Raw genomic sequence first — 141910 nt, forward strand, 5'->3', positions numbered from 1 at the left:
TAGAGTTTGGTGAGGGGCCCTGTTCCAGTGGATTCCCCAGGGCTTGAACTTGGCCGGTAACCTGAATCTGGGTGTTAGGTATCATGCCCTTCCGCAGGAATGGACAACAAGTGCCCGTGAGCACCTGGGGCTCATCCTCACCTCACCAGCCTGAGTGACATGGAGCTGGAATTGCTCTCCACCAGGGTGGACGGTGTGGCTGTTCTGGGTACCCGCTGAGACCCAACTCCCTGGTTGGGGAGAGGAGTCACAAAAGAAACATGGCAGGTCTGAGTGGGGTGGACAGCACCCCAACAACTGGCCAGCAGCACTGCGTGGCAGACACGGGTGGCTGGCTCATGCCTACACCCTGCTCGTACCCACCGAGCAGGCCCCTCAGCCCCCGCGTCCACCAGAGTGGGTTTGCTAGGTGCCCTGCAGAGCCGCACCACTCATTGCTTGCGTGCTCGGCTGCGGCTCCCCTCCTTGGAGGGCCTGGCGGGCAGCCTGCAGTTCCGAGCCGGCCGAAGGTCACGATCTGCCCTCTGACCCAGGGCGCTTGCGAGTCCAAAGGCTCACATTCCAGGGCTGTTGGGCAACACCGTGGCTCTGTCCCTGCCCAGGTTGGCTTTCTTCCTGCCTCCCCTTCTCTAGCTCCAGGCAACCCTGCCCTGTCTCTCCTCTGCTTGCTCAACTCCATGCACTGTGGAAACCCTTGATTAAACTCTCCCCACCAAGTGTCTCTTGGCTGAGACCACAACCCTGGAACCACACTCATCTTTCACTGAAATGGCAAGACTCATAGACCCCCATCTGGGGCTTCCCTGCAAGGATTAGAATCCTCTGCCTCAGCGTGGGCACCCTGGTTCTCCCTGAGCCATCCCCTCATTGATTCACTCATTCATGCATGTCACCAAGGCTTACTGTATGCTCACCCTATACCCAGCACTTCCCAGTGGCTCATACGGCAAGCTGTGTGTTCAAAGGCTTCCTTGTCACTGCCATTGCTCTCTAGACCTCCAAGCAAACACAGCACCGGGAGCTCGTGAGCGCTGGAGAAATGCCCAGTGCCTGAGGCTGCATCTCAGGCTCCGCATTCCATGGGCCTCCTGTGTCCCCCAGCAGGTGGTCGGAGGGCTCTGAGTCCCGTCTGTCCCTAGCCTCCGGCCTTTGTCCATGCCATTCCTGTTTTCTGGAATGCAATGCCTTCCTTGTCCCTCTAGTCTGCCTTCGGCGTTGCTTCCGTCCATCCTCAGCAGCTTCCTGTAAGCTCCCCCGGGGAGCAGGCCAGGAAAAAAAGAGACTGCGGGAACCCTTGCTGGCAGACTTGCTGTGTGACTCTGCTTGGTTGAGAAGTGGCACAGGGTAAGAAGACCTAAGTGAAGTTTCATTTCTTTTTTTTTTTTAAGATTTATTTATTTTTATTGGAAAGGCAGCTCCACAGAGAGAAGGAGAGACAGAGAGAAAGATCTTCTATCTCTTCCCAAGGGGCTGCAATGGCCAGAGCTGCGCCAATCTGAACCCAGGAGCTAGGAGCTTCTTCTGTGTCTCCCACATGAGTGCAGGGCTCCAAGGCTTTGGGCCATCCTCCACTGCTTTCCCAGGTCAATCAGCAAAGAGCTGGATGGGAAGTGGAGCAGCTGGCACACAAACTGGTGCCCATATGTAAGAGGACGACAAACCAATTGTGCCAATGCACCAAGCCTGTTATGATTCCTTGTGCCCCATGACCCTGGGCAGGTGCCTCTTAGGATATTTTTACCAGAGGGTTCAAGCTCCTCCCTCTGCCAGAAAACACTCACTGAGGGTGGGAAAGCATTAAAGGGACTTTGTAGCTGGAGTCTTTAGGTCAAAGGAGGAGAAGCTGAGCCTGAAGACTTGCATCAGCATGGAGAAGGCAGCCGTGGGTGTGTGAGCCCAGGACCAGCCCTGCTGGATGGCAGCCCTCTGAGTCAGGGCCAGGTGCCCATGGGCCTGTGGGCCTGGGCTAGACCCAGCCGTGGGAACAACAGGTGAACCCACAACGCCCCAGTCCCCCAGTGAAGAGTTCCTGCCTGGCCCTGCCAGGCCCTGCCAGGCCTGGTAGCTTCTGGAAACAAGCCAGGGCCAGCCAGAGGCGGGGGTGGAGGCCTTTTGATCAAGGTGGCAGCTTCCAGCCATGCCTGGGGGTACTTGGCTTCCACAGACAAGGTATAGGAGATCCAGGTGGATAGTGTCTTCCGGGGAACGGCAGGGCTAGTCTTCTGGCCCTTGCCCCTTCTGCAAGACCTTGATGCAGGACCTAGGGTCCAAGCACCACAGCCAAAAGTCAGGGTCCACAGCCTGGACATCCTTTTTATAGCCTACTAAGGACCCTAGCCCCAGAACCATGGGACTAGGCCACGTGCCATGGAGTTCAGCCTTTTCCACTCTCCCTCCCTGTATCCGGGCAGAGACACTGGACATCCCGGGCTGCCTCTTCCACTCGGTAAGTGACATGCAGCACTTCCTAGTCGAAGGCACAGTGGTGGGGAGGGACTAGAGCAGGCAAAGTCCCACAGAGGCCGGACGGCGAGGGACAGCCAGGGCTGGAGGGGTTGTGCTAGAGCAGCCCTCATGTAGGCATCTTCCATTCCCTCTTGGTGGGCTGGCGGCACGTGAGCTGGTCATCACCCTGTCTGCATGGGAATTGCAGAACCCACTGCAAGGAGCTGACTTGGAAAGGCTGACCTGATGACCTGGCACGTGCCCTGCACCACCAGCTGCAGTCAGCTGAGCACCATGGTCAAGAAACCACCACCTGGCTGATGCCCGGCCTTTTCTAAACAGACCAGCTGCAGAAGCAATCTGAGAATGGGCCTGATGGTCAGTGGGCTGCACTCATTTTTCTAGCCCCACCTGCAGGTGCCCCTCTCTTACAAAGCCCTTCTGGCTGGCTTATTGGGCAGCGGGGGCACATTTTGGATTCCTGGATGACTCTCCCAGAGACAAAATAAAGCCTTTCCTCTTACCCTCTCACCTCTCAGGCGAGCTAGCCATCCCGTAGCAAGCAGCAAGGGCCTGAGTATTTTGTTCACTTTTTAATTTAGTATTTTGTCTAATTTCTCTATTCCTAGGCCACAGGCAAGGAGCTGCATGGGAACTGGAGCAGCCAGGACACAAACCAGCACCCATATGGGATGCTGGCACACTCAAGGTAAGGATTTAGCCACTAGGCTACCGTGCCAGGCTTCTGTACCTATGTCTTTTTAAAAGAAGTATGTATTTATTTTTGCTTATCTGAAATGGAAAGAGAGAGAAGAGATGAAAAGAGAGAGAAGAGATGAAGTCTTCCATTCACTGGTACACAAAGGCTACAGTCACTGGGGTTGAGCCAAGTGGAAACTGGGAACTCAGAATTCCACCTGAGTCTCTCACATGGCTGGCAGGAGTCCAAACACTTGGGCCATCCTTCAGTCCTTTCTCAGGTGCATTGGCAGGGAGCTGGATTGGAAGCATGACAGCTAGGACTCAAACTAGCATCCATAAGGGAGGGCAGCATAGCAAGGCTGAGGGCTTAACTCAGGGGGCCACAACGCATGACCCATGTGCTGGTCAACACTGTGTGACAAGGTGACAAGAACTGTGCAGGAGAACAGGAGGCAAGAGGAAAAGGGAGGGGCCCGGCATGATGGCACAGTGACCAAGCCTCGCCTTGCATGTGCTGGAATCCCACACGGGTGCCGGTTCACAGCTCCCTGCTTGCAGCCTGGGAAAGCAATCCCTTGGGACTCTGCATCTGCATGGAAGACCTGGAAGAAGCTCCTGGCTTTGGAATGGCTCAGCTCCAGCCATTGCGGCTACTTGGGGAGTGAACCAGCACAATGAAAATGTTTGTCTCTCCTCTCTGTGAACCTGCTTTTCCAACTTAAAAAAAAAAAAAAAGCGGGCTGGTGGGGCTGGGCAGGTGTTGTCATTGTACAGGGGTGGTTACTCAGAAGGTATGTTTGAACAGAGATGGGGGGTGGTGAGGGAGTGAGTCATATGTGTGTCCAAGGAAGGTACATTACAGGCATCAACTTCAGTAAAGAGCATGCTCCTAAACGTGACCTTTGGGCAGGTAGAGTCTCCTGGAGGGGCAGGAAGAGCAGGAGCATCCTTAGGCAAGTCCCTGTGGGCATGGATCCCCAGAACAGCCCCGCTGAACCCCACAGTGCCAGCAGCTCCGTGACATGGTGCCTGTACCCCCACGCACTCCACACACCCCCAGGCTCCGTGAGAGCCTCAGAGCCAGGCCCAGACTTCCTGGAGCTGCTGGCATCTTCCATGGGGCCACAGCTACACTCTTAGTTTGTCTCAACCCTTCTTTAAGAACCCAACGCCCAGGACCTCCAGGACCCAGGACACCCAGGACCCCCAGAACTCCATCTGGGTCTCTCACATGGTGGGCTGTCTCCCATTGCTTTCCCAGGCACATTAGCAGGGAGCTGGATCGGGAGTGGAGCAGTGGGACTCAGAACTGGAAACCGACCCTCAGATGCAGGATAGCATCACAGGTCGTGGCTTCACTTGCTGCAGCACAAGCCCTGGCACTGCATGTATGCCAAGTAAACGCACTGTGTCCTCAGTGAGTGGCAACCAGGAGCACGGGCCAAGTTCACGCATGTGTCCAGGCGCGCCCACTAGCACAGCTCTGTAGGAGCAGTCAGCAGACTGGTCCTCCACACCAAGCCGTTGGGAGGACAGGGCTGGGGTAGGGTCAGGCTACGGCAGGAACCAGCTCAGAACAATTGGTGGTGGCTCAAGGCCAGAAACACGCAGCCTTGGGCATTCTCAACCATCAGATCATCCTGACGACAAACGCTGGCCCACACGTGGGAACCTAAGGTCAACTGGGAAAGAGCTGGGGACTACCCAGCCATTCCAGACAGCAGATGTTGCCTTCTCGCTCCAGCCTGAGTTAACTTAGAGCCACCACGCTGCACTGACCCTGACCTAAGGAGGGTGCACACATCCACAGCAGGTGGTTCCACTGGGAGAGGAAACGGAGCATGTCTTAAGAAAGGAAGGACGGGTGAGCCAGTGGACGCATTGCTAAGATTTTGAGCACACTGTATTGGGTGTTTTTGTATGCTATCTTCTAGGATGTATCCCTCCTTTCCACTAGGTATGACCTTGGCTGGAGCAAGCAGCAGCTGCCTGTTTCCAACGAGGAAGGCTCCGCAGGCACAGGTCACGCACACACTTCCTCCCAGGCCCTGCCAGCTTTGGGGGTAGACCTTGGCTCACCCTCTTCCCTGCAACCGAAAGGCCCTTCGGAGCCTGTAGGAACTGGGACAAACGTCACCTATCCAAGGGAGGGTCCCCTGATGGCCCCAGACTGAGTGAGCTCGCCTCATCGTGTCCTTTCAACTCCCCACTGCTGTCACGAATCAAGCATTTGTGACAACTCTCCCTTCGGAGCAATTCCACAGAAGGAATGAGGAAATGCAAACCAGCATTAGAACATCAGGCTTTGGAAGGCAAGTCCCACCCAAGGATGTCCAACTGAGTGGATGAATGCCTCAGAAATGTAAGACTGGGGCTGACGTGGTGTGGTGCAGTTAAGCTGCCACCTGTGATGCTGGCAGCCCATATCAGAGTGGCACTTTAGTCCCAGCAGCTCCACTTCCAATCCAACTTCCTGCTGATGGCCGGAGAAAGCAACAGGAGATGCCCCAAGTGCTTAGGCACCTGCACCATGTGGGCGATCCAGAAGTTTCCGGGTCCTGGCTTCAGCCTGGCTCAATAGTGGCTGTTGTGGCCATCTGGGAAGTGAACCAGCAGGTGGAAGATTTCTCCATCTTTCTCTGTGTGTCTGTCTCTCTTCTCTGTCACTCTTTCAGATTATTCTGAGGTCTTCCATCCACTGCTTCACTGCCCAGATGGCCACGAAGATCAGGGTTGGGGCAGATTCAAGTCAAGAGCTGGGAACCCCATCTGGGTGGCACCAGGTACTTGACCCATCTTCTGCTGCTTTTCTGAGGTACATTAGAGGAGAAATGGCTCGGAATCAGAGCAGTTAGGACTAGCTGCTCATGGGTGATGCTGGAGTCGGAGTCGGTGGCCTCACCCACTGTGCCACAACGCTGGCCCGATTTCTTAGTTTTTGTTTAATTTGTTTAGTTTAATTGGGATACAGTTACAAACAATGCTCGTGTCAGGGCAACTGGGAAGGTCCTGAAGGATTGGTGCCTGATGACTGTGCCCATGCCAGGCCATAAGCTTCCTGAGGACAAGCACTGTCATTCTCTCCCGGGATCAGGCAGTTTCTGATGTGTCATGGATAGTCAGTGTGTAGGAGCCAAGTACACAGATTCACGGCCACTTTCACGGGCTGTGAGTCAGGGCAAACATGTATGTATAAACATAATAAGCAGAAATATGTGGAATGGCACAGAAGGCAAAATTCCACTTTTTCTGTGAAAATTATATGCTGATATTTGCATAAAAGACTTTAAAGGATTAACTTTTTAAATATTTGTTTATTTGAAAGACAGACTAACAGAGAGGGAGAGGTCTTCCATTCATTGATTTATTCTCCAAATGTGCAGAATAGCCAGGGCCGCCCACACCAAAGCCAGGCGCTCCATCTAATTCTCGCACATGGGGAGCAGGTTCCTGGACCTTGCGCTTCTTGTCCACTGCCTCCTGAACGCATCAGAAGGAAGCTCGATCCAAAAAAGTAGCCAGGGGTCAAGCCAAGAAATGCTGATCTGTGATATGTCACAAGCAGCGGCTTGACCTGCTCTGTCACGACACCGGTCCCTACAAGGCATCTGAAAGCAGGATGTTCTTAGTGTCTGTCATCGGAGAATGAAGTTACAGGGCGTGTTTCTTTTCTTTTTTACATTACTGCATTTCCTCACCATACTTCATGACTCGCAAGCTCCTTCTCTGTGCAGGAAAAAGGTGCAGCCACCAAGTCCTTTACTGCAAAGACAGCTCCCAGCACGGAGCTCCTGTGTACACACCTGAGCCTGTCCCCAAGAGCGGGATGTCCTGAGACATCTGCACAGGGGCCGGAAGTGCAGGTGCCTGAGCCCTGGGGAAAGGCGGCAGAGCTGTGTGTGACTGGAACCAGGGCAGGACCGACGAAGATGGCGTTGACACCCCTCCTCCCCCCAGCACACCCCAAGGAACTCTTCAGCGAGGCAGCGTTGAGTTCCTGCCAAGTTACAAAACAAACCTGGGTGGTTTAAAACAACAGGAACTTGTCCTGTTTACCATCTGGAGGCTGGCAGCCGGAAAGCAAGGTGTTGGCAAAGCCATGCTCCCAAAGGCACCAGGTGAGTTCTGCTGGCTGCTGGCTAACGCTGGCCTCACATTCAGTCACTTGCATCATTCAGCCCAGGGTGTCCCCAGAGTCCAGGCTTCCAAACCTCCCACTTTTAGTTTTCAGATTTATTTACTTATTGAAAAGGCAGAGCTCTTGAAAGAGAGGGAGAGAAAAATGGAGAGAGAGAAAGGAAATCTTTTATCTGCTGGTGCACTCCCCCAAATGGCCGTAGTGATCAGGGCTGGGCAGGCGGACGAAGCCGGGAAGGAGCTCCTCTGGGTCTCCCACGTGGTTGGCAGGAACCCAAGCACTCAGGTCACTTGGCTAACTTCTCAGGCGCCTCAGCAGGGAGCTGGGTAGGAAGCAGAGCACCTGGGATGCAGACCAGCACCTGTATGGAATGGCAGTTACAGGTGTCAGCTTAGCTCACCAAGACACAATGCCTCTTCCGTCGCCATTTCTTACAAAGAATTTAGTCACGAGATTCAGAGGCCACACGATCTTCCCTCAACTTGGGCTTGCCGCTTAGGGGACACAGTTCAACAGATGGCAGCCAGGAACTGTCTCATGTTCATTTCTAGTGTGATGTAACATGCCACTTCCAAACAGCCACGCTGAACAATGACCATTGTATTCACTCACTATTCTGTGACTCAGCCAGGAGGCTCTGCGGCTGGCCTTTCCCAGCCCTGGGTTTGTGCATGTGGCTCAGCCTCCTGGTGGCCAGACAGGACCTAGAAAAACCAAGATGGCTGTCGATGGCTGTCCTTACACACCTCACTCTCAGTGCTGCCGAAATCAGTGTGGTGAACCTCAACCTCCTCCGGGTAGCCCCTGGCACTCTAGTAGGCACCCCAGGCAGGTTGTTGTGAAGCTTGGCAGCAGCAAAGAGGACCAGAGCAAGTATGCTAAGGCTCCTGGAGAACTAGGCCACTGCATCCTAGCTAGACTCGGGTAAATCCTCAGCCAGCGGATAGAGAAAATAAACGGAGGCCTCCGTGGAAGCAGCAGCAGACAGACACATCTTACACAGCGTGCACCCTGGTGGTAGGAGAGGGGGGAGCTACTGAGGGCCTCTGTGCAACCGATCTGCCATAGATCGCAAGGGCTGCGAGTGTGAGAGAAGCAGACCCAGGCCGAGTCCTGAAGCAGCAAGTGGAGCAGTGAATGCGTGATGTACCGAAGCAGGTGCTCTGTGTGAGCACAAAGGCGCAGCGGAAGAGGCGAGCTCCCTGGTGGGGCATGGCTGACACTCAGCAAAGAGGTGAGAGCTGAGCTGGCCACTTGCCCTCTAAACCCCAGGCCAACGGCCTTCTCCCCTGGATCTGGTTCTACGTGATGGCCCAAGTGTTCTGGGCCCTAAAGCAAGCATGGCACAGTCCCAAGTCCCATAAAGACAAGCTGGTTTCTCATCTACAATGCCGGCTGAAGCCAAACTTTCCAGCAAGAGAGCTTATGCAGAAAGAGGCTGGTGTGACTGCATATTGGCTCATGTTGCCAGCCACCTGCAATGCCAGCATCCCTTATGGATACTGGTTCGAGTCCTGGAGAGTCCATTTCCCATCCAGCTCCTCTGTTGCTTTCCCAGGTGTATTAGCAGGGAGCTGGATTGGAAGGGAAGCAACTGGGTCTAGAACCAGCAGCACAAGCAACGCCAGCATCACAGAGCTGGTTCCAGGCTCCCCCTGCTTGATCTTCCCTGCTTTGCCTCCCAGCTTTTCAAGAACATCAAAGAGGCCAGACACTGGTCCCCAGGGCCACCCTGACTGGAATGCTGGACACACTGCACACTTTGAACAGGCAGGTGCCCAAAGCTCCCCGAGGAGAGAGGACAGAGATAGAATGGGTGCTGACAGGTTGTATGAGACCACAAGGGCCTGTTTCCTCTCCCCGTCTCCTCATCTCTCCCACACCCCCAGCCCCACCCTTGGCCAGAGTGCCTGGACTAAGGCTGCACCTCCCCATTCCTTCTCTCCTGGGCTGGTCCTTTGACCTTGAAGGAAAGCAATTTTTCCCAGCTCCTGTGGTTAGCTCATGCCAGCCTCAAGGTCAGGCTCTGTTCTTTTTTTTTTTTTTTAAGATTTATTTATTTTTATTGCAAAGACAGACATATACAGAGAGATGAAGAGACAGAGAGGAAGATCTTCCGTCCATTGATTCACTCCCCAAGTGACCACAACGACTGGTGCTGCGCCAATCCGAAGCCCAGAGCCTCCTCCAGGTCTCCCACACGGTGCAGTGTCCCAAGGCTTTAGACTGTCCTCAACTTTCCCAGGCCACAAGCAGGGAGCTGGATGGGAAGCAGAGCAGCTGAGATTAGAACCAGCACCCATATGGGATCCCAGCGCGTTCAAGGTGAGGACTTTAGCCGCTGGGGGCACAGGCTCTGTTCTAACACAAGCACCACCCCCATCCCCACCCCCACCCCCAGCCCAAATACCTGCTGTCTTGTCAGCTCTGCCCTTGGAATCTTCTCCTGGGCTTCCAGGAAGGCCTGGGGGCCTCAGAACCCTGTGAATCCACCGTTGGATTCCTTGCTGGCATGCTCGGTATTTTTATAATTGTTTTAAAATTCCATCATCTCGGCCTTCTGAACAGGCCCAGCGGCCCCTGCTGACTGCATACGTGGACTGGCGGCCAAGTTGTCCCGGCCAGCGTCCCTCCTCAGCTCCTCCTGGCCTGTCTCCCCCGGGGGCCCGGGCCTGGGAAAAAGAATGCTATGGTAACAAAAACAGAGGGTGAATGTAAACAATGGCTGAGGCTCAAAGAGAAACAAAAGTAAAATCAGAGAGCCCACGGAAGAGCTGGCAGTTCATTTGGGCTCCTCTCCGACAGCCAGCACTTAACACAGGTGTAATTGTATACTTAGCTGTCTTATTATTTGCTTCATCCATTCAACAAACATTTGCTAAGCACCCATTCCATTCCGGGAACTGTTGGGCTACCTCAGGACCAAGGCAAAGACCCTGGCCCACTCTGGGGCTTAGGTCCCCTGAGATCCCAAACAGTTAACAGAAGGATATCCTAACAAGAAGAAGAATGACCAAATGGGTGAGGCAGTAATGATGAGAGCTAGGGAGGACAGGTGCAGAAGAGCGGGGCGAAGGGTCTGGGGAGTGGAGCAGGTGTCCATCCCAGGGTAGAAGAGTGAGCTCTTCAAAGAGAGGCCAAAGGGAGACAGCTGGAGCAGAGCTGTGAGGAGAGAGGCAGGATGAGGAGGGAACGGGCGCCACGCAGGACAGGGCTGTGATGCTCAGTGCACAGTGCCAGGCCTGAGTAACGAGGGCTCAGGGCACAGCGCCTGGCAGGAGCTCAGAATGCCTAGCCGAGGGCAGGCTTTGGACATCCTGTTTAAGATGCTCCTGTGGCAGAGTGCCTGGGTTCGAGTCCTGGGTCCACACCTCCTACAACTTGCACCTGGGAGATAGCAGGTGCTTGGGTCCTGCCGCCCTAGTGAGAGAGCTGGATGGAGTTCCTAAACTCTGGGTTCAACCTGCCCAACCCCGGCTGTTAAGGACATTTGGGGAGTGAACCAGCTTATGAAAGATCTCTCTGTTTATCTTTTTCCCTTGCAAATGCATATATTTTTAAAATCTTGTGGGAGTTGGTGCCCACAAGTTCCCAGAGATGAGCCTACAGATACACCTGGGCAAGCACAGCTTCACTCTGCCCCCTCGAGTTCCCTCTCATCATCACCTGGCCCCCAGATCTCTCCCTGTAAGTCCTGACTCTCCAGTGTGAGGTCCAGGAGAGGTTCCTAGGCGGGGCAAGCACAGAGGCTAGCCGGAAGCTCAGAGGAGACCTTCCCAGGCACTTCCTGTGTCCTCAGCAGCCCATAGCCCATCCGTGAATTAAGTGAAGGAACAGGTGTCTGCTGAGTTAGAGACCCACAAGTGCTGCCAGCTGACGGCTCTCCTCCACCGTCAAGTGGTACAGGTAATTAGCTTCCAGGGAGTGAGAGGAAGGAGTGAGGCTCTGGAGGACAGAGGAACTGGGGGCAGAGGCCTGGGGCTGTCAAGCCTGCGGGGAGACAGCTTTGCATTGTCAGGCAGGAGGGCCCCTCAATCCAGAGGTCCACTGTAGGACTGAGTCTGCCCTTTCCCCTCTCTCCTCTGCCCCATGGCAGCCCTGCTGGCTCAGCCTGGAGCCAGGAGCCCCAGCTCAGGACATCTGGGCCTCAGACCCCTGGCCTCTTGCTAACAGGTGCTGGCTGCTGGAAATGTCCGCTTGTAAGCAGCCAAAGAGCCCTTTTATCTGGACATACTTGGCATAAGCACAGCCATTTTTTTTCTCTTCCCAGGATTCAATGTAGAGGCCAGGAATGTGATGCAATGGAACATGGGATTCTAGATCCAGGAGCCAGAAGGAGCCACCCTGAAAAGGTCCTGCAGAATGAGTGGGGGCCCTGTAGACAATGTAGAAAGGATGAGACAGATAGAGCGAAAAGTGCAGCCAAGACCCAGAGGCGCAGCCAGGCACAGCCAGGCACAGCCAGGCACAGCCAGGCACAGCCAGGCGCAGCCAGGCGCCACGGCTTGGAAGTTCAGGGCTCGGGAAACAGAGCAGGAGGAGCCACCTGGCCAGAGAGAGCCAGGCTCCTGCTTCGGGGGCGCCCTGTCCCTGTCCTAAGGCCCGGTGGCCCAGAGGATATCCTTGGCAGCATTGCTAGTTAATGTTGGCACATTTGTTAGTACATTAAGGTCCCTTCCGTTATACCGTTTAAAATTACTACTTCATTTTTTCATATATATATGTGTTTTTGAAGATTTATTTTTTATTGGAAAGGGAGAAAGAAGGAGAGACGGAGAGAAAGATTTTCCATCTGCTGGTTTACTTCCCAAGTGGCCACAATGGCTGGAGCTGAGCTGATCCAAAGCCAAGAACCAGAAGCTTCTTCCAGGTCTCCCACATGGGTGCAGGGTCCCAGGGCTTTGGGCCGTCCTCGAGTGCTTTCCTAGGCCACAAGCAGGGAGCTGGATGGGAAGTGGAGCCACTGGGACTTGAACTGGCACTGGGATGTGCTGTTAGCACTGCAAGTTCTTGTCTAGCACATATGGAAAGGACGCACTCTGAAAGGGAACAGTGTGTGTCCACTCCCGCCTGGACAGTACCTGTCCTCCAAACAGCTTGGGGCAGGAGACCCCCGAATGTTTGGAGGTGTTGGTCAAGGACGCGAAATTCCCATCATAAAGGGCGGGTAAGTTCGAAAGGTTATTTACAACCTGGGGACCGGCTAATCCCACTACCTAATATACCTGAAAACTGCTAATGGAGCAGGTGTTGTCACCACGAAATAGTGACAAACAGATGGGCTGATGCGTGTGTGGACTAATTCAGCCGTTTTACTAAGTTTGTGTGTGTGTGTTCCAAACATGTTGTATAGCCATAAAGAAGCACACTTTTTCTTTTTCTTTTTTTTTTTTTTTTAAGATTTATTTACTTTTATTGCAAAATCAGACATACAGAGAGGAGGAGAGGAAGGTCTTCCATTCGCTGATTCACTCCCCATGTGGCTGCAATGGCCAGAGCTGAGTTGAAGCCAGGAGCTTCTTCCGGCTCTCCCTGCTTGCAACATGGAAAAGCAGCAGAGGACGGTCCAAAGCCTTGGGACCCTGCACACGTAAGGAGACCCTGAAGAAGCTCCTGGCTCCAGCCAACTCCTTCAGTTGTGGCCATCTGGGGAGTTAACCAGTGCATGGATGATCTTTCTCCGCCTTTCCTTCTCTATAAATCTGTCTATCCAATAGAAATACATAAATCCTTAAAAAATAACAAAATAGAAACGCCATGGTAGCAGGTACAGGAAAGATTTTTCTGGTACCTAGTGCAGTGAACTGTCCCCACCTTCAGGTCTTGGGGCTTTTGCTTGCGGTGGGAGATGCACCAGGCTGCTCCCACTCTGAGAGCGAGGAGAGCAGCTCCCAGCCCCATGGGCAGCCCCAGTGGTCATTACCACACTCATCACCGTCGGCCTGGGGTGTGAACAGCCTCTCCTGGAGTGAGAGAGATGGAAGGACGCCTCCAGGTGAGCCCCCACGTGAGGACGCGGGCTGTGCTCCCTGACCTGTGTCCGACACATGTGCCGGGCGTGGGGTAGGGGTGGGGGAAGAGTGAGAAGAGGCAGGATGGAGAGCCTGAGGGAGGAATCTTCACAGGAATCCTGCAGAGCAGGAACTGCCATACCCATTTTACAGATCAGGAACCGATCCCAGGAGGCTGCCTGTCCAGGCCTTTGCCAGCAAGAATCAGGGCTGAGCTCCCAGTCCTAATGGGCCCCAATCTAAAGCCACCACTTCCTCTGACAAAAACAAGGTGGTATTATTATTTTAATTCTCTTCCAATTTTCTCTTGTTCTGGTTCCCAAAAAATCTTGCTCTGGGTTCACTAGGTGGTGTATCATGAACCTTTGTGATGTGACTACACAGACTTCCCAGCAATCGCTTTTACATAGTATTCCTCCCTGTGGACATGGCATGATTCAGGTGTCTCAGAATTAGAAACCTCCCCCATGGGCTCCTGTGCCCCGAGGCAGGCTCCCATCTGCCTTGTGGGCTTTTGTAGGCCCCTGGCACTAGATTATGCAAAGCTCTCTTAGAGTTGCTAGGAGCCTGAGCCAGTCTTGCAAAGTTGTGCTTGCCCCCATGCCCCCTCCGCCACTGCCAGTGCCGCCGCCCCGTCCACTCGCAGCAGTGAGCCCAAAGATTGAGTGACATAGCACCTTGCAGCTCTCAGACATCCCAGAGTCCCCTGACACCCAAGGGACCCCAAGGGGGCTGCTTCCTGAGAGCTCCAGCAGCCAGACTCCTGCAGGCTCCGTGTTACAGCCTGCTCATGCCCTTCGCTTAAGAAGCCCCTTCTAAGGAGTTCTCTGGCTCAAGCTGGCTTCCGGTCCAGTGCCAGGGAAGACTCTGGAAGCACAAGCCCTCCTGGCAGGCTGGCCGGGCTGACAGGCTCAAGGTGCCGGTCACGGATCACATTTTCGGGATGCTTTTCTGTTTTATGTGTTTGCAAAGCAGATATTTGGGGCGGCTGGACTCCCGGCTGCTTCACGGGTTGCCAGTCCCAGGGGAAATGGCTCGCATTCTTAGCATAGCTGGAGGGCTGTGAAGCAAGAGGGAGGAGGGAGGAAGATGAGCCACAGCCTCGGCATCTGGGTTCCTTGGCCCTGATCCCCAGTGGGGCCCCACAGGGATGAGGCTGGCGGGGGAGGGGTGTCTTTGGGGGCTACTGGTGGTTGAGCCCAGCACTGAGAGTGCCCCCAGAAGGCTTGCGGGCCTGTCCTTGGCCGCAGGTCCCCCCCTCCCCAGCCCCCGCAGTAAGGGAAGGTGCACCCCACAGGAAGCTCCACCCAGGCGCTCTGCGGGTTGTGGGCGGTGAGCCTGGCACCTGGCTTCCAGACAAGCTCCAGGACAGAGCGGCTGACGGCTCTTGGTGCGGGCAAAGCCCTTTGTGCGATCAGGTGCTCACCCTGTGACCGCCTGAACGTGCGGCCGACCAGGGACCCAGAGGCCGCCCGGTTCTCGGTAAGGTCCCTGGGATGCACTGGAAAGCCGGCCAGGATCCCCAGTGAGCTGCCGGGTGGTGATCGGATCCCTCCGGCAACCTGCAGAGGGCAGCACGCCCGCCAGGAGCGACAGCGACTGCCTGCCCCGGCCTCCAGGACGGCAGGTCCCGCGGCGTGTCAGCCCCACGTGCTGAGTCCATACCCGGCCCTCCTCATCTCCGCCACCAGCCTTCCTCTCCCCGGCTCCGCAGATCTTCCCTCGCCTCTCCGTCCTTCCCTTCCCAGAATGGAAGACGTTTCCCTTGGCATAGCTTCTGCTTGCACAGCCTCACTGAGCATCCCCGGAGATGCTTTCAGAATATCCCACGGAACCCGAATCCATGGGTGCTCAAGCCCCAGGCATGACCTGCGTAGTATTTGCATAAAACCCACACACAGCCTCCTGCAAACTTTAAATCATCGCTCAATGACATATCCTATTGAATGCAACATCAGTGTCGGGGAAGTAGTTGTTCGGCTGCATTGCTTAGCGAACAATGACAAAAATGCTGTCCACAATGAGTACAGGTGCAACTGCCTGGGTTGATCGAAGCCAAGATGGGGAATGCGTGGAGACAGAAGGCAACAACCCCTGTCTGCCTGACACCCAGTACAAGCCGGACCAACAGATGATGAGGCACCAGGACAAAGGGCCGACCACCCATACCACCAGGGGGCCAACCCCGAGATGACAGAGCCCAGGCCAAATAATGGCCATCACCAGAAAGTCAACTCCAGTTTGCAGGAAAGAGACCCAATGGCTCTCTGATGAGACACTGCTCAGCATGACTCCTGTAGAAGAAATTCAACTTCAGGCTTTGCGGAGGCACCATCCCCACCTATCTGCTCGGCAGAGATCAAAGGGGTTGACTCAGCAGGCGTCTGCAGGCCAGCGAGCACACTCCAGCGGCCTGTGGGAAAGCTGGGTGGCGGGCAAGTTAGTTGCATCTTGCTGAGTTGCACGTTCCCACGACCTTCAAAAGGCAGGAGAAGGCAATGACTGAGGGCCCACATGGCACGCGTGACACCTGGCTTGCTTCCTGGCTCTGCAGGCCATTTGGCTTCTCCGTGCCTCCATTTTGCTCATCTGCAGTATAGAGTGAGAAGTGTAACCTACTCTTGGAGATGACTGCCAGGAGAAAAAGTCAGTCATTGTCAAACCTTCGCAACAGTTCCCAGCTCTGCAACATTAGCTGTCATTCTTAATGCACCTGGCAATTCTCCTGTAAGAAAGGTTACCTTTATGCATGAACTAGGGGAGTGCCGTGATGTTCCCTGCAGCCCCCAAGTGGCCAAAGAGAAGCTGCGAACAGGCTGGCCATCAATGACGCGACTGCAGCAGTTATAGAGCCTGGGTAGGATGCAGGACCACGTGGACACACACACACAAAACAACCCACATCGGGGCCAGAACTGGGGCAAAACAAGCTAATCCTGGAGCACCAGCATCCCATATGCTGGTGCCAGTTCATGCCCTGGCCGCTCCACTTCCAAGCCAACTCCCTTTAATGACCTAGGAAAGTAGTGGAGTTCGGCCCAAGGCCTTGGGGCCCTGCACACATATGGGAGACCCGGAGGTTTCTGGCTTCTGATTGGCTCAGCTCTAGCCATTGTGGCCATTTGGGGAGTGAACCCAGGTAGAAGATTCTCTCTCTCTCTCTCTCTCTCTCAGTTCTTCTCTCTGTAGAAGATCTTCCTTTCGAATAAAAATATGAGTCTAAAAAACAAACTTCTCCCGAACAGAGCAGCATGGACACAAATCTGAATACCCTATCCACAACTAAAAATGCAAAACCCTCCACAAAACTATTCAAGAGTCAATGGCACCAACATATCCGGTAACAGCATGAGCTGAGCGGATGTGAGGCGGCTCACGGCTTTGCTGCCTTGGTACACGGCCCGCTGGGAGTGTGGCCTGAGCTCCTGCACTGCCTTTGTGCACTCCTGGAATTCCAGATTCCAAAATACACCTGCCCTGCAGGGCTGCGGGGGAAAGGACTGTGGATCTAGCAGATTATTCACCTGCCTCGGCATTTGTTCGTTTCTTTGTTTATACTAATACCTCGCCTCTAGGACTGGAATAGCATGGCTGTGCAACAAGCTTGAGAAGGAGACCTTCTCATTGCATTTCGCTTCCAGACTATAATCACATAGGAACACAAGGAGGAAGCTTGGCACAGTTGTGAAGATTCCCCTTGGGATAGCTGCTTCCCACACCAGCTTGCCTCGGTTTACATCCCAGCCCTGCTCCCAATCCCAGCTTCTTGCTTCTTCCCATCTAACAGAGAACAGGCGATGGCCCCACTGGGGCCTCTGCCATCCAGGAGGGAGACCAGAGCTTCTGCCTGCCCTGCCCTGCTGTTGGAGGCATTTGGAGTATGAGCCAACAGGTGGGCAGATCTCTCTGTCTCTGTTAAATAATGTAAATAAATACACTATAATTTTTTTTTCAAAAAGAGTTATAAGGATATTTTCCTTATTCAGATAAAAACAAGTAAGTACTGCCTAAGGCATTCTCAGTGCCAGGCCAGCACATAGCACACCTGTTCTGTCCCTGGCACGGCTGTGGCAGGCTGCCTGGGAATGGAGACCTGGGAAGCTGGGCTCCAGGGCGGGGGCAGCGGGATGGGAGCTTCGGCTCTGACTCACTGCGCTGCCCTGGGCACCGTGGCAAGGCCTCCTCCCTAGGAAAGTAGAGATAATGAGAGTGACTCAGCGCCCAGCACTCCGACATAACACACACACAGAGGTACACATGTGCACATCTAACTGCTTGTATGTACTGCACACAGGTACATGTGTTGGTGTGTTATCTACACAAACACACAAGCACATTCCTGTGTGTTAATGCCACAGCCTGAGGAACGCACCTCCTGGACCGGGATCCCGCATGATGCCAGTTCCAATCCTGGCAGCCCCGCTCCGGCCATCACCTCTCTACTTCAGGCAGCAGGATGCAGGAAAGACTGGAAGGCATCTTCTCAAACATTTCCACGTGCGTTCCATTGCACGGCATTGGCCGTCACTTAGTTACGTGCATAGCCACCGCTAGCTGTCCTATGTCAGGGTCGTATCTTTTATTGCTGTTAATATTATTGGAAAAGCAGGTTTAAAGAGAGAAGGGGAGAAAGAGATCTTCCATCCACTGGTTCACCCTCCAAATGGCCACACTGGCCAAAGCTGAACTGATTCAAAAACAGGAACCTCATCTGATTCTCCCACACGGGTGCAGGGTCCCAAAGCTTTGGCCGTCCTCTGCTGCTTTCCTGGGCCATAGGCAGGGAGCTGGATAGGAAGCAGGGCTGCCGGGACACACACTGGTGCCCATATGGGATGCGAACGCTTGCAGTTGGAGGATTAAGCAGTTGAGCCATCACCTCTGTCAGGTGAGCAGCGACCACACAAGGCTCAGGTTTGATGGAGCTGGGAGCCCAGGTCATGGCAGTGAAAGGACTGCTTTGGGTTCCCACTTGAGTTGTGCTAAAGAGAGTAAGCCTACTGAGTCATGGAGAGGCTGCTTGGGAGCCGCGCTGCAGGCTCCAGAGTCCACCGTCCCCGGGTTCCTCTCTGCTCGGCACTCCCAGGGAATGGGCAAGAGCTCTGTGGCTGGGTGCGGCATGGCCCCACGTGACGGCATCTCCTCTGTGGGAAATAGCCCGAGGCATGTCCAGGCTTGGGGTGCTGCAGGAATTGCTGCGGAGTCATGCCAGCCTGTGGGGTGTGTCTGCAACTGAGAGGAAAACACAGCCTGGGCAACACATTCCGACCAGGATCACCCCGGCACCCATCATGCGCCGAGGTCCCTGGGGGGCGATGGCAACGTGCACTGGTCTCGCAGCTCAGCCCTGGGCAGGGGGCTGATGTGAGGGCCCCCTGCAGGCTCCGGCGGGACTGCGTGCTCTGCCACAGTGCCTCTGCCCTGAGAAGTGCTTTATGAGAATCAGTTATTACACGTTCACTGCTAAGAGAGTCCAGAAACAGGTGCAAAAAGGCCAGCAGCCAACCCTTTCTTTTTAAAAAAATTATTTCTTTTTATTTGAAGGGTGAACTTTCAGAAATAGAGGGAGAGGCAGAAAGAGAGAGCAAATTTGCATCCATTGATTCACTCCCCAAAGCAGCACCAGTGGCTGGCGCTGAGCCAGGGTGAACGCCCCACCAGGGCTCAGCGGAGTTGTCTGCGGCCGTGGGACCCGCACCTGTGCCCGCACCAGCACGCACACCCAGCCCAGGGAGCCCCATGCACAGGCTCCCGTGTCCACTGCCCCGGAGCCCCCACTGCAGGCCACCTCTCTGGGGCACAGGTCGCTGGCTCTGCACAGGAGGACAGGGGGATTTTCCCATGCCTGACGAATGTGTGGAATTTTCAAACAACAAAGCCAGACCCGAGACAGGAAATGCTAAGAACATGGACAGAGCGTGAATGGCAACGCTTCCTGGTCCCTCTGCCTCCTTCCCCAGGCGCCAGAGGTGGGCGGCCGCAGGGCTGGGAGGTGGGGAGTGGCGCGGAGGGCTTGCTGTGCTGGGGGTGTCTAGATTTACCGGCACAGGGCTCAAGGAAGCCATTTTCCTGTGTTTGCCGAGGAACAATGCTGAGTGGCTGCCTCAGGCCTACCCTTGCCCTCTGCACCCACGCATTCCAGGGAGGGGGCCCAGCAAGGGACCCACGCGCAAACAATGCTGTTTCACGGCTCACATCCATAGGGACCGCTGCCAGGTGAAGACCTAACTGGATATGCAGCCCAGGGACTGTGAAATAACCACCTCGCTGCAGCTCCAAGCAAGACCCTCCCCGGCTCCAAGGCCTCCCACCACCCATAGGTGCCCTGGCTGCACTCCAGTAGGGGCCAGGCACCGTCTCATCTTCTGCGTGTTGTCACTTAAAAAGGAAGGATAAGCGATGGGGCTGTCCCCCAGCGTGGTTCTGGCCTACAGGAGCCAGGAAGGTGATGGTGGGCTTGCCCAAGTTTCCCCAGCACCCCCTGCAGACACGCACCCTGTCCAAGGCTAGGTGTGGGCTCTCTTCAGTCTTTACAACACCCCCAGGGAAACGCCCAGAGCCCCTCTCATTCCTGCTCCTCGCAGGCCACTCCGGGGCTTTCCTTCCGGGGAGTGAAGGCCCAAGACCAGCCACATGGTGGGTGCAGGTCGGCAGGCTGCTCTTAGCACGCCTCTGCTGGCCCACCGACACTCAGGCCAGGAGATGGCTTCACGCCCGCGTCCGCAGAATGCTACTCAGGGGCTGGCATCGCGCACGGGCCGTGTAGATATCTGCCAAATGAATAAAGTGTTCCCTTTGAACCCCCTCCCAGGACAGAGCACCTAAGGCGACAGCGAATTGTCCCCTGCTCTCCCATCTCCGAACCCCATGCCAGCCAAGGCTGATGTTGGCCCGGCCAGCGTTTCCCTGCTCCAGTTATTCCCTCTTTTCTCCCCAGATCCTCACGTTCGGCCTTCGTCCCACACCCCTCTCCGGACGGACGGGAGGGGAAGAGGGCTGGTGCGCCCAGGGCGCGCGGCGAACACGCCGTTCACATTCCTGCGCGGAGGCCCGGAGCCAAGGGCGCATTCCTGGGCCGAGGCCCGAGCGCAGCCTCGCTGGCGCCCCCGGCGGCGGGAACGCGCCCCAGCCTGCCACCCTCTCCAGGCCCCCTGCCCCCAGCAAGCAGGCAGCAAGCAGCCTGCCCGTGAGCTGCAGCCCTCCCATCAAGGTCCAGGCTCCACGGTGCTCGGCAGGTGGCTTTTCCCGTAGTTCGTGGAGGGCTCAGGGGGCAGGAAATGTGGTGGGTGCCCTTGAATAAGGCATGAGAGTGCTGGTCCTACGAGGTGGATGGGGGGAGCTGTGGGCTGGCCCACAGTGACTGCTGCTGAGAGCCGAGGGCCCAAGAAAGTGGAACAACACAGGCCCGGGGTCTCCACGGGGCATAGAAAACACCAACCAACACGCACACCTGCGTTAGCACTGAACTGTCACCCACGCCTTGTTGCAGTTGCTGCCATCCTCCCGGTGCTTGAAGGAGTGGACTGTGTCGTGTTGATTTGCTCCTCCGTGCCCTGGGAATTTGTCCACATTCCTGGGCAGTGGGCGTGCTTGTCCCCACCATCTTCGCAGCTTGTTGGCATCTGGCACTAAACACGGGGAAGGAGCTATACCCTAGCGCTATTTGCCTGGTTATCAGACCTGGGGGAGCACACCCATGAGTGACACCTGCGAAGCCATTAACGAAGGGGAACATTCCTGGAACTTGCCTGGCTCAGCATCCTGCAGAGCTGTGCGGGAGGCCCCGAAGGGTGGGAAGCAGGAGGCGGCCTCCCATTGGCCCACACCCCAGCTGTGAGAAAGGGTGGGGAGAGCTGGAAGCGGGCTGGACTGGAAGTCACCTGGTTTGACATCCTTCCCTACTGCGCAGGGGTGGGTGGGGCCTGGGAGGTCTGGAGGGAAGCCAGGGGGACAGGACAGGCCACCGTGCACGCATGGGTTGGAGTTGCAGAACTGGCTCGGGGTCAACCTCTTCCCTGTGGCCCAGAAAATGGGTACTGTGGATGCTACATGCAGAGAAGGTCACCCCCAGGCTGCGCTTCGGTGAGCCGCATGGGCACTGGAACAGTAGTGACCACACCAGACTTCAGGGAGCCCAATTGATGAGCCCCTGCTTGCTACAAACATTCCTGAACCCAGGTCCCACCCCCACCCCAGAAAACTCAAAATTCCGCCCTCACCCCGCCGCTCTAAGGCATTTTGGTGAGTGACAACGGCTCGGGTAGACCACGGGGTGGCGTGGCCCAGCACGGCAGAGCAGGTTGTGAGTCGTGGGGTGGCAGACAGGCGGCAAGGGGACTGTGCCGGAAGTGGGCAGTTGCCCCTTGCCGCCATAGCCGGCTGAAGAATTTTAACTTTCTGTGTTTGAGAGAAAGCGCTAAGGGAGCGGGGTGTCGAGCGAAACCACCCCGTTGTGCGGGTAGCAAAATGCACAGTCCCAGTCTCAGGGGCCTGTGGGGGCAGCCAGCTGGGGCCTCAGGGGCCCATGGGGGCAGCTAGCTGGGGCCTCAGGGGCCCATGGGGGCAGGCAGCTGGGACCTCAGGGGCCCGTGGGGGCAGCCAGCTGGGGCCTCAGGGGCCCATGGGGCAGCCAGGTGAGGGAAGGCAGACCCCCACAGCACTCCTCCTCCAGGCTGCTACGCGGCACATCTGCTCATGAAGCAGCAAGGCTGATAGTGAATGGTCAAGACAGAATTGCAGGCTGCTTGGATGAATTCGCTTTGGGAGCCATGTCTTGGCCAAGCTGCTTAGTCTGTCGTGGTTTGATGTCATATACAGCTGAGAGCATACACCCAAATGACAGCCAAGGCCGTGTCCTCTGGTTCCTTTGGGTGGGTACTGACGGTGTCCCCTTCAACACTTACTTTAATTTTAAAATGTATTTATTTGAGTGACAGACATATGCTGTCCACTGGTTCACTCCCCCCAGGTGACTACAACAGCGGAGGCCTTGGGAGCCTGGAACTCAGTCCGGGTCTCCTGTGTGGGTGGTAGGGGCCCAAAGGAGCTGACACCCACTGCCTCTCGGAGCACATACCAACGGGAAGCTGGAATCTGGAGCGGGAATGAGGAAGAAAACCCAGACACTCGGATGTAGCGGGGGGAACTGAGTTGCTGGTCGCACCACCCATTCTAAATCTTATTCCCTTAATGATGAGAACATGTGACTACACATGAAGATGATTCAGCTACGTAACACAGTCCCTAGATCCGCTCAGCAGGCAGATGAACTTAGCCCCAGTTCGTGCGATGCATCTCAGCATAGAGCCACTCAAATATTAATGAAGTCACATCCTTATTTTTGGGTTAAAAGTATAAACACTGAGACCAGCAGGCCAGATTAACTGGCTAGTCCTCCACCTTGCAGTGCCGGCACGCCAGGTAGCTGCTAGTTCAAGTCCTGGCTACTCCAGTACCTGCTGAGCCCCCTGCTAATGTGCCTGGGAAAGCAGCTAAGGATGGCTCAAGTCCTTGGGCCCCTGCATCCATGTGGGAGACCCAGAAGAAGCTTCTGGCTCCTGGCTTCAAACTGGCTCAGCTCTGGCTGATGAGGCCGCGTGGGGAGTGAAGCAGCAGATGGAAGACACCCCCTCTATAAATCTGACTTTCAAATAAAAACAAATAAATCTAGAAAGAATTACACATACTAAATACAAATTATTGTATTTCCTTCTTGCACCTTTTAAAAAAAATTATTTATTTTGATTAGAAAGTCAGATTTACAGAGAGGATCTTCCATCCAATGATTCACTCCCCAGCTGGCCGCAACTGCCGGAACTGAGCTAATCCGAAGCCAGGAGCCAGGAGCCTCTTCCAGGTCTCCCACGCAGGTGCAGGGTCCCAAGGCCTTGGGCCATCCTCGACTGCTTTCCCAGGCCACAAGCAGGGAGCTGGATGGGAAGTGGAACAGCCAGGACGTGACTCTGTGCCCATACGGATCCTGGCACATGCAAGTTGAGCATTTAGCCACTGAGCCATTGTGACGGGACCCCAAAATATTATGTTTCCAGAATCAATTTGGAAAGCAGTGACCCAGCCTGGGTCCTCACAGCCCAGGGGTCCACATTTCTGAAAACATGTTTCCTCCCTAAAGAATGGGTCTGGGTGTTTAGCATGCCCCTCAAGCCGGGTGCACAGGCCCTAGCAGAGGGAACCCGGGCCCTTGTCATAGGGTGAAAGGCTGTGCCGAGGCATGGGGAGGGTAGTGAGGTCCCCAAGGAACCTGCATTCATTCAGATGTGTCGTTCCGGAGGGGGCCCCGCCCAGCAGTGGCTGGGCTCCTGGTCCGCGTATGGAGAAACAGCGGCCCCTGGTGGCTCTGCTGAGTTCCGGCGTCTTCAGTAACAGTGGAATACCCAGACCTACTTCTTGGAGTTGCTGCTAGAAGCAAAAGAGGGAGGATGAGAAGCAGCAAAGAGTGCCGGACGTCCAACGCCTCCAGACAGCCGCAAAGCACAGCCCTGGAGGGAGAGTGGGGAGCCATGGCAGGCAGGGACACCTGTGCCCTAACACGCAGGCAGCGGGGGACAAGCCGGGAGCTGTGAGCCTGTGTGTCTGCAGTGTGTGTGTGTATGTGTGTGTGTAGGGAGTGCAGGCGTGTCCTCAAGCCCATGTACGGTAAGATTGTGCAGTGCCCCAGGCACACCCCCCTAGGAGGAGGAGTGGCAGCAAGGATGAAGCTGTCCTCTCTTGGGTCACAGCCCTGAAACAAGCCTGAGCTCCTGGAGCTTACAGCCTGTAACACGGCAGCCCACACCTCTTACCCACAGCGGATCCATCGCCATGTTCCTGCTGCGGACCTAAAGTCACAGATAGCACCGCTCTTGTACGTCCTGGTTTTTTTCGTGTACATATCCCTATACACAGATCTAAGGCTTTCCCGTCTTAACCTAGGTGCTGTGCCCGTAACTTTGGCAGCAAAGCTAGTATAAGCTTCACTCCAATTTCACTAACTGAAGATTAGCAATTTCAGCATACATATTTCTGGTCCACTTATTCAAGAGCTTTCATCTTCTCCCTTCATGGAAGCACTTCACAGGGTTTTTCTCCAGTAAAATAGAAATGACTGGAACACAGCAGAACAGTCCCTCCAGTAACGGTGACAGCTCCTGGGTGACTAACGGGCGCGTAGAGCATGCAACATAGACATGCTGGACCAAGGGAGGAGTCACTTCCCAAGTAGGCTGTGTCTGGCTCCATTGCTCTTCTCAGAATGACATGCAGTCTGCAACTTAAGACTTGCTTATTTCTGGAATCTTCTATTGAATATTTTTTGGACCCAACTGAACCCTAGGTAACCCAATCTGTGGAAAATCAAACCGCACGTAAAGGATGGTTGCCACGCTTCCTGAACACCTGGGCAGGATCAGGCACCTGGGGTGGGGACGTGGGGGCGCTGAGGTCAAGGTTGACACTCGTGCGTCCTGTGCCCTTCCTCTTCCCCTTGTACCCTCTTTCTCTCCTAGGTCCCCCACTCCTCTAGAGACCAGCAGGACCCATCTTTGGCCCTTTTCTGTCTGCACTAAGCATGGACCATCAACACCACCTGTACTCCAACGCAGTCATTCAAGAGAAAAGCCAAAATTGCTGTCTTCCTGTTTTCACTTTCCCGTGGACTTGAACAAACACCACTGCCACAGTGTTACAGCTGACCTGCAGAGGGCCGGGCTGCTGTCTGGCTGGGGAGCAGGCTGCTGTGGCTGAGGAACCACCCACTCCGGAAAATGAGATGTGCATGGAGGTCTTCTGTGGCCTCCACCACTCGGGACGCTGGGGACTGTGTGTTCCCCTGATTGTCGGGGGCCTGGAAGGCTCCCACCCCTCGAATGTCTCTCTCCTCCCTCTTGACACGCTGATGCTGTCCTGCGCTCTGCCCTTGCTTCTCAGAAAGAAGTGAAGTCACGATCCAGGTGCATCTGAATTCAGAAGCATCGTTCAGTTCTCCTGGCTGACTTCAGGGGGCTTCAGCTACAGGTACACAGAAAGCTAAGCTCTCTGCCAACTCCCCCCCCCCCATATTAAACAATAATTAACTCCAGGAAAACTGGAACGAAATACAATTGTAATGGATCTTTCACGAGACTCAAGTGGACATGAATGTAACCAACAATTGGGACGGCACCGTTGGGGGACGGAAGGACAATAGGGGACCCAGGAGTGATGGGCTGAGTAGAAAGCTGAAAGCATCAAGAGTTGACAGATATGGAGGTAGACATCAGAAAAGAATCATTTAACATTTTGGGGGAGTGTTAGGAGTAACTGTGATATGGTAATATTTTGATTATAAACCATATGAGACATATTTTTATTATTTTTTTTATTATTTTTTATTGGAAAGGTGGATATACAGAGAGGAGAGACAGAGAGGAAGATCTTCCGTCCAATGATTCACTCCCCAAGTGAGCGCAACGGCCGATGCTATGCCAATCCGAAACCAGGAGCCTCTTCCGGGTCTCCCACGCGGGTGCAGGGTCCCAAAGCTTTGGGCCGTCCACGACTGCTTTCCCGGGCCACAGGCAGGGAGCTGGAAGGGAAGTGGGGCTGCCGGGATTAGAACCGGCACCCATATGGGATCCCGGGTGTGCAAGGCGAAGAAGACCTTAACCACTTGCGCCACCGCGTCGGGCCCCCATATGAGACATATTTTACTTACAAATCAATCCTTATGTGTTGGTTGAACTTTTTGTTCTAGAATTTAAAAAATGCTGGGCCAATGTGCAGGAGATATTTTGAAAAGCATCCCCTTTAACGTAGAGCGAAAAGGCCAACAGACACAAATCATGGACTAAAGCTGAAATGACACAGGGACGAATCCAGACATCTGGACTGAGAGACAGAGGACAGACAACAGACAGATGTGTCCTAAGAGACCGATGAGGCCGTCAGAGAAAGAACCTGTCCAGGGCAAATGCACAGGGAATCGGGTATACTGTGCAAATACATGCAGCTAAAGAAACACATTGAAACGCTGGTGTTTCCAACGAGCTGGAAGCCTGCTGATGCCTAAGGCAGCGAGAAAGTGAGAATCTGACACCCTGAGTGTGTTGGGAATGCAAGGGTGCAACCCTCTTGTAAGGCAAATTATCCCCAAGAAGGATCACATTTTAAAATATCCCTATTCTTGGGCCCTGTGCGTTGGTCTAGCAGTAAAGTCCTCGCCTTGAACATGCCATATGGGTGCTGGTTCCAATCCCAGCAGCTCCAGGAATAATAAGTAACTCTTTCAAAAATATGTGCCCCTATTGTTTTTCTATTTTTTTAAAAGAGATTTATTTATTTCCATTGGAAAGGCAGATATACAGAGAGGAGAAGAGATAGAGAGGAAGATCTTCCATCTGATGATTCACTCCCCAAGTGAGCGCAACAGCTGGTGCTGCGCTGATCCAAAGCCAGCAGCCAGGAACTTCCTCCAGGTCTCCCATGCAGGTGCAGGGTCCCAATGCTTTGGGCCGTCCTCCACTGCTTTCCCAGGCCACAAGCAGGGAGCTGGATGGGAAGTGGAGCCGCTGGGATTAGAACCAGCGCCCATATGAGATTCTGGCGCGTTCAACATGAGGACTTTAGCTGCTAGGGTACCGTGCCAGGCCCTGATCTTTTTCTTAAGCCCCCCCGTCACACTGCAATGATAGCCATACAATGCGAGCTCATGTTACAGTGACATTGTCTGCATGGAGTTGTGGTATTTCCAAAGGGACCTGCGAAACACGTGGTGAAAGAACAGAACGGCATGTAAACACGATCAACCTTGACAAAAGAAAGGGAAAAACAGGGAGAGTGAAATTCTCTAAATTCTTTCAGCTGCCTACATTGTATCCAAAGCCAGCTGCGGTCTTTGGATGCTGTTACATACACAATGGAAGGACCCCAGGCGGGACCAGAAAGGAAGTGGCTCCAGGGGGTGTGGGAGCTGGGTCTGACTAATCCTGCCTCCGAGTGCCTTGCAGCTTCCCGGCTGTCCGACATCAGGGTGGAAGCTTGAGTTTAACCACAGCAGGAATATTCACACCTCGGATGTGAGCAAATTCTTCCCCTCCTGCTCCCACAGAGCCGTCGTTACATAGTTACCCAGAGTGCTGGGCAAGTCCTGCCCGCTGGCACTGAGGCCCGAGACGGGGAGAGCCAGCCAGACCCACGACCAACCGGGCAAGGCTCCTCCGCAGTGCCCTGCTGCCCCTGCTGCCCGCTTCCTGGGGCCCTGTCCCTGCTCACCCCCTGACGCCTCCCCTTGCCTCACTAAGGCCTCTCCTCTTCCTGGGAGCCTTCCCTGACGCCCACCTTGAGGGGCCTTTCCTCCCGGCTCCCTTTGCAAGCTACACAACCCTGTTTCAGAGGCGCAGTGCCTGGTCCACAGCCCTGCTCCGCTCACCCTGCGAGCCCCGGGCTCCACATTCCGCACTCACCTCCCTGACCAACAGCCAGTTAAATCTAGATTGTGTGTGAATGTGTTTAATATTTATTTATTCTCACGTAGAACGGGGGTGGGGTGGGGGGGAGTGAAGACTAGCAGGGAAGAGCGGAGGGGGAAGGGAAGCCGGAAGGAGAAGAGAGCTAGAGAAAGCAGAGAGAGCCTCACCTGGGGCCTTTTTGTCTGCCAGGTGAAGGGGCAGGATTGGGGGGGATTGAGGGCAGCCCCAGGGGATTGGCAACTGCAGGTGAATGCCTGGGGATGATCGGTGAGTGGGCGCGGATGGGGATGGGACTGGGGACTTGGGGGTGGGATTCTCAGGTGAAATGCCAGGTTATATCCGATTGGTGGATGGCTAGACCTGCGAGAATTTCGTGAGCTGTGAGGAAGAAGAAATGGCGCTGGGTCCAGGGTGGGATATTCGGATAACTCTTTACACCTATGCGATGCCAGCACAGTAGGTGGAGGCATAGCGCGGTACACCATGGCACTGACCCTCTGGTACGATTGCAATTTGGGTCCAGGTTTGAGTTTATTTTGGGGGAAAAAGTGGCTCTCCATTACCCATGAACTCTGTGACCAGGAGCCCCAGGTTCACACTCAAGGTGTTCTCCAGGTTGTTTGTAGACAGGCAGGGAGCCAGGGAGGAGCTGTGTCCCCCAACACACTCCCAGCTGAGGTCGAGCTGGGCCAGCTTTTGCAGCTCTCACCCTGTCCTTCCTGGGGCTGGTACTACACGTTTCCATTTTGTTCTGCTTCAGGTGGGTGATTCTGCTGCTCAAAATGCCCCCAGGTGGGCCTGGCACGGTGGCCTAGCGGCTAAATCCTCACCTGGCACAAGCCGGAATCCCAATGGACACCGGTTCCTATCCTGGCTACTTCACTTCCCTTCCAGTTCCCTGCTTGTGGTCTGGGAAAGCAGGAGAGGACGGCCCAAAGCCCTGGGACCCTGCACCCACATGGGAGATCTTGAAGAGGCTCCTGGCTTCGGACTGGCTCAGCTCTGGCCATAGCGGCCACTTGGTGAGTAAACCAAAATAAAACCAAAATAAAATAAAATAAAATAAAGTTCCCGGGCGTTGTGCTGCGGCGCCATCTCGTGGTCTGTCCGTGCATCACCGAGGAGTCGCCCTTCGGCCCTTGGGAGTGCTGTGGACTGTGACTTGGCCATGGGATGCAAACAGAGCAAATGGCTCTGTGGCTGCTGTCTCAATGTTCCCACATTTTCTAAAAATACAACTAGCATAACTCAAGGAGTGAGACTGCATGCGCTGTTTTTTTGGTTTGTTTGTTTGTTTTGTGGTATCAGGACTGTAATACATTGCAATTAACTAGCGTCACCATGGTGTGTTGTGCAGTGTGTTGTGTAGTTCCAGGTCCTGCACTTATTAAATCCATTTTGGATGGACTGGTGTGTGCTGAGGCCAGGGTCTAATTACCCGAGCGCTGTTTATTGAGCACGCTGTCCTGGCTCCACTGTGTATTCTTGGTACCCTTATCAAGAACCAATTGAAAATAAATGCAGGGAGTAATTTTGTTCTGTTGTTTTATTGCTAGCACCGTGATGCTGTGATTAGTACATGAGATATGAACGTGTTTGATTATTACATGTTCTGGCTATTATAGGAATATATACGTTTGAAGTCAATTTCAAAGGTGACTTGGTGCCTCCTGCCTCTTTGACTCAGGATTGCTCTGACTACGTAAGATATGTTTGGGTCCCCCATGAATTTTGGATTGCTTTTGCTATTACTGTGAGAAACATCATCACAGTTTGGGGTTGCACTGGAGCTGTACGTGACTTTGAGCAACATGGAGAGCTTCACCACGTCCGTGTTTGCAGTCTGTCAACGCGGAGTTGCTCTCCTTTGGTTTGTGTTGCCCGCCCGCATCGAGGGGTCCCGGTCTCCAGCGTGCGTCTTTCCTGCGTCGCCCACCTGCATGGAGGGGTCCAGGTCTCCAGCGTGCGTCTTTCCCTGTGCGAGTTGACCGATTCCTTGGCAGTTATCGGAAGAATTGTTTTCTGGATCTCTCTTTCCGGTAGCTCGTTGTCAGCATGTAGAAATGAAACCCGACTCCAAGGGCTGCTTTGAAACCCTGCGTCTCTACTGAATTTATGCATCAGTTCTAGGATTTTCTGTCAAGACATTTGGGTTTTGTCTTCTCAGAATGCAAGTCTGATCACGTCGCAATGCTGCTTCAAATATTTCCACGGCATCTCTGTGCTCTTGGGATAAAGATTATTAACCCACCCAACGCGACCGGGTGGTCTTCACGCGCGGCCCCTTGCAGGTGAGCAATGCTCTGGCCTTTTGCTCGCTCCCTCCCGCCCCAGGCACTCTGCAAGCTCTCCTGCCAGAAAGTCTTCCCTGCCCCTTCCCCGGCCTGTTTAAATCTGCTCTCCTTCCAAATGTAACCTCACCGTGTCCCCAGGCCTAAACCAGGACCTGGGCTACAGCAGGGGAGGGGCAGGCCGGCTGGGAAGGCTTATGCGGATGTGGGTCTCCTCTGATCAATCACTCAGTGAACAGGTTCTTTTATCTTATTATTATTTTTAAAAAGATATATTTATTTATTTGGAAAAGCAGATCTATAGAGAGGAGAGACAAAGACCTTCCTTCCACTGGTCTACTCTCCAAATGAGCTGGGAACTGGGTGGGAAGCACCACTTGGAATGGCGCCCAGATGGGATCCAGCGCATGCAAGTTGAAGACTCTAGCCACTAGGCTACTGTGCTGGGCCCCAGCACAGGTTCTTGATTTGCTAACCTGGAAGAGACTTTTGTGTAACCAGATACGTGATGATGGTGAGAAAGCAGATCAATCCTGCAGTGAGGCCTTGGGGACACGGTCCTTCCTTTCTGTGCAGTTCCTCAGCCCTGGCAAGGGGGCAGAGGAGGCTGGGAACCGGCTGGTGGTTACTGTAGCTGCTGGCACGTGGCGCTCTCTTACAGGAGCACCAGCCGCCCTTGAGCTCAGCTGCCTGCAGGAAGGGGAGCCCGTGCCTCTGCATTTGCAGCGTCCTGGTGCTCAGCAAGGGAGGAAAGGACCAAAGCACCCCCAGCTGGCACCCTCCGACTCTCTCTCCACCAGGAGATGTCTTGGGCATTTAGCAGAAGGAAGTGTCACAGTCAAGGATGCCCGTCCCTACGCCCTGCCACCGGAGGCTGGCCACCACCACAACCCCAAGTGGGTGGGAGAGGCGATCCCCTGACTGCCACCTGCTTTGTGGCTCCACCGTTGGAGCCACTCATTCGGAACTCGGGGAGTCTCCATAATAGTAAAGAACTTGTGGCAAAACCCACATCCTTCCCGTGTGCCCAGGGCCCCCACCCACATCCTCCCCGCTGACTCTATTTTTGGTAGCAAAAAGAAGCAAAAGTCACTTAAAGGTACTAAGAAAGAGACAAACAGATTACCCAAGGGTTCTCCTCTCTCCAGAGTTCAGGGGCTTCTGGCCACTTGGCATCCGCTCCTCGGCTCTGAGCTCTGAGTCGGCTTCTCCCCTCACCTGCTTCACCTCCTCTCTGTATCTAGCTTGCCAGATAAAACTCAGTGCCTCCCACAGTTAAACGCACATTTCAAACAAGTCACCTCTTCCTATAGAAATATCACAGATATCTCTGGGGTCCACTCACACTTAAGAAACCTCTTAATTCATCTGCAATGCAAATGTCATCGCACATCTGGCTGGAATTCGACTGCTGACACTGGTGCTATGGTGTAGCATCCCAGACGGATGCTCATTCTTGTCCTGCTCTCTCTACTTTTAAGAAAAAAAGAGGAGTTGGCAATATGGCATAGCAGTTTAAGCATCTGTTTGGAACATCCACGTCCCATTGGATGGCCTGGGTAGAGTCCTGCCTCCACTTCCAGCTCAGCTTGCTGCTAACGCCCCTTGGAGGCAACAGTGGCTCAGGTGCTGGAGCCTCTGCCGCCCACTTGGGATGTTCCTAGCTTTAGCCTGGTCCGGTTCCAGTTGCTTCAGGCCTTTGGGGGGTCAACCAGCGGGTGGGACATCCCTTTGGTCTCTGCCTCAGTCACTCTCCATTTCAAATAAAATTAAAATGAATAAATGCACATTTCATAAAAAGGAAGTGTCAAGAGAAATATGATCATGTATACATAAACCTATTAGCTTATATGATTTTTTTGAAAGGAAAAAAAAATGGAAGAATAAACCAAAAACTAAAAGGAACCGGGGCTCTTTGGAAAAGTGCCAGGAGAAGGACATGGACAAGACAAGCCTGGACTATTCTGTGATACCAGCAAACAAAGAAGCTATCACAGGCTGCTAGGGCTGTGCCAAAAGGGCACTGCAGCAACGGGAAGGACTGCCCAGGAACCAAAGATGGAAACATTAGGACATCAAAAGTAAACCAACAGGGGCAGGCACTCGGCACAGCAGTTAAGACGCGACGTGGGGCACCCACATCCTATCTCAGGCCGTTGGGTTTGAGACTGGCGCTTCTGGCTCATGTGCACACTGGCAAGGCAGCAGGTGCTGGCTCAGGTCCTTGGCTTGAGCCTGACCCAAACCCAGCAGATGGCAGATCTCTCATTGACCGTCTCTGACTCCATCTCTCCTCCTTTGTAAAAAATAAATACAACTGTCAAAGGAAACAAAACATAAAATCAGAAAAACTGAGAAAATAACGTGTGTGTGCTTGATGGAAACTCAGTGTATCCAAATCGGTGAGTTCCTAACCATATGAGAAATCTTTCTCAATTCAGAGAGCTCAATGTCGGGGAGCCAAGTGATTATTTTTTTTTTTTTTTAAGATTTATTTTTATTGGAAAGGTAGATATACAGAGAGGAGAGACAGAGAGGAAGATCTTCCATCCGATGATTCACTCCCCAAGTGAGCGCAACGGGCCGATACTATGCCGATCCGAAGCCAGGAGCCTCTTCTGGGTCTCCCACGCGGGTGCAGGTTCCCAAAGCTTTGGGCCGTCCTCGACTGCTTTCCCAGGCCACAGGCAGGGAGCTGGAAGGGAAGCGGGGCTGCCGGGATTAGAACCGGCGCCCATATGGGATCCCGGGCGTGCAAGGCGAGGACTTAACCACTTGCGCCACCGCGCCGGGCCCGCCAAGTGATTATTTTGAAGAGCAGTAAATGAAGGGGAAAAAATAGAACATTTATCACATCTCTCCTAAACAAACTCTGTTTCCTGAGAGCAGGGTGGGCAAGCAAGGGCAGCTTTCAGGATGAATCTCCGACTGACACAAAGGAGGATGAAGGACAGCCCAGGCGGGATCCTTGGGGGGCTCCAAGGTGGGACTGAGTGACCAGCAGCAGGCTGAGATGGAGCGCCATCTCAGAGGGCGGATTACAGGGTAACCAGGCTTCCGCCTGGCTCAGCACTGCCTGTGTCTCCGTCTCTTGCTCTCTTGTCTCCAACCCTCTCTGCTCCTCTGGCAGCTGCCACATTGGGAGACAGGCGCATCGTCCTCCAGGCAGGCTTTGGCTTTTGTTCTTCCGAGAAGGAAATGAGACAATCATTTCATCCATGATTCTGGCGTTTCTGAGGCCCCACAAACACAAATCCCTCTCCCAAAGCTCATGGGGTTAAAACAGCTTTTCATGCATTCAAGATGAGGATTTTAGCCTCTAGGCTACTGTGCTGGGCCCCACAACAGTTTACTTTTATTGCTCAAAGTTCTGGGAGTTGGGTGGGCTCAGCGCGATTGTTTTTGCTGAGGGCCTCCCGTGATGTACTCAGATACAAACCAGGGCTGGAGTGAACTGAAGGTTTCGCTGAGCTTGATGTTCAAGATCCCTTGCTTATGCCCAGTTGCAGTTAGCTGGAAGTTCATCTATTCCTACCAGCTAGAGTGCTCGTAGTTGGCTTCTCCATACAGTCCTGGATCTGAGAATGAATTCCTCAAAGAATCATGCAAAAGCCACGAGACAGCCACAAAAGACCCAGAACATAACTTCCACCGCACCCTGTGATGTAGCAAGCACCTCAGCCTGGCACGGAGAAAGGGCAATTGCTGGACTCCACATCTCAGTGTGAGGAGCACCGGCTGTAGGCAGGAGACAAGGCATGGATGGCAGCCATCCTTGGAGGTGACCTCACCACACGTATAAGCATGGGAAGGTGGGATGGTTGTTTTCCAAGAGCACAGTCAGTGGCCAGCCTGCAGTCCCCTCATCTCCTTTGCAAACTGAACCCCGATGAGATGGCGCCCCGTATTCCCCCAGAATCAGTGAGTGACCCTTACATTTCATGGGAGTGGCATTTGTACAGGGACAGAACGGTGCCTAAGAAAGACTTTGGAGAGGGATGGCGTTTTTGACACAACAGGTTAAGCCACCACCTACCATGCATTCCGTATGGCCACTGATTCAAGCCCCACTTACTCCCATCCCGTTCCACACCCGGGAGAGCAGCCGAAGCCAGCCCAGAGCACTCGGGCCCCCGCCCGTGTGGGAGACCCAGACAGAATTCTAGGTTCCTGCTTCCTCCATGAACTGTGTGATCGACATGCAGTCGCCACCAGATCTGGGTCCCAGCTAATCTGGAAGAGGGGAGAGATAGCTCAGACTTGAGAGCGGGCCACACAGCTTCCTGCCCGCAACTTGGTCACATCTTGGTCACTCGGCCTTACCTAAGCCCAGGGAGTGAGCCAGCCACAACAGTGATTCTATTTCTAAGGCAGGAGAGGACGTGGGGAGGACAGAGGCCGACTCGGCTGCCAGTTCTTAAGTCTGGCAGCAGACTGAAGACTTCTTGAGGCTAAAGCCACGTGTTCTTCCTCACTGGCCCCAGCACTGAGCCCGCTTCCTGCCCCAGGGTAGTGCTCCGGCCAACCCACCGGGTGGACTGAGCCATTGTCCTGGTCTAAGCTGAGTGTGCACACGGAGCAAGCCTGCCTGGGGATCTGCACAGGGAGAGGGGGAGGAGAGAGGCACGGCCGTGTTTAGTAAGGAGATGCAGAGGGCTTGATGAATCTTGCCAGAACAGAGTTGGTAGTGTTATGATTTTTTGTGGTCTAAATTGACAGCTCTTTGGCTCAAGTTGAAAGAGCTTGCGCTGAATACCTCACTTAGCAGAAATGTATTGAACCCAATCCAACGTCAAGAAATTCCTCAACTGTTTTAGGAAAAAGCATGTCTTGAGCTCGAAGCCTTCCAGGGTTCTGGTTCAATACCTGCCTCTGCTACTGTCAACAGGTTCCAGAGCCGAGCTGCACTTCAGGGCTTCCACCTGCGGCCACTGCAGGCGGTTCACCAGGCCTGGCCGGCTCTTGTAACAAACAGCAACCCCCTTGGCAAGCGAACGTGCACGCTCAGTCACCGTGTCCAGATGCTGGCTGCTTTCTGGCTAACCGAGCTCTGCTGCTGGTCCTCGTTGGCACACATTGGTGTGAGAAGCAGCACAGGCCGAGTCGGAGTTTAGCTTGGCCATTCACTACCCACTGACTCATCAGATGACGTCATTGTTTAAACCCTAGCTTCTTGGCTTGTAAAATGGGAAGTTTATTGGGAAGTTTATTGGGGCCAGCTAATTGTCTGTACGAGAACTAAGTACAATGCTCTTGGCCCTGATTCAAAATGAAGGCCACATCGGGGTCCTGGGATGGGTGGGAGATGGGTGGGGCTTCTCCCTCAATATTCCCTTTACCTTAGATAAATGAATAAAATTAAAAAAAAAAAAGAAGGCCAACAAACAGTAACTTTTCAAATACTATGGACTATGGCAGCTAGTGAACTCCTTGGGCAGCTGGTAGAATGTTACTCGGGCCTCCATTTGCTCTCAAACAATAAAGCGGGTGGCACAGAAAGAAATAACTCCTTACTGCCAGTTACAAAGCTCAACAGTAAGAAAAGGAAAACTTCTTCATTTTTTTAACAGGCCTTGGTTCCCAACCCTGCGTCTCTGGCCTGGTCTCTAGAAAATGACCTGGTCCTGATCCATTCAGCACCACCCTGTGACAACCTGCTCATCAACAGAATCAACTTGAGGAGAAGCAAGTAGCTTCCTTTGTCTCCTGTGCTTGGATGGCCCAAGCTGTGGTAGGCTACTGGTGTTCTGGGGCTCGTGTCATGACTTCTAGCAGTCAGGGTCACTGCTCCTCTTTCCCTGGAGGCAGCCAGGCCCTGCCTTGCAGGGAGCAGGTGGCACTCCCCTGACCAAAGCCAACTAAGTTGCAGTCTCAGCTTACCTATGTCCCTGACCAAGTGTTCCCTGATGCCATTGCACTGGCTTCCCCCTCCTGAGCAGGCACAAAGCCCCTCTGAGCACCTGCAGCTGGAAAACGGAGCCTGTGTGTCTGCCACTCTTCCTGGCACCCTGCCTGCCCCTGGGAGATCTGCCTTTCTATTCCTTCCCCTTCCCCTCTCAGCAAAGCTCACGCTGTGTCCTGTGGTCCCCCCCTTGTCCCTCTCTCCCTCCTCTGTAACCCCGACTCCGCCTCGTCTTCCCCAGCACAGCGCTCCCCGAGGGGAGGTGGAACACACATGCGCACATGCACCTGGCAGAAACCAGTTCTCCAAGTTTGTACAGACTTTTTCCAGACTGTCTTTGTCTCCCATCGACTGGGGAACAGAATTACTCTGAAAATGATAAGCTGAGAAGTCTTCTCTTGCTATTAGCACAGCTTCGGTGGTGGTGGAGGGGGGTGAACTAGCTGTTTGATGTCTCAGCTGCTAGCTGCCATCAATTAGTATTCGTGTTCCATCATGTCTCGTGAGTTCCATAGGTGTTTACCAAGCTAACTTTGAAAATAGGCCTGCCAGACTGTGCAGCCCATGCAGAGGGCTCCACTCGGCACCTCTGTATCCCATTCCAATCTTTTTGTTTAATTTTCATGTTTTTTGCAAAGTTAGTAAACACGAGTCAAGACAGTTCTGCCAAGTATTTCTTAGACATAATTAACATCTAAATCCTAAAGCAGTTGACCCACCACAGTGAGAGTGGGCCTCAACCCACATCAACAGTGAAGGCCAACGCTTTCCGAAGGAATTCTGACCTCAACTTCCTCTCGGAGTGTCTAGCCTGCAGATTTCACTTTCAGGACCACAACAAGGGGCTGGCATTTGTTCCTGTGATTGAGGCGCTAGTTAAGACTCCCCTAATGGAATGTCTGGATTCCATTTCCTGCTCTGATGCTGATTTCAATGTCCGGCTTGTGGGCCCTGGGAGACCTCAAGTAGCTGGATTCCTGTCGCCCACGGGGGAGTCTCAGATTGAACCCCAACTCCAAGTGTGTCAGCCTGATCCAGTCAGAGGCGCACACATATACACGTATGTGTGTGTATGTGTATATGTGTGTTATAGCTTCTTAGGCCTACCTCACGCACATACAAGTCCTCCGGTTATGTCTCTTTTCAAAAAGATTATTTATTTATTTTTATTGACAAGGCAGATTTTTATAAAAATATAAGAGATTTTTATTTACAAAGAGAAGGAGAGACAGAGAAAGATCTTCCATCTGCTGGTTTGGTTCCCAGGAGCTTCTTTTGGGTCTCCCACATGGGTACAGGGTCTCAAGACTTTGGGCTATCCTCCACTGTTTTCTCAGACCACAAGTAGGGAACTGGATGGAAATGAAGCAGCCATGATATGAAGCAGCGCCCATGTGGGGTCCTGGTGCTTGCAGGTGGAGGATAAGCTAATTGAGCCATCGTGTGTCTGCCCTCCACGCTGCATTTCTGTCCCCCCTTTTCATACACATGGTAGTATGTTCCACATAGCGCTGTGTGCCTGGTCTTACTCATTTAGAATGGAGACGATTCCATATCCGTGCAGAAAGATCTGTGTCATCTGTCTTTGCAGCCACATGACCTCAGGGCCTCTGCATAACTTCCTAAACCACTGCACTGTGGATGAGCAAACGCTTCCCAGAGACCACGGCGGGGTGGATGACTCAGGACACACAGCGTTTCCTCCGCATGCAAATACGCCTTTCGGATAAAATACCGTCCGTGGAAGTGCTCAGTCCAGGCCTGTGTGCACTTGCGAATGCTGGAGGCAATGGATGCAACGGCTGCTTGGAGATGTCTGTGAACTCCATCCCGGTCAGCTCTGTGAGAAGGGGGCAGGCGTCTGCGCGCTGGGACCAGCCCATGTGTTTGTTATCAGACTGCTAAAGACTGCCTAATCTAATTTGGTGAAACATGGTTTTTCATCATACTCTCACTTGCGTTTCACTTATTTAGACCAACATTAAGCACCTTAATATATGTCCAAATTATTTGCACTTCTCCATGATTTTTACATTTTTTTCACTCTTTTTTTTATTGCTGTTGAATTATTTAGGTATTTGCATGGATTAAGAATTGCAGCTCCCCTTCTCAGTTCATCTTTTAATTTTTTTTTACCTTGTTTATGGCTATTTGACCTGTAGAAATATTTCGTCATGCCAATCACATTTATTATGAACGGATCAGAAAAGCTTAGAAATGTCCTGAAGGATGGGAAGCAGATGCTGTCCAACAGTGAAACCTGATTACACAGAGTTGCGGCCTGCCATAACCCGGGGAGGGCTCTGCTAGGGCGGTGGGAGTGGCCTTGGGACCGTCTCAAGTTCAGAATCCATGGACCCAAGGTCAGGGGGAGTGGGGCAACTCTCAGGGTGCAGAATTGGAACCTTGGGGCTAATGAGCCCCTCACCCAGCTCCCTTTGTGCTCAGCAGGAATTCCCTCTGGGCCATCCCAGAGACCATCACTAAGGCCAAGGAGGAAGAGGGGCCACCACTCTGCCAAAGGTACTCGCCCAGCGCCAAAAGGGCATCCTCAGACTCGTGCGGGGTCACACGTGCAGCAAGGAGCCGTAAGCTCCGCTCCGAGAGAGCAGCAGGTTCAGCAAGCAGAGGGAACTCCGACAGAGTTAGCGGAGAGCAAAGGGAAGCATTTCAGCGCATCTAAATGGTTGAGAAAATGGCCTCAGGACCCAAGCTGTCTGACACCGACCGCTAGCTCTACACTTTCTAGATGTGTGACCAGCACTTGGGAGAGTCATCTGACAGCTCACCTGTACGCAGGTTATTTTGAAAATTAGTCATATGAAAATAGTTAATTCATAATGAACTCATACTAAATGCTCAATAAAATCTTAAACAATGTTACTTTTATTTCAAGAAATAGCTAGCTGCCATAAAGAAAGAAAAAAAAAGGGCGGGGGATTTAAAAATGAAAACGGGGCAGGCCTTCGATGTAGGAAATTGTCAGTTGGATCGGTGACTGGGTCTGAGTCCCAGCTCTGCCCCTGATTCCAGCTTCCTGCTCATCACCACCTGGCAGGTAGCAGGTGATGGCTCCTTCCGCCCACACGGGACACCCCGACAGTGAGCTGAGCCCCTGGCTGTTTATTGCAAGCATCTGGAGGAATGTCTGCTTGCCTCTCAAATAAATATAAAGATTTGCAAATTAAAATTCACAGCAAAGTTATCCTTGAAGCAGATACCGGGAATCGAATGGACAGCTGTGGAGCACGGAGTTAGTGACAGATGTTGCCAGGGCACCCAGAGGGCCTTGCCTTTTACGGCTGCTTGACCTGGGGCGGGACAGACTGATGAGCTTTGTAGGCAGCTCCAGGAGTGTTCTTATCTATGGACACTTCGGATGAGCAAACAGACATACTGAAGGGACGGGCAGCTCTGCGTCCTGTTGTCTGGGAAAGGAGCTGCAGATGGGGCACGAGGAAGGAAAGGTGGCAGACGGGGCTCAGAAGTTCCAGAGAGAGCTCATGGATTTTACAGATGCGCGTGTGTGTACACAAGTACAGGCAAACATAAATAAACCCATGTGTCTTCTTCGTGTCTCCCTATGGGCCTAGAAGTAGTTCTGTCCGAGCAGCAACGAGCAGCCCAGACTCCCAACTGTGGTCTCTAACTACCACTCTCCACGAGCAGGAACTGTGGCTCCCGCGGGGAAAGGACTGGCTCCGGATGGTGTCCACGAGCAGGAACTGTGGCTCCTGCGGGGAAAGGACTGGCTCCAGGTGGTGTCGGAAACTGGAAAGAATATTTTGGTGTTCCAAAAGGCAAGACAATGCTCAATGAATGTTATAAAGGAATGTCAAAAGGGCGCAGGGCCACACTGAAGAAGCCCCCTCCCCCAGTCCCCGGCTAAACTGGGGATACTACGAGCATGAAAACAGTAATTTAAAAAACTGTAACATAAAACGGTCTTAAAATGGTGATCGTGATATTTTCCATTCTTCAGAAGCTGGTGTGTATCTTGTACTTATTGCATATCTTAATTCCTACTAACCATATTTTAGTTACACGACAGTCTCACGTGGCGAGTGTCTGCCACGCCGGCCAGCAGAGATCAACACGGACGGGTACACAGGAGGAGGGATGTGAAAGCAGGCTGAGATCTTAGTCTGTTTCACGTTAGATGCAGCTACTAAGCAAGGAATCTTCAATACATATAACAAATAGTGTTTGGGACATATGCCCCAATACAGAAAAACATGAAATTGTGCTGTGTGCCATATACAAACTGATTCCAGATGGATTCAGGAGCTAGTTTTGTTAAAAGAAAAATAGAAAAGTATTAGAAAAACTTCAATTGTGTCATTCACTCCCCCCTCCCCCCACCCCCTCCCCTTTGTCGGTGGTCCACAAGGGCGGTGCATGCTTATGTAAATATCATCATTAAAAAAGTACTAGAAAATGAATTTTGTCTCTTTTCTCCCTCTATTTAAAAAGATGTACTTATTTATTTAAAGGGCAGAAGGTGAGATAGAAAGAGAGAGGAAGAAAGAGGGAGAGAGAGAGAGAGAAAGAGAGAGAGGGATTTTTCCTGTTTCACTTGGCAGTGGCTATGGTAGCCAGGGCTGGAGCAGATGGAAGCTGGGAGCATCTTCCCAGTCTCCTACACAGACAGCAGAGATCCAGGCACTTGCTTCATTTTTTCTCTGCTTTACCAGTTCTACTAGCAGGGAGCTGGATTGGGAGGATCTACATGTCTAAGGTTTATTAACCAAGCTTGGTGATCACAGGGTCCCCTGGAAACAGCAAATCACAAGTCCATACGGCAATCCAGTCAATCGTATCTCCAAGAGGAACAAATGGTCTTCATCCTCAAGTCCACCCGTTAAGCTGAAGACGATTGTCTCAGCTTCTCCAACAATGTAAGTTATCCTAAGAGATGTGTAATGAATAACCACAGGAAGTGGTCATTAGAGGGAAGGGATTCTTTGTAACAATAATAATTAACGGGTGTGACAGCCAGCCAGTGTCGCCCTGGGGTGTTGTAGTTACACCTGTGCAGGCACTGTGAGTCAGGCATGATCGTCTGTGCTCTGGGAATGAGGAAACCAACGACTGGAGAGTTTAACTCATTTCCCCAACATCATACAATTAACAAGGGCCAGAAGCCAGCCAGGCGAGGACAGCTCTGGGTTACACACACGGCCTCAAGAAGTCACGGACAGAAGCAGATCTGAAAGGCTGAAAAACCTCTCCAAGTTAGGAACGTCCTTATTGAGGCACCAGGAGCCTTTGACAAAATGCAGGGAAAATACCAACTTTTTAAAAAAGATTTATTTATTTTATAGGAAAGTCAGATATACAGAGAGGAGGAGAGACAGAGAGAAAGAACTGCCATCTGCTGATTCACTCCCCAAATGGCTGCAATGGCTAGAACTGAGATGATCCGAAGCCAGGAGCCAGGAGCTTCTTCTGTGTCTCCCACACTAGTGCAGGGTCCAAGGCTTTGGTTTGTCCTCGACTGCTTTCCCAGGCCACGAGCAGGGAGCTGGATGGGAATCAGTGGCTATTTGGGATCCCGGTGAGTACAAGCTGAGGACTTTAGCTGCTAGGATACTGCGCTGGGCCCAATGCCAACTTTTTTTGTTGTTGTAATATCTCCTATCTGAATTGAGAGTGTCGCTTCAAGTCCTCCCTGGCTGGGGTACCTAACTACGTCACAGTGGCTGCCCCAGCCGAGCACTTCCGCTGTCTTTCGTGGCTCACAAGGTCCTCACCCTCTCGCCAGCCTCCTGCAGGACATGGATCCAGTGCTGGGCGGCTGCGGCCCAACAATCCAGTCAGACTACTCTAAAGGGGCTCCATCTCTGATGCCAAGCTGCCAGACATTTCTCCTCAGCAACTCCTCTTCTTCCTCATCTTCCAGGGGACAAAAACAGCTGCCCGGCCTTGCTGAGGCCGCACCGCAGGTGAAGCAACTGCAGGCTGAAGCTGGGCCGGGCTGGGCTGGGGCGCAGCTGCTCCCTCAGAGGGAGGCTGGGCTCAGGGAAAGCTCGCAGAGAGGAGGTGACTGCTGGACCAGGGATTACGCCAGGGGCCTCACCAAGGCCCGGAGGGAGTGCAACCTCCGTGGTGCGTGGCTCACTGCCTCGCCGTGGGGATTCTCAACTGCCTGGGGCTGGGGAGGAATTGGGGGACAGGGACTCCCTGGAACAGATGATGGGACATCTGTACTCCCTGTGTACTCAGGCGCGCGCACACGCACCCTTGGGCACTCCTCAGATCAACATTTCCATATGTGTGATTACAGCCACGCAGATCAATCATTAAAAAATAAATAAATAAATAGGGTTCAGTGTGGTAGCCTAGTGGTTAAAGCCCTTGCCTTGCACGCACGGGCTGGCTTCCTATCTAATTCCCTGCTTGTGGCCTGGGAAAGCAGTCGAGGACAAACCAAAGCCTTGGGACCCTGCACCTGCGTGGGAGACCTGGGAGAGGCTCCTGGCTCCTGGCTCCTGGCTCCGGATTGGCGCAGCTCTGGCCGTTGTGGTTGCTTGGGGAGTGAATCGGTGGACAGGGTGTCTTCCTCTCTGTCTCTCCTCCTCTCTATGTATGTGACTTTCAAAAAAAAAAAGTTGTAGCGTGTAATAGGTATGATTCTACTCTGTTTTCCAGAAAGATCTTAACGAACTAAACGTGTGAAGTATCAAGCCAGGAGAAGACGCGCAGCAACGCTGCAGCTGACTTTGATGAAGAGCTAAAAGGTGATTTCAATATAAATCTGAGTTTTCTCACTCAATAAAAAAAAAAAGCCCGTTCTTTTTTCTCCTGGCAACCCAAAAGGCCCTTTCCACGGACGTCCGGCGCCCGCTGGCTTGCAGCTGGGCCACGGGCCTTCTCGCGTTGGGGGCTCCCTGTCGGAGAGGCGGCCGGCGCACACACGGGGGCACCTCGAGGTCTGAGGAGGGGCGTCCTGAGATGGGCGCCCCGCCGCCCTGGGCCCTGCGAGGAAGAGGTGCCCGACTGCCTTGGACCCCCGAGGCCCTGAGAGGGGCGCCCGGCCGCCCTGGACCCCCGAGGCCCTGAGAAGGGGTGTCCTGAGGAGGGGTGCCCGGCCGCCCTGGACCCCCGAGGCCCTGAGGAGGGGCGCCCGGCCGCCCTGGACCCCCGAGGCCCTGAGGAGGGGCGCCCGGCCGCCCTGGACCCCCGAGGCCCTGAGAGGAGTGCCCGGCCGCCCTGGACCCCCGAGCCCTGAGAAGGGGTGTCCTGAAGAGGGGCGCTCGGCCACCCTGGGCCCGGCCACCCTGGGCCCGGCCGAGGCGCTCGAGGACGCAGGCGCCCGGCGGCGAGCGACCCGGCCCGGCGTGCGTGCGCGGCCCCGGCGCGGCGGTGGCGCGCACGGGCTCGCCCCCGCGAGCAGGCCCTCCTCCCCCGCCGGCTCGCGTCGCTCTCCCGGGACGATGTCGCCGAGGAGGCGGCGGCGGCGGCAGCGCGCTCTGGCGGTCTGAAGCGGCGGCTGGCTGCCACGGGCCGGCGGCGCGATGAGCAGGGCGGCCGCCCCCGGCTCGGGGCTGTGAGGGGCTCGGGGCCGGGGGTGGTGGGCGGCGGCGCGGCGGCGCGGGCCATGCGCGGGGCGGCGCGGCCGGGGCGGCCAGGCCGGGGCCGCGTCCCCGGAGCCCGCGGCCTGAGGTCGCCGCCGCCGTGGCTCCTGCTGGCCCTGCTGCAGCTGCTGCTGCTGCCCGCGCCCGGCGCCGCCGCCGCCCCGGCCCCGTGGCCCCCTGCCCTGCCGCCGGCGGCCGCGGGGCCCAGCGTGAGCCTCTACCTGAGCGAGGACGAGGTGCGCCGGCTCATCGGTGAGTGGCCCGGGCTGCTTCCGGCCGGCCGCGGCGTGGAGCCCGGGCCGGGGTGCGTCCCCGGGGCCTGCGCCCTGGCCGGCTGGCCGGTCCCCCGCCCCGGGCCCGGCTCCGCTGCCGCCGTGGGGCGTGCGGCGGGGGATGGGGGAGCAGCCGCGGCCTCCGTGCCAGCCCCGCGTCCGCCGGGTGCCAGCCGCCGTGATGCCCCCTCCTTTGCACAGGCTTGCCCCGCTTGCGGCAGCCTTGCAGCCGTGCGCCCGGTGCCTGGGACCCTCCCTGTGCCACGGGGGCACCCTGCACGGTGGCCGCCTCGACTTCGCCGGTTCAGAGGAGACTTGTGTGGGTGCCCGTTAGGCCACGCTGCTGCGCTCGGGCACAACAGGAGAGCCAGGGAGAGGGTGGAAGGACTGGGTGTTGGTGACCCACGTCCAGGTCTTGGGACCCGTGCGCGCGCTTAAAAATAGTGACCGGACCGCCAGGTATTGGACCTGTGAGCCCGGGTTTTTGTTGCTCGTCTCGCGTGTGTGTGAGGATGGAGAACTCGGCTTTGGGTTAGCTCGAGGTCGTGTTTACCTTCAGCAGAACTTTGTCGATTTCTGGACATTTTGCTCTGTGTGTGTGTGTGTGACCGCAGCCCTTCAGTGTGGTCTCGCGGTGTGGTGCCTCTAAATGGTGGAAGGGAGAGGAGAAACAAAGTTATTCTCTTAACCAGCCATTGTCTGTCAGTTTTTATTTATATCTTTTTAAAGCTAGCAAGGTTTTCTTGAGGTCGGTTGAGATCCACTCGTGTCGCGGGCTGCCGAGTGGTCGCTACGCGTTTGCGTCTGTAGGAGGGAGTCGGGACTTTCGTAATCCTCTCTCTAGTCCAGCTGAATTAGCTGAAAGTCGTCTGAGTCCAATTAAACTTGTGAGTTGGCTTAGTGCTTGGATCGGAGGCTTGGGGGAAATAGAGAATGTTGGCAACTCACCTGACGTTGGACAGTAGGGCTGTGACAGGCAACCTCAAGTTCTTTCTTTGTTTACCTGCGTTCCTTCTGCCTTCCCGGTCGGGGCTGGAGGGCAGGAACACGGGACTGCCAGGCGTCGGGGCTGGAGGGCAGGAACACAGGACTGCCAGGCGTCGGAGGCTGATGGAGTGCCTGTGGCCGCCTGACCCTGCAGTGCCTTGGCTGTGTTATGTCCCAGAGAGCTCTTTATTCCGATTTTGGAGATGAGAGCTTTAAGCAGCTTGCTCAAGGTAACAGCGTTCCTGATTTTTAAAAGTGAAATGGAGACATTGGCTGCAACATTTTATGTGGAAATCATTGCTCATTAGTGTTGAGATGATGTGTTTGTTCCTTTGCTCCAGGGTAGAAACCATTTTTCGCAGAGGAAGCCTCTGGTGGATGAGCACCCAGCTTATGCCCAGAAATGGACTGAGTGGAAAAGGGGCGGGAGCGTGGCGGGCAGGCAGGACGCTCCCCCCCTGCCCGGCCCTGGCCAAGGGGCCTCCAGCGTGTCCTCTGCCATGCCTTTAGCTCTAGGCTGTCAGGCCCCAGGCAGGTCTTCCCTTCTCCCGTGTACATTTTATGTTGAATACTCCTGTCTGCCCCTGCGTGGGCAGCATACCCGGGACGTTAGTTGGCAGGTTGCAGCTCCCTGGGGAAGCTGTGTTGGCGTTTTCAGCCCACTTGAAATAGTATTTTTGTACTAGTTTTGAATGATGATGGGTTAAGTGTCTTCTGGGACACTGAGCATCATTTTGTAATATTGCTAATACTGTCATTTTAGGGTGTGAGAAGCTTACAACTGAAATTCATAGTGATAAGTTATATGCTAGATAAAATGAGCCAGCTGCATTTTATGTGAGAGTAAACTGTATTAGTCCAATTAATGCATGCATGTTTTTTCAACAGTGGAAAAGAGCTGAAAGACCTAGAGCAAGAGCTGTCCCCGCTGTCGGCTCCGGGGCTGGGTGGCTGCTGCCCCCTGGGTTTTCTGTGCTCTTGCTCCGGGTTTCACACGTATGTTTCTAAATCAGTGTGGGATAAGCATTTGACCTCTTGTCATGGGTGCTTACCCGTATTTCCTTTAGACTCTATTAAGATTGTTGTTGGTTTTAATGAAGCCAGTGGCTGGGCTGGTGTTGTGGGGCAGTGGAGCTTGGCACACACACTGCTGTGTGGTGTGCTTTCCTGTTGTAGTGTCCCCTGAAGGTGGCAGCCACTGGCCCAGGCCTTGGGCTCCTGCCACCCATGTGCCAGTCCCGGGTGGGTTTCCTGGCCCCTGGCTTCAGCTTGGCCCACCCTGGTGTTGGGGGCACTTGGAACCACTGCTTGGAAAGTCTCCCCCCGCCCCCACCTCTCCTCTAAGTCACTCTGCCTTTCAAATAAGTAGATAAATACAATCTCTTGAGTAAGACCAGCAGTCAGTATTACATTAAATGTATGTACGTGTCTTGTTCCCCTCTGAGTTAGTGGCCTTCTTTTTTTTTTCCTTTTTCTTGCAGATTCATTTATTCTTATTGAAAAGGCAAGTTTGCAGAGAAAAGGAGAGGCTAAGAGAAAGGTCTTCCATCCACTGGTTCACTCCCAAAATGGCTGCAACGGCTGGAGCTGGGGTGATGGAAGCCAGGGGTCAGGAACCTCAGCGTCCTGAGGACTTGGGCCGTCCCCTGCTGCTTTCCAGACCACAGGCCTGGAAAGGACCACGGGGAGCTGGATGGGAAGAGGGGCAGCCGGGACACAAACCAGCACCATGTGGGATCCTGGCGCCTGTACGTGGAGGGTGAGCCATTTGAGGCATTAGGCAGGACCCAGTCTGCTTCTTATTCTTGTTTTTTTTTTTTTTTTTTTTTTTTTGATTTATCGATTTTTATTGGAAAGGCAGATATAGAGAGGAGGAGAGACAGAGAGGAAGCTCTTCCATCCGATGTTTCACTCCCCAAGTGACCACAATGGCTGTTGCTGAGCCAACCCGAAGCCAGGAACCAGGAGCTTCTTCCGGGTCTCCCACACACGGGTGCAGATTCACAAAGCTTTGGGCTGTCCTCAGTTGCTTTCCCAGGTCACAAGCAAGGAACTGGACAGGAAGCAGGGCTGCTGGGATTAGAACCGGCGACCATATGGGATCCCGGTGCATTCCAGGCGAGGACTTTAACTGCTACGTTATTGCGTCGGGACTCAGTCTGCTTCTTATATGCTTGTATTTTCTAGAAGAAGTGTTTTAAACTTTCTGATGAATCTCCTGTGTGTCTATGGCCATGTTTCCTCAACTTGAAAACAATGGGTTCTGTGCCTTTTGAAGTTTTTCCCAGGTAGTGGCTCAGGTTCGTCACCTATCAGTGCCACCGCCTGCCTTCTGGACCCGCGTCCCCCTGCGGTGCTCCCTCCTCTGGCCTGCGGTCTGGACAGCAGGGTTGTGTTCCTGGGACTCCATCCCTTTGTCCTGACCTGTGGCTCTGTTTTTCCTTGGTCTAGTTCACTCGCACCTCCCCAGTAGCTCTGTTAGGAGGAGTGCTTGGGAATGAACCATTGTCAAGATGTCTGTCCCATCCTCGTGCTTTGTAGATGATGATGTGGCTGATTTAGAATATTTAATTTAAAAGAATTTTTATTTATTGTGTCAGTGGCATTTTCACATTGTTGTGTCACAGGTTTGTGATAAGTGCAACTTTATACTGATTCCTTTTTTCCACTTGTGCTTTGAATCTTGGTCTTTCTGTTTGACATCTCCAGTTCTGTAATGTTCTGCTGGTTTGTTGGAGTTTTAGTTGATCTTAGCGGCCTTTTAATCAGAGTCGCCATTGAGCGGTCAGAAACGTGCTGCTGCTTTGGAAATGTTTACTCTGCATTTTTCTATTTTTTTTTTTTCTTTCTAAGACTTCTGTTAGAGATGAATCTTCTAGAATTTAACCTCAGATTTTCTTATTTTTCTTTTTATTTATTTGCATTAGAAGGACTGAGTAGGGGGAAATTTGTTAACTTTTCAAGACTTTAATTTTTTCTAAATTTATTCGTTTAAAAGGTGGAATGATTAAAAGATAGAGTTTAGCTACTGGTTCACTTGCCAAATGGCTGCAGTAGCCAGGACTGGATCGGGCCAAGAAGCCAGAAATTCCTTCCTCGTCTCCATGTGGGCGACAGGTGCCACTGCCAGGTGCAGTGTCTGCAGGCAGCTGAATCAGATGCAGAACAGCTGGGCCTGGAGCTGCTGTTCCAGTACGGGATGCTTGGTGTAGTAAGCTGAGGCTTGACCCACTGTGTCACAGTGCCAGCCCCAGGCTCACAGTGCCAGGCTCAGGCTTTGATCTCTGCTGGCTACAAGTCTTCTGCCTCTGTGATTCCAAAAGGAACCGGGTCTGCTGTTGAACCTGGAGGTGCAGCTAGCTGCCTTGAACACCTGCTTCAGTAGCTCTCCCCTAGTCAGTCTGCGACTCAGCAGCCTTCATCCCTCCCTGTTGCATGCAGGCCTGAGCCTCTCCAGTGTCCTGAGGGCCAGGGACCCCGTGGGAATGTCCTGAGGGCCAGGGACCCCGTGGGAATGTCCCGAGGGCCAGGGACCCCGTGGGAATGTCCCGAGGGCCAGGGACCCCGTGGGAATGTCCCGAGGGCCAGGGACCCCGTGGGAATGTCCCGAGGGCCAGGGACCCCGTGGGAATGTCCCGAGGGCCAGGGACCGCGTGGGAATGTGTCTGCTGTTGCTGTGTGTCTGTTTTTCCTGTGATTCTCCCCTGTCCTTTCAGGGCGGTCAGGTAGGAGACGGATAAAGGCGGTGGTCATTCCACCAGGACTGAGCTTGGCTATTGGGGGTGGTGCGGGGCAGGTATCTGTCAGTGCGATCACAGAGGAGTGACTGTGGCCATCACTGATCCTTGTGGTTGGCAGAGTGCTGCAGGGTGGCCGTCTTGTCCTATGTCAGGCACAGAGCAGCGTATACCTGTGTCAGGTGTATGGCAGCATTTCCACTTATAGGTGAGAATTATGAATTTAACAGTGTGGCTGCAGCTGGATGCTCTGCAGCAGCTCGCTGTCCTGGCGGATCCAGGGCCTGGGGATGTCCTTGGCTCCCTTTGATGAGGGTGTCATGGCACAGGGCACCCTGACAGCAGCGCCCGCTGCAAGGAGAGATGACCTGGGCAGACAGGAGGCCAGAGGCCAACGCAGGGACCAGGCTGCCTCTTTCCGACAGCTCCTGGGAGAACTCACTCAGGCCCCATGAGGACATCTCTGATTCTCCTGAGGACAGTGTCCTAGTGGGCTCGCTCACCCCGCGAGGCCCTACCTGCTGTCAGGGTCACCACACCGGGACCAAGCTTCCAACATGGGAGTTTTGTGGACACACACTCAAAGCAAGTCGAAAACCATAGACAGTGTCTTTTTTTTTTTTTCTTAATTTGAAAGATTTATTTTTATTGGAAAGTCAGACACAGAGAGGAGGAGAGACAAAGACCCCTGTCCGCTGATTCATTCCTCAAGTAGCCACAACAGCTAGAGCTCAGCCAGTCTGAAACCAGGAGCCCGGAGCCCCTTCCAGGTCTCTCACATGGGTGCAGGGTCCCAAGGCTCTAGGTCATCCTCCACTGCTTTCCCAGACCACAAGCAGAGAGCTGGATGGGAAGCAGGGCTGCTGAGACATGAACCAGTGCCCACGTGGGATCCCAGCGCGTAAGGCGAGGACCTTAGCCACTAGGCCACCGTGCTGGGCTCTGTAGACCCTCTGCCTTAATATCTTCAGGCTGCTGTAACAAAATGGTGCAGACTAGGTGACTTGTGAACAACAAAGTTTGTTTCTCTTGGTTCCGGAGCCTGGCGAGTCCACGCCCAAGCCCTGGTGAATCCTGTCCCCAGGGAGGGTCCTTATTCTGGTTCCTACACAGCGCAGCACCATCTGGTTTTGTTGACGCAGAGTAAGAAGTAGCAGTTCCCTTGGGCTTTTCGTGTGAAGGCGCTCGTCCTGTTCGTAAGGAGTCTGCCCTGTGACCTCACACAGCTCTCAGCATCCACGTGCCAGTGCCATTACTGTCCCGATTTGGATTTCCATATATGAATCTGTTGAGGGAGGAGGCTCAGAGGGTCAGACCGTGGCAATGAGAAAGTAGACCTGGAGGAGGAGCGTTGTAACCCAGTCTCTTGGTGGCAGAGCCTACAGCCCCAATGGAAATCTGTTCTGAGGACTCCCAGAGCTTAAGGAGCTTGCAAGCTTTGTATGGCCACCTCGTGTCCCCACGTCCGGCTTCGTTGTTCTCGTCTCTGTTCTTACCAGATTGCAGCGTAGGCATCCTTTTGCCCGTTTTACTGCTGCGCTCCGAGTCGCGGCTTGGCGTCATGACAAGAGGGCCGGGTCTTGATTCAGCTCTGCCAGAGTCTGAAGTCCATCCTGCCTCCTTGTCAGCTCCATTGCAGTGATCAGAATCCCCAAAAGCAGAATGGGCAAGGCGGCACATGGGCACGCTCACCGTGCCCACTGGAACTGCATGCTCGCATGTTTTCATGATTGATAGCATTCAAAGCGCTGAGCGCCATAGTGGCTGGGCAGGCGTCACAGATTTGGGAATGAAGTACTGGTGAAGATGACATGGCGTAGATTGGTCATGGCAGGGGTGGTGGTGGTGGTGCAGAGCGCCATCTGTCACCAGGCAGAAATTGATTGTATGTGACTTGTAACTCCTTTTAACACAAATGCCTTGATCTGATTTCACAAAGATATAAGTAAGCATAATTCCAGTTGAGTTCATTGTTCCCCAAAGCAGTCCAGTAGATTTTTTTGAAGCTGTATCTAGGGTCATGTATTACGGAAGAACCTGGTGATTCTGTATTGTTAGATTGCTTTTTTTTCCTTTTCTTTTTCTTTTTTTTTAAGATTTATTTATTTCAAAGTCAGATAAACAGAGGAGAGACAGAGAGGAAGATCTTCTGTCCGCTGACTCACTCCCCAAGTGACCACAACAGCCACAGCTGAGGTGATCTGAAGCCAGGAGTCAGTTCTTCTAGGTCTCTCTCGCAGGCGCAGGGTCCCAAGGCTTTGGGCCGTCCTCGACTGCTTTCCCAGGCCGCAAGCAGGGACTGGATGGGGATCGAGGCTGCTGGGACATGAACCAGTGCCCACGTGGGATCCCAGTGTGTTTGAGGCGAGGACCTTAACCACTAGGCTGTCGCGCTGGGCCCTGGATTTCTTTTCTTGAGGGACTGAGAGTTTTGTAGGGAGACTGCAATGACTGTGACACCGAGAGAAGTTATATTACAAATTGACATGTGAGTCAAAGGAGTGGGTGCTTTGTTTCTGAAAGATTTATAGACTTTGGCAGGCAGAGTTAGAGAGGAGGGTAGACGAGGAAGAGGGGAAGCACGCTCTCCATCTGCTGGTCCATTTGCTCCCCGGATGGTCACACAGCTGGGACTGGGCCAGGCTGAAGCTGGAGCTAGGACGTTCGCCCGGGTCTCCCGCGTGTGTGGCGGAAGCTCAGAGGTTTGGGTCTTCTGCTGTTTTCCTGGCAGATTAGTAGGGAGCTGGATTGGAAATGGAGCAGCCGGGACTCGGATTGGCAGTCACGTGGAATGTGGGCATTGCAGGTGAGGGTTTAGCGCGCTGGTCACAATGCTGGCCCAGAGATGATTCCTTATGATTTTTCTTGATAGAAAGAAAGTGTCATCAGAGGAGAGAGGCTTAGAAGCTTATAGAGTTTAGGGAATGTTCTAGAAAACATTCGAGCCTTATTTAAAAAGGCAAGCTTTTAAAATTTTTCCTTAACCTGACCCAGTGTGGTAGCCTAGCGGCTAAAGTCCTCGTCTTATATGGGTGGAGATCCCATATGGGCACCAGTTCTAATCCCAGCAGCCCCGCTTCCCGTCCAGCTTCCTGCTTGTGGCCTGGGAAAGCAGTGAAGGACGGCCTAAAGCTTTGGGATCCTGCACCCGCAAGGGAGACCTGGAAGAAGCTCCTGGCTCCTGGCTCTGGATCGGCTCAGCTCCGGCTGTTGCAGTTACTTGGGGAGTGAGTCAGCGGATGGAAGATCTTCCTCTGTGTCTCTCCTCCTCTCTGTGTATCTGCCTTTCCAAAAAAATATACATGACTTTGCAATAAAAAAATAAATCTTTAGAACATTCTTTCATTAGCCCTTTCTTTTAAAGGGCAGAGGGACAGAGTGATGTCTTTCACCTGCTGGCTCACCCCGAATTCCAGCAGCTGGAGTTGCCTGAAGCCAAGAGCCCTGAACTCGCTCTGTTTCTCCTGTGGGCGGCAGGGTCCCAATAGGAGGAAGCTAGGACTAGAACCAGGCAGTGCTTAACCAAGCATTCACTCCTTAAAGAATTTGATAGGCAGAAAAGAGCAGCTTATGCCAGCCCGAGAAGATGGCATGAGCAAAGGCATGGGAATGTGAAAGCAGATGTGTGCGAAATCATGGAATACAGAAATGCTAACGTGGTTACAATGAGAATTGGCCAAGCTGAGGAGGAGGCTAGGGGAAGGCCGAGCTTGTGTTAGGAATGTGGGCTTTCTGTTACAGCTCGGGAGGTGCCGTCAGCACTGGGCCCTAGAAGCAGCTGGAGCTCCAGCGGGAAGGCTGGCTGGGGTCTGGGTGCCCACCTTACAGTGATGAAAGGGATCAGGCAGGGCAGCTGACTTTGAGCAATTTGTGGAGTTTCGAGTAGACTTCCTGAAAGAGACCTGAGGGCTGAGGAGGGGATCCGGAACCAGAGGGATCTGTGGTTTAGAGGGAAGCTGAGATGAGCGGTACATTCTCCTTCCAGCACCCTCTTCTTCCTTCTAGATGCCAGGTGCCTGGAGGAGAAGCTTGATGAGGGTGTCCTGTGTGCCCAGGCCCAGGCGCTGGGAGTGGGGTGGGTGGAGGTGGGCTGGCACCCTGCAGCAAAGCGTCAACCCTAGGCGTTTGGGGGAGGTTTGGTGCAATTGACACAGCATTAACTTAAACGCATCTGGTCTTCATTGGGAGAGCCAGCACGAGAGGCTGTGCAATTGTGGGTTTGAGGGTTTTTTTTAAATGCCGCACATGTGGGAGAATTCTAACCAATTATGGCTAAACCTGTCCCCTGTGCGTCACAGCCTGAGTTGGCAGGTCAGTTCCGAAGGTGCTGCTTCAAAAGCTGTTTGGGTTTTAAGGATCATTTTAGGAACGAATGAAATGTGTGTGTTTACTCAAGCACCCTGAATTGACAAGTTCTGCAATGTTCTTCTGAGATCTCGGTGCCTTTGTCAGTGTTGGGAAAGATTCCTGCCAGTTACAGATCCTAAAGCAGAAAGTTCTGTGTGAAGCAGAAACAGTAACTACTCAGAAATTACATTAAAAGAATGTGACTTTAGCCACTAGGCTACCACGCTGGTCCCTAAATATTTTTTAAAGATATATTTTTATTGGAAAGGCAGATCAGACTTACCAAGACAAGGAGAGAACCTATGGGATCAGAGCTTTTTACTTTCTTTCAGCATCAGTTAAAGTTTATTTGGAGGTTTTGTACAAATTGTGTGTTTTTTATTCTGACTATATATATGTGTCATTGTCCTTACGAACTTAATTATCCTGACTATATACAGGCTTCAAGTTTTGACTAGCACCTGAGAACTGAAAGATATAAATAACAGGGGCTGGGGGCCCGGTGCCATAGCCTAGTGGCTAAATCCTCGCCTTGCATGTGCTGGGATCCCATATGAGTGCTGGTTCATGTCCCAACTGCTCCAGTTCCCTTCCAGCTCCTGCTTGTGGCCTGGAAAAGCAACAGAGGACAGCCCAAAACCTTGGGACCCCGCATCCATGCGGGAGACCTGGAAGAAGCTCCTGGCTCCTGGCTTTGGATAGCTCAGCTCTGGCTGTTGTGCCCACTTAGGGAGTGAACCAGCGGATGGAGGAGCTTTCTCTGTCTCTCCTTCTCTTGTAAACCTGCCTTTCCAATAAAAATAGAATCTTAAAAATGAAAAAGAATAATAGGGTTCTGGGAGACATTCGGGAAACGGGGATCCTATTACACTGGGGGAGTTTGCAGCCCAGGAAGGACCTTGGTGCCAAGTGGTAAAACTTGTTATTTCCTCTATTTTCTTCCCCTCTCTCTCTTTTTAAGTAGATTTTAACTGACATGCAGGTTTGTGGACTACCGCCTGACGCCAGTATTTTCCTGTCGTAGTGCGCCTCTGTCCGCACACGTCCCTGTGTAAGGAGTGTCGGCCATCTTGTACTGTCCCAGGAGAGCCTGCTGCTCAGCTGCGCCTGTGTGCGGCCGCCCTCCTCCGCCTTCCCTCCTCTCGCTGCCTCCTGGTCTGCTCTCTGCTGGGTGAGATTAGCTTTAGTTTTCACAGGTGAGCGAGAACCTGTGGTGTTTGTCTTTCCCTGGCTTATTTCCATAGTGCTGCAAATGGTAGAATTTTATTCTTTGTGGCTGCTGGATCCTATGGTCGTTGTAGTTTGAGGTGTTTTTTATGAACCTCCGTGCTGTTTTCCATCATTCCCATTGATAGTGTGCGAGTTCCCCTTTCCTGCATGCTTGTCGCTGTTTAGCCGTTTTAACTAGCGTGAGGTACTCGCTCATTGTGTTCCGATTGCAGTGATCCGTGGTCCTGAGCATCTTCCTGTGTGTGTCGGCCATTGGAGAGTCTTCTGAGTGTCTACTCAAGTCATTCATGCGTTGTTGTTATGCAAATATATAAATATATGTGGCTATTGAGTCCAAGACTCCTTTCTTGAACATGATTGCTCACAAACAGTCTCTGGGAAGAGGCTGCTCGCATCATCCTTGGAGGCTGCTGGTTAATTTTAAGGACATTTCTGAGAATAGACAGGGAATCAATAGCTAGAGCACAGAGATTGCTCAAGGTCGCTCCAGATGGCTGAGACAGAATAGACCCTGTGTGCACATCACCCAGGTCACACTGACCTGGTGGATAAGATTACTGGCTCTGCCCCGCACTCCCCGGGCAGGTCTCACCCTTATGCTGGGTTACCGGCTCTGCCCCGCACTCCCCGGGCAGGTCTCAGTAGGCACTCCTCCTCCTGGCGCTGGGCAGGGCTGGCACAGGCATTTCTCCCTGTTTGGATCTTCTGATTTACTAGAGAATATTGCAGTTGTCAATCTGTTTCTTGATTTTGTTGCTTTGGGCCTTTCTTTCTATATTGGAGGCATTTTTGTTCATGGTGCTACTGCAATCTTGTGGGTTTTTTTTTTTATTAATGTGGAATATTATTAGTAACTTTCATATTAATTAATGATTTATTAGTGTGAAATCTTTTTGCCTTGAGTTCCAGTTTGTCATATGAGTGCTACCTCATGTATATTTTATTTCTTTATTTTTTAGGTGGCATGTAGTTTTAAATTTGGTTGAAAGTGTAACTTTGGCGAACAGCCTTTTTTTTTTTAGTAAGCATATTTAAACTACTTATGCTTGTTGTGATTAATTACTGGTTTTATTTGGTACCCGGCTTTCTTGTTGCATTTTCATTTTACTTTCTCCCATGTCTACATCTCCGTTCTTTCTCCTCCTCTCCCTTCTTCCTGCCTTTCTCCAGCTCAGTCTTTCCTGCTAGGAGCCGGCAGCTCTGTCCTGCCTGCAGGGGGAGCCTGTTGCAGAAGCCCTCCCGTCTGATTGCACTGGGTTCTCTCTGCAAGATAAATGGTCTCTAACCACTGTAGCAGCTTTCTCCAGGTAAGCCTCAGTTGTCGCTTCTGAATCGGTGGCTCTAATGTGTCCCGCTCAGAAAGAAGGGAAAAACCCTACACTCATGGGCAGACTACTTGTAGCAGAGTTGTTTCCCTGTCTGTATTCTTATGTGTATGAGGGATTTCTCATATTGTCAGCAGCCACGAAGTTACAGTAAATGTAAAATTCACATTTCATTTGCCCCCCTTCTGTTTTTCCCTTCAGCATATGGAATATTTTGTCATGCATTACTAGAGGGAAACCTGGACATAATGTTAAATATCACAAGCCAATTCAAGAGAAAGTTATTTCCTGTTTTTATTTATTTATTCATTCATTCATTTATTTATTTATTTATTTTTATCCTGGAGAAGAGCCCGTGATTCTTTACCTTGCTGGAACATCTGGCAACACTCTCCTCTTTTGTCTGTTATGAGTGGGGTTTTAGTCCACTGCTCTGGTAGGCCTTAGAATATACTATTATTTTGTTTTTCCTTTAATTGGTCTTGGCTACTTTGTATTTTTCCCAGAATAATTGTTCATTTTTCTACTTATGGTAGTGACTAAGATTTTTCTTTAATATTCTTGATTGGATTAGTTTAATGTTTATTTTAAGAAATTATTTATTTGAAAGTGGTGATAGAACTACAGACATGACCAGACTGAAGTTGGAACTCAGTCCAGGTGTGTAATGGCAATACAGTGACCCGAGCACCTGTTCCTTCAGCTGCCACCTTGGGTGTACATTAGCCGGGAGAGGGGATTGATCTGATTGAAACCCAGGTCCTCTGACGTGGGCTGCAAGATTCCAGCTGGCTCCTTCCCCCCTCCTTTGGTTGTAGACAAGGAAGGGAAGTGTTATTTGAAGTGATCAGGAGACCATGGAAACAGGGAAAGGGAGAGAGCCTTCTGGGAGAGGGCTGGGAGGTGGAGTGCCTTTTGGAAGGAGAGTGGGGGAGACACCAAAGATTTGAGGAAGGGTCTTCGGATTTTAAGTATTCCCTGACCCCTCCTTGTCTGGGCGGGAACCTGTGGGGTCTTGTTCCTCATTGGTGGGTCGTCAACCAGTTAGGAAATGGCTGGGCAATTCTTGTGTCACTCACTTGAAGGTGTGGCCAAGATTTTAGTGGGATTGCACAGTTTCAGACCCCTTCTTGGAATCCCACATGCGACTTCTGTTTAAAGCAATGCCTTGAGACGTGTCTGCCGAGCCAGGATCTAGTCACCCATGTTGCTGTGTGGAAGTTGGTCGGCATACAAGGTTTCTTGTTAAGAGCCCTATCGAGTTTGAAGACTCCTAATCACTGGGAAACAGAAAACACAAGATGATTAAGAATACAAGGTCCTGCCCGTGACGCCAACATTTTGATCGTTAGCCTTGTAAAGATGAAAAGCCAATGATGGTACTGGGTGACAAGACGTGACCCAGATAGAAGATACTTGTCTGCCAGGTGCCTCTTTGAAAAGCAGCTTTAAAGCCGTCAGTGGTTCACAGATGTGAGTTGGTTCGGGAGAATCGGGTTGAGAGTGTCTTCAGCAGGTGTCCTAATTGTGGATGAATCCGGCGGATTGGCAGGAGTCACTCCCAGGTTAGTTTAATGGCAGCAGGTGTAGCGATGACAGGAAAGGGTCCCGCCAGACAGATTTGTTTCTCTAAAGATGTTCCTAGGGCCCAGTCTGCTGGAGTGAATAAGGGCTTCTGAGAGAGCTTTTCATGTAGTTCATTCAGGACTTGTTGAGTAACATAGTCAGCCATCCACTGAGTTTCTTGGTCTAAATCTGTCCTTGGTGAGGAATGGTCACCCATGAAACTTCCCGAAGGGAGAAAGAGCTAGCTTTCCAGGGGTGTTGCACATTCTGATCACATGCCGTGCACAATGCAGCTTGACATTCATTTGTGCCCAGCGCCCGAGTTGGAGTCCGAGTCACTTGTGATGTAAAGGTTGGGCCGTAGTTCCTGTGTGTTGAACATGGGGCCCCAGTGTGTGCAATAATGTCTGTTACTTTCTATGCCTTTACACTCTTATACACAGATGCTTCAGCTCATCCTGAGAAAGTATCTTTCATGACCAACATTACTTTGTGCCTCTTGTCCTCTGGCATATCGGTGACCATGTGGCTTCTTAGATGCTGCACCAAATATCTGTCCCTGAATCACTGTTCAAGAAAAAATATTAGAACCTGGTGCAATGGTTCAATTGGCTAATCCTCCCCTTCCTTCAAGTGCTGGGATCCCATATGGGCCTCGGCTCGTTTCGTAGCTGTTCCCCTTCTGTTTCTTCCAGCTCCCGTCTTGTGACCTGGGAAAGCAGTGGAGGACAGCTCAATGCTTTGGTACCTGCAACTGCCGAGGAGACCCAGAAGAGGCTCCTGGTTGCTGTCTCTGTATCTGCTCTGCTCTGTCTGTTGCGGCCACTTGGGGAGTGAACCAGTGGGTGGAAGATCTGTTTGTAAATCTGCCTTTCCAATGAAAGTGAAATAAGTCTTAAAAAAATGTTAAGTACGTGCAGAACGAAGGAATTGAAGAAGGGAATGTGTTTTGGAGGTTGGATGTGATCCTGATGAAGAAGGTGGCATAGGAATAAGTGAACTTTGGCAGTTACTTCAACACTTTCTGGCTTGTTAGTGACTTCTGTTTCATCTAATAGTTATCTGCTTTGGGTAGAGGGCTCCATCCTGCGGATGTGATGAGAACTGAAGTTAGTCTACCCGTAGTCTGGGCAGGGACCAGGACGGGGCCTGGTGTGAGTGCCACACGGAATGCTGGCAGAAGGGACCAGGACAGGGCCTGGTGTGAGTGCCACTGCTGGCAGAAGGCTGCAATGCTGCGATGGCCTCAGGATGGGGTCTGGAGGTGTTGGCTCACACTTGTGTTTTAACTTGGGCATCTTTCTTGCTCCCACAGCTGTTCTTTTGAGGGGAGTGTGTGCAGGTACTGTACCCAGATGGAAGGACCACACTGGCCACAGTCGGAGCGGCTGGTAGAGCTGTGTTTCTGGTGCACATGTTTCTAGCCAGAGAATAGCTTGATTGCTTTGGTGATGATAAAATCCATTATTCTTCTTACTTCATAAAGCAACACACGTGAGGGCCATTTTTAGCATACAGTTATATGACTGTTATCTCCACTCTGTTATTAGAAATAATGATGGGTATGATTTTGAAGGTATTTTGGATGTTTAATTTGTTTTTTTCATTTTTTCCTAGGTCTTGATGCAGAACTGTATTATGTGAGAAACGACCTTATTAGTCACTATGCCCTGTCCTTTAACCTGTTAGTGCCCAGTGAGACAAAGTTCTTGCACTTCACCTGGCATGCCAAGTCCAAGGTAAGAGAGTGGCTCCCCACAGCTGTCCGGCCAGGGTCCCCCAGGCCCGAGGTGAGGGCTGTGCTTCAGGAATCTCTTGAACAGAGGCTCCCAGGGTGGTATGCTGAAACCATACTGGGTTTTCTCAGGTTGTGCTTTTCTGTTTGTTTGTTTGTTTGTTTTATCTTGGGCCCACTCCTCTAAAATTCCTGACATTCTTTAAAATGGATATGGTCTGCATCTGGTTCGTTAGCACTTGACAGAATGCCTTCTTGCGGGTAAACAGGGCTTGAGCTCTAGCTGGGAAGGAGGACAGTTTTGATGATGAAGGCTGGGAGGGTGAAGGCTTCGAGGTGGGGTTGAGCTCCTCAGTGAGGTCTGTCTTGAAGAGCTGCAGTTCTCCCATCGGTGGTAAAAGGTGCAAGGGAATCCGCCGCCCGGGGTTCCCATCACTGCTTTGTGGGAGCCAACGCCCACATGCTTTGGAAAGCTCTTGCCTGGCTGACCTGTACCCAGTTCTTTGTGTTTCCGCTGAATGGGTAGGTTCCTCAAGTGTAAGTTTTCTCCTGGGACAGAGAGAGAGAGAGGCTAGGTGGGCATGTGTGTATTTGAAAGGCAAGCGTGCTTGACAGTACATTGGGGCCCAGGAGGAGGGCCCCAGGATGCAGCTCTGAGCTCCTCTGTGTCGTTACCATGATCTGGGAGACTGTAACTTCGGGACTCGGACTGATGTCAGCTTACAGTCACTAGTGTGTGTCGTGGCTGCTCTCGCTGCTGTGACAGCTCTGGGAAGGGAGACGTTTCCTGACTGTAGCAGGATGTCTCCATTTACTCATATGTCCAAGCCGGAAGCCTGAAAGAGATCCCAGTCTCTTCCTCGTTCACCTTGCAAGTCCAGCTGGTTCCCTTATAATTACACCTTCAGTTCATGTCACGTCCCTGTGGGACCCAGAGCCTCGTGTTTCGTTTGGGCTTTCATTGGTTCTCCTAGGCTAGGCACGGCCTTCTCTCTGATCTCTTAGCCTCTGGCCTGTGTAAAGCCAGCCCGCGTCTCTGTCGCCCTTGGAATGAAGTTCTGATGTCTCAGGAGATGTTGTGACTGCCTCCCCACCTCTCCTCTGCCTCCTCCCAGCCATTTTGTTGGCACCATGTTGTCTGTCTGCGGTTGCTTCAATGTCTCATTGCCCTGCTGCTATTTGCCCTGTTGGAGAGGTCCTTTTCCAGTTCTTTGCCCGATTATCTCTGGTTCTCTAGCAGCGTCCAGCTGTCACCTGTCCTCCAGCGTGTCAGGTGCCCTTTGCTCCTCTCCCACGATCCCAGTTGAATTCTCAAGCTGTTGCGATAGTTGATTATCCTTTCTGTCTCCCTCCTCATAGCCACACGGCTCACAGGGCATCCAGGGTGTGCTCTGTGCCTGGTGCCGACCACAGGGCTCTGTTTTGTCTTGCTGAGCAGATGGCAGCCCCTCCAAGGCTGGAGCTATGTCTTACTTTGATTAGTCTGGTGCACGTCTAGTGAGAGGTTGAGGAGGCCATGGTGCTGATGGCACTTCGGGAAGGGAGGTCTCTGGTGCTGGCTCTCTTCCACAAGGCCACGCAGATGAAAAAGCAGACTACTGAGTGACTTTAACAGAGAATTAGTTTCTTCTATATTTCCAGAAATTTCCTGCCATCCAAGGAGAAAAATTCAACTGTATGTTAAAGTGTCAGTAATTATTTTAGGGTTAGGGTTAAGGGTTAAGGTTAAGACCATGGGCTAGGGGTTACGGGTTATGGGTTAGGGGTTAAGGTTACAATTAGGTAGCTGAAAGGCAAAGATGTGCTGGAATGTAGCAGAATGCCCCTCTGGCAGCCCTCATGGCCTGGCTCTTCTCTGGTTTCAGGAATTCTTCATCAGTGTCAAGATGATCTGCAGGCAGCTTGCCAGGGTTTCTTCCTGCAGTGGCCCTGGGGCCAGCCTCCTGTGTCCTTGTGGACTGACCTTGCTATGAGAAAGGCAGGTCTTCCAATAATTTCAGAGGAATTAAAAGGCTATTTGGCTGTACGCAAGTGTATTCACTTTAAATGTGTTCTGTCTGTGTTCCAGAAAGAAATGTCTTTACTCATCAGCTGCCCATTTGCAATTGCTGTTTGGTTCCAAGTAAGGGAAGCTTACAAAACATGTTTATTTTTTAGCTTGTTCAGATGTTTGTATTTTCTGGAATTATGCTGGCTTATTCCTTTTTCTGATAAACAGCTGTGGCTTGAGTTCCTTTTTCACAGTACATTATAAATTTAGCTTTTGAACACTTCAGTTTCTTCAAAAAATGATTGGCAAATAAAATTCCTTATGGATTAAACCATGCCAAAGTAGAGAACATTGGACTTCAATCATGGGCAGTTTCTTCTCTGATCCTAGTTTTGAAATTTGCATCATACAGACTCCAAAGGGCAAAGAGAACTGCCTTGGGAATGTGTCCTGTGTTGACACAGTTGCCCAGAGAGCAGGCTTCCCCGCTTTCGTCCTTGTCCATCTCCAGGCTGCTGCTGTGGCCAGGGGGCTGCTTTGTCACACCTCCAGGCAGCCCTGCCACTCTCCTCGCCACACGGAGGCACGTGTGCCTGTCTTGTCCCCAAGTCCTCTGTGCTGCATTTAAGAACCTTGGCCTTTCTACCGTGCAGTATTTTTGCTTTCTTTTTAAAAAAGATTTATGTGTTAATTTGGAAGGCAATACTGTGGGGGAGAGAGAGAGAGAGATTGATTGATCCATGTTCCATCTGCTGGTTTACTTCCCATAGGACAGGACCAGGCCAAAGCCAGTATCCTCAGCTCCCTCTGGGTGTCTCATGGAGGTGCCAGGGCCCCAGGTATTTGGGTCTGCTGCTGTTTTTCTGCATACATGAGCTGCTGCCATGCCGGGCCCAGAGGTGCCTTGACAAAGCGCAGGAGGGTCTGTCAGTGTCTGGGCCCCAGCAGTAGGCTGATGCCTGGAGAAGAGCATTCCCATGTATGTTGCTGATGCGGTCTGGGTTTCTGAGGGATGCCTCGCCTCACCAACAGCTGCATTGCATTAATTATCCTGTTCAGTCATAGCATGTTGTATTATCCTCATTTTATAAAAACTGAAACTCAGAAAAATGTCTACTTTACCTGAGGACCATATGATGTCACAGTTCCATGTCCAGGGTTACTAACTGTGCTGACTTCCTAATGTCCCTGCCTCCAGCTGTTGTCCTGTTCAGATGCAGCCTGGGTGGAGAGAGAGAACCAAGTATTCTGGAGGCTGGGTTGCTGGAAAGCCAGCTCATTTCCAACTCCTGCTGCTTGGCTGTAGCCCTGTGGCACCTGCAGGGGCAGTAGTGTTGTGATGTGCTAAAACACCACCTAGGTAAGGTACTGCTAAACCCCTACTGTGCTGCAGCAAAACCACTTCCTTTGCTAGGAACATGCGCTTGACAATCTAACCTTCCACGGTTGTTGATGGAAAGGAGAAGTTTAATGTTGGCACACCACGAGTGTTTTAGGACGTTGGAGTATAGAGAGCCCAAGCGCATGTTGGGTTGAGCTCTGCTCATTGTCAGTGTAACAGCACCTCTGCCTTAGTTGAGGCCTATTGGCGGTCCCTTCCTTACAGTCTGAGATGGTACTTTTTCCCTCTTTATTATTTGCCATTTCATTCCTTTTTTTTTTTTTTTTGGTTATTAATACAGAAACATGTATATCTTATTTTAAAAAGAAATCTTTGACAATCCCCTGCATCCTGTTTTTGCTAGTTAATCTTCCTAAAGAGTGAACTTCCCCTATTCCCCAGTCTTTTCCCAACCCACCATGCCATGGCTCTGTCCATCTTAACTCTTTAAAAGCTGCTCTGTGACCACTGAATGGGAGAGGGGTGCCATATTTACCAAGGTGTGCAGGTTGGGGAGTGATGTGATGTGGAAGGCTTCGTTGGAGGTGGAGCCGCCATGGCAGGTGGCAGCTGTCGTGGATTTCAGCCTTACAGAAGGAGCGGCGGCTGCTGCCTTAGAGTAGGGCTGTGGTTCTTGGTGCTGCTTGGATCTGTCAAGCCACACTGAGCAGGCCAGACATTGTGTGGCTTAGAAGTTCTGTAGAGAGCTGCTTGTTAGGAAGATGGGTCCGCACAGCACACCTTGATCTGTCAGCCACCAGCCGTGTTGTGGACCTCAGCACTGGCTTGCGTCAGTCAGAAGGGTCGTCAGGGACAAGTAATGAGCTGCTGGTTCTGTCTCAACTCCCCTAGGCCAGGCTGAAGCCAGGAGCCTGGAGCTGCTTCTGGGTCTCCCCTGTGGGTGGTAGGGGTCCAAGTGCTTGGATCCTCCTCTGTTGTTTTCTCCAGGCCGTTAGTAGGGGGCTGGATCAGAAGCAGAGCATCCAGGACTTGAACTGCTGTCCCCATGGGATGCTGGAATTGCAGACACTGGCTTTACCTGCTTTGCCACAACACCAGCCCCACTGGGTTGAATTTTTATGAAATTGAAAATTCCTGGGACTGTTTTTGACAACTTGGGTGTTTTTATAACTAGACTGTGCACCTACACAAGACTCATGCGCGGCTTGTCACCTGTGGTGCCGGCGACTTGTTTGGGCACTGGTTCATGTGTCACCTGCCCCACTTTGTATCCAGCTCCCTGCTTGTGACCTGGGAGAGCAGTGGAGAACGGCTCCAGTCCTTGGGCCCTTGCACCCATGTGGGAGACCTGGAAACTCTTGGCTCCTGGTTTATCATCAGCCAACTCTGGCTGTTATGGCCACTTGAGGATATGAACTAGTAGATGAAAGATCTGTCTGTAAATATGCCTTTCAAATAAAAATAAATAAATCTTCAAAAAAATAATAGAAAGGCAAATACCTGTTGGTTAAAAAGAGGCTGGGACACTGATTAGTTAATGAACGGTTAATGAAGTGGTTAGTATTCTTCAGCCCTTTGTGTTATTATGGATACAATTTTATTTCTTTCCATTTTACAGGTTGAATATAAGCTGGGATTCCAAGTAGACAATTATGTGGCTATGGACATGCCCCAGGTCAACATTTCTGTTCAGGGGGAAGTTCCACGTACTTTGTCAGGTGAGTAAGAGTCCTCAGACAGTTCAACACTGTTTGCAACTGTGTTCCCATATTCCAAAAAGAAGGTTTGGTTGGTTGATGTGTAGTGTCTTCCTTGATAGGTATAAGTAAAAGCAGGTTTGAAAAACATTGTTTATCTGCCCCAGTGTTAAATCATTTTCTCTTTACTGTTCTTCTAGCAATGTGTGTCTCAGCTCTTCCCTTTATGTCCTTGTGTGCGTTGCTGGCACTGCCTTCAGTCCCAGGCCCCTCTTGAGGCTTGTCCTCCCTCGGTGATGTCCAGCTTCCCACAGTGTGGCCTGGATCATCACCGCGTACTCGTCTGTTGACCGCAGGATGTCATCAGGGCTCCCAGTCCCATCAGCCGAGTACCTGAACCTCCCAGCCCCACCCGCCCGTTCAGCATTTTTGCTGCACCTGCTTGTCCCCGCATTCTAGCATTTCCCATGTCCGCCCCCTTGAATGTGCTGGCTGCTGTATGTGAATCCATCTACTTTTCTAAAATCCTGTTCATTTTGCTCTATAAGACTCACAATTCGTACTGCCATTTCCCTGCATCCTTCTCTCCTTCTCTTCTGTTCTTCCTGCTGCATTTGTTTTGAATTGATTATTTCATCCTGTCATTTTGTTGCGTAGCAGAGCATCTGGACACTGCATAGGCGCTGTGTACATTTATGAGTAAATGAACTATCTCCTTTAACTATCTTGTTTGAGCCAACTTAACACTTGAACTATGAGAGCTTAAGGAAACAGAAATATTGTTCAATTGAAGTCACGAGCCACAGCAGTGTTATCAGACTTCTCCTGGCGGTCTTATTCATGTTATTAGTGATACTCATTAATTTAAGCTTTCAGAAATGTAGAAAGGGAGATTCGTTCTTAGAGATCACTGGAAAATTTTGGAAATGTCCATATCTTGATATGCTTTTTGGTAGAAGGATTTGTTCTAAATTACAGAAAAAGGATCTGCAAGTTATTTTTAAAGGAAGGCAGCATTGGAGTGTGTTACCTGATGCTAGTTACTCATTGAATGTTTAGAGAACTGGTCAGATTTGTTTATCTGTTTATATTTACTTTTTCATCGTGAGTTGCCTTTGTGCTGTGTGACTTTTGTTGTTTGCTGTTCCTGGTAGCACAGGCAGGGGTCAGCAGAGTGAGCCTTAGAATGTTGTCTACTGTATCGGTAGGGTAGGACTTAGGAGTCAGTTATCTGTTAAAAATCATCTCTTCATGTGTGTCTTGGCTTGTTCTTTAATGCTCTCTTTTTAAAAGTATCCTTAACGCATGAGATACCTGATGTCTAGAACTATGCAGGTCTGAAAGTAAGTTATCTGAAAGCTTCTAATTAGTTTTTTTAATTACTTTAAATTGTATTGCATCACAGTAATTCTGAATTGTTCATTAGATCCATTTAGAGCATTAATGTTTGTTTTTAGAAAATTAAACATTTTTTCTTTTCTTTTTTTAAGTGTTTCGGGTCGAGCTTTCCTGCACTGGCAAAGTAGATTCTGAAGTTATGATTTTAATGCAACTCAACTTGACAGTAAATGCCTCAAAAAACTTCACAGTCTTAAATTTTAAACGAAGGAAAATGTGCTACAAAAGTAAGAAATTTATTTATCAAAATGTGTTTTACATAGATGTGTGAGGTCAGAAGTCAATTTTGGCTTACACATTTGATTATGAGCATGTCTTGACTGTGGTTGCAAGTGAGAAGAGAAAGCACATCTCATGCGGGCCTCTCTCAGTCCCTGCTTCCTAGAAATCCTGTTGGAACTGCTGCCATGTTTTCCATTAGGGAAGTGAGCTGGGATAGCTGGAACTGAGAGGTAGAGATCCAGGATCTGGTGGGAGACGGGGTGACTGCACGCGGCTGTATGTGGGAGACGGGGTGACTGCACGCGGCTGTGCGTGTGGGAGTCGGGGTGACTGCACGCAGCTGTGCGTGTGGGTGACGGGGTGACTGCATGCAGCTGTGTGTTCTTTGTGAGTTTGCTTTCGTGTGAGAGCATTGCTCTGGGGTCAGAGACGCCTGGGCTCGGATGGTAGCTCTGCTCTTTCATTGGGGCAAATTACACAATATGGGTAAAATGGCACAATATGGGTTTCATAAGGTTTTTTTTTTGTTTGTTTCTATTTTCTAAAGAATAATTAAATCAAGCTATAACATAGAATATCATATGTGGGTACTTCATAAATGCTAGTCATGTTTCATTTTGGAATCTGTTATCACCCAGGAAATGATGGTATGTGTGAATGAGTTCCAGCGTGCAGGGTCCTGGATAAAATGATTTTGTCGTTCTGTTTAAGTTACACAAATTCAGGTTGCATAGGTAGAATTGGTTAGTATCTAAAGTGATTTTTAAAAAGCCACAAATTAAAAAAATTGCTGTACGTACTGAATATTTACTGTGGTCTAAATATTTTACACGCAATCATCCCATTTAGTTCCCCCAGCAGCCTTGGGTGCCTCGTTCATGTATTGTCCCCGTTTTCGGAAGAGGAGGAAGCTGAGGTTCTGAGCTGGCTGACCTGTGAGGCCAGGGAGCCCAATAGCACAGCTGAGATGCACCCGCACGCGCATAGCACAGCTGAGATGCACCTGCATGCGCAGTGTCCTCGTTAAGGTGGCAGCCTGCCTGAAGCCAGCAAGGGGAGGAGCTTGACTCCTGTGCAGATACATGCTAATTTAAAAAGCTACACTGCATTAGAACATACATTTTAATAATAGTGGGTTAGTGCCTTTTGGTTTTTGTGTTCAGATACATTTTTCAGTTTTAATATATTTGGTTATTTACCTACTTTTGTTTAATGTTAAAATCAAAGGTGAATTTAAAGTTTCTGCAATCCAACTTAGGCGGTTTAAACCTGACATAAGGAGATTGGATTATGGAGTGTTACTGGCAAGAAAAGGTCCCTGTGGCCGGAGGCTGTGACTTGTGGTGCGGGCAGGTTGGGCCGGTCCACAGCCGCTGGGGTCATTACGCTCTGTGAATGTGCGCTGTGAGCCTCTAGTGCACACGGACTTCTCGGTCCCAGAAACCCTGTACTGTTGAGCAGCTGGTCGCCTTTGGTTAGTGCTGGCTGGACTGCTGCGTGATGATCGAGGGGACCATCTTTGAACAAACAGCCTTGTTACTTAGCTCAAGCAGTCTTCTGATAGAACCCAGAATTACATTAGAGGAAGAATTCATGCAACTTAGAGTACTTAAGGATTTTTATGAAAGAGAAAGGATCCCTAAATAATTTTTTCTCTCTCTTAATTTAGAACTTGAAGAAGTAAAAACTTCAGCCTTGGACAAAAACACTAGCAGAACTATTTGTAAGTGTTGCTATATTAACTTTATTAGGGATAAAAATGGTTAATTGAATATAAACATGATTTTCACAAAGCTTAGAGGTTCCATTGTGTTGAGTGATAACAATGGTATGCGGTGTTTTGTTGATGTTTTCTAGATTGTTGTATGGATCAAAGGAAACTGCCAGAATATTGAGTAGTTTGAGAAGTGTATTCATAATATATCTGAAAAAGCTAAAAAAGCTTTTGCAGGCCAGAATCTGTTTTATGTCTTTTCAATGTATTCTAATTAAAGTGTGAACATGAAATATGTGTAAGATCTTCATTAGCCCAGGCTTAAAAAATCTGACTTGTGGGCCCGGCGCGGTGGCGCAGTGGTTAAGGTCCTCGCCTTGCACACCCGGGATCCCATATGGGCGCCGGTTCTATCCCGGCAGCCCCGCTTCCCTTTCAGCTCCCTGCCTGTGGCCCGGGAAAGCAGTCGAGGACGGCCCTGGCTTTGGGACCCTGCACCCGCGTGGGAGACCCGGAAGAGGCTCCTGGCTTCGGATCAGCATAGCATCGGCCCGTTGCGCTCACTTGGGGAGTGAATCATCAGACGGAAGATCTTCCTCTCTCTCCTCTCTGTATATCCGCCTTTCCAATAAAAAAAAATAAATCTTAAAAAAAAAAAAATCGGACTTGTGTCTCGGCCCCAGCCAGGTGAGAATGCAAGCTCACCGGCTGCGTCACAGCAGCAGTGCCGACGCGCACGGAGGTCGTGGGGAGCGTGTACTGACTTATGAGTAGCTCCTAGAGCAGGCCTTTTTTTTTTTTTTTTTTTTGCATGAACACATAGTAGATCTTATTTTCCTGATATAGTTGTTAATAGCAATAGCAGTTACCATAAATGAATAATTCTCTTCATGGAAGTCAATGTTTCAGGTGTTTTTTTGGAGCATTTTGAGTATACTCAACCTGAGAATGTGTTTTGATGAATCCCTGTGCCAGTTACCCAGCTTCAGGGTGATGAGCGTTTCGCCCATGGTCTTGCATCGAAGAACATTCTGGATGGTTAGGGAGCAGAGCATTTTAAAGCACATCCGAGGCATCATGCTGTTTGATCCAGAAGTGTCTCTGTGTGAATCTTTTTAAAATTGTTCATTGGAAAGGCACAATGGATCTTGATCTTCTGGTTTATTTCTCAACTGGCTGCAAGGGCTAGAATTGGGCTGTTCTGGAACCAGGAGCCAGGAGTTTCTTCCAGGGTCCCAAATCCTTGGGTCGTCCTCTGATGCTTTCCCATACACATTAGCAGGGGGTTGAATCACAGATGGAGTAGCCTGGACTTGAACTTGTGCCCCTATGGGGTGTTGGCATTGCGAACGGCAGGTGTACCTAGTTTGCCACAGGCCAGCCCCTGAGCGAATGTCTTGAAAAAGCAAAAAACAAAAACACCAGCCACCCAACAATTACTCAGATTTATCACATATAACAAAATTAACTTCTTAATATCTTTTAATAGCTAATCCACGTTCAAATTAATCTAATAGTCTCCACATGTATTCTGTGGTTTTGTGCTGTGAAAACTACACGTGCAGGGCTGGCGTGATGGGGCAACTGACTAATCCTCCACCTTCAAGAGCCAGCATCCCATATGGGCACCAGTTCTAATCCCGGCAGCTCTGCTTCCCATCCAGCTCCTGCTTGTGGCGTGGCAAAGTAAAGGAAGCTGGCCCGAAGCCTGGAGACCCTGCTCCTGGTGGGAGGCCCAGGAGAAGCCTCCGGCTCCTGGTTTGGATCGGCTCAGCTTGGTTCTGGCCATTGTGGCCATTTGGGAAGTGAGCTAGGGGCTGAAAGATCTTTCTCTTCCTCTCTTCCTCTCTGTAAATCCTCCTTTCCAGTGAAAGCAGATAAATCTCTTAGTTTTAAGGAAAACTACATAGCAGATCTTTTTTGAAGGTGAAATAATACAAAATGATGCCTACTGGTATTTTACTTAAATATCTGATAAGGAAAATGTTTTAAAGATGTTACTGCTGTGAAGGTTACTTCGACAGCTCTGCTGATGAGGCCATGTCTTTAAAGTCCAGCAGGTGCTTATTTTTCGTAAGAGAGCTGTTGCAAGTTTTGGTCTCGGTCCCTTCCTTGCTCCTTTGTACTGCTCTTCTTTCCTGTTGAGCTAGCCACCAGCATTTATGGACGCTCCCTGGCGGACCGGGTGGCTGGTCAGGGTAGAGAACCCTTGCCCTCGGTGCTCTCCGCTGTGGCTGGGAGATGGCCAGGACAGTGGGCAGTGATAGAGGCACATGGGCTGCGGGAACCTGACGGGGACACGTGACCTCAGCCACGGTGGTGAACAACAGCTTCCCGAGGAAAGGGACATCTCTCGTGACACCCGTGGGTCGGTGTCGTGGAGAGGAGAGGAGTTGAGCGTGCACAGGTGTGGCCGCCGGTGCTGTGGGGCAGTGGCGTGTGTGGCATCCTGCATCAGCGCGTGGGCGGCACTGCCGCGTGTGCTGTGGGCTGCTTGCTGCCCGTTCTGCGGGAGATGGCGTGCAGTCTCCTTGAGGAAGTCAGCCTTCATTAGGCTGCAGCCCACCCCACGTACCCCAGAGGGCATTTGGTCTTTTTGGCTTGATTTGTTACGATTTATTGTTTGTTGATTCAAACTTTAATTTTAGAAAGCAGTCTTGTTTCCATGTTTTGAACGATACAACTTATATCTGTTATCCTGACTTATCCTCAGAACTCAAGATTATATATCTGTCAATTTTACATCTCCGTAGGATTTTGTTCTAGGTATTCTGAATTTAACTAAAAACAAAGCACGCCCTATTGGTTCTCAAAGCCAGCGTGTTGATTCGTGCTGTTCCTTTTGCGTGAGTGCAGCTCGTTCACGAGGCTTGTTCACCGCTCAGCTGCACTGACTCCTCAGCTGCCCTGGGACCCTCCCCCTCGCACCGGGGTCTAACTCGTTACCCTTCTGTTCCTGCTCCCCCACAGCCTTCTCCACGCAGCGTACAGTCATGGGTCTCCTAAATCCTTGCATAAGCTTACTGTAGATTTTTATGTATTTATTTTAAAGATATGTTTATTTGTTAGAGTTACAGAGGGAAAGAGATCTTCCATCTACTGATTCAGTATCCAGTGGCTGCAATGGCCAGGGCTGCCAGGCTGAAACCAGGAGCCAGGAGCTTCGTCTAGGTCTCCCTCGTGGGTCCTGGGGCTTTCTCAGGTACATTATCAGGGAGTTGGAGCAGAAGTGAAGCAACTGGCACTCCAGCCGGTGCCCACGAGGGCTGCCAGCATTGCAGGGCTGCTTAACCCACTGTGTAATTTTTTTAAAAATCGAAGCTATGTTTGTCATTTCTTGCAGTGCTTTTCTACGTCATTTAGGATAACCCCCTAGATTCCTCAGTTTTTATTCAGTAGAACTGTGATTCTCTCATTGTCAAAGCTCACAATTGTCCAGTCACGTCGCTTCTCCTTGCTCGTATCACATAGACAGTATCTGTCCGTTCTCGGTTGGTGACTGTAAGTCTGTGTCACTGAGTTGTTCACCATATAGTCTTGCTTTCTGTTTCTCTTAAAAAAATGTAAAGCTGAATATCATTTTACTTAATGAAATCTTTAAAAACAGGTAAAGGGATGTAATTGTTACTCTCAAAAGAAAGAAAAAGATGAACGGTTTGTCACTGGCGCCTCCTTTCATTGCTTTGCCCTGAGCCGGTGGTCCCTGATAGCTCCAGCCTGCCTCACTGGGACAGGAGCCATCCGAAGCCTGTGTTCGCAGGACGGTCACTGCTGCACCACGTGGGGCTTTTTAAGTTAAAATCAGATCCAGCTGAAGTCCCGGTTCCTCGGTTACCCTGGCCGCATTTCAGTGCCCATTGCCCATGGGCACTGCTTTGGGCGGCACCCCGAGAGCGTTCCCTGTGCCGTGGTGATGCCTGCCGGATGGCATTGCGATGGTGTGGTCTGTGCATCCCACTTGTGCACAGCGGTCATCGTGTTGTCCAGAAGGCCTGTTCAAAACTACAGCAAAAACGGTGAGAAATTGTGTGAGCTCCAGGCAGCGATCTTACTGAAGAGTGACTGCGGAACAGGCATCTTGTTATTCGCTGTGCAGAGGGGTCACTAAGCGAGCAGTGGTGTTTGTTTAAAAAGCTCACTGTGCCTTTTGTTTTGTTTCAGATGATCCTGTACACGCAGCCCCCACCACCTCTACACGCGTGTTTTATATCAGTGTAGGGGTTTGCTGCGCAGTGATATTTCTTGTAGCAATAATATTGGCTGTTTTGCACCTTCATAGTATGAAGAGGATTGAATTGGATGACAGGTATTGTACATATTTTGGAACCAGATAAAATTCAGAGCTGTTATTTGCACATGTGTCAGTTCCTGCACACAGTGCAGGGGGAGGAGGGAGGATTGAACCGGCTCCAGGCAGAGTACGGTGTCCTACACATGGCTTCGAGTTCTCTGATTCTATTTTATTTGTGAAGTCAGAAATAACCACTTATTAGTTGCTGAGGAAGAAGTAGGAATCAGGTGTATTTTTTGCATTTGACATTTTTGCACCCTGTTCTGTACTCCTATTGCTTCTTTTAAAAAAGACTTGTTACTAACGTGAAAGACAAAATTACAGAGAGATGGGGGAGAGACAGAGAGAGAGAGAGACTTTATCCACCAGTTCACTCCCCAAATGGCTGCCAAGGCTGGGGCTGGGCCAGGCTGAAGCAGCAGTCTTGAGCCAGTGTCATCCGCATTTCCCACATGGATGGGGAGTCCAAGCACCTGGGCGGTCTTGTGCTACATCCCAGGTACAATAGCAGAAAACTGGATCAGAAGTGGAGCAGCACCCGTAGAGTAGCAGCCTTATCAGCTGCTGGTGCGGCAGGCAGCATCCGAGCTTGCTGTGCCATAACACTGACACTGCGCTGTTCTGTCCATCCAGCCATCAGTTCATCTTACAGACATTGTTGTGTATCCGTTACGAGTTTTTTAAATTTTATTTTCATTGCAAAGTCAGATATACAGAGGGGGGAGGAGAGACGGAGAGGAAGATCTTCCATCTAGTGATTCTCTTCCCAAGTGGCTGCAACGGCCAGAGCTGAGCTGATCCAACGCCAGGAATTAGGAGCCTCCTCTGGGTCTCCCATGTGGGTGCAGGGTCCCAATGCTTTGGGCCATTCTCAACTGCTTTCCCAGGCCACAAGCAGGGAGCTGGATGGGAAGCAGGGTTGCCAGGATTAGAACCGGTGCCCATATGGGATCCCAGTGTGTGTAGAGGGAGGGCTTCAGCCTCTAGGCCGCCATGCCAGGTCCCCATTATGGGTTAAAACATTGTCTCCGGCCTGGTTACACGTTAGTGTTTCATGGGCCTCACCTGTCGGGGTGCGGTGTGATCAGTCTGGGTGTGTGGGCTGCAGTGTCTCAGAGCTTCCTGGATAACTAGCGGACTGTCATCTTGGCATACACTGCATTAGGTATTTCACTGAGTGGGAATGCCAGAAGTAATGATATACTTCCTGGCATCAGAAGTTTCATCTTTGATAGGAACTCTTGCAAGTGTGTCAACATGGCGATCGTGAGAGGTGTAGCAAGTGTGGAAATCCAAGAGGCGCTTGTCACAGCCTCGGCGAGTCGGAGCTGGCCGAGGGGAGCAAGTCGTAACCAGTCAACGATGGACTGTTCACGGGACGGAGCTCTCGTTTCCCTCCTCGCTGAGTCCTGGCTGTTGACTGAAGGCATTCGTGTTCTCAGAACTTAACCTTTTTCAAAGGCCTGCTTCATGCCCTGCTCTCCTTCTGCCCACAGAACTCTGTGTTTTCTACCAGTTCAAACTGTTGCTCTTCAATTTCCAAATCCAGCACCATCTTTTCATGAAGTCTTTTTAAGCCTCAACCATTCACTTCTTTTTCTTCCCTTTCCTTTATGCACAGCTCTCCTACGGCACTGCTTCCTTCAGGACCACTTTCTGGTGACCTTGTCTTCGTCCTCGTTGTAGGAGCTAAGTCCTGCCCAGCTCGAGAGCAGTGTCTCACTCCGGGCTGGATCAGTTCTGTTGCTCAGGGCTGCCTGTCTTCACCATTGGCTTTTCCTTACCGGCTACGGAAGGAACAGAAAGGGCTAGGATTGTTGCGTTTCAGAACATGTTTGCATACCTGGTGACATTGGTCGTAGATGTTACAGTAAAGCAGGTAACAGCAGCACCCGAAGGGCGGACGGGTAACAGGAGCGTTTTGATAGGACAGGATCTGTGTCAGACTAGAGGGCTTCCCGGCAAACGTGATGTTTGCAGCAGTCTTTGCAATGCGGACTGTTGCATTAAGAATGATTTATATGAGACGGAGTCAGCCCGAGAGCTCCCATCCATTGGTCACTTCCCGAACACCACAGCACTGAGCCCCGGGCCAGGCTGAAGCCAGGAGCTGTACTCGGTCAAGGCTGCCCAGTTGGGTGGCAGGAGCCCAGCCAGCTGAGCCATCACTGCCGCTCCCCAGTGAGTACGCATGTAGCAAGCAGGACTTGGGAGGGAAGCCAGGACTTGGATGCAAGCAGGGATGCAGGCAGGTCGAGTGATGTCTGAGCTGCTGAGCCAGACGTGCACCCGTGGTTGCGTTCTTGAATGCTTGTGTGTGTGCTAAGACTGAATCCATGTGGGCCAAAGTTGTGTCAGAACTTTCAGATTTCTTGGGCCATACACCTTTGCTACTGCAATAATGAATTATCACTCATTAATTGGCATTCTCATTGTCTAGTTTTTTGGCACTTTGATCTTGGTGTGTTTTCATTGCCATTTGGTTAGGAGTGTGGAGTATGTGACTCATACCTGGTCCAGTCCAGTAGTTCTCCTTCTTGGCTCTGTGGTCTGGGTGGTCAGAGAGCTTCACCTCTAATCCTCATCCATAAATCAGAGGTAGATAATCCCTAGTCTGCCTTCCTCATCTATAGATCTGAGCGGGGTGCCTGAGAGGTGTGGTTAGGGCTTAATGCACTGATGGTCAGGGGCTTGGAGCCCAGTCCTGCCTGTAGTCGGTGCCATCATCAGGCTGCAGAGTGCTTGTCAGGGTTTCTTGTTACAGGCCACGAAAGCTGACAGTTGTGACCAGGAAGCTTCCCTCTAGCAATCCAGTAGCCTTCAGGACCTGGCGGCCACGTCTCCTTCCGTGTGAGGGCCCCTGAGGATGCGATGGCCGCCGTTCTGGCCCGTGCTTTCTGCTTCCCAGTTACTACACCCAGCGCTTCCCGGGAGTTTTTCTCATTCTGCCCCCTCCGCCACTTTTCGTGGGAATCACTGCCCGTGTTCCCAGGTGGAAGCAACAGCTCCCTGCAGTTGGAGAGCGTGTGGAGGCCTGGATGGTTAGGAGCGTGGCCGTGACTGTTGACGGATGTAGCAACTCACTGCTGTGCTCATCTGAAGCACTCCTGTGGGACTGTCCGTGGCCAGACTCTGCTGCATGTGTTCCACGCTAATTAGCTGCATCGCTCGTCACAGCATCCCTGTGAGAACAGGTGTTCCCTGGGATTCCTGCAGCGGGACTGGTAGCTGAGTACTTCAGTTCTGGGCCCTTGGGAGCCAGAGTCCCTGGTACTCCTGGTGGAGTCCTGCCAGGCAGTGGGCACTGTGTGCACTGCCTTCCCTGTGCAGGCATTGCAAGTGGATCTGCCCAGCCTTGCCTTGCTTCTGCGGGGTGCCTGTCCCGGAGAGACAGTGCCCCTGCTCATGTCACACTGACGTGCCCCCACACGGGGCTTTCCCCAAAGCGCGTCTGCCGTGCAGGTCTCCCCGGCTGCTCTGTCTGTGGAAAGTGCTTTCTCCTTTGGTGTGGTGCTGCAAGTTGGTGCTTGCTAGTGCCTTTGTTTTCCCCTTCTTCCCGCTGCTGGTGGTCAAGTCCTCTCTGTTTCCTAACGGCGTGTGGCACACGGTCAGATGTGCAGAGCAGGATGGATGGGGTGACCACACTGTTGTTACCCTAGTAGTCGTTACCCCTCGGTCTGTAGCAGCTGCCCCCTCAGAAGCAGCCGTTCTGCCTTTCCAGGCCAGGGAAGTGTGCTCTGCCGATCGCTCCTTGGCACTGGCCCGAGTGTGGGCAGGGAGGAGTGGGCACACACTTTCCGGCCTTTGTGGAGCTTGGAGTAAGGCCGACATTAAGGAGAAAACCCTGTGGAGTGTAGGCTTCCTGAAAGTAGGAATCTTTGTGTTCATTGCTGGATTTCCCAGCAGTCAGCACGGTGTGTGGTGTGACATGGCACTTTACAAATACTTGTTGAAAGAGCAAATGAAAAAGTAAGTTGTACAGGAAATAGTTCAGATTATAATAGGTGTTTAGGAACTGACCTTGAATCCCAGCTTCTAAAGCAGGCCCACCATCTCTAGAACTAATCTTGCATGTGAAAATCAGTTTTGTATAGACTAATATGCTAATAGGTGTGAGCGTAATTCTCCTGTTCCCATGTGGATTTGGATTTAGGTGGAGTCAGAGGTAGCCCCTGCTCCTCGCCTTTCTCTAACGGTGAGTCTCAGGGCGCCACTTCGTGTGAGGCTTTGCTTCCTGATGGCTTGCTCCTCCTTTCCCACTTCGTGTCTGCTGAACAAATGAAAACTCAGATGTACCAGATAGCAATTACTGTGCACCCCCAGCTTTTCTGGAATTCTGAGGTGGCACAGTAGTGCCACCTGCTGTTCACTTAGTGGATCTACCACAGCGATGCCAATTGCAGTTGATATTTAATTGAGCTTTCTGTGTGTCATCTGCAGTTGATATTTAATTGAGCTTTCTGTGTGTCATCCAATCTCAGCCTCACAAACTCCTGCAAGGTTCATTGCTTATTGCTAGTTTATGATTAAACCAAAGTCCTTTATTTCCTCATTTCCTCCTCATGAGGAGAATCCTCTTTGCTCATGTTTCTAGCCTGGTCCTTGAGTCTACATGTGCTGTGTGCTGGTGGAGTGAAGCATGGCGTCTTCAGCAAGGTGGCTGGGCAGGTTGGCTGAGGGCAGGCCCAGGAAAAGCAGACAACTGGAAATGCTGGGCGTCCCATGGAGAGGCTGCTGGAGAGGTGCTCTATGAGGCAAATATATTAGACAGAATGGCTTGCACCTAAGTGCTTTTCAGATGTTTATTGCAAGACATTACTATATTAATCTTATTGTGACTTTTCAGAATGTTTTAGTTTTACTAGCAGATAACAGATTATATCACTAGTGATAAAAAGCTTGCATAGAATTCATACTGTGTTCTAGATTTGTATTTTCAGTTGTATGTGTGGGTTCTTAAAATCGATAAAATGTGATTTCATGTGTAATGTAGATCATATAGCAGCCTTTTGCTGTTACGCATTTTGAAATCACTAATTTCTAAAATTTAGGCCTATTTTGTGGGAGGGGTCAATGAGAAGATTTGTAAATTTCAGGAATTGGGTGTGTGCCTGAGAGCCTGCAGTCGCTCTTCACACTGGGTTTCCATGCCGCCTTCGCTGGTACCATCACTTCACAGGGACTGGTGTGGGCAGACGACGTGCATGGCATGCCAGGCACGGGGATCCGACCCACGCAGAAGGTGGAAGTGCATGTTTGAGAAGCATTCGTTTGTAGGAACCGTGAGCACAGGACTAGCCTGTCACCTTCTGGGTTTCCCGGGGTGGAGATGTTCCTGCAGTCTAAACCAGGCCCGATCCTCTTTCCCCGTGCAGCCTGGGGCCCATGGCCACGTCTGACTTGGTGTGGTCATCTGTAGGCTCGCACAGGCCTTGCTGGCCTTTCTCTGAAAAGCAGCCTGAGTTGGCTGGACTGTCCTTCCGAGCTGATTCGTAGTCCCCCACCATGTCAGTGTGGCTGGCCCATGGCTGCTGCTTTGAGTAGTTAGGGTAACATGAAGCTGCGTGGTGACTCAGGAGAAGCCGAGAGCTCCGCACGAAAGCAGATGGGACTCCGTTCAGGACATGGTGGTGGTCAGCCTGCACTGTGATGACTGGGGACTTGCGTGCGTTTTGTATGCATGGGAAGCTGACCTGGACAGTGTTTCTCTCTTGGAAATTGCAGCATCAGCGCCAGCAGTAGTTCCCAAGGCCTGTCTCAGCCATCCACCCAGACGACACAGTACCTGAGAGCTGACACACCCAACAATGCAACTCCCATCACCAGTAAGAGTTAACTTAATTCTGAAACGGATTTCTTAAGCCTGTTTTGTGTGGCTGGAAGGTGGGGGTCCTTGTTTTAGTTCTGCAGTTTAATATTCTGGAAGGTTTGATAGGCGGGAAGGCCTTTCTTTAAAATTGGTTGTGTCTTGGGGCCGAGTCTCCCTTGATGGCTGTGTTCACATCCGCTCATCCTGTGACGTGAGTCCTGATGTTCTGCCCGCGCCAGTTGGCCCTGGTAGCATCCCAAGGGTGTTGGCCTCGTGTGTTTATGTTGCTTGTCTTGGCTTTGTTGGCTCCTCAGGTTACCCCACGCTGCGGATAGAGAAGAACGACCTCAGGAGTGTCACTCTTCTGGAAGCCAAAGCCAAGGTGAAGGACATAGCCATGTCCAGAGAGAGGGTCACTTTGAGAGATGTACTCCAAGAAGGTACTTGTTACTTGAACATGAGCTGTTGAAGTAGTGTTTAATGGTAGCCCTCTGAAAAAATTTTTGAATCACATGATTTTAAGCATTTCATTGTGTGTGAGGATAAAAAAGCATATATCTCTTTTATTAAAATGATTTTCTTTTTCTAAATGTTAAAGAAGCTCAGACTCTGGTGCAATTCTTGATTTTGAAATAGATTAAAGCATAAATAATTAGTTCCTATAACATTTAATGTTTTTCTATTTTGTTATGAATTCAAATGACTGCCAGCAGGACCCCGAGATGTCCTGAGTCACTCTTTGACAGATGACCGGGGGACCCCGAGATGTCCTGAGTCACTCTCCGACAGGTGACCGGGGGATTTCTAGCAAAGGGAACAGGCACAGGGTTTGGACTCCAGTCTCCCATGGCTAGTTGCCCGTGTGACCTGGGAGGAATTACTGTCTTTGGTCTCTGTGTCCTGTGCGGTGAACTTAGACCATATTGGCAACTCTCAGACTAGTGATGAAGATTGGATGAGATGATATGCATTAAATAAACTAATTCATAATACTATTTGGTGAATATTAGTGATTTTCCTTTTTTGCTAGTCCTTTTGGGCCAGTTTTGGATTTTAGGGGACGAGGGAGGTACTGAAGGAAGAAAGCAAGCTAAGTACTGCATTGAGCTCTTAACTGGTTATTCTTCGAAGCCATTGTTATTCCGTTTAGATGTTTCCGATGCGTGTAAGTCCTTCAAGATGCGTCTGTCTGTTGGTCGGGATGCTTTTGGTTGGTCACAGCTAAGTGATGGACTGCCCTCAGGCGGACTGCCCTCAGTGGCGGACTGCCCTCAGGATGGACTGCCCTCAGTGGCAGGTGGTAGTTACTGGAAGCAGATTTGGGGGATGGGGGGCTTTTTAAAGTGTGAATGTCACTTGTTATGACTGTCACTTTTCTCTTTTTAAAGATGTATTTATTTATTTGAAAGGCAGTCACAGCAAGAGAGAGAAGGACAGAGAGACGGATGGAGAGGGCGTCCATTCTCCGATTCAGTCTCCAAATGGCCACAGTGGCTGGAGCTGAACTGGTCTGAAACCAGGAGCCAGGGCCTTCTTGTGGGTCTCCCACATGTGCAGGAGCCCGAGCACCTGGGCTGTGCTCCGTTGCCTTCCCAGATGCGTTGGCAGGCAGTGGGGTCGGAAGTGGAGCAGCCGGGATTCAAAGCCGTGCCCTTATGGGGTGCCAGCACTGCAGGCGGAGGCTTAGCTGTCTGTGCTGCAGCTCTGGCCCGTCTGGTGTTTAGGTGTTCTGGGGCCTGAGGGGAGTAAGTAAACGAAGGATGAGGAGTAGTGCGTTTGCGAGTGACTCTGGTCTCTGCTTGACCGGAAGGAGAGACTCTGCGCTGTGATGTGGGGAGCTGAGGAGCTCTGGACCGACTGCTCTCTGGTATTTTCAAGCGTAAATTAGCTTTTTTATTGTTGTATTTCTTTATATTTCATATATAATACGTTAATATGTAGAGATTTTTCATAATTTTTCATATGTAATTGTAAGAATGAAATGATATTTGATTTCGGAAAACACAGTAGCTAATAAAAATTTTCAAAAACTGGTCAGGTTCGGTTCTGATAAATGCAAATCAAACAGTGGCTGCATGCCATCTTGAATCTGTCCAGTTAGGGAAAGTTAGTAGGCTAGGTGCTACAGTAGCTGGTCGGGTAAGAGGAGCAAGCTCTCTTCCACATTGCTAATAGGAATATGCATTAGTATAATCTTGTGGTGAACTTATAAATATATATAAATAAATATACACAGGTGCACGTTTGCATATGTTCCCCACATCTGTAGATTTTGTTTTTAATTATATATAAATTAATATTTAGAAGTACTTGAAAATGGGCCCAGGTACTGCGAAGAGGGGGCAGTAGGTGTTTTGTCTCATGGCTCAACAACAAGGGAAGCTTTACGTGGCGGGGTCAAGTTGAGTGGGGCTAGAAGGGCAGACTGCTGAGCAAGGGACGGCCAGGCCAGGCTGACGGTGAGTGATGATACTGTTTGTACGCCCTTGTGTTTGTTAGGCATGCTGTGCACTTTGGTTATTATATAATTTCATTAATTATTATTCTTTCTTTTAGGTACTTTTGGACGTATTTTCCATGGGATTTTAGTAGATGAAAAAGATCCAAATAAAGAAAAAGAAGCATTTGTAAAAACAGTTAAAGGTATGATTTCTTTCCATGCATCCTGAGGTGGTTCATCCCAGGATGTTTCTGTCTGATCTTCAGTGTGCCCAAATCCAGGTTAATTTCTCTCCGAAAGACTGCCTTTATCGGGGATTTGAGATGTATCTGACAGATGCGGAAAACAGAAGTCTGATGAAGGAAGGCAGTAAGGATTTGTTAGCCATTACTCAGGCTTCAAGCTACGTCTGCCTCGTCGTTGCTGCAGCCAATGTCTGACTTTCCCGCAGTTAAAGCCCTTTGTCAGTGCCGTCTCCCCTCGTACACTGCCTGCAGCTTTCCCTCCCGAGAGTGAAGACTGGTAAAACCATTTTAAGATGATTCCCTGCACTTCATTGGATAGCCACTGGTCACCTTTTGCATGCCTCTTTATTATTTACTGTGTCCAGGGAGAGAGAGAGAATTTTACAGACATGGCAGTAGTTGAAATTGCTGGCCCAAAGGGTGTGTATATTTAAAACTTTATGGATGTTTTCAAATTATTCATCAAAGTAATAACACTAATTTATATGCATGAACATGTCTGTTCGTACATGTTCTTCCCTGGAGCCATTTTGAAGTACGAGATCTAATTCTTAATTTATTGATTTATAGAAATTTACTCAAAATTCCTGTCAAAATATTACAATATTGTCTTTACTTGTACATGGCTTAGTCCCCAATAACAACACATTTGCAAGACTTCATAATATAGAAATTTAATTATTTAGGAGTGATATTTTAAATAATTCCTAGTTAAATCCTTTCTCTGTTTCTTGTTTCATAGTTAAGTCTTTCATTTAAAGAAAAAACAATTATTTATTTGAAAGAGAGAGAGAAGATCTTGTGTCTGTTGGTTTACCTGCCCAAGTGGCCACAGCTGGCCAGGGCCGGTGTGAAGCCAGGAACCCTGGAGCGCCACTCGGCTCGCCCATGAGCGGCGCATGCTGAGCTTGGTGCCGAGTCTTCCACTGCTGTCCCAGGTTCACTGGCACAGAGTCAGAGGCGCAGATGGCAGCTTAACCTGCTCTGCCACAATCCTAACTCGGACTTGTTCATTTTGAGTGGAATAAACACTTACTGTGGATACCTGATATGCACTGAAATGACAAGATAGTAATTTCTGAAGAACAAGTTTTGTACTTTGTTGAGGGGAAAGTCATTTCGTTTTGTAAATAGGCAGCAGAATCGTACGAAGCTTATGAAGTAAAATTTTTAGAAGATTTCTTCATCATTTTATTTGAAAGGCAGACTTGAAAGAGATATTTGCTGGTTCACTCCCCAAATGGGCTCAGTGACCAGAGCTGGGCTAGGACAAAGCCAGGAGCCCTGAGCGTCACCTGGTCTCCCACGTGGGTATGGGGACCCAGTGGCCAGGGCCATCTGCTGCTTTCCTGGGCACATTAGCAGGGGGCTGGCCAGGAAGCGAAGTTTTCAAGTTAAAGAATACATGGAATGTCTGAAAAATTTATGTGTATTTCTGAAGAATTAGGTTATGGCTTTTAATGAAAAATTTTTGAAATATCACTGTCTATAGTTTAGCAAGGTTACTTGCTTCAAATCACATACCCTGTATCATAAAACTAATGATTAACTTGCTGTCTGATTTGGTATTTATTCACCCCCAGACTGTAAAGGCTAACACTTAGGTTAGGGTCCCGTAGGCGCTTTAGTTTTTAAGGATAGTTTACATGTTGTTATAAATATGAACCTTGAACAAGCAGTTTAATGAAACAGTTGTTTTTTTTTTTTTTTTTTTTTTAAAGATTTATTTTTATTATTTTTTCATTGGAAAGGCGGATATACAGAGAGGAGAGACAGAGAGGAAGATCTTCCATCCGATGATTCACTCCCCAAGTGAGCGCAACGGGCCGATACTATGCCGATCCGAAGCCAGGAGCCTCTTCCGGGTCTCCCACGCGGGTGCAGGTTCCCAAAGCTTTGGGCCGTCCTCGACTGCTTTCCCAGGCCACAAGCAGGGAGCTGGAAGGGAAGCGGGGCTGCCGGGATTAGAACCGGCGCCCTTATGGGATCCCGGGCGTGCAAGGCGAGGACTTAACCACTTGCGCCACCGCGCCGGGCCCTAATGAAACAGTTGTTTTATCACTGTTCTCCTGGTTGTTACCGAAACATTTCCCGTTCGTTCCACTGTTTCTTCTGGGCTTTGCAAGCATTCTGTGGATTGTTCTGAACTTGGCTATTACTGATATGTTGTGAATGAGTTTTAAATTGACGAAAGTTTTGAATTGACAGAATTGGGTTGATTAGGGCTGGAAGGGGTGGGGAAGGAAATAATATTGATAAGAAAACACAATGCGGATACTGGGACTGTTCCCTAAGATAACATTTCTCCTGTGTATACTTGGATTGTAGTCGGCTGGTGTTTCTCTGCCTTACTGCTGGCTGTAATTATGACGTTCTTTCACAGCTGGGTGGAAATAAGAGCAGTAGAGTGAGTCCTCAGATACGGCTGTGCTTCGCAGGAAGGATGAGCAGAGAGCAGGGTACCTGGTGTGAAGGATGCTTCGCAGGAAGGATGAGCAGAGAGCAGGGTACCTGGTGTGAAGGATGCTTCGCAGGAAGGATGAGCAGAGAGCAGGGTACCGCGCGCAGCTGCGCAGAGGATGCACATGATTATCTCTGCAATTCACTCTTTCGGAGTATTTTTTCAGTTGAAGCTATTTAAAGTGTTCTTTCACAGATCTGTCTGCTTTGCTGCATGCTGCACATTTAGAGGCTTGCATAAAATGGCCAAAAAACAAGGTTTTTTTTGTTTTGTTTTGTTTTTTAAATGTGTTTTTTTATTTGAAAGGCAGAGTTAGAGGGCGGGGAGCGGGGATCTTCCATCTGCAGCTGAACTCCCCAGTCTGTGCAGTGGTCAGGAGCTCCAAGCTCCATGCAGGCCTGCTGTGTGAGCAGCAGTGGCCCAGATGTGTGGGTCATCCCTGAGCTGTAGGGAAGTGGAGCAGCTGGGATTTGAACTAGTACCCATAAGGGATATTGGCGTACCAGGAACCCACTGTATTACAACAGTGGCTCCAAATTCAGTCCTTTAGAGAACATTGGCCTTTGTCTTAGGCATAAGCAGGAAATTAGATTTGGCTCTTTAAAATTAATAATTCTGTGCACAGACTAAATAAATGGATATTCCAGTATGAAATTTGAGAAATTGGAAACCTGAGTCTCACACAGTAAATATTGTGAAATTGAATTCCGTAAAATAAATAAAATGCAGTAGGGTTATTGATACTAAGTTCTTATTGTCCTCTTTATAATGCTCAATTGGTGTGAGTTTGGAAATTAGCACTTGTTTCCGCTCCATCATTTGTGCTCCTTTGTGACCTGGGCGTGAAGGAGTTGGGTTTAGCGCCTTTCTCAGGTGTGTTCATTTTGAAGATAGGCTTCCCATTGCTGAAAATTGAAAGACTAAGGCTAGGCCGGGGGAGGAGTCCAGGAAAATTGAGTTTTTCTTATTAAATGTATACAGTTATTTCTCTATTTGAAATGACTGTTAGAGTATAATCCAGTTCAAATAGGAATATACTTTCAAAGTTAACGTCTCAGAAAAGGTATATATGTTAACAAAAAAGGGGCACTTGAAATAAGCATGTATAAAAAGGTGCAATGCGATTACCTTTTGTTGTACTTGAGTCTCCTTCCTTGCCAGTTGAGAGAGGAGTTAACTCTTAAATACCTGGGTGGAGACCCCCATCATATTACTGGTTTTCAGTCCTCAAAAGAGCTTCCCCGCTCTGGCACTGTGCCATGGTGAGTTAAGCTGCAACCTGTGGCATTGGCATCTCATAGGATGCTGATTCAAGTCCTGGCTGCTCCACTTCCAACTCGGCCCCCCAGTAATGAGCCCAGGAAGCAGTGGAAGATGGCCCAGGTGCTTTGGCCCCCTGCGCCCACATGGGAAACCCAGAAGAAAGCTCCTGCTTCCTGGCTCTTGGCTTTAGGCCTGCTCTTGCTCCAGCCGTGGAGGCCATTTGGGAAGTGAACCAATGGATAGAAGACTTCTCTCGCTCTCTTTCCTTCTCCCTCTCTCCCTCTCTAATTCTTTAAGTAAATCTTTACCCCCCAAATATATATATACATATATATGTATGACGCTCCCAACTCCCAGTAGGTCTCAATTTCACTATAAGTTAAGTTATAGAGAGAAGAATTTGGGCACGTTCTGCCATTCACTAGAATTTATTAAAGCAGACGCTGGTGTAGAGCACCTTTTTAAAAATTGTACCAAGTAATTCAATGTCTTTGCACATTCTTACAGAACTCTTAAACAAAAACTTTAAGACAAAAAATTATCCTGAAAGGAGACAGTGCTAGCAAGTAATGGAAGAGGGACCACAGGAAGCCAGTTAGATGTGAGCTGTGTCGGCCCTGCTGCCGCGGGAGTGAGCGTGCTGGTCGTGGTGCCAGCTCCGGGTTGGGCTGTGCTGCTCAGTGCTTGCTGGAAGCCTGGCGGTGCCAGTCTGCTGAATCCTGTCCATCCTATCACGTGAGCCGGAGGCTTTAGAAATATTCTCAGTATTTTTACTGTTGCCATTAAAAACCATTTACTGCTTCCTTTGAAAATGTTTGTAAGGGTACACTGTATTCGAATTTTTCTTTGGTTTTTAAAAAAAATTTTTTTAAAGCGTTTTTAGTTTCACAGCACAAATGCACCATTTAATAGGAATGTTCTATTCAAACAGTGGAAAAATCTTAATTGAAATAGTGATCTGTATAGGATGAAGAATCCTGGGTTTTTGCGACTATGTGACAGTTAAATATTCTTTTGCTGATGCAGGTTGAAGATATTATTAAATTGCGTTACCAAATTGTTCTTTCAAAACATTGACCTAAAAGTCAATTTCAGTTCTAATTTGCTGAAGTTAAAAATGGGTTTGGTGCAATGGCTTAGTGGCTAAATCCTTGCCTTACGGGCACTGGGCTCTTATGTGGGTGCTGGTTTGTGTCGCAGCTGCTCCACTTCGCATCCACTCCCTGCCTGTGGCCTGGGAATGCAGTTGGGGAGGCCCAAAGCCTTGGGACCTGCACCCTTGTGGGAGACCCGGAAGAAGCCCCTGGCTCCTGGCTTTGACTTTGTATTGGCTCAGCTCCAGCCACTGGGGAGTGAACCACTGGATGGAAGATCTGTTTCTTCTCCTCTGTTAAATCTGCCTTTCCAATGAAATAAATTGTAGAAGTAAAAGAATCGAAGTTTTAGTGCAAAAAATTTGAAATCCCCGTCCATATAGGGGATGATGAATCTTTATCTATAGACTCTTAGCGGAGCCGCCGCCCTGCTTGATTTCCAAACGGCGTAGCTGGATTCCTCAGTGTCTGTGGAGTGAGGCTCAGAGCCGTGCTGCTGCTCTGCTGGGCTTTTCTCTCTCTCCTTCTGTCGCCAGCCTCCGTCTGTGTTCTCCCTTGCTGGTTTGTAAGTTCCGTAAAGGGAGGAAAGGACGCTGTCCTTGATGCCTCCGGGTTGGAGCCGTGTTTCCCATCTGCTGTTGCTTTCGCTTTTACTGATTTCTGGTTTTTACGTAGAAGTTTCTGTGATATTTGATCTGTCAGTGCAGTAGAACTTTAGCTCTATTTAGATTTAGTTGTAACTTGCGGTGGAAATCCACCTTAGTCCACGAGGAGCGTTTGCTAGCAGCGCGAGCTGTCCGTTCCCTGCGTGCGGTGTGGTCACTCGGCTTCTCTTCTCTGTCCAGATCAAGCTTCTGAAGTGCAGGTGACAATGATGCTCACCGAGAGCTGCAAGCTGCGAGGCCTTCATCACAGGTGAGAGGAGGGGCCGCCACGTCTCCACGCGCACGACGGGGCGCTCAGGCCGCACTGTGCGGGGCACGGGCGTGAGTTATAACTGAGCTTTCTGCAGTAGCTTCGTTTTTTAAATGTAAAGGTGAACTGAATGCTCTTTGCACAACATCTGTAAGCACAGTGAGTCTAAGGATGCAGCACATAACACATCTGGATGGTCAGAGCTCCGCTTTCTGGAGATGGTTCATGCATATTTATGAGCGTATCTGCCTTTTTCAGAAATAGCAGGGTGATATATGTTTGTTAAAAATGTTATGAAAGCTTGAACGTACAGAATAGCAAAGACGAGAATAATCAACACAATGAACGCTGTCTCCTGGATGCGGTAGTGATGCTTTGTCAAGACGGCTCAGTGCACGTGTCTCCCTTCTGTGTAGCTCTAGATATGCGTATTTAGACTCGTAGTGTATTTGTGGCATGTATTTTAAAAGGCTGGAGTTGCCTGTGGCGGCTTAGCCCAATGGGCTGCAACGCTGCCCCCCCATTTTCTTCTACAAGAAGACACACTAGTGTATTCCAAATAAAGGGGACAGATAGGCAGAACCCAAAGGAACCTAGTTAGTGAAGCTAAAACGGTAGACAAAAATAACACTGTAATGAATTCAAGGGAGAAAATGAACTTGGATAGAGCACTGGAAACCATAATAAAGAAGCACGAATTTCAGAACTGGAAAGTGAAGCAACATTGATGAAGAACTCATTAAGTAGGTACAGCTTGTTGCTTAAACAGGATCAACAAACAGTGCCTTCCATTTAAAAGGATTAAAATCCTGACTGAAGAAAGGGCAGGCCAGACACTTCACGTGCAGAGGACATGTTTCCAGCAGGCAGGAAGAAGCGCTGTAAGTCCAAGTGCAGCCGCTCATAGGAAGGACGGAAGACTCCTGGCACTGCGTGGAGACGGATTTCCAAATGACTAATAAACATCAGCGACAAATTGTCAAATAAAGCAAGCCAAGAACCTTTGGCCTAATGAAAAGTTTCCTCTTGGCTTCCTCTGACACAAGCTCAAACCATTAAAATGGTTTCATTAGAGTTTTCCTTTTAAAATATTTTAATTAGCAACAATTATCCATATTCATGGGATGCAGTGTGGTATTTCAACACAGGGATACAGATGCACTGATCAAGGCAGAGTAATGAAGAGAATATGTTTCCTCATATTGTTACTTTATATTTGGAGCCTTGCAGCTAGCTCTAAAATATAGAACAAATAGGTCATTGTGAACTCTAGCCATGTTGCGCCAGGAATACTAGAACTTGTTAGATCTGTGCAACTGTTTAGTAAACTTTATCCAACCTCCTCCAACCCTTCTCAACCCCTTCACAACCACATTCATATCAGCTGTCTTGTTTAACTTCTGTGTAGAGAGAAGATATGGTATGCAGTGTATTCTGTGTCCAGCTTATTTCACTTAACAAGATGTTCTCCAGTTCCATTCGTTTTCCTGCAAATCATAGAATTTCATGCCATTGTGCATATACACCATTTTCTTTATACATTCATTTGTTGGTAGACACGCAGGTAGGTTCCACCCAGTGTTGCTTCTGTCCAGTAGGGTTTTACTCTTTTAGTGGTAGAATAAAACATTTAGCCTCACAGTGCAAATTTGCCGTGTCTGTACAAAATGCCTGAGCTCTCTAGTTGAATTTCATCCATGAAGAAAAGAGAAGAATATTATTTTTAGGGTTAAGGAGATTGGGAAACTGCTAATCACCCTAAAATCATGGTATCCTCAGGTTATCCTGTGGGTAAACTTGTCATTATTTTAGGGTGTGTGGGTTTGTTAGCAAGTAGACACGAATCATTCTGCGTTCCTCCTTGTTTCCCTGAGAAAAGATCCACACAGAGGGCTTGGAGTTGGACGAGGATCTGAATATTTTGTCCTACTGTTGTCCCTGGCATGGGCACTCCTGTACAAGGTGGCTCTCGTAGTTACTGCTGCTCTAATGCAAGCAGAAGCCTGCCATGGAGTGACTTCTTGGAGCTTTACCGGCCTCTGAGCCTCGCTTTTCAAGCTCCTTCCCGGTCAGTGCTTTCCACATTAGCAATGTGACACACGTGTGTGGTGTGAGCCCGCTAGATCCTCGTGATTGTGGTTTTAAAAGGTGACATTTCATCCGTTGAGACAAGTACAGAGGGTACAGAAAAAGCAAAGTAGAAGTTACCCTTTGCTGTAGAAGTCAGAGAACACTTTCAGGGACAGGCCTCTCACCTGGTGGTCAGGACTGCAGGAGGGATTCCTGCATCCGGTTGGAGTTCCTGGGTGGGAATGACAACTTCCTGTTAGTGCGGTGGGGATGGCTCCATCTAACCGACAGCCTTGGATGGAGTTCCCAGCTGTGTGGGCATCTAGGGAGTAAACCAACATGTATCTCTCAAAGAAATAGTGTAAATAAATACATTTTTATGCAGAGAGTAACTTTTAATTCAGCCTATTTTTGATTTAATATTTTTTTATGCTTGTAATTATCCTGTAGATATGCAAATTACGTATCTTGCTTTCCTTTAAGATAAACTTATTTATGTAACATCTTTGTAACCACTTAGGGTTTACATATCTTATTGTATTACTCTGGATTTTCAAGGTGTTTGCAACTTTTTACTATTACCACATGAATTGTACTTATTCATGTAGCTTTTCTGATTGATATATTTAAGGTGTGTTTTTTACTTGAAAGAGTTACGGAGAGAGGGACAGATGGAGATCTTTCATCCATTTATTTACCCCTTGGTGGCCACAATGACCAGAGCTGGGAATCGGGATCTTTCTCTGGACCTCGTGTGGGTAGAAGGACCCAAAGCCTTGGGCCAGCTTCTGCTGCTTTCCCAGGCCAGTGGCAGACAGCTGGGTCAGAAGTAGAGCAGCCAGGACACGGTCTGGTGCCAGCTCTGCAGGCAGATGAGCCCTGCTAACACCGAATCACTAGTATCTAAATTGTTTTTTAAATGTTTTCATTTTCATGTACTTGAAAGGGAGATAGAGAAAGAGAAAGATCTCCTGTTTGCTGACTTACTCCCCAAATGTCTGCAGCAGTAAGTTGTGGGCCAGGCCGAAGCAAGGTGTCAGGTTCCCCTTGTGGAGCCTGGGGGGTGCTGTCTTTTGAGGCTTCTCAGGATTCGTTGACAGAAAGTTGGGTCCAAAGTGGAGTAACTGGGAGTCAGCCCCACAGCCTGGGGATGGGGGCATCTCGCAGTGCTTAACCCAGAGGTCACAGTGTCCTTCCCTTGACATTATTGCTTCATTAAACATCTGTAAGAGACAGAATTTGCAAATTGGTAACCATGCATGCTTAAGTATGTTTGGGATTTTGTTTTAAGTTATATTTATGGTTTTTATTAAAAATAGTCCCTTGAGGATTGATACTTACTTCCTCCCATTATTATTTTGCAGAAATCTACTTCCTATTACTCACGTGTGTATAGAAGAAGGAGAAAAGCCCATGGTGATACTGCCTTACATGAACTGGGGGAATCTCAAATTGTTTTTAAGGCAGTGCAAATTAGTAGAGGCCAACAATCCACAGGTGAGAAAAACATTTCCAGATACCAATTTTCTACTGAAAGTGTTTACTAATTTCTTTGACAGAAGTTAACATTCTTACATAGAAACAATTTAGAGAACTGCAGAGAAATCCACAGCATTTATATAACCTGTTGTCTGAGAGAAGAATGGCGGTTGGTGATTCTTGTCTTGAGGGTTGTACTCCACTGATGCTAAAGCTTTCCCTTGTAGTTTGATACTTCAACAAGTTCATGGAAAAATGAATTAAGCACAATTTAGAATTTTATTTTGTGGGTGGGTGTTTGACTCAAGGAGTAATGCCTGCGTCCATTACTGGAGTGCCTGAGTTTGAGTCCTGACTCGCTCCGAACCCCAGCTTTGCTGATACTGTATACCCTGGGATGGGGCAGGGATGACTCAGGAGTTTGGGTCCCTGCCATCCATGTGAAAAACTTGGGCTAGGCTCCTGGCTCCTGACTCAGGCTTGGCCCGGCCTGGCAGTTGACAGCAATTTGTGAACCAGCAGATGGGTGATTTCTGTCTCTTGACTCATCTCTTTCTGCCTCTGCCTTTCAGAAACAAAATAAAAGAGATTTTAATGAAAAATATTTTAAACTTATTGCTAGTTTTTTTTCCCTAATGCACACATTCCATGAGCTTTTTGAAGGCTCTTTGTACTTTTGTACACAGTCTCATTTCCTTGTTTTCTGAGAATTCTTCCAAGCTCTTGCTGATTCCCTTGTGCAGTGAGAACAGACTCTACAAAGTCACTTGGTCCATTTTTGTGGAAGCTGACAAGGTTAAAGCTAGTGGGTCTGTATGGTGGCCCAGCAGCATCACCTGGGAAAGAATTGTTCCTCACCCACAGTGCTGCTTTGCATCTAGAGAGCTTATGTTAGCTCCCAGTGCATTCGCTGACCAGATGACTGGCAGCTAGTAAAGATTGGGTAGCAACATCTGACGGATGAGATTGTCCAGTAACGTGTAAGTGGGTCTAACAAGGGCTGTATTGATATCAGTACAGAATAGTGAGCTATGGGGACATGTTCTTGGTCAGGTGGTAACTGTTTAAGCCCCTGTATGTGGGTGTGTAACAGTACTTGTGCAATGAAATAAGCAGTGTCATCATTCATTTTACGCTATCTGAAAACCTCGTCGTTTTCTGTTACCCCAGGCAATTTCTCAGCAAGATCTGGTCCACATGGCTATTCAGATTGCCTGTGGAATGAGCTACCTGGCCAGGAGAGAAGTCATCCACAAAGACCTGGCTGCCAGGAACTGTGTGTAAGTGCCACGGGCTTGTCAGCGTCACTTGCAGCTCAGGGCTGCGCAGGTTTGGTGTTCTCTGCTCGAGTGACTGTGGCACTCAGGTGTAGTTCATCCACTGGCTGGTACCGGAGTGCATTGAGAGCCGTGTTTTTTCTTTTCAGGATTGATGACACACTTCAGGTTAAGATCACCGACAATGCCCTCTCCAGAGACCTGTTCCCCATGGACTATCACTGCCTGGGGGACAACGAGAACAGGCCAGTTCGCTGGATGGCCCTGGAAAGTCTCGTTAATAATGAGTTTTCTAGTGCCAGTGATGTGGTAAGTGCTGGATCCGACAGCATGGAGAAAAGGTCTTCTGTCTGAAAATGCTTTGCCACTCTTTCGCTTTGTCTTTGTTGATGTTTTAAATTCTGGTAACTGTTCCTTGAAATTTTCATGCAGGAGGCAAGTATAGTTAGCTTCCAGTCAGCCAGGTTAAGAGACGTGGCAGCTCTGTGGATGAGCTCCTTGGTTCCTGAGCTGTGGACAGGTCAGATGTGGCGGTTTAGAGAGTTACAGTGCTTGGAGCTTTTTCTTAGTGAAATCTCAGAATGACCCAGTGGTTGCTAGGCAGTGATACTGTACCTGCTTTTCTCTTAAATGATCTCTTCCAAGTGTCATGGCCTATATAAACTTGCAAATTCCCACACATCTCTCTCTTCCTTCTGTCAGGTTATGTTTGTTCTGTCACTCAACCAGATCACACAGTTGGAGCCTTTAAACCTACTACTGCATAGAATTCCAGAAGCCACAACTCCTTGTGGGAATTTTGCCGTTCTTAATTTCTGTCACTTGACCTTTCAGTCTGATTTAGAACAGTAAGCTTGCTGTGGTGTGTCCTGCCTCTTGCCTGCTGTGTTTTGTTGTTGCAGCTGGAGCTTTAGAGAGGAAAGCTGCACGTGAGGTCCCCATGCGGGCGGTCACTCGGTGCTGCTCTGTGGCATGGAGCCCTCGGGGGAGGGCTGCTTCAGTTCCCCCTGTAAGAACTCAGCTCACTGTATTGTTGTATCTTGTGTTTCAGTATAGTTGATCTACGCCATGAAAAGGGTTATCTTTCTTTACTTCAGAGTTTGTGTGTTTCAAGGATTACCTTTTAAACAGGGTGCTCCTGTGCACTAAATTAGTGATACACATTAGCCTCGGCCCTTCTCCCATTGCCGCTGCAGCCAGGTACTGGAAAGTGTCAGACATTTATTCTCCCTCAGTTCAGTTCTGGATTCCAGATGTGCAGGATCAAGTTGTAGGCCAGGCCCTTGAGGAGGCACTGTCCTTTGCCTCTTGCAGCGTCTGTGGTTCGTGGCATTCCTTATTGTGGTGACATCTCTGACTTTGTCTCAGTAGTACCTTTTGCCGTGGGAGACGGTATTTTCAGGGTTCAGGGATTAGCACAAAGACATATCTTTGGGCTTCCATTTAACTGATTGAGACTATGTAAGATCTGCTTATTGAAAAATGTGATATTCAAAAGTCTTGAAATGTGAATAAGTTGTTAAAGATTTTTGTAGTTATATAACTATTAATATGCTTATTTTATGTGTTTAGAAAGTAGGAGCTCCTTGATACACTGATTTTTTAAAAAGATTTATTTTTACTGGAAAGTCAGTTATACAGAGAGGAGGAGAGCCAGGAGCTTCTTCCAGGTCTCCCATGCGGGTGCAGGGTCCCAAGGCTTTGGGCCGTTCTCAACAGCTTTCCCAGACCACAGGCAGGGAGCTGGATGGGAAGTGGGGCTTCTGGGATTAGAACTGGTACCCATATGGGATCCCAGTACGTGCAAGGCAAGGACTTCAGCTTCTAGGCTACCATGCCAGGCCCCAATATGCTGATTTTTAAAAAAGATTTTATTTCTTTGAAAAGCAGAGTAACAGAGACGTCCTCAACCTATTTATTCATTAATGAACACAATAGCAAGAACTGGGCATACTGCAGTCATGTCCAGCCCAGTTCACCATCCACACTCTGGCTCTTGTGATCAGCAGGGGAAACTGCAGCCCAGCCCGGGCATCACCTTAGCTCCCTGACCAGGCCTGCTCCTAGCCACAGATCTTGTGCATGCTGGTGGTTGTTCTGACCCAGCCCAGCATATCCCATCTCCTGTCTTGGCTTATGCCATCAGATGCTGCATCGTGGCCTGGCCTGGCCTGGCCTTTGCCCAGTCCCCTCTCACTGGTGGGTGCTACAACTTAGTCTTGCCCAGTCTACCCACATTTCTGGCTTTCATGCAAACCAGTAAGTTTGATAGCCTAGCCCAAACTAGCACAGCATGGCCCGCACCCCTTCCTGGCTCCTGTGCATGCGAGTGTGCTATGGTTTGGCCCTGATTGGTCCATCCTTCCCCGCCCCCTCCCAGAGCCAACCCACACACATGCTGACAGGTGAAGCAGCCCTGCCTGGCCTGACCAACACCCAACCCTGACTCACGTGCTCACCAGTGCAAACTGTGGTCCACCAGGGAGCTCACCAAGTTCCCCAGCCAGGCCCACTCCCAGATCTCACACATGCCAGAAGTCTGTGACCTGTGTCCCAATCTCAACCTTCGTGTGTACTGGGACATTATTGTGGCCCTGTCTGCCCCCACCTAATTCTTGGGTGCACCTGCAGGTGCTTCAACCTGGACAAGCCTAGCCTGTTCCCAAACCTAGTGTCCATGAGTGTTGGTGAGTTCCATGATGGTCATGCCTAGCTCAGCTCATCACTGCTCGTAGTCCTCCAGCAAGCCAGCTGGTCTGGCAGTCCCACAGGAGTGAGCCCAAGATCCCCACAGAATCTGCTCCCAGACCCAGCTCTCTCTTGAGCTGGTTAGTGTTATGGCCCAAGCTAACATAGTCCACACCCTGTTCTGACACTCAATAGCAGGTGCTGTGGGTGAGTCCTACCAGGTAGGCCCCCAGCTATAGCTTTCGTGTGTGCCAGTAGGCCATGGTTGATACACTCTTAGCCTACCTCTCCTCTCCCATGTGAATGGTGTATTGGTTTGGCCTCAAAAGTTCCTCTGGTTTCTCTCCTCTAAAACACTCAGCCTCAGCTCCCTCGCTTACCTACACGTGTAGTAGCCTGACGTCCCCCAGAAGTCACTCCTCACCTGTCATGTTCCCCCTGAGCAGTCCTCCCTCCCACACATCTCTAGCCCTCCTCCTTGAGCAATCCACAGCCCCCCATGCCCAGCAGTGCACAGATCCCCAAGCCTGGTCCTCTGGTAGTGTGCCATGCCAGCCTGTCGTCCTACCTAGGGCTCACGCACATTTGCATACGGGCCCCCGACCCTGTCTGCTGGCAAACTGGCATCTGCCCTGACATCTTAGGGGTTTAAAACACACGCACACAAACACACAGGCAACTATGCTGTCACACTGGCGTAGTTACCACAGGTTTGGCAATAACCAGGCCCAGGATGCCTGGCAGTTGTTCGCTGCTTTTCTCAGTATGACACTTAGCTCGGTACAAGGCAACCTGGGCAGGTGTACGTCTGTCCTTTGAAGTCTAAGTGTAGCACCCAGCTACTGCTGTCAGACAGGGAACAGTCTCTCCTTTAAGAGCCCCTTAAACGTTTTTGTATTGTTTCGGACTTAAGAATTTCACATGATTTGTTTTTGTCTTAGAAAAAATACATTGCGTCTCCTGGTTGTGTTTCCACAATTTTACTGGAAGGATTCAGTGTTTCAGTATGTCAAGATTCTTGTAATGTTAACATCAGCTTCTCACTGTTGAGCTTAGGAAATATGCACAGTTAGATTTGACGGGTTATAAATGTCTTTCTAAAACCATTCCAAGATATGATGTCATCATAGACATTCTTAAGAATGTCTGGATATTGTTTTTATTCTGCGTTCATCAGATGTGGGCTCCACCATAGATTGTCTAATGTGACTTTTCCTTTATTTGAATGTAAAGTGCCTTGATTTATGTCATCTTTGAGTGATTTAGTTATAGTAGTTAACAGAATTCTGCCATTGAGGAACTAGCTTCTGTAAAACAACTGAATGCAATCAGGAATGCACAGTTAGGAATTTCTTGTTGATTTTCTTGTCCTTAAATTATTATGTTGAGTTTAAAAATAGTTTCCTTGGGAAAATTAAGTCAAGGAAATGACTTTATGCTAATCTTATTCAGAATGCTTATGGCAGTGAAGGAGACCCTTTTAAGGCACTGGAACAGTTTTTAGGGCGTAGGACAAATCGGCGTTTCCTCTTTGCCTTTACCTTATGTATTGTGTGCACCAGTGACCTTCGGCATGTACAACATGCTGCCTCATACTGCTCCTTTTGTCCCTGTGCCATTGGAAGGTCTTTGCCACACCCCATGCCAGCTTTAACTGGAGACCCTCATATTTATACACCATATACCTGTGAGAGTGGTCTGTTGAACTACTGGACTCTCCAAGAAAGTTACCAGAGAGGGCTTATCATTTAAAAAGTACAGAAAACTTTCTATTTTATATTGAGTCTTCAATATTAGTTTTAGACTAATCCTTAGGTCTTCAATACTTATTTGTTTCCTTTGTGATTATAGATTTTACATGGCAAAACAATTTAGAACTTCATTAAGTATTACATTTACATTAAGAGGTATTAATATTAAAGACAACAGTAAGACCTTAGCTTTGGAACAAAGCTTAGATATAGTAGGATTATTGTTAAGACACTGTTAGGAGGTTACTGTTGTAGAGGGAACAAGTTAAGCTACCTCAGGCCATGTTGGATGCCCGTTGAATCCCATCTGCTTCAAGCTCAGCTTACTGCTGATGCATTCTGTACCTTTTGAGGCCCTGCCGCCCTCATGGGAGATCCAAATGGAGTCCAGCCCTGGTCCAGATCTGGTCCAGCCCTGGCTGTTGCAAGGTAAACCAGTTGATGGAAGATCTCTCTTTCTCACTGTAGCTTTCAAATTAATAAAAATAAATAAATCAAAATTGAAGCCAAACTTTTTTTAAAAGAAGAAATTATTCACTTTTATTTAGTAATATTGTCGTCACACTGATGTTTTGGGATAAAGCACACGTGGACTTCCTGCAGGAATGGCTAACATGCTTGCAGAGGCACGCGGTTGCTGGCTGTGCTTTCCGTCTGAGTTTGGCCTTGGGCTGTTGTGTTCACACTCGTCCTTGCCGTTCCTTTAGGTGTTCGACTTCGTCTTTGTGTTCACTGCTCCCTTCGCAGGCCCTCGTGTTCCGGCACAGCAGTGTTTAAGCATCTGCTTGGATAGAATACCGTGCATGGGGGGTCCGGAGGCCCCTGTGTTGGCTTCTCTTCCTAGTCTCAGGTCCCCAGGGTCCTAGCAGGAGTGATCTCTCAGCTGAGTGTGACACTCTGTGCTGGAAGGTTACTATGTTCTGAAATTGGGAATAGTGTCTTTATACCTTCTGGCTGCTATAACAAATGACCATAAACTGGTCTGCAGAGACAAGATTAATTTTTCACATTTCTATAATTTTACAAGTCTGAGATTTAAAAAACATCAGTAGGTGTCTAATGAGGGTCGTTTTTTAAAAAAAATTTTATCTATTTATTAGAAGGCAGATTAAAGGTGAGAAAGAGACAGAAAGATCTTCCACCTCCTGGTTCACACCTCCAGTGGCCACAACAGCCAGAGATGAGCTGATCCCAAGCCAGGAGCTTCTTGCAGGTTTCCCATGTGGTTGCAGGCCCCAAGGCTTTGGGCCATCCTCTACTGATTTCCTAGGCCACAAGCTGGGAACTGGATGGGAAGTGGCGCAGCTGGGCCATCAACTAGTGCCGCTATGGTGTCCTGGTGCTTGGAGGTGCATGATGAGTCAGTTGAGCTGTCTTGCAGGCCCTAGTGAGGGTCTTTGCCTACGTTTGTAAATGTTGATCTTTCCTCCCAGGTCTCCGATGGCTTTAGAAGTCATTGAGCTTACTGCCAGTTTCTTGTCACAAGGACACTACGCATCTTACTAATGACAGTCCCACCACTTTGCAACGTCCCCGACTCCTAGTTCCACTGCTTTGGGACTAGGGTTTCAACATATGAATTTGCGGGGGGGGGGAGGGGACATATAAACCTTCAGTCCATCATGTTCTACTTGCTCTCAATTCATTTCATAAACAAAATGCTTCATTCCATCCCAGTAGCAATAGAAAGGCCGAACTTTCCAGAAGCACTTTAGGCTTTAAAATCCAAAGTCTTCTGTATTATCTGATTCAGATTTTGTTGAGCTTCATGGTACAATTTCTGCTCAGACTAAATCCTCTCCAGTACCAACCCTGTGAAACCACACTAGTTACATGCTTCCAGAATGTAGGGCTGCGACAGTCATATGACAGAAATGTCATCCCCAAAGGGAGAGGTTGGAAGGAAGTCAGGGGTGATAGCTCCCACGTGATATCCAAAACCCAACAGGGCAGACAGTACTTCTCTGTGGCTCAGGCCTCTGCCTCCTGGACTCACCACGGCAGTAGTGTCACCTGTGCAACTGGGTGGAAAGGTGCACTGGTCCCACCTCAAGACACCGGGTAGCATTACAGACAGCAAGAGTTTAGTGAAACTTTTTTGTTTGTTTGTTTGCTTGTTTGTTTAAGAGTTATTTTTATTACAAAGTCAGATATACAGAGAGGAGGAGAGGCAGAGAGGAAGATCTTTCGTCTGCTGATTCACTCCCCAAGTGAGCGCAGCGGCCGAGGCTATGCCGATCCGAAGCCAGGATCCAGGAACCTCTTCTGGGTATCCCACACACGGGTGCAGGATCCCAAAGCTTTGGGCCGTCCTCGATTGCTTTCCCAGGCCACAGACAGGGAGCTGGATGGGAAGTGGAGCTGCTGGCATTAGAACTGGTGCCCATATGGGATCCTGGCACGTTCAAGGCGAGGATTTTAGCCCCTAGGCCATGCCACCGGGCCCTAGTGTAACTTTTTGACTAGCCATATTCATATTGGTGGTTGGTTAAAAAGGATTTTTTTTTTAATTTCTTAAAAAGTTACAACACAGATTGGGGAAATATGTGAGAAAAATAGAACATTGTTGTCTAGAATGTTCATGCCACAATCTTGCTGAAACCCTGGAAAAAAACTTGACCTTCTGCTTGCCCCCTTTCCAACTACGTCAGACAGAAAGAAATTATAGAATAAGCTTGTCTGCATTTAACTGGTTGGGTTACTTATCAGAAGACTCTAGAGAGCAAGTTTTCCACAAATCATCCTTGGGCCATTTGGTCTTCATTTCTTTTTTAAGAGTTGGTTAGCCAACATGCAATTTATCACTTTTGTTGGATTTGAGGAAGTGAAACTGCAGTGTGCCCTTCTGGCTTGTGCCTGGTTTCACTGTGCTTTTCAGTGTTGTAATGCGGAACGTGGAGTGTGAGAACCGTAGGTGGACTGTTGGTGAGAAGCAATGTGAGAGAAGTAATTCCTAAATGTTTATCTTTTTTTTATTCTGTATTTTTATTCTTTTTTTTTTTTTTTACATTTTATCATTATTATTATTTTCTGATACAGTTCCATAGGCTCCTGGTATTTCCCTTATCCCAGTTCCAATTCCTCCCCCTTCCCACCCCCGTTAAATGTTTATCTTAATAACATGTAATATAGCATGTTATTAACCATTATTTTGTGATTGTTAATCACCCCTTCCTGTAGTTCTACTGAGGACAGTACATAAGAACAGGCCTTCGTCATCCAGAAAGAAGGAAGGGACATAGCCCTCTAGCCACCTTGATATGTTTGAGTCCTGTTCACTTTTCTATGGAAACTGAACCATGTTCAAAACCTAAGCATTATGTTTACTAATCATTGTCAGTATCAAGATTTAGATCGAATGATGTCTTCCAGCAGGCAGATACCTACCTGCATGTGAGCAGGCATTGTCTTCTAACTTTTATTAATTTGAAATTACTTTTAAAAAATGATGTATTTATTTTATGTGAAAGGCAGATTTAAAGAGAAAAGAGAGCTTCCATTTACAGATGGTCCCTCAGAGAACTGTTGTGGCCAGGCTGGACCAGGCTGGTTCCAGGAACCTGGAACTTTATCGCAGTTCCCAGTGCTCGGGCCCTCACCTGCTTGCCCGAGGAGTGTTAGCAGGAGCTGGGTCAGAAGTGAGGGAGCAGACTTGAAGCAGCACTTGGATGTGATGCTGGTGTTGGAGGCCCGGGCTAACTCACTGTGCCACAGTGCTGGCCCTGCTTTCTGTTCTTGAGCATGATGGATGCCCCAGTGGGCTTAAGGAGAACTCCAGCAGACTACAGCCCTTTCCCAAAGCCAGCTCAAGCTTGAGCACTGCACTGCTTCCATCCTCTCTGTCATTGAAAAGGGTATTTGATTCCAAAAGTTGAACCTCTGGTTTTGGTATTTGGTTTGGTAATGTTGCTCACGAAGTGGTTGGGAAATGCCCCTCTTCCGTTTCCTGAGAGGCACTTCTTCCAGGGCTCCAATGAGGGTGCTTTCCACTGCTTTGTTGGACACATTAGCAGGGAGCTGAACAGGAAGTAGAATAGCCAGGACACAAGCAGGCGCCTCTTATAGAATACTGCTGTCGCAGGCAGTGGCTTAAGACACTGTGCCACAGCGTTGGCCCCAGGGTGTTTCCATCTGTAGTAAAAAATTCACAATGTCATGTTTTATATAATTTTCCTTTCACACTCAGGATACTCTTCTCTAAACATAGACTAAAATTACATTCACTCTCTACTTCTCAGCTGTGTAAACTGGCCGTAATTTTCAAAGTTAAAAATTTTCATACAAGTAGAATCTTAGATGTAATTCATGACATTGAGCGCTACAAGTTATAATCAGTAATTAAAAAAAGAACAAAAACTATAGTCGCTTAGGAGATGCCAGACAAGTATGCAGGCTAATTCACAGAAGTGCTGTCTCCCATCCAAGCAAGACGAGCTGAGTGTGATGAGGCAGGAGCGTGGTTGTTTCCTAGCGGTGCCCAGCAGCTCCTTCCGGTGCCTGACTCTGCTGCTGCTGCTCTCCTAGTGGGCTTTCGGAGTGACGCTGTGGGAGCTCATGACTCTGGGCCAGACGCCCTACGTCGACATCGACCCCTTTGAGATGGCCGCCTACCTGAAGGATGGTTACCGGATAGCCCAGCCCATCAACTGCCCCGATGAACTGTGAGTGTGCCCAGCTGGAAGGCGTGGGTTGGATCTGGCTTGCTTCGTTGAGATAACAGACACAGAGCAGCTTTCCATGTTCATATGCCATGTGTTCTCTTGAGCTTCATGACTGGACTTGAACGAGGCCCTTGCCGAGAGCCAGAGGCAGACAGATTTACGCGTTTTGTTTTATGCATTTGACGCTAGAACGCCTTGTACTTCTATTCGTAGTACAGGAACCAAGCGCTGCTGATTAATCTGAGAGACTAAAGTGTGCCGTGAGATGCCTGCGTGCCCTGGGCCACTCTGTAGAGAATGCGTACCCGACTGCTCATACAGCCGGAAGTTGACTCAGACCTTGTCGTTTCCAAAGCCTTTGTCCTTGTCTGCCTTGCTGGCTGGTGTCATAAGGAAGATGTTGTGGCCTGGGGAGGGAGGTGATTGCCTCCTGTGTGTTCCAAGTTCTAGAATGCTCTGAGGCAAGATGGTGGCTTTTGCATGCATGATACTGTTCATCCAGTATTTGTTAGAGCTTAGAATTTGCTATTTGTCTAAGGCCCTTTCCTCAGAATTGCAGTATAGGATAAGGCAAATGTTTACATGGAATCAGTGTGTAAGTTATTTTCATTTGGTGTCATGAAACTGGCGTCCACACGTACCCAGGTAACTTGTGTTAGCTTCTTTTTATTGTAGAACTGAGGGAGATAGAGGCTTGGCCAGTGGTTAATATGCCATCTCCTATATGCCCACATTAGACAGGAACGTAACTGGCATATTATTGACCAACAGGCTAGGCGAGTCCTGTGTTGTTACTAGCTGACCTCCGCCTGCTGTCGCTCTGCAGGTTTGCCGTGATGGCCTGTTGCTGGGCCTTGGATCCGGAGGAGAGACCCAAGTTCCAGCAGCTGGTCCAGTGCCTCACAGAGTTCCACGCAGCCCTGGGAGCCTACGTGTGAGCCTTCCAGACCCGCGACCTAAGGAGGACGGTGCCTGCCGGGGTTCCCTGGAGCCACTCATGGACGCTTCCCATGGGACACAGTGCTGGCAGGAGCGCCCTTGTCCTCCAGAACACCGTGCCTTTGGGACGCTTCAGAAGCTCAACTTTCTAAGATAGACTCGATGTGGAATATTTTTAGGTGTCTCTTTTATTAGGTTGAACTGAAAGGAGTTTTGTAAATTTTGTGGCCAAAGTTTTTTAAAAAACATAGTTACTTTGGATTAGGAATATGTTCTTACAAAATAAACCATTTAAAAAATTGATTTAGACATAAATATTTGGAATAGCGATCTTAGTGCCAACTGTCGTTTTTAACTTCATCAAGGTAATGTAGGTGGCTTAATTTTACAGTTTTTTAAGCACAGTTTTATCACTATTCTTGGAAATGATTTGTGTTCAAGATACAGTGCTTTTCTTATGGATCAAAAAACAAACAAAAAGATACGGTTTGCCTTGTACAAGAAAAGGCAGTATTAGAGGGAGGCAAAAAGAAAAACAAGGGGGGAAATTTTTTTTTCATATTTATGAGAAACTGTCCTTTTTTGGAAAATCGTTTTTGGTTTTACAGTGGAAACGAGTTCTGCTTTTCTACTTTTGGGGACGTGGGAGCTGAGTTTATCACATTTTGTGTTTGGCAGAAGTGGGCTTTTCTGGGAGCCTGCTGGGGTTCCGGGGAGGGCAGTAGGCGCGGTGGCAGGTGTATCTGTTTTCACTCTCTGGAAAGGCAGTAACAGCTGCAGAGTGAAGCCCCGTCTCAGCCGAGGGTGCCCTTGTTGAACCAGGATGCTGCTGTGCACAGAGCGGGGCTGCAGTTGGGTCTCTTTGTTGTTTATTTAAAGTAAACTGGTAAATTTTGTGCTTCTCTTCAAGGCAGGCTTGAGTATAAAAGAAAAAAAAAATTTAAACACTAAAGAATTAAAGCATTTGTTTTACGCAGTACAGTATTGAAGATGTTGTTCACACTGCTGATTGCCTGTGTCTCGGAAGTCCTTGACTGTACGCCAGCCGGAGCTTCGTGCTTTACTTCCTGAGCCGGCCCTGGCTGTGGTGGGCTCCCGCTGCCAGGCTCAGCCATCCTGGGTGTTCCTGTGCCGGGGTGCGCCTCCCCAGGGCCGCAGGGGAGGGGTGTGCGTCTGTGCTCCCTCGGAGTCGCCCTCCTGCAGCTGAACGGCCTGTTAAACAGCTAGGCCTGCAGGGCTGCCTCAGCTAGGCAAGGGGCAGTACCCAGCAGCTACAGCTTTTTGCTGCTTTTAAGAAAGCTTTATAACTAACACGTTGGGGAAAATAGCTTGCACAGTGCATGGTCTTCTGAGACCAGGATTTTGTGAGTACCACGTTCCCTCCCTGGAATAGCTGGAATCATTTGTAACTTACAGATATTTGCTCATCATGTGTCTTCTTGGAAGGCATTCAGTCAGCACATACTTTGCTTCGCATGCACCGTATTGTGCACACACACACGCTTCCAGCACCCAGCGAGTGTCTTTCTTAGAAGGTCAGGTGTCAGATCTGCTCAACATGACCGATATCAGAGGTCTCTCCTCGGTTAGCGGGTAGCAAGAGGGGCTCCGATTTGTTGCCTTGTCCTGGTGTAAGCACTTTTGGCTTTTGGTCATGTGTTTTTGCTTCAGTGGACTTTTCTTGCTGAGTTACTTGGAAACACTGACATGAGAAGGAGGACAGACAGTTACAAGGTTTCCATGCTGCTTCTCTTGCAGTGGCTTTGTTGTAGCCACTGAACATGACTGAACAGACTTTGCAGGTGGTGTCATATTTATGGGACCGAAGCACATTCATAAGAGTATCATCAGTGTGGTGTTACAAGTTGGCTCCGGTGACTGAGGTCCTTCTGTCTTTGTTTGTTTGTTTTTGATGATGTTTACAAAGTTGTTTAGGATGTGAAGGGTCAAGGATTGGGGAGAGCAGGAGAGACCATTGTTTCCACATTTTCTCTTCGTCCTGTATCTGGGAGGAAGAAGCCGCACTCAGCCTGCCAACCGCCTCAGTACCCGGGGCCGGGAAGCTGCCATCCAGTGTCATGCCATGGTCCCCAAGGTGGAGCATATTCTGAAGGTCCTGCTCAAGTGGTTTTGATTGTTCTGACATTCTGTCGATCTTGCAGATCTGAGGATGAGGAAATGCTTCCAAGGCCATTGGCTGACACAGTCCACCCCAGAGTCTCCATTCACCCAGGTATTTGCTGCCAATGCTTGGCTGGGTTAGTTGACCAATTTGTTCTGCTCTTCTGCCTCAGTTGTATCAGATGTCCTCCGTAGGCTCCAGTGGGCTGCCAAATTCTCCATGTGCATCTGGGTATGCCTTCCACTGTTCCGTCCCCATGGTTGGAGCCCCAAATCCAGATGTTTAGTTGGGGGTATCCTCAAAGAAATCCTATCTGAGGTCAGATTCCAAACCTGACTCTTGCTTTGCTAGACAGTGCTGGGTCTGGCTCTGTCCGTTCCATCAGACAGACAGACAGACAGACAGACAGAGACACACACACACACACACACACACACACACACACACACACGTAGTTGCAATTGCTAGGTCAGATTCATCTCCAGTCCTGTCTCTCTTATGCAAACCGATGGGTGCTGTGGTCCAGTCCAGCCTGGCCCACCACACACTCGACCCTCCTTCACATACAGCAGCAGGAGCTGCAGCCTAGTCAGAGTGACCCCTGATAACTCCCACTGGGCCAGTCCCCAGCACTGGTTCCTGTACCTGCTAGCATGTGCAGTGGACTGGTCCAGCCTGTCCCACATCCCACTCAGCGCTCATACACATCATTGGGTGTTGAAGCTTAATTTATTTCAACTGACTCCACTCTCCAGCTCATACTCATGCCAGCAGGTGCCACCGCCTGTCCAGCCAGGCCCTGTTTGGGGCCTTTGGATCAGTAGAACGGAGTCTGCAGCTCCAGGAAGAGGGCACAAATACAGAAGTGTAGCTTAAGCGCCATTTTAAAGCCATGACATGGTGTGTTTGCCCCACAAGAGAGGGCAGATAATGGGCCCAAGACCGAGTCTGCTCACTCCATCAGGTTGAGTCCTATGAGGAAAGCAAAGAAGGAGAAGCCATTGTAGTTGGGTTAAGAAAATATTGAATCATGAGGTGTGTAGATCCAGGGAAGGAAGTGTTAGAAGTGGAGGGCAGGGCCTGGCGCAGTTGCCTAGCGGCTAAAGTTCTCGCCTTGAACACACCGGCATCCCATATGGGTGCCGGTTCTAATCCTGACAGCTCCACTTCCCATCCAGCTCCCTGCTTATGGCCTGGGAAAGCAGTCAAGGATGGCCCAAACCCCTGCACCTGCAGAGGAGACCTGGAGGAAACTCCTTACTCCTGTCTGGATTGGATCAGCTCCGGCCACTGCTTGGGGAGTGTATCAGCAGACGAAAGATCTTCCTCTCTGTCTCTCCTCTTCTCTGTATATCTGACTTTCCAATAAAAACTAAAAAAAGAAAAAAAAAAGTTGCTTGCAATGTCAGCCTCCCCAGTGGTGTTCCAGTTCAAGTCCTGGCTGCTCCACTCCCAGTCCAGCTGCCTGCTAATGTACCTGGAAAGACACAGGGTAGTCGAGGTTCTTGGGCTCCACCACCTATGTGGGGGTTCCTGGCTCAACCCCACCCTTTAGCCACTAGGCTACTGTGCTGGGCCCGGTGCCTTTACTCTTGCTGCTTGATGTAGCTGTGCTCTTTGGAGACGAGCCAGCCATCTGTCTACATGGAAATCCTTACTGAGGCCTGGCACCTAGTAAGCACACTGAGAAGTTGTCTGCAGGACAGGAGACTTGGGCCGGGAGAAAGCACTGGAGCTGCCATTCAGATTAGAGCCCCTCTGGCTGGGCTGGCCAGAAGTGTCTGCCGGCAGTGTGCTGCGGGAGACGTGTGGGGTGTCAGGGCAGTGTCCCTCCGGCCTTGTGCCCTCCGCTCCCTCTCCCTGGCGGAGGGAAAGGGGCGGCTGCATTTGGAGCTGATGAACGTTCCTAGTCCGCGAAGCCGACTCTGGTCCTGTGCGGTGTGCGCCCTGGGGCCTTCCTCACTTCTTCTGGGAAGGCAGGAAGAGCAGGAGACAGGAGCTGGCACTGCCTGGCAGTGTGGAAACCGGGCATAGCTCCACCCCGGCTGCCCCTCTCCACCCTGACCTCTTCCCATCCTCTGGTGTTCCTTTGTTGCCAGCCTCCCCGGCTGGCCCCCGAGTCCATGTCCCTCAGAGAAGAGAACCGTCGTTCGCTTTCCACAGGATGCTGCGCAGCAGACCATTTAAACAACGGAAGCTGTAGAGCTGGATAAGTAGATTCCTGGGTTTGCACAGGGCGTAGCGCAGCGTGCTGGAGATGGAGGGTGGCTTAGCTTGCATTTTATAGACGAGGAAACGGAGTTCAGTGTCACTTCCCAGACATAACTCATGCGGGGGTGGTTCAAGAGGTGGGTGTTCTCTAAGAAGGGCAGTTAACTCATTAGGCGTGAATCCTCTCCAGGTGGGTGTTTCAGCGTGTATTTGTCAAGTGAATGAACACGATTTGATTTGCTGAGACCCGGGGCGGTTTGGTATTACGAGGCACCGTTTTCAAGGCCGAGAAGGGTGGGGGGAGGTTCAAGGTGGGCGGCAGATGTGCTGTGAGACTGCTGTGCCAGGTCACTCTCACTGGTCCTGCAGGTCAGTATGCGCGCACAGCTGTAGCAGTGGCACTGGGCTCTGCCCTGCCTCCTGCCCTGACATGAGTTATCTCTCTAAGTGTAATAGTTCTGTAAAGTGGTACTGGTGCTCTTTCTATTTTTCAGTTGAAGAAGAGCAAGTGAGAATACACAAAGGCGGTGTTGACCCAGACCCAATGAGAAGGGCTCCCGATCCCCACCGGAAGGAGGCGGCCAGGGCTGGCTTGACCAGGGTGTCAGGAGGCCACACCTCGTGGTCCCACCAGCCAGGATGTGAACAGTGCCAGTGTTGGCTGACCAAACAGGCGAGTGAGGCCCGAGTGAGGATAGGCACGGGGTCTGGGTTATGACACTTCCCCCACGTGGCAGTCGCAGAATGTGCTGCAGCAAGAGTGGGTGAAGTCGGATGTGTGCTCATTTCCCATAGTCCAAGGGCAGCAGGATGGTCCGGGCTGGAAGGTTGGTTCATGTTCAGAACATTTGGGGGTCCCAGGTCCTATCTGTTCTGGTATTCCCAAGGCTGTGCAAGTGGCCACATGACCAGGGCTGATCACCCCAACACCAGCACCCCAGCTTCTGGAACAGTGCAAGAGCAAAAGTGAAAAGCAGGTCAAACTGCCTTGCGTAAGTTAGACAAGTGCTACTCAGGCCATTTGCCCACCTGTTGGTGGGAGGCGAGAGCACCTGAGACATGCAGGTGGTAGGAGCTGTCCTCGCATCTCAGACTTGTACCAGGGAAGAAGAGAATACAGCTGGGGGAGAGACTGCCAGCCACCTGCTGCAAAAGAGAAGCCTGCCAGGGCAGGGGCGGTAGTGGAGCCTTGGCATTTTTGTGGGCAGGTGTGAGTAGCACAGCATGAGAGGATCTGGGGTTTTGGTTAGTGGGGGTCCGGGCATCTCCTCCCTGAGCTCCGTTAGAGCAGGGTCACCTGGTCAAGAGACCAACAACATGGGAGCCTGGTGCCCAAGAGGCTGCCATGCAGATGGAGGGCCAAGAGGAAAAGTGGCTGGAACAGGAGTTGGTTAATTAGCAGGCTGACGTCTAGGAGGGGTGGCTCAGCTCTGGGAGAGTCCTGGTCATGGTGAGGTGGACGTGTCTCTCGCGCTGAAGCCGGCTCAGGGCACATCAGGTGTCCCTGCACAGGGGTCAGACTTCCCATCCCAGCGGGACTTTGGCCGTCTGGCTCCTTTCCTCGCCTCTCTACCTTGTGCACTCAACCACCTGTGTCTTCACAGTTTTCTCTCTGCATGTCACTCCACACCCCCACTTTGGACCCAACCAGGAACCGACCCCCTGCTCACACATCTGCAGAAGCCACTCCCCAGGGTGCTTTCTTGGTCTCCAGCCTCCTTGAGTCTCCTCTTTGACTGAGCCCGCTTCTGCCTCTGCCTTTGTGTAGTGTTTCACTTCGGCTTACATGCAGCCAGCTTTGGTCTCCCTAAATTCTCGTGATCACACCATAGCTGCCGCCATCTGCCTGCTTCTACTAGGGACCACAGCTGGCCCGTGACTTAGCTCCCCTCAGCCACCCACGCATGTGCAGAAGACGGACACTGGCCCTGTACTCGGCGAGACTCCAGCCCCAAGGGGGCCTGATTTAGTCATCGTTCCATTCATCTACCAGAACCTTGGGCTGCAGAGGCCCGGGAGCCCATCCTGCCTCCTGGTGGGCAACTTGGGAGGGAGGGACAATGGGCCGTGGGTCTCCCTGCCCGCTAAGCCTTGCTCAAGCATCTTGTGAGAACTAGGAAGACCCTGACAGGGGCCGTGACCTTCCACCCACAATGGAAGGTCACGAGTCCTGTGTGGGCCTTGGCAGGACGTGGTCAGTGTCCTTGAGCTTGGCCTCAGTGGCGTGGTGAGGGACAGCGTCTCCGAACCTCAGGTCCCACTCTTTGCCCACACCCTGGGTACCCGCCCCTCCCAGAGTGGTGGCGTCAACAACAGGCAACTCTTCCTCCCTCGTTCCTGCCTTGCCCATTCTCATTGAAGCTTTTACTGGCAAACCCAGCCCCTTCTGTCCCGGGGTCTGTTTCGTAGAGATAAGACCTCAGATACTTATCTCAAGGAGAACTACATCATGCTGACTCAAGGGGGGGCATCTTTCAGATTGAGAGGGATTGGCCTGGATTGGGGAGGGGGGGACAGGCCCCCACCACTCACATTTGGGCCCTGACTCCCTCTGGAAAGCCCCATTGGGGCTGGATATGAGAAAGGGTTCTCTCTGCCCCCACTCAGTCATCCAAAGACCTGGTCACCCCCTGGGAAGTAGCCCTGGGCTCCTTTGCCAGGGTTCTGCAGCCCAGAGGGAGTGCCCCTGGGGTGGCACACACCCCCTCCAGTCTTCCTACTCCAAGTGGAGGATCACATCCTGTGTCACTGGCCAGAGAGTTCAGTGTGGCATCTCTTACCCATCCTGTTCTTAGCCTGCTACTTCTCAGCCTGCCTCTGCATCTCTCTGCCTTCCATCCAGCTCCATCATCAGTCCTCTCCAAGTGCAGGCCGTGGGCCAGCCTGCGTTGGGAGTGCGTCCTAAGCCCCGGCTGGGCCTTCACAGTGGACACTCGCAACAAGGCCCTAAGTACACGTAGCGGTTCCCAAAGGAATCACCCTGTGTGCCTCACTCTCACGTCCTGCAAGTTGGGAGTGAGGGTAAGAAGCTTTGGAAGGGGCCTGGCGTGATAGCATAGTGGTTAAAGTCCTCACCTTGAACACACTGGGATCCCATATGGGCGCTGGTTCTTATCCCGGTGAAATGGGTACATATGGAATTCATGATTCTAAGTATCCCCAATGGCGGGGGTGGGGGAGGTGGGCACTGCATTTAAAAGGCATGGGTAAAGGTAGGTGGGAGAGATAGGGCTGGTTCCATGAGCACCCTCCTGGCAGGCACAGAGACAGCTACTTAACTGTCGACCTGCCTGATGGGATGCCATGTCCTGCGGAGCTGGGCATGGGTACCTTCCCCACCTCTCAGTCCCCTGTGACACACAGCTAAACAAGTTCATTTATTTACTTACCCCACATTTATGCAGACACACGAGCTGCATTGCTCACAGCTCAAGGCCCGTGGCCTTGACCTCTGGACCCAGACCTGAGACCACAGGGCGCCTGCCAGGGTTGGGCTACAGCCCGTGGCCGTGAGCCACGAAGGAAATGGCCCATGACCTAGATAGCACCAACTCCCCGCTCCAGTTGCCCAGCACAAACAGCAGCCGGGCTGCTGTGCTGGGAACCGAGGCTGTTGGCGGCTGGAGGGACGGGAGGGGCCTCTGTGGTCCCACAGTGACTTCATGACAAAGACGCCCAAGGCCTGGCTCGCCTCAGGAACTAGCTGGCTTAATTATTTTCATGTTAGAACGTTCCAGAGTTAAATTAGGAAGTGCACAGTGTGCTTGTTAGAGATGGACTTCAGCTCAGTGCCAGATACCAGCAAGTTTTTATGAAGTTGTTTTGAAGATCTAAGGAAGATGGCTTTTGTAATTCATGTACTTGCCACAACAAGAATTTGATTCATAGAGTCGTGTGGGGTGACACGGCCGTGCAGTTCTGTAGCCTGGCTGCGCGCCAGCAGGTTGTTAGAGCGTGGCCCTGACCTTCAGCGCAGGTTATCTCTGTTATTCCTGTGGCACGACTTCTGTAATTCCATCTTTTTGCCCTTGGCGCGCTAGGGACCTTTGTGTCTTGGTGCTCTGGGGACACTTATCTTGCGTGACTTGAGACCCGATGCCTTTTTGTCTCTCATTCTGCCATTTCCCTCTGCTTTCAAATGCTTCTTTGGAGGCGGGTGAGGTGGGCAGCTTGGTAAAGCCACACGTGGGACACATCGGAGTGCCAAGGGTGTGAGTCACCCCTCCGTTTACAATCCAGGTTCCTGCTCCTGCACACGCGGGGAGGCAGCGTGATGGCTCCAGTATTTGGGTCTCTGTCACGTGTGGGAGACACACTCAGGTCGAGATCTTTGGCCTCGGCCTGGCCCAGCTCTGGCCTTAACTAAAATCCGTATTCTCTAAGTTATAAAACATTCCTCTATATTGTCTTCTCAAATATCGATTGTTATTTTCCCATTCATGTTCATGATCTGGGGGATTTATTTCATTTGCATTTTATGTGCACATCTTACGGTTTTCAGAGACAGGCCTGGAGAGGGTATTTGTGTTCCCTCCTCTTCCCCTTCTGGTATTAAGCATGCAAGAACTCTTCAAAGAGTTCATGGGAAATGTGTATTAGGAGAAGATTTTACAAGAATTTCAGCAATTTTTGTACCAAAACAGATATATCTTTTAATTCCACTTTCCCACAAACTTTTTGAAACATTTTTGTTTATTTTATTGGAAAGCCAGATTTACAAGGAGATGGAGACAGAGAGGAAAATCTTCCATCTGCTGGTTCACTCCCCAAGCAGCTGCAACAGCCAAAGCTGAGCTGATCAGAAGCCAGGAGCTTCTTCCGAATCTGCTAAGCCCATCGATGATCTGCCCATGTTAGTCTTTCAGTCCTCCTGTGGTTGAATAACATTCTTGGCCTGGATCAGCCACATCTACTCAAGAGAAAAGAAAACCTGTGGCCACAGAACACGTGCATAAATGCTTATCTTGATATGTTCATCATATCCCCCCAGAAGACAAACATCCCAAGTGAATATTAAAGGAAGAATATGTAAGGAAAGTGTGGTAGCACCGAGTGAGGAATGGCTAAGCAAGGGTGACACATTGTTTTCTTGGATTCCTTCTGCAGCAGCGCATGAGGCTTGAATTCTTCTGAGCTCTCAGGTCCCCGTGACGCTGTAGGACCCCTATTGACACGGTGCGGTGAAGAGACGCATGCTGCATTCCTGTTGTAGCATTCTTCTGGTGGGTCTGTGCTCCTGGCTGTGTCTTTCATAATAGCCCATCAGCTCCTCCACCCCCTGCAGGAAGAGAGCTGGTGAGGGCTGGAGCTGGGACCGGTCCTTCCGCCTTATCAGTTAAGCCAAAGTAAAATGGCTTTCTTTGAGTTTCGGCCTTTGATGATAGGAACTGAATGTTCTGGGTAGACGAACGTTTCCAAAAGATTGTCTCCCCCATCTCCCAAAACCTGCAACATGAGCTGGAATTTTTCCCAGATCTTCACACCCAGAGAGCCTCGTAGGTGTCTAGAGGGAAAACTCAGAGAGGCGTTGGGACCCCCACAGAGGCTGCACTCACTCAGTTGTCTTTGTAATCTGTCATAGGTTACTCCCTATTCGACCTTAAGGATTCCCCACGGGGTTCTGTCCTGGCAGGTTCCTGTCTTTCCAGGTTTCGGGGTCTGATGACTGCGGCTGGTTGTTGATTTGCAGTTGGCTCGGTTTTATCTCTTTGTGAGAACAGGAATAATGACTTCACAGATCTTCCAGATTCGCTACATTTTAGACAGGCAACCAGAGGCCGCCTTGCTCACTTCTTTATTGCTATGCTGACTGGAACCTGCAGCATAATGGCTGGACAAAAACCACGGGAGCATTCTTCCTCTGTTGTGTTTCTCCATTTCTTCGTTAAAATGACATGCATTGCAGCCTGACAAGCATTAGCTGTCTCAGAGAGTAGAAGCCGTAAGATTTTTCAGCTACCAGGGAAGGAATACATCAGCCAAATATAGAAAAAGAATTTAAAATGACCTTTTTTTATTTACTTGTTTATTTCTGGGTTTTGTTTATAATTTTTAAATTATTATTTTCATTTTATGATACAGTTCCATATCCTTGGGATTTCCCTTACCTCCTCCCCATGTCCCTTCCCCCAATGAGTTCCCCTGTGTTATTATTATAGTATAGTTCTTCATACACAGTAACATGTCCATCATTGTGGGCATTGACAATGGCAGAGTCCGGCATACTATTGTCAAAATATAGTTAACAGTTTCATTGGGAGTCCATCTTTGAGCTGGATGTAGACATGCATACTGCATTGTATCCTCACATCTGGATATGATGGTCTCCATTACACAGTTATTACACACCCCCTTAAGTGAAAAGCCACAACACAAAACCCACAACAGGAAGAAAAATAGAAATTTACGACATCACGAAGTTCTCAAGAGGTTTTTTTTTTAAAGATTTATTTATTTTTATTACGAAGTCAGATATACAGAGAGGAGGAGAGACAGGAAGATCTTCCGTCCGATGATTGACTCCCCAAGTGACTGCAACGGCCGGTACACCGGGAACCAGGAACCTCTTCTGGGTCTCCCACGCGGGTGCAGGGTCCCAAAGCATTGGGTCGTCCTTGACTGCTTTCCCAGGCCACAAGCAGGGAGCTGGATGGGAAGTGGAGCTGCTGGGGTTAGAACCAGTGCCCATATGGGATCCTGGCGTGCTCAAGGCGAGGACTTTAGCCACTAGACCACGCCACCGGGCCCTAGACCATGCTGCCAGGCCCAAGAGGTTTTGGTAGCTCAACAGTCCTGAATTGCTGTTGATCCCGCCACTCCAATTGCAATGAAATCTCTCCAGAATCCACTGGCTGTTTTGGTCCACCTTAGATTCTCCATCTGCCCAGATATTCACTGCCGCTGGTTGGAGTGGTTAACCAGTTTGTTCTGTCTTCTGTCCTCTGCCATGGTACCAGGTGTCCTCTGAGGCTCGGATGTACTGCCCGTCAATGTCCTTAAATGCTTACCTGCAACTACAGTGGTCCTGTTGTTGGGTATCCCTCAGGATTCGTTCCTCACCTACACATACTGTGTGGCCTTATCCATAGATGTCCCCAGGCCTTGTCCATGGATGTCACACCCAAGTCCCCAGAGCTTGTTGGTGGGTGCCCAGCAGGCAAAGCCTGGCACCAAAATGGCCCCAGCCATTTCAAAGCAGCCAAGCTGGACCACACCCCTCACTCCAGCCAGCCAGAAGTGGCTGAGGGGGTGACAGGTCCCATTTGCACACCCAGCCCTCCAAGCCCTTAAGCCTGAGCCCAGATGGCCCTGGCTGCTCGAAGCAGGCAGGCTAGGCCACTGGCCTTTATTTCAGAAAAACATGGTCACGGGCATTATTTCCTTGTGCATCCGAGAGGCAGACGTGTAAGGGGAAGCTGCAAAGGAAAGAAAACGCCAGGAAGAGATGTGCAAGGGAGTTTTAACTTCCCCTTGACAGCTGGAGCAGGGAGTGCTTCGGCCCTTATTTGGTGCTGGGGTATTGGTTTGTGTCTGTCGATGCTGCAATGGTGGTTTCACTGCCTCATGGACCTGCCAGAATTCTGTTGTCCCTTCCAGGTGACCAGGTTCAAAAGCAAGCTCTGCCCTCCTCTGGTTACCATGGCAACCATCAGAAGTAACCTTCCAATTTTAGTTCCCCAAGAGCTTTCCTGTAGGAATAGATATTGAGTTGTATCACATGTAAAGCTGTTGAAATAGTCTTACGATTTTTTTCTTTTCAGTCTATAATGTGACTGATTATTTTTCTTGTTTTTTTATACGTCCAAGATCTTTGTTGTTATTTTTTTTTTTAAAGATTTATTTTAGTTTTATTGGAAAGGCAGATATACAGAGAGGAGAGACAGAGAGGAAGATCTTCCGTCCCATGATTCACTCCCCAAGTGAGCACAACGGCCGATGCTATGCCGATCTGAAGCCAGGAGCCTCTTCCGGGTCTCCCACGTGGGTGCAGGGTCCCAAGGCTTTGGGCCGTCCTCCACTGCCTTCCCGGGCCACAGGCAGGGAGCTGGAAAGGAAGCGGGGCTGCCGGGATTAGAACCGGTGGCCATATGGGTTCCCGGGTGTGCAAGGCGAGGACCTTAACCACTTGCGCTACCGTGCCGGGCCCCGATTATTTTTCTAACCACATTTCAATCTTGTAATGTTGTGAATGAATACAATTTGACCACGATAGATTATCATGTGTTGTTGGCTTTAATACGGCAGTGGTTTGGAACGCATTGCTGTAGGTGAATCCCGTCTGATGATTCACTCATACTATTCTCAGAGTCTTATTTCTGTGATGCTGTTTGTAAAGTCGCCTCTTCCATTTCTTCTTATTTATTTGTTTGAAAGGCAGAATTCGAGAGACAGATGGAGAGAGATTTCCTATCCGCGAGTCCATTCCTTAAGTGGCTGCACAGGCCAGGGCTAGGCAAGACCAAAGCCAGGGGCAGGAAGCTTCTTCTGGGTCTCCCCGTGAGTGCAGCACTTGGGCCATCCTTCACTCCGTTCCCAGGTGCATTAACTGGGAGCTGCGTCAGCAGTGCGGCCCACTCAGAATGCGACTGTCACAGACAGTGGCTTTATCAGCATTAGCACAACACCAGACCCAAGCTCCTTCGTTTCCGATTGTCTTTGGCAAGGAGTGGGGGAGAAATGGTTACTACTGTTTTGCTTTTATCATTTTTAAAAACCGTTTGTCCGAAAGGCAATGAGAAAATGGCCAAGGGAGGACTTGCACTCCCAGAAGCTGCGGGTGGGCTAGGAGGAAGCTGGCAGCCTGATTCAGTCCAGGTCCGCAGACTTGAGCCATCGCCTTCTGACTCCGAGGGTGCAGTGACAGGAAGCTGGGTCAGAAGTGGAGCCTGCCTCTGAACCGCGCCGCGGGATGCAGCTGTGCCAAGCAGATTTTAACTACTGTGCAAAGTCTGTACTTCCTGTCCTTTTGGATTTGTAATGATGTGACTGCAGTAGAGCCACAGCAGGCCCTCGCAGAGGAATTTGAGTTATCCTTGTTGGCTATCTCTGCGGCCACTGTCCTGCTGAGACTATGTCCTCAATGGGGAGTGATTTTAAGGGATGCTGTTTGTGTTTTTTTTTCTAACTCCTCGGTAATTTAGAAAATTGGAAATTATGTTTCCATGTGTGTTGCTATGCTTTTCATTATACTGGAGTGTAATGACTAGTAAATATGCTGTGTAGTTTCCAGTCCTGGGAACTTTTGGAGATTTCCTTCATAACCTGTTAACATGGCATTCATAAATGTTTTATGCATATTCTATTTTTATTTTTAGTAAAAAGTCCTAATTGTGTACTTTGCAATGAGTTTCTTAATTTTGCCATTTACATTTTTATGTCATTATTTCCTATTTTAAAGCATACAATTCACCAATTTCTGAGCAAAATTTAAGAGAAGCCTTTGAACATGTTTTGCTGTGATTGGCCTTTTAAATTTGCCAACTTTTTATTTCTTGTTCTGTCAGACATGATGCTTGGCCCATATGCATTTATGATTGACATGTTTTACTAGTAGTAAGGAAAATTATAATTATGCTTACTATTGATTTTTAATAATTATTTCTCAAATATCCTTTCTGGATAGAATTTTTTTGAATTCTAATACTAGACTAATTCCAATACTGTATTCATATGCCTGACTTATTAGCATTTTTGTGTTGTCTTTACCCACCCATTTTTAAAATTTTTTTTTTGTACGTTTAAAACTTCTTGCACATAGCCTAGCCCCATAGTGTAGCATGGTAAGCTTCTGCCTGTTGTGCTGGCATCCCAGATGGGCATCAGTTCAAGTTTTGGCTGTTCTACTTCCAAAGATGCCCCAAGTACTTGGGCCCCTCAGCACAGTTGTTGATATTTACCAGCCAAGGACCACGAGGGCACGCTGTGCACAGGACCACAAGGGCACGCTGTGTGCAGGTAGGTTGGTTTCTTCGCACTGGTAGCTAGGGCAGCACCCCTCGATGCCCCGTTGTCTAGTCTTCCGTTTGCAGCAAAGACCAATAATTCTCTTCACGTGCAGCAGTGCTGCTGGCGGCCTTTGGCTTGGGGACATCGCTGGAGAAAGCTGACTTTGTCTCTCAGGTAAAGCTATCTCCCAAGTGGACCTTGTTACCCAGCTATCTTGCAGTTCTTTCCGATTTTTAGTCTCTATTCCCATAATTCACACACATACACTCTACCTTTAGTTAAGCCTGATTTACCGGCTGAACAGTGACTGCTGGGAATCAGGGCTGGGAGCAGGGGTGACAGGTAGAAGTCCGGCTGAGCTAAGTCTCAAGAATTTTTCTACTACAGCAATAAAAAAAAAATCTCAACGAACACTATCTCAATCTTGATTGTTCTTGATAGTTAATGACTCTACGACAGCACAAACTCAATCACACTCTTCTCGCTGGGATTGATTCATTTGCATAATTAGGATCCCACCACTGCAGTTCGTGCTTTCTTTCCTGTCTCCACTTCCTTTTATAGCTCAAGACCTTCTGTGCCACAGAACCAACTTTCACTTTTCATCTCTGGAACCATGCTTGCATGTTAGATCATCAGAGTCGAGCTGGAAAAGAGGGGGCGAAACACGGGCAGAGGAGACTAATGTGGGGGGCACTTTTCATCAAGCCCTTCCACTTGCATCCCATTCATGATTAAAAATGCCTTCCATTCGTACTATCTCTTGCTTACTGGAGTAGGCAGGGAACATATCAATGTGTCTGTTTTATCAATGAGGGAATTGGATGCATGCTTTGTTCCCCTGTGCCTGTGCGTGCACCAAGCCCTGGGCCTCAGACTGGGTGATCCAACGATATAGGAGTCGAGTCCTCTGACCCTGCCTCTTTCCCAGCACAGAGGTCCATATTGAGGAGGGAAAATGTGCCCAGGTTTGTGCAGAGATGGAGAGGAATGAGTGGGCAGCTAAAGCTGACCCATGAAGCTTGTGTCTGGCCTTGTGAGGGAGAAGTCTGCATGTCTCTTTGGGGAGCTCAGAATCAAGATGGGGGCAAAGGAGAGAAGTAGTGCTTGCAAAGTTCTGCAGCTGAGTGTCTGAAGACACAGCAGTGTGGATTGGAGGAGGCTAAGGGGGGCTGTTGGAGAACACTGGGTTTTGTGAGCATAAGAACCATGCCTTCCAGAAAATACCCTCTCCAACGGGCCCCTGTGTCCCCTAGGTCCAAGGTATTGTCCAGCTGGTGGCCTCTAGACCAGCCCTAAGCAGGGCTGTGTGCAGTGATGTCTTCGGAGGGACCCTGTTGTACCTTAGGTGGTCTGCGGTTTGTCAGCATTGGCACGATCCAGACCTGCATTTTTACATGTCTGCCCATTAAAACGTAAGCAGGATGTGTCTCCGAGGGCCCTTGGGCCCTGCTGCACTTTGTCCCACATTCCTGTTGGGTGCTGGCTTGTATTCCCAGCTCAGCAGCTGTCTTGGGGGAACCTTCTCCAGCTGGCCAAGATAGAATCAGCCAGTCTCACCTGCGTGCCCAGCAGGGTTTAAAGGGGACTGTTAGAGGTGGGGAGCAGCTGAAATTCACATCACGGAGATGCCTGGGATAAGGAGCCTCCCTGTGACCCCACCCCCACTTGGGGGGCCTTTTTAAAGAACAGCCCTGTGGAGCCGGCAGTATGGTACAGCAAATAAAGCCACCAGTGCAAAAATGGCTTCCTCTATGGGCTCCACTTCAGATATTGGCTACTCCACTTTCAACCCAGCTCCCTACCAAAGCACCTGGGAAAGCAGTGGAAAACGGCCCCCATCCAGAAGTTTCTGGATCCTGGCTTCAGCCTGAGCCAGCCCTAGCTGTTGCAACCATGCAACCATCTGGGGAATAAATCAGCAGGTGGAAGGTCCTTCTCCTCTCTGCTGCTCTGCCTTTCATGTAAATTAAGTCTTTGGGAAAAAAAAAACCACTCAAGCCCCATTTCCCTGCGGGACTGAATCTTCCCCAGGTGCAAGACCTCAGTTAAGAGCTTGGCTTCCATGAAAGGGAGGGCTGGGGAGCCCAGCTCAAGGACTTTAGTGAGGGCTCTAGCTGATGGGGAAAGTAAAGCTGTGGCCATCCTCTTTCTTTTCCCTCAGGGCTACCTGGGGTACAAAGGTTTATCTTCCCCTTGCCCCTCCAGGCACTAAAGTTAGCCCCTCCCCCGGCACTGGGGGAAGAGCTCAACACACCTGCTGTGTGCAGGATGCTGGAGATGTGTGCCCTCCTGACCTCCTGGAATCCTGTGACAGTAAGTAAGATTTTTCCAGATAGATCTAATTGTTGATCTCCCTCTAAAGATCTTTTTCCAGTCTAGCATCCTACAGGTCAGGTGCTGAGACAAATGCTCTACTCACTCCTTGGCTGTGCTTTGTGGAAACCTGTAAGAGGCTGTGGGTGGAGGTGGCCTGCTCGTGGGGTCTAGAGAAGACTGTTGAAAAGCCTCCTCTGCTCCCTGGGTCACCCACCTGCCCACTCTGGATGGACACAAGATGTGTCTCTTTTCTGGGCATTCCTCCCTTCTCATCTGATTTCCCCTGATGGACTGAGGAGGCTGCAGGTGGAGCTGGTGGTCCATGCAGAACCAGGCTCATGGCGATGCATGCCCAGGCAGCGAGCTTGCATCTGGGAACCCAGCAGCCTCCCATGGCATCACCAACTTGTAGCCCTTTTGTGCATCTCTGAGTGTGTGCACAGGGACAAGACATACACGGCAGGATCGTGCGGTGTGGGCAGCAGGGGAGTGGGTGCTAGCAACACCCAGGCATTTGGAGGAGGTGACTCAGGCCCCTGGATGGAGAACCACATCACCGACCGTTAGGACAAGCTGGATGCCTTAGCCCACGTCCTGTCTCCATTAACAAGATGCTGTTGTGGGGAATGTAACGTGAGAGATGACAGCAACCTCATTTCTTATCTCACATGAAAGAAGAATTTTCATGGGGACAACTTCAGTATGCAAAGCAAGATTTATTTAAGAAAGAGTGAGAGAGAGGTCTCCTGTCGTAGTGACAGGAGAGGGCTCCAAGGGAGGAAAGACTTGAGAAATAGTGGCAGCGATGATGTTTTTTCTGCACCAGGGAAAACCAGGGCTGGAGACCATGGCTTGCGTCCTAGTTTCTCCTTTCCTCCCTGAGCCTTAGTTACTGAAGAGTATAAAAACCCTCAATTAAAATCAGTAAACTGACAGCTTGATCAGACATCCTGTCTTGCTGTCCATTCTTCGTGTCTCTTGTCCCCCAATCTCTCCTAGGTGGTTGCGACCCCCGTTGACTGTCCTGCTGGACCCTACAGCTCCCCAGGTGCTACCCTGGACCCTCCCCCGGTGCTGCTGCTGTGGCTCCTGATGCAAGGTCAGGGTGAATTCCTTCTGTGCAGGGCAAGCATGGCTCCTGTCAGCCTTGGGCTTGGAAAGCAACACTAAGGTTAGGGGACTAACAAGAGAGAAGTTAGGGAGAAATGTCCTTGTCTTGCTCTGGTTAAAGTGAGCTTTAGCCAAGGGGCAGTTTAGAGGAGCCTGGAAATGCACTGAGCATCGTGAAGGGAGCCCCGACATAGATGCTATTGACGAGGGCTGAGTTCCTTCCTCCACACCCATGATCAGCTCAGCACTGCTTCTCAGGCCCTTTTTGCCTGTTGCATCCATGAGTCAGGGCTCCAAGCTATCTCTAGGTTGGCCACCAGCAGCAGGAAGGTGGCAGCTACACACACCAGGAAGGGAGCCATCAGCAGACAGCTGGCACCTGACATTGGACTTTCAAGCCTCCAGAGCTGTGAGAAGCAAGTGCCTATAGCTCAAGTTCTTGTGTCCCAGACAGAACTTCTGTCAGGTCTTGGGAGTGCCCCGTTTCCTAATTTGAAAGATATTCTCTAAATTTCAATTCTTGACTTACAGAGATTGTCACTACATGTGCACAGAATTGCTTCCTTTGAAAGAACTTCATGACTGAACATCATAGTCCAGCAGATTAACCTACCGTTTAGAATGCCTATATCCCATATCAGAGAGCTGGTTCAAGCCCCGGCTGCTCCACTTCTGTTCTTGCTTCCTGCTAATGTGCCTGGGAGGCAATGGATGTAGCAACTGCCCAGGTGGGAGTTGGGAGAAAAGCAGCCAAGAGTTGGAATGCATTTTGAGCCTAGTTAATGCCATTTTGTGTTAACTATTCTAGTATGTCTCTAGTTTCTCCTAATACTGTCTTGCAGTTTTGGGAACTAGCATGGTATATACTGTGAAGTGTATCTCTAAGGGTTTCGCATTTCTTGATATTATTTACTAGGTCTTATTAAATTTCTCATTTTTAATTTGTTATTGATGGATGGGAGAGCTCTTATACATTGACTCTGTAGCCTACGATCTTTCTGCATTTTAATTTATTCTAGTAACTTATTTTAGATCATGTAAGATTTTCAAGGGATATGAGCAAGTTGTTTGCAACTGCAGAGTTTTATTTCTTTCTTTTTAATTTTACCCTTTTATTAATTTTCTAACTTGTAGCATCGGTATTAGTCAAATGGAAGTGATGAGAAGTACACGATATGGTCATTCTTGGTTTCCTTCTCAATCTCTATGTATTTATCAAGTTGTACTGATTCTTCCTTTGAAATACATCTAGGGGCTAATGTGTTGACTCATTGGCTAATCCCTATCTCTAAAAACCAGCATCCCATATGGGGTTTGGCTCATGCCTCAATCCAGGCTGTTCTACTTCTAATCCAGCTCCCTGCTTATGGCCTGGGAACGAAGTGGAAGACGGCCCAATGCCTTGGGACCCTGCACTCACATGGGAGACCTGGAAGAAGTTCCTGACTTTTGCGCTTGGACCAGCCCAGCTCCTGCCATTGTGACAATTTAGGGAGTGACCCAGCAGATAGAAGACCTTTGTGTCTCTCCTTCTCTCTGTAAATGTACCTTTCCGATGAAAACAAACTTAAACTTAAATCAAGGAAAAAAGAAAGAAATCCGTCTAGTGTCAGATGATTTCATTTGTACTACAAATGGCACGTTGCTTAGATGTAACAACTCTATAATCAGAATGCTGGATTTATATATATGTGTGTGTATATAGATATATGTATATATGTATGTATATACTTGGGAGGCAGAGCAGCCCAGGTGTTGGGCGTAGGATGGGGTGGTGGACGAGGTCTTTCACCTGCAGGACCTGGAACTCCATCTGGTCTCCTACAGGAGTGGCAGGGTGTCAAGCACTGGGCCATCTTCTGCTGCTTCCTCTGATGCATTAGCAAAGAACTGGATCAGAAGCAGAGCAGCTGAGTCTCAAATCAGTACTCCCAGAGAACACTGGCATCCCAGGCGGTGGATTAGCCTGCCACACACAGCACTGACCACTGGCTTTGGATCTTTATCCTCGGGCAATTACTTGATCTCTTTGTTTCAGTTTTCTGATTTGTGAAAAAAAAAGATTTATAATTATGATAGCTACTTTATAGATTTTTGGAGTAAGGATGAAGTCTGGCTCCTACAGCATGCACACTTCATGTATCAAGTAGCCTCTTTAATGGTCTCACGGGTCTGGCCTTGACTCCTGTGTGTTCTGGATACGGCTGCCACACAGCTGGGAGAGAGTCTGAGTTCTGACAGAGCTCTCTCCAGAGCCCTGCAGCAGTTCCCATTCCACCCAGAGAAAGTCGCAGACCTTTCCCAGAGCAGCCCGCCACGTATGCTGGACACTCCCCTCTGCAGGAGGCAGACTCCGGGAGCCCCGAAGGTGAGCCAAAAGTCTCCACGCTTGGTTGCTGATAAGGGTAGCAGTCCTCGCCTTGCCTTCCCGGTCACCCTGCCCTCTTCTGCTGCCGGGGCTCCTCGCCCTGCAGGAAGTGTGTGCTTGCCCAGTGCAAACTCTACTTCCTTCCCTGAGATGCACGCCTTCAACAGCGCACGGGCCAGTGTCAAAGGGAGCGCTGGGCCCGCAGCCTGTTCCTGCAGGCCAGGCCAGCAAGCTGGAATGACTTGTGAGCACAGCAGCTGGCCAGCGTGGCCAGCAGCCAAACCGTCTCCTTTCTTTCTTTCTTTAGTGATTTTTGTTTATTTGCTCGAGAGAGTTACAAGGAGGAAAGTAGCTACAAAAAGGGGTTTTCCATCTGCAGGTTCACTCTGCAAAGTGACAACAACAGCCAGCGCAGGGCCAGGCCAAAGTCAGGAGCCACAATCCTCCTCGGGGTCTCCTGTATGGGTGACAGGGACCCAAGCATTAGGCCATCTTCCAGCCATTCACAGGAAGCTGGATGGGCTGCCCACATTGGATGCTGGTGTGGCAGGCAGCTTTACTGGCTACACCACAATGCTGGTGCCTGGTCTGATTGTTGGGGCTCCTCTCTGCATGGTGCCTGATTGTTGGGGCTCCTCTCTGCATGGTGCTGGAGCCACAGCTATGCAGCTGCATCCTCCTTGGCTTATGGAGGTGCAGGGTGTCTGCCTGTCCAGTTGCAAGTTCAGGGACGGAACCTACAGTGGCACACAGAAATGACCGAAACGTAGCCCTGCTCTCCCGGCACTCACCAGCATGTGGGGATGCAGATGTGCACATGGCTAGCCTGGGGAAAACCCTGAAGCAACAGGCCTTTGGAGAAGGGTGTTTGCTTGACTCTGCGGTTGTGGCAGAAAAGTGGGGGAGATCTTCTGAGAAAGGTCTTAACCAAATTTCTCTAGAAGAAAAATTAGAGGGACAGTGTGGTGGCACAGTGAGCTAATCCTCTGCCCCATGGCACCAGCATCCCGTATGGGCACCGGTTCAAGTCCCAGTTGCTCCACTTCTGATCTCTCAGATTATGGTTGACTTTGGATCTTTGTGGCCATTTGGGGAGTGAACCAGTGGATGGAAGACCTTCTCTCTTTTATTTCCTCTCTCTCTAAAATCTGCTTTTCAAATAAAAATAAATCAATCTTTTTAAAAAAGAATACAAATGACATTAGATTTTCTATTGACTTCTTACGGGTGCAGGTGGGAAACTCAGAGGGTTTCTGTCCCCACAGTTCTGATAGGTTGAACACTGTCACCCATTTCTTCCCACACCTGCATCTGGGTTACCTGGCCATCTCATGGGATTCAGCATCCTTGGCTGGTTCCCACATCGCCAGCACAGGTGGGAGGCAGGTAGTTGAGCATCTGCTGCACACCAGGTGCAGGGCCACACTGATGTCATTGTGTGGGTGAGCCACATCAATCCTCTGTGAAGCTGGGATCTGTGCTACTGCAACAGGGCACCTGAGAGGAGCTGCCTCTGGAAAGACTGGGATCCCAAGACTGGGACACCGCATGGACTCAGTGTCTGGTGATGACAGAGTGCCCCAGGGCTGGAGGGAGTGGGCTCAGTGCTAGTAGAACAGAGCACCTGAGAGGAGCTGCCTCTGGAAAGACTGGGATCCCAAGACTGGGATTCCAAGACGCCCCATGGGCTCAATGTCTAGTGTTGACAAAGTGCCACGGGGACGGAGGGAGTAGGCTCTCTCCTTGTAAAGCCCCCCGACTTTGCCAAAGGGCCCCATCGTAACAGGCTCATCCAGTCTAGATGCTCATGACTGGACTAAGATTCTACCCGAAGTCCCACAGACACAGACCGTAGGAACGTGGGCATTGGGGGACATTCCACGCCCACAGAGTGTTGCTGTTCCCACTTCAAAGATGAGCTCACTCTAGCTCGAGGGGTTTGGTTCTCCCCTGCTGCAGGTGAGCCTGAGGTGCTCGGCAGGTTTAGGGTCCCCAGTTTGGACAACTGTCCCCACCCTGCCCTGCACACAGCACCAGCTCAGTGGGCCCCAAAAGACAGGTGTAAGGATCTGAGTCCCAAGGGCACCTGCTGGCTGCACTCCCAACGCCGTCTGTGGGTGACTGGCAAGGAAAAGCTCACATACCACCATACCACAGGTCTGAATGGAAGCTGAGCCGCGCCCCTGGATAACCTCTCCCTCTAGAATTGAGGAGACCTTAGTCCTGCCTTGGCCAAGTGCCATCAGAGTCTTTAGACACGGAGGTGAGGAGCCACAAGTGGGGGGAGGGCAGAGAGAGGGCAGAGAGATGCCAGGAGTTCACGCTGGGTTCACGGGCTGCTGTGCGTGCGTGCGTGCGTGCGTGTGTGTGTGTGTGTGTGTGTGTGTGTGGTGGGACTCCCCCTTAATTACATTTGTCCTTCTTGAGGACCTAGTGCCCTTCTGGTCACATTGGCAGTGAGAGGGCCCAGGCTCACATGTCTCTTGGGCGACTGTCACTCAAGGTGCTTCATCTAGGGGTTGGCTCCTTTCCTGGGCTCCTGCTCCTTACAGGGGCAGGTGTGCACACCCACCAGAGAGCTCAGCGCCATTCCTTTCTTCTTAGCTGGCCTGCCCTCGGTCCCCTATCCAAGAGTCTGGCAGCTCCCTGCAAAGCGTGGAGGACGTTTGTGCTGCACGCAGGATGGCCTGAGCACCACCAGCCACCATGTCGGGTCCCTGAGTCCTGGCGGACTTGCTCCCACCTGTGCTGTCAGCTTCCGGACTACAGGATGTGTCTCAGCCCGCAGCTGCTCAGCAGGGTCTGGGTCACAGCGGCTGACGGACACCCTCCCCAGGGGCCCCTCATCCTCCGTAGGCCGACTTCCGCTCGTGTCCCGCACATGGGCAGTGGGCATGCTGCCTGCCTCTCAGAATCTCCCACTTCCCTGAGTGTAGGCACTCTGCTTTCCTCAGGGATATGCACGCTCATCCTTTTGGTTGTGCCGTGTGCTCTCCTGGGCTGACCTGCCACTCAAGGAACTTGGAGGGCCAAGGCAGTGGGCTCCAGTCTAGCCAGCTGCCCCCTAGGGCCAGCAGGCTGCAGAATCATGCCCTGGGAACACCACATTTCTGGATAGCAGTGATGAGGAAAAGTAAGGTGGGGAGGAGTGAGTTCCAAGGGAGGTGATACAATGTGAACCAACGGGGCTCCAGGGGCCAAGGGAGCAATGACAGGTTCACAGTGCAGAGTAAGGGGCCCGGTGGACTCAGAGATGCAGCCAAGGCTGTCTGGAACAGCACAAGCCCACCTACCCACCCCCCAGTAGGTTCCAACCCTCTCCATCTCTACTCTCTCCGCATGGGACTGTCTGATGGTTTGTACCCCCTCCTTGTTCTAATAACTCTCAGAAAGTACATTGAAAACAGAGCCATCTGCTTAGGTATGACCGGGGACAAAATGTTACCAAGTGCTGTTTAGGAATGGGATGCCCACAGTGTTTATAGAAAGGCAGCTGTGCTTCAATAGGATTAACTCAATAGGATTAATTCTGTCTTCCCAGATTTATGTCCCATTTTAATTCCGGCGAATGTGTATTTCCTATGAGATCCAAATGGATGTCATTGGGTGCTTTATTCAAGAGGCGCAAAGAATTAATGTCACTGTGCTTAAAAACGCTTTTCTGCAATGGAAATTTTCAAGCAATCACTCGAGAAAATCGTAAGCCGAGACTCCCACGGGTTCAAGGCCAGTTTGCTAATCGCTAACGTGATCAGTCTCATCTCCAGTTCTCATTCCTGCTTCTTCCCTTGCCTCTGGCCACTGGATTATTTCAAAGCAAATTCCAGACTTATCCCATTTCATCGGCGAATGCTTCAGTACCTCTGAGAAGTAAGGATTCTTTCTTCAAATGCACAACCTCAAGGTTAGCAATCCATCACATCTCGTTCGAACACCCCAGTTGTCTCATCATTGTTTTTTCACAAACACTTTGTTTAAACAGGATCCAAAGACAGTTCGCTCATTGAGTGCCATTGGGTGGCATATCTCTGAAATCTCCAAAGAGTAGCTTTTGTTTTTCTGCTTTATCTTACTGATGTATTTGTGGAAGAAACCAGGTTGTCCATCCTGTGGAATTTTCTAGACATTGTACACTCTTGACACGTTGAGCACTGCACCAGTCAGCTTTTCACGACCTCAGCTAGAATACCCGAGAGGAACCCGTGGGGATGGAGGAAGGCTCGTTTGAGCATACAGGTGTGGAGGACTGGAGTCTGAGATTGGATGAGCCCCACAGGTGCCGCTATCTGGGGAGATTGAGACAGTAAGGGCAGAACATGTGTGGAGGGCCAATGACAAGGGAGCCAGAAGCAGAGAGGAAATAGCTGATTTACACGGCAAATGAAGTCATTTCTCTCAGGAAGGCAACCTTGTAACTGCATGCCCAGAGATCTTACCGTCCCCACTGCGAACTGTGTTTGGATCCTGGGTGCAAAGTGGTGAATGAACCTCATCTAATCATGGTGTCTAGCTCCCTGTTTGCACCCACTCACCATTCCAATTTTGGAACATTTCCTTATTTTAGAGTAATCAGTTTAAGGCTTATTTGCAGTTTATGCAGTATATGTTTCATTTTGAATACTCAAAGTATTGTATGTTAAAGTCAGTTTAACAATTCTCTACAGAGAATTGAGGCCACCCGCTTTGTATCCAATTAGGTTCTCTTGTTCTGTTTTGTGCTTTGTTTTTTAGAGATGTTTTCATTTAATTTTGTTTAAATATTCTGTAAAGCATTTATATGATTCTAACATCATTTCCTTTGTTTTCCCCTTCCTTGGTAGGGAACCATTTTCATCTGCATTGCTGCCGCGGTTGCTTGGGTATTTGGCCCAGCAGTTAAGAAGCCTGTGTCCTGTGTCAGCGAGCCACAGCTCAGGTCTCAGCTCCAGCTCCCGCAGACTCCAGGAGGCTGCAGGTGATGTTCTCCGTCTCTGGGTCCCTGCCATGGTGTGTGACACTGGATTATCGTGTGTGAGACCTCCTGGCTTTGGTCCAGGCCAGGTGTGGCCATTCCTGGCATTTGGAAAAAAAGACAAGTAGATCAGGGTTCCTTTTCTCTGAGTATGTCTCTGCCAGTCACATAAGTTAATCAATTAAAATGTAAAAATATAGGAAAATGTATTTATATCCTCCTAATGCACAGTAATGGCAGTATGCTATACCCATGATTCTGCCTTGCTTTCTGCAGTTAGCTATATGTTCCTTACATGAATATAATATATATTCCTAGCTAATATTCTCTATATGAGAATATATACAGTCAGCTTTCCAAATGCATAGGATTCATACTTGAGGATTTAACCAACCCAGAACTAAGAATGCCTGGGGAAAATGTGTGCTTTCCTTTTGGTAGTCATTCTCTCCACAAGCTGCACTGATGACTGGAGCAGCATTCACATTGTAGAAAATGCCGTAGGTCATCTAGAGGGGATTTAGCGCGTGGGGGAGGGTGTGCACAGGCTCTCTGCAGCTATGGATCTTCTGGAGGAGATCTGAGCCATCACGGGTTCTGGTATTGGCAGACTCTGAGGACTGACTATCAGGGTCTTCTCTGCTCCTTTTCATGGCTGTGTTACACTCCCCCATGGGATGTGTTATGGCTCGGTGAACTAGTCCCTTATGGTTCAATAGGTGTCTTTGCAGTCTGTTGTCATGATGAGCAATTTTTTAGTGAAAAGCCTTAGATGCCACTTTATATTATTTGTTGTTGATTTTTATAGGAGTGTTGGAAATACCTCAGCTGTAGACAACTGCCTAGGTTGTTCTGTACCTGGGCAAGTGTTAACACTGCTGGAGAAAAGCAGCCAATAGCTGGTGGACATTCTGGGCTTGGTTAATGGCAAATTTGTGTTAGCAATACCACACTATGCCAGCACAGTTGCTTCTCCTTCTTTTTCTTTTAAGAATAAGTGGGGGAATGAGGGGAACTCTGGGCTAGGACATGCCACCCTGGCCTGTAGGTTGTGGGGCTGCAGATTGCCCAGGGAAGGGGTTGGCGGCATGTTGGTGTGGGAGCAGCTGAGAACCCATGTGACAGTCATGGGAGCTGGAACTTGGAAAAGTCGGAGTGGGGCAGGCTGCAGCAACCACTGGCATATGAAAAAGGCTGGAACTGAGGACAGACTGTGCCAAGCAGAGACACTGCCCCACTGATACATATGAGATCTGGGGCTGGGTGCAGGCCTGTTAGGGGAACTAGAATCCCTTACACTAATACACAGCTCCCTGGAGAGCATGGGAGCCAGGGCTGGGAGTGGGCCAGGCCAGGATAGGCTGTAGCACTCATCAGCGTTTCTGAGGGTTGGGTCTGGAGACAGGCCGGCCTGCACCAGGCAAGAACCAGGAGAACGAGTGGACTGTAGCTTGCTGGGCTGAGCTACGACACGAGCCAGTAGGAGCTGAGACTGTAGGTAGGCCATGTCCGGCTGGTTGAAGCACTTGCCAGCAGATGTAAGACCCGGGGCTAGGAATGAGCCTGGTAGCAGAACTCTGGGGACTTCTCCGTTCAGCTACAGCTCCCACAGGTGAGTGCAAGAGCTGGGGCTGTGTGGATGGACCAGGCTGGGGAAGGCTGCAGCACCCATCAGCATGCATGTTGGCTGGGTCTGGGGACAGGCCAAACTGGGCAGGGCTGCAGCACCCACTTGCTCCTAAGAGTGGGTGTGGGACAGGCCAGGCTAATCTGTGACCACCACTGGGTCACACAAGATTTGGGTCTGGGGGTGGATCAGGCTGAACTAAGTCACAGAACCCGTGGGTGCAGCGTCCCATCTGCACAAGGGTCAGATGGGATGTAGGCTGGGCCGGACTAGCCTGCAACAGAGACTGGCACATACAAAAACCGGGGATGATGCTTATGCTGAGAAATAAAGTGCTATTTTTTTATTGCTATCTTTTAATTCCATTTTCTAAAAACCTTCAGCCGTCTCCTTGTATCACAGCAATAGAGATTTGTGAAGCTCTTGGCGCATAGCCTGGCAGATAGGCCATTGTGCGGAAGGAGCTGTGATCATCCGCACAGCTGCTCAGACCTCGTGGGTTTGAAAGAGGGGAAACGGCAGCGGCTTAGGACTGGTGACTGGGAAGCACGGAGAGCCACTCCTCCCCATTTGCCCTGGAACTTTCTGGTTTTACTTTGGTGGATTGTAAGCTCTGATGCTCCTCAGTCCAGCCCTGGGTCCAAGGATGCCCTGATGGGAATCCGAGTTGGCTCCCCCTGCACTGTTCTCCCAAGGTCACCATGGCAGAGCCTCCGATACATAGCTCCTGGCACAGAACAGCCCAGAAATGAGCTGAAGTGGGTAATGGGAAGCTTCTTGTCTTGGAAGTTGGAGTCAAGAGAGAACACGGGGGTGCCCTGGTCCTTTCTCCCTAGCCTGCACCTAGAAACAACTCTGCTGTGTTGGTGTTGACTTTTTGTTGGTCACTGCAATGTGGTGTGCAGCTCAGCTCATTTCCATCCTGCAACTCGTTAAGCACCTCTCCCCACCAGGTTACTGCTGTGTCACGGCAATCAGGCCAGTGGGGGATATTGGTATGCAGTATCTTTGGGACTCAGGGAAGGTGTCTCTGTGGCTGCTCTCAGCTGCAGCCATCTCAGGCTGGAGATGAAGGAGACATATTCTTTCCTCATATTGCATGACGCCCCACCATAACTAATGAAGGGGTTGCTCGGCCACAGAGCCGGGGTCATGCGGGGGACCCCACCCACATCCATGGTCATCGGCCATCCCCCATCACCGGCTCCATGATTCCTCCTCACCAGAACCAGGCAGCAGCACCAGGTGTGGCTTCCCAGAGTCCCACAGGTTTTAGCCTAGCCCCAATGGATTTATAACTTGAGTCATCCATCCCAAATCGGTTACTTGCTCTGAAAATTGTAAGTTCATGTTTGAAATAGCTGGTGCTGCTTCACAGCCCCAGAGATCTCTGCTCCCAAAGTGCTCTGCTGTGGGGGGCTGCCCTGGGCTCCCTCCCCTTGCCTCTGCCACCTCCCCACCAGGCCATTTTTCTCCCCAAAGTGTCAAGTGCGTTGTGTCCCATTGTCCTCAGGAAGGACATGCCACCTCTTTGGGAAGTCTGACACTTGACCATGCTGACTTCCTTTTGTGAATGAAATATCTCCCCTGGGAGGACAGCCCTGGTGGGGTGGCCCCCATCAAGGCAGGGCGCCCACTCCCGGTCGGGCCCTTCCTGTTGTCACTCTGCTATGGCTGACATGGGGCACTGGGCCAAGGTCTGCTCTCAATGACACTTCCTCTCCCGGGACTTGATTCTCCAAGACAGACTGAGCCAAGGTCTGGCCTTCAGCCCACATGGCCTTGGCTCTGATCAGACCCAGCGCTCCAGGCCCTGGGCTGCCATGTGCTGTCCAGTCCCCATGCCATGTGCAGTGCCGGCCCATCATGGCCATGGCTCTGATCAGACCCAGCGCTCCAGGCGCTGGGCTGCCATGTGCTGTCCAGTCCCCATGCTGTGTGCAATGCCGGCCCATGGCGTGTCGAGCCTGCAGCATTTGGCGAGTTCCCAGTGGTGAGCAAGGCCCACAAGATCCCACCCTTGGGGACTTCTTGTGAAACAGTCTGGCCCCTCAGAGCTTGGGAATTGGAAAAAAATCTTTCAAAAATTAATGACTTACTTATTTTCACGAAGTAATGAGTCCAATGCAAAGTCCAAGACGCATGTCATAAAACACAGTCACTTCCCATGACTGTCCCACTCCCCGGGCCATATGTCCTTGTTTCCTTCCAGAGCTAGCCCAGGCTCCATTGTCAGGGCAACTTGCAGCACAAACAGTGGATGCGTCAGCCACGTCAAGGAGCTGGTCCCACAGAGACCAGGGTGTGTGGTGGTGTGGGCCTGTGGTTTCAGGAAAGAAAATCAGGAAGGGTGTGGGGCCCCATCTGGGAGAGTGATCTGGGGCTGAGGTGTGGAGCAGCCGAGGGGCGGGCCTGGCAGGGGCAATGGGAGGAGCCAGCTGGGAAGGGAGGAGCCAGCTGAGGAGGGAGGAGCCAGCTGGGGAGGGAGGAGCCAGCAGTCCCCTTCCAGAGGGCTTGGTCCTGAGATGTCAAGGGCAGCCTTCCACCCTGATGACTGTAGCAAAATTGACCTGCAAGATCAGTGTGAGCGGCTGCAGGGTTTCTGGAGGGGGGCAGATGTCCCTGAGCTGCTCTGCTGACTGAGTTAGCTGAGGCCTGCTCTGCTGCCTGTGGCCCCAGAAATACCTCGTGCAGCAACAAGCTCACTTGGCACCCTTACGCCTAAGGCTCAGGCTTGATTCTACAGGAAACCTTTCAACTTCCACTTGGGGCTGATTTGTAAGAGAGGCCTGGGGTAGCCAGACCCAACTCTGCCACTGCTAGGGGCCAATATCCTCATGCTCACTGGGCCAGGGCCCTGTGCCCTCTGGCTGGGGCATCCCCACTGCTTCCTCCTAAGGGTTGTGCAGCTGAAGAGCAGCTCCCATCCCAAACCAGGGCTGTGCTTGAGTAACCACTGGGTCTGGCGTGTGCATCTTTAGGCCTCTGCTTTGTGAAGGAGCAAGAGCCGCCCCGACCACATCCCACACTATTGCCTGAGGCTTCATTCTGGCTGATTGAGCCCCAGCCAGCTATTCATCCGCTGTGGGAAGGACATACTCGTAATATTAATAATAAGGTGCAGCTGGCAAGTCCGTTGCCCCTCTAGGAGTGCTAGTTTGGTCGCTCCTCTGTTTCCGATCCAGCTCCCTGCTAATGTGTCCTGGAGACAGCAAGTATTTGAACCCTTGTTGCCCACTTGGGAGTTCTAGGTTTCTGGCTCGAGCCTGGACCAGCCTAGCTCTGGCCCTTGTGGCACCACTTGGGGCCAAGTCAGTATCCTCCTTGGGCATATTCAGATGGGCATGATGTTGTCCGGCATTTATGAGGGCATCTCACGTAGATGATGCCCTGTGATGCAAGAAACCCAGGGTTAGAGGGACTGGTAGTGTGTCCAAGGTCACACAGTGTGGGGGTTCGGTGGAAACATCCATGCGGTGGGCTCACTTGGTCAGGGCAAGGGGGGACAAGCACTTGGTCCAGCCTCAGTCACCCTGGCTCCTGCTGCGCCCCTTCCCAAGCCCACTCAGGATGCTGAACAATGAGTTTGCCAAGTCCCTGCTTTGAGGGTGCTTGTTGTCAAGCAGATCGAAGCCCATGTGCTAAGCCCTGGCCAGTGCTGTTTGTACCACTCCTTGACGGAAAATGAGTAGAAGAGAAGGTTCTATTGAGATCTAACATACCTGTAACGTACCTGATATCAGATATTACAGTGGTAAAATGTAATAATTTTATGTAATTTTAAAATATGTAGTAGTTAATTATGAAATTCAGCAGGGGTAAACCATTATCAAAAACTCTGCTCACAGTGCCTGGCCTGGCGTCTGGCAGGTGCATGACAAGGCTCAAGTTAACAAAGAGGCGGGGTTGCTGACAAGAGGTTGTTGTATGTAACCACCTCCCCATCCTTGGAAGGGATCAGGGAAAAACTCGAGGCAATGGAACATGTTGGGAATCTGTACTGTCTTCATTCAAAGAAGGTTTAACAAATAGTTTGTGCCAGGCACAGAGCAGGCCAAAACCTTCGTCCCATAGAGCCTGCGCTGCAGTGGTGTGATAAGCCCACCATCCGGAAGGCCCACTGCGAGTGGCCACAGCTCCCTTGCAGATGGCAGGTGGCTAAGAAGACAGCTGGGGCCGTGGGGTCAGGCTGCCACAAGGACCTGCTAGCAACCTTATTGGTTGCAGACTTCTTGCAGCTATAGAACAGTCTACTTATTATTTTTTTAAAAAGAAATCTCAGCTGCAATTCAATGTAAACAGTGTTTTATTAGTATAACTATATTGGATGTCTTTTATTCATATTTACCAGCTAAGCCAACCAGTGAGAACCATGCAGCAGTTAGGATAGATGTAACCACGTGCAAGGCGGGCTATGGAAACCAGCTCTAGGCTTGTGCCGGCCTGGGCACCCAACCCTGTCCTGTGTCAGGGCCCAGGCAGCCCTTCATCAAGAGGCTGTCAGGGGCCTTGAACACTGCTCAGCAGCCTTGTGGCTGGCCACCCACTGACCGCCAGAGTTGCACCCACTCCTCCACCAGACTCACTAGGCTGTCAAGCATCCAGCAGGGAGCAGAACTGTCCCCACAGGGAACCTCTGATTGTGTCATGTTGAGAAATGTCGATTCCATGAAGTGGAGAACTCCATTCGAGGGAGAAAGTCAGGGCAGGAGGCCAGCTCCCTCTGCACCCTGCGGATGGCACTTGGCACTCAGTGCTGGCATTCAGCCTGCATCCCTCAAAAGTGGCAACAGAGTCCTTCAGGGTGTTTCCTGTGCCCTGCCAGCACATTGCAGGACAGAGGTCTCATCTGCCTCCCAGAATGAATGAGATTCTGTGCAGTTTCCTTCATTTTACACACTGAGGTGCGATTAAAATGGTAAGTTTAGGTGTGCACATTTGGCCTGGTTAAGGAACAGGAATTGCCTGAGTTTGAGTTCCAGCTCCAGCTCCCGGGTCCGGCTCCTCACTTGCCCTGGAGGCAGCAGGTGACAGCTCAGGCAATAGAGCTTCTGTCACTGAGAGCTTGAGCGTCACCTCCTGCCTCCAGCCCAGTGCCCAGACCACTGCAGGCATCGGGGAGTGAATGACTGGATGGGAACTCTCTCCCTCTCTCCCTCTTTCTTTCAAAACACTGATTTTAAAATATGTAAATCATTGCATAGTTTTCTCATAATATATATAATATATATATTTTTGTTCACTATTTAAGACTCCTTGTATTCAGGGGTTTCAAAATTTTTGCACCAAAATAATCTTCTGGTTTTTTTTTTAAAAGGGGTGTATTTATTCATCTGGAGAAGCAGACTTGCAGAGAGAGAGAGACAGAGAGAGAATCTTCCAGCTGCTTTTTCAGTTCTCAAATGTCCACAAGCCTGGGACTGGGCCAGGTTGAAAGCAGGAGCCTGGACCTCCATCCTGGCCTGCCATGTGAGTGGCAGGGACCCAAGCCACTGGCTCATCTTCTGTTGCTTTCTCAGGTACATTAGCAGGGAGCTGGATTGGCAGTGGAGCAACCATGACTTTAAGTTCATGTGGTATCCCAGATGGCACTGGATTTAATGTGTCACGAGGCTGACTCCTAGACTTATCTTTTAATTCCAGATTCCTTAAACATTTTGACATATCCTGTTACTTTCCTAAATGAGAGCAAAAAGAAAAAAAGTCTAGCATGAAGTCCTTGCGCTGGTGACAGTGGTCTCGGGCTGCGTGAAGCAGCAGGGAGTGCAGATTGCAGCCGTGCATGCCCGCAGCAGCGAGCTGGGCGTCTTCAGCTTGCTGACGCTTGCAGGCGGCACATCCCTGCGGGTGTGTTGTGATTGCAGTTCTACAGAACAAGAAAAACTTCAAACCAAATGTTGGCAGATCCCTCGAAATGCCTGGGGACGCTGCATGGAGCCACAGGAGCAGGTTTCAGAGGAAAGGGAAGGAGGGGTGGGTTACGGTCAGGATGTGCCAGCTGCCCCCTGACATCCCAGTGAGGCCCCAAGCCTGGCCTACAGGGGGGAGGCCTGGGAACCTCCCGCTGCTGGAGGGGCATGCTGAAGGAGAGGCCCCACGAGAGCCCATCGGCTGGTGACGCAGGGCCCGGAGGTTAACCCCGGAGTGGTCATAATGAAAACAATCTGCTTGTACCACAGACGCTTCCAGAAATTCCCGGGAGCATGGCCAAGGTGGAGAATCCCAGCCGGAAGTGCTGCTGGTTGGAAGTGAGGGGACCACATGGGGCCGGGAGGGTTGGTTGGAGGACGGCGTCTTTCTCAGTGAGCCCCCAGCCCACCCCTACAGGCAGAGTGAGGAGGGGAACCTGTGGCCAGGGGCGTGGAGGGAATGGCAGGCTGCAGCAAGACAGCTGGATTTAATGTTCTTGGAAGACTCTTCCTTCCCCTGCAATCCTTTTGTTACCCCTGGCCCGAGATGGGGGTGGATTTCAGGCCCCCATGCCTCAGGACGTGTGCCTGTATTGGGGACAGCTGACCACAGACCACCTATGTACTGCTCCCATGGGCTTTTCTAGCAGGCAGCAGAGGCCTGACAAGGGGCCCCTTTTGGGATGGTTTTGGGGTGGTTCTCAGAGGCTGCTGGACCAGGGATATGCAGCTCAGGAGTTTGCTGTGCAGCCTCCACAGGGCCGCCATTGTCCAGGGAACAAGCAACCAAAACATTAGAATCCAGAGCAACGTTTCCATTGTACAGATGGGGAAACTGAGGCTCCACAAGGTCATGTGCCCAGGCCTTCTGCCCACTGGCTCTCCCTCTGATAGGGACAGGAGGCTCATGCAGAGCCCCTTAACTCCATCAGCCAAGCTGCAGCCCCCTGAGCAGTGGGCATGCGTGGTTGGACAGGCCTGGGCATTATCCTTGGGGGTCTGCCACTGGGATCAGCTCGCTCAGAGGCGTCATCCCTAACCAGGAGGTCGAGGGGACGCTCTGTCAGCTGAGCAAGTGGCGGGGGTGGGGATGCTTGGAAAGGCTCCCCAGGTGGGACGAATGAGGGCCTGGAAGCTGGAAGTTGGAGGCAGCCCCTGTGCGCTGTGAGGCAGGTTGAGTTTGGGGAGCAATTTGAGCATTTGTGGTATGTCAGGCGCAGTGCTGGGGTGTCGGAGGTGAGGTAGACATGGGCTGAACCCCCTACGTGTATCCTGTTCACTCCTCTCATAGACTCACAGGGCCCTGCCCGTGACCTGTAAGGCATGATCCACGCCCTTGCGAACCCACTGGTCCAGGCAAGACTCTGGAAGCAGGCCCAAAGAACAGGGATGGAAGGCTGCAGCAACGGTCTGGGAGGGCCTCCCTGGCCTTGTCTTAACCCCTCCCCACAAGCCTGACCCCACACCCCAGCCTCCACCTGCAGGGTTTTGGAAGCTGGGCTGTTGTTACCCCTGCCGTCTGCCACCCCACAGCTGGTGTTTGACCTGGAGTACGCGCCTGTGTGTTCACTGGCCCCGTGGAAAACAGCTGAAGGACCAGCTAAGCAGCAGCAGCCCAGCCCCAGGCAGCTCAGGTCTGTGTGCTAAGTGTGTCCTCACTGCCCCTGAGGCTCAGAGCCGGGGTGCTGGTTGTAGACTCGGGAGAGGCCAAGAGTGTGGCGCTCCAGGGTGGGGTCTCTGTCCAGGCCTGGTGACTTCCCTGCTGCCCACAATGGTTTCCCGATCCAGTTTTGAAGGTTTCTGAGCATGCGTGTTGGGAGTTCTGTCCTCACTGGCCCTGGCCAGCATCCTGCCCAGGAAGCCATGAGCCAGCCCTTCCCAGGCTGTGTGCTTGTGGCTGACCCCAGCCTCCCAGGCCTTCCTCTCCCCATCAGGGAAGGATGCTGGGAGGGCAGGGCAGGCTCTGGGGAGAGCCAGGGCTCTTCTGGGAGGTACAAACTCCTACTCTGACCTAAGCTTTGGCCCGGGCAGGGGGAGGGTGGGGATGGGAGTTGTCTGGGCTCCTGAGCCCTGCCAGAGCCGGAGGGCAGCACATCCCAGGACTTGGCTGTTTTGTCCTAGGTCAAACATAGCAGAAGGAAGACTTGGGTCTCCTCCTGTCCTGCACTCCCTTCTGCCTGGCAGGCTGTCTCAGTGTCTCCTTCTTACCTGCTGGCTCCTTGCTCTTCAGCCACGGGTGGCCCCTCACTTCCCTGGGATGTGTGCATGCTCCGCCAGAGAGTATCTTCTGCCCCATGACTGAGCTTCATGGACCTAAGATGACCTGTGGATCCTGACATTGCAGCCACAGGGGGGTCCTGCTCCCGGGGCCACCAGATACAGGTGCCACGTGTGTCCCCTGCTTCGCCCCAAACCCTGCCTTTTCCATGGGAATGCAGCTATAAAAAGTCAGCAAGGAGGCATCCATAATGAACAGAGCCCTGGTCTGCTTTTCCCTCCTCGGCAGGATCTCAGGTCAGAGGCACGGGCAGGGGAAGGGTGCCCTCCCACTCTGCAGATGGTCCTTGAGGGCTGTGTGACTCACAACCTTCTCCATGCCCCTTCCACCCACCCAGGGATATTTGTTTCTGGGAAGGAAGCAGACCTGGTTCCCACTGATGTGCAGCCAAGACAGGACTTCCCACAGGGCTGCCCTGCCTAGCCCTGTGGTCATCAGACAGATGCCAAACTCTCACCAGGGCCCCAGGAAACCCAGGGTGGATGACACAGCTCCCCCCCCCCCCGCCCCCCAACAAGGCCTCCCTTCCCAGGCCCCAAGCTGCAAGCCAGGGGGCATTTCCCTAGGGGAAGGAGGCTCAGTCCTCACTCCAGTGGATCCTTGGAGACCTGGCCCAGGTCCTGGTTCTCAACCCTGCACATGTGTACCTGCAGCCCAGCCTGACTTTATAGCCTGGGACTCCAGGCTGTATATCAGATGGCATCCATTCCTGTCTCCAGCAAGTTGACACTTGATAGCTCATTCACATGTCCCCAAACGGAGCTCTGGACACCTCTCCCTGGTGGAGTGTCCGACTTCCAGAAGTCCTCTGGCCCCTACCTTCTCCTCATGCCCCACTCCTGATCTGTCAGCTCAGCCCAAAGTGGCAGGCAGACACTTACTGAGAGTGATGGAGACAGATCCACCGTGCCTGGAGTATGGGGTGTGAGGGAAGGATGACAGAAGGGCCTGAGGGGACAGGAGGTGATAGACTTGCTGAGTATCTTGATTGTGAAAATGGTTTAGTATGGGAGATAGGGTGCTTCCAAATGTTTGTGAGATCCAGACAAATTTAAAAATAAGTAAAATTGATTTGGGTACAAAAAAAATGTAGATCAGTGCCTAGAGCTCTCATGGCACAGATTTTTTTTTGTGAATTTTTGAAGTTCTTTGTTCATTAAAACTCGGCAAACTGTAGACTTTGTGTGGGAATGGTTTCGTGTCTTAGTGATGCTTTAGCGGATTCCGTGATGAGAGCCTGGATAAGCTCCTTCCCTTCCGTTGGCCTCAGTTTCCCTATCTGTGCGATGGATGTGTCTCAGGCCATGGCACCTGACACCCCCACATCTTGAGGACAGGTTCCCCCATCCCAGCATGGGGGGAGGTGAGGTTTTGGTGACTCAGCGTTGCCCAGCATTTCTTGCACCAGTTCAGCTCCCTAGGCCTCCCCACAGTGTGGCTCAGACCAAGCCAGGGGCCAATAGGTGGGTGGAGGGGCTGGCTCAGGCAGGAAGAGCGAGGAGGCGAGTGAGTGCATGGCTCCCAACAGCATGAACTCCTCTTTGGAGCCAGCAGGGCTGATCTGGGCTCTCGGTGGCAAGCGCCCCCATCCCTACCAGGATGGCCAGGACCTTCCCGGCCAGGAGGAGCTGGTCTGCGTCCTGCCCCCGGCTGAGCCTGGTCTGTGGGCTGCAGCAATTCGCAGTTTCTGGTCTTCAGCACCGTCAGTGTCTTCCTTGTATTTGTTGTCCGACTCTCCCTGTGCACACAGAAGCCCTGGAGGGCCAGGGGCAGGTGTCCTGTGAGCCTGGACGATCTAAAGCATCAACAGCCCAGACAGGCCCAGACACGTCCTTCCCTCGCGCATCGTGTGGATTCCGTGGACAGGCTGAAGGAGGGCTTCTGGGGGTGTCTCGTCCGAGACCAGTGGTCCTTCTGGCACCAGCAGCTGCTTCTCTCTGCCCTCCCCGAGCTTCCGTTTTCTCGGCCACAGTATGTGGCTTTCCTGGGCTCTGTTGGGACATGCCACAGATGTAGTGCCCGGCTCTTGGCAGCCAGACAGAGGCCAACCACAGGCAGAGATGACTTTTAAAAATGCTGAGAGGCGACACTCTAGGACCTGCGGAGAAGCCAGCATGCGATGTGCCTGAGGAGAAGTACATTCCTCACTCCTCGAGGGGAACATTAGGGTCCCAAGCCCATGGTGCTTGAAAGCCCTCTGCCAGGGGATCACAGAGGCCTGCCTCTCCCAGCTCGTTCACAGCCCACCTGCATCAGCTCTCGGGCCTCACCTTCCAGTCTGGGAAATGGGACGCCTCCTCTGCTGCCAACAGGAGGGCCTGGGGGATTGAAGGGGAAGTAAGGGTGGCAGGGCTCTGTGAGCAGTGTGGGCATGTGCCCCCGTGGGCGGAGTGGCCTCAGGTGGCCACAGGGCTGCCAAGCTCGGTGTGCGAGATACAAACTCGCTGTCCGGAGCTGAATCATCCTGCGCTGAAAAGTCCCCTCCCCCACCCCACCCCAGCACATCTCCTCATGCAACCATATTTGGATATGAAGGTGTTTAAACAGTTAATGGAGTTAAAATGAGGTCACGAGGGTGGAATCTGACCCACTGTGAGTGGTATCCTTACAAGAAGAGGAAGAAGGGCCACAGGGCGAAGACAGCCCAAGGACAGAGCGAGAAGATGGCTGTCTGCAAAGCCAGGAGAGGCCCTGGGCATGCAGCACTGCCAGCACCTTGGTCTTGACCTTCAGCCCCCAGGACTGGACCTTTGCCCCTGTGGCATCTGTCACTAGCGCAGTTGTGGACACTGTTCAGCAGGGGTGCTGATAGGGTGCTTCAGAAAGTTTGTGGGATTAAAATAAGTTTAGAAATAAGCAAAATTGGGGCCAGTGCAATGGCTCAACTGGCTAATGCTCTACCTCCAAGTGTCAGCATCCCTTATGGGAGTTGGTTTGTATCCCAGCTGCTGCTCTTCCCATCCAGCTCCCTGCCTGTGGCCTGGGAAAGCAGTGGAGGATGGCCCAATGCCCTGGGACCCTGCATCCTCGTGGGAGACCTGGAAGAAGCTCTTGGCTTCAGAGCAAATCAGTCCGGCCGTTTTGGCCACTTGGGGAGTGAATCAGCAGATGGAAGATCGTTCTGTCTCTCTCCTTTCCAATATCTGCCTTTTCAATAAAAATAAATAAATCTTAAAAAAAGAAACAAAATTGTCAAAGGCAAGTTGATTTGAGTGCAAAAAATGTTGAGATCCATGTATATAGTTCTCATAGCAAGGATTTTTGCAAATTTTTGGAGTTTGTCCATCAAAACTCGTTGTACTTGAGATTTTGTGTGTGGATGAGTTAGTGTTCCAGTGCTGCTTCAGCAGATTCTGTGATCCTGGGCAGGACTTGGTCAGTGTGGGCCAGGAGACCCCTTCGCCTCCTCTACCCCCCCGGAAGACCTGCAGATTCCACAGTGCCTTCTGGCCCACTGGCAGAGCCGTCTAGTCGGGTCCCTTGGTCTTTGGTAGCCCAAGAGGAGGCCTGTGGCATCTCGGGTGCCCTTCCTCAGTGGGGAACCTCAGATACAAGCCCTGTTGAGGATCCAGGAGAAAGATGCTTCTGGAACCTTACTGTGTGCGAGTGAAGATGTCTCCAGGCTCCAGGAAGAGGCTGTGCCCTGACCCTGTGCCCAACCCTGCTCTTCCTTCCATGGCCCCAGAGACCCTCTCTGGGCTTGCTGGGCTGTTTGGCCTGGGGCGCCTGAGCATGCATCTCTGAGCCTGAGGTCACCGGTATGATAGCCCAGGGTCCAGGAGGCTGAGAGCAGATCGCTGCCACAGTGGTGTGAGTGGGGCAACTCACCATGCCACAGCTTTGGTCTGAAATACACTAAAAAGCAAGGGGGTGACATCAAAATGGCATCTTTTTTTTTTAAGATTTATTTTTATTATTTTTTCATTGGAAAGGCGGATATACAGAGAGGAGAGACAGAGAGGAAGATCTTCTGTCCGATGATTCACTCCCCAAGTGAGTGCAACGGGCCGATACTATGCCGATCCGAAGCCAGGAGCCTCTTCCGGGTCTCCCACGCAGGTGCAGGGTCCCAAAGCTTTGGGCCGTCCTCGACTGCTTTCCCAGGCCACAGGCAGGGAGCTGGAAGGGAAGCGGGGCTGCCGGGATTAGAACCGGTGCCCATATGGGATCCCGGGCGTGCAAGGCGAGGACCTTTAACCATTTGCGCCACCGCGAAAATGGCATCTTTGTAAAGGCCAACCCTTTTGGAAAGAGTTTCCGGGTCATGGGGTGGGGTAGAAAGAAGCCTGTTTCTTTCTGCTAACTCAGGGGGAAAATAAAAACAGAATAAGGTTTGCATTTGACCAAACAAGGCCACCCACATATACTCCCCTCCAAAATTCTAGGCTGCCTAGGAGTGCCGTCAATTGTCACGGAAGCGTCACCCCGCAGCCCAGGGTCTGGGCCATCTCCTTATTTGGCTTATCCCGGTTTAGGGAAACAAGGAGCTGCCAGGACCCAAGATGCCTACGAATCCACAGCCAACACCCCTGGCTTCCCTCCCCTTTCCTGTGTGTCTGCCTGACGAACCTGGGGCCTGGGGGGAGATGACTTTGGAATTCCAGCCGCGTAGCCTTGCTCCCAATTCCCTCCTGAACTTAAGAGGCTCAAGGTCAGCTGCTGTGGGGCAGCCCCAGGGGCTTTGTCCAGCAGGAGCGGACTGGGCTGTAGTCGCCTTGGTTGCCCAGCAGTTCCCAGCACGGGTGTCCCATAGCCGCAGGGAAGTCCTCAGTTGGCATTGATCGGTGCTTGGAATTCAGCCTTCTGCCTTGGTGGGATCATTCAGTTCTGACCAAGTGTTTTCAATGAAGTATGTGCAGGCCCTTGCACCCGCCCTAAATATGGATGTTTCTAACAGAAGTTGAGCAGCAGCACCGGGGCTGTGGCCTCCACTCTATTTGTACAAAAGATCATCCTAAAATGGGATTTTCCTGACAGTTCCAAGAGTGGATTAGTAGCCTGCGTGTGTGGGTCTTACGAGGCCTGGGTGACCTGGGACATTCATCTTCCGCCCTGTGTCCATGGAGGCGGCCCCTGCGTGGGTGGATGATGGAGGAGCTGGCTGGGGCCCCGCGTGTTTGAGGAGTCCCTGGAGCCCCCCAGCACACTCAGCGCTCGGCAGCCTCCGCTGCAGTTTCCAAGAAGGAAGCCACATCTGCCAGAGGCCCTGCTCGTGTTTGCAGCACCAACAGTGCCCCGCTTGGGGTTCCCTGGGGCCCACTGCTGAGGCCTTGCCGTACTGTGGCCACTCCCACACTGAGGAACGCTGTGTTTTTCAAGGCGGGTTAGGGAGTTTCCTGGCTGTCACCATGCGCTAGCTTCTCTTCACTTCCTTCTGCAACCTGGTTCATTCTACATTCACAAAGATGTCCCGGGAATCATAAAATCCAGACTCATTAAAAAGACTTCACTTAAGCTTACCAGATACATCTTACCAAGGCAGGGAAATGAGAAATACCTTCAGTGAAGTTTTAGAACGACGCCATTTACAATTGTTTTTTTCTTTTCTTTCTTTTTTTATTTGAAAGGCAGACAGACACACAAAGAGAAAGACAGAGAGAGAGCTTTCCTCTGTTGGTTTACTACCTCCAAATGCCCAGACCAGCTGGGGCTGGGCCAGACCAAAGCCAGGAGCTGGGAACCCAATCCTGGCTTCCTACAGGGATGCTGGGAGCTGAGTGCCTGAGCCATCACCTGGTACCTCCCAGGAAGCTAGACTCAGACTGGAACCTAGGCTCCCCAGTAGGAGCTGCAGTGTCACAAGCAGCGTCCTAACCTTTACCTCAAGCATCTGACCCCCGAGGATAGCATGCCTGCTGCACACACAGCAAATCCTGTTTGGCCGTGACCCACTGCCCCGAGCGCGGCTGGTTCTTCCACCTGAACGCAGGTTCCACCGGGCACATGCTTTGCTTTCTCTGCTGCGCACTGGTTCCATGCTGGCCTGAGCCCATCCCACCCTGAAGGGCCTTCCTTAGGGAATCCCTGAGGGTGAGGCAGAGAGAAAGATGCTGAAGTGCCAGGAGAAGGGTACATCTACCTCGAGGGAGCAGCCAGATGGCAGTCACCTTGGCAATGCAGCGGGGCTGCCTTGTTGGGCTCCTGCTGGTTTGGGTTTGCGTCCCAACCCTGCACCCGCTCACCATGGATGGCACTCATGGCATGAGATGAACTTCTGTCACCTCGACATCCTCTTGCCCCATGCAGATGCTAGTGGTTAGCTCCTTCCTAAGCCTGGGGCAATGCACACAGAGAAGCCGGTGCTTGCCTGGAGCCCAGGAAGGGAAGATGCTCTGTCAGCCCAGCATGGCTGCTGTCCTCCCAGCTGTCCCTCTGTCTGTCCCTTCCTTTCTGCCTTTGCTGGAGAGAGGGGACTGCGGGTTGAGGCACCACAATCCCACATGAGTGTTGGGTGCTCTGCTTCCAATCTACTTGCCTGCTAATGTGCTTGGGGGAAAGCATCAGAAGCATGCTTGAGCCTCTGCTACCCATTATGGGAGAACCAAATGGAGTTCCAGGCTTGTCTAGTTTCAGATCTTAGTGGAAAAGCACCCAATCTTTTCCCATTTAGTATGA

General features: G+C 50.7%; 1 protein-coding gene across 2 annotated transcripts; it reads left to right on the top strand.

The window, feature by feature from the left end:
- Window positions 1-43364: 43364 nt before the first annotated feature.
- RYK (receptor like tyrosine kinase) lies at window positions 43365-100758 on the top strand. 2 transcript variants are annotated; one of them, XM_040962770.1, is made up of 15 exons: window positions 43365-43762; window positions 58592-58713; window positions 63660-63759; window positions 65229-65363; window positions 67028-67081; window positions 71234-71378; window positions 77088-77188; window positions 77487-77612; window positions 79729-79815; window positions 85521-85590; window positions 89025-89157; window positions 90310-90419; window positions 90566-90725; window positions 99380-99516; window positions 100343-100758. In XM_040962770.1, the coding sequence occupies exons 1-15, from the start codon at window positions 43534-43536 to the stop codon at window positions 100452-100454; spliced, it is 1821 nt and encodes a 606-aa protein (XP_040818704.1). In that variant the 5' UTR covers window positions 43365-43533; the 3' UTR covers window positions 100455-100758. The 2 variants fall into 2 exon arrangements, with proteins under 2 accessions (XP_040818704.1, XP_040818695.1); XM_040962761.1 differs by having other exon boundaries at window positions 43534-43762; window positions 77478-77612.
- The last annotated feature ends 41152 nt before the right edge of the window (window positions 100759-141910 follow it).

The sequence above is a fragment of the Ochotona curzoniae genome, unplaced genomic scaffold (genome assembly GCF_017591425.1).
Source record: "Ochotona curzoniae isolate NIBS_2020 unplaced genomic scaffold, NIBS_Ocur_1.0 contig_1302, whole genome shotgun sequence".
NCBI lineage: Eukaryota > Metazoa > Chordata > Mammalia > Lagomorpha > Ochotonidae > Ochotona > Ochotona curzoniae.

Bases quoted from the DNA above. Each gene is read 5' to 3' on its own strand.
- RYK (XM_040962761.1), top strand. From the start codon at position 43,534: ATGCGCGGGGCGGCGCGGCCGGGGCGGCCAGGCCGGGGCCGCGTCCCC. The intron at 58,714-63,659 runs GTAAGAGAGTGG...TCCATTTTACAG, and splicing joins CCTGGCATGCCAAGTCCAAG to GTTGAATATAAGCTGGGATT. The intron at 79,816-85,520 runs GTATGATTTCTT...TTCTCTGTCCAG, and splicing joins ATTTGTAAAAACAGTTAAAG to ATCAAGCTTCTGAAGTGCAG.